Source organism: Mustelus asterias, chromosome 23 (assembly GCF_964213995.1).
Source record: "Mustelus asterias chromosome 23, sMusAst1.hap1.1, whole genome shotgun sequence".
NCBI lineage: Eukaryota > Metazoa > Chordata > Chondrichthyes > Carcharhiniformes > Triakidae > Mustelus > Mustelus asterias.
This window is the reverse complement of record NC_135823.1, coordinates 37,626,366-37,750,897: the sequence shown is the minus strand read 5'-3', so window position 1 is coordinate 37,750,897 and position 124,532 is coordinate 37,626,366. Positions and strand designations below refer to the sequence as shown.

Sequence of the window (124,532 nt, the reverse complement as noted above, 5' to 3'; positions counted from 1 at the left end):
GCAATCTGAGATAACCTTCTTCACTGTCTACTATGCCACCGATCTTGGTGTCATCTGCAAACTTACTAACCATGCCTCCTAAATTTTCATCCAAATCATTAATATAAATGACAAATAACAGTGGACCCAACACCGATCCCTGAGGCACACCACTGGCAACAGGCCTCCACTTTGAGAAATAACCCTCTACAACCACTCTCTGTCTTCTATCATCAAGCCAATTTTGTATTCATTTGGCTACCTCACCCTGGATCCTGTGAGATTTAACCTTATGCAACAACCTACCATGTGGTACCTTGTCAAGGGCCTTGCTAAAGTCATGTAGACAAAATCAATTGCACTGCCCTCATCTACCTTTTTGGTTACCCCTTCAAAAAACTCAATCAAATTTGTGAGACATGATTTTCCACTCACAAAGCCATGCTGACTGTCCCTAATCAGTCCTTGCCTCTCTAAATGCCTGTAGATCCTGTCTCTCAGAATACCTTCTAACAACTTACCCACTACAGATGGGAGGCTCACCGGCCTGTAGTTCCCAGGCTTTTCCCTGCAGCCCTGCTTAAACAAAGGCACAACATTTGCCACCCTCTAATCTTCAGGTACCTCACCTGTGGCTGTTGATGATTGAAATATCTCTGTTAGGAGACCAGCAATTTCTTCCCTAGCCTCCCACAACGTCCTGGGATACACTTCATCAGGTTCCAGGGATTTATCTACCTTGATGCACTTTAAGACTTCCAGCACCTCCTTTTCTGTTATATGTACATGCCTCAAGATATCACTATATATTTCCCCAAGTTCCCTAACATCCATGCCTTTCTCAACAGTAAATATCTATGAGAAATATTCATTTAGGATCTCACCCATCTCTTGTGGATCTGCAGATAGATGACCTTGTTGATTCTTAAGAGGCCCTACTCTCTCCCTAGTTACTCTTTGTCCTTTACGTATTTGTAATTCTCCTTTGCCTTATCTGGCAAATGTCCCCTGATTTCTCTCTTAACTCTACTTCTACACCCTCTATACTCTTCAAGGGATCCACTTGATACCAACTGCCTTGGTATGTCATGTGCCTTCTTCTTCTTGTTAATAATATCTGGTTAATAATATTCAACAGTTATCATTGGGATTGTTGTCTTTAGAGCAGAGAAGGTCAAAGGGAGATTTGAGAGTGGTGGTGAAAACTGGAGGGTTTTGATAAATGAGGAGAAATCATTCCCACTGGTAGGAGGGACACTAACCAAAGGTCAGAGATTTAAGATAATTGGCAAAGGAAGCAGAGGTGGCAAGTTACAACCTGGAATGTGATACCTGAAAGAGTAACGGAAGCAGGTTCGCCATCTCAAGAATTGAAGAGGTCGTTTCCCCCACTCCACACTCCACCCCTCAATACTCCCCCACTCCACACTCTACCCCTCAATACTCCCCCACTCCACACTCCACCCCTCAATACTCCCCCACTCCACACTCCACCCCTCAATACTCCCCCACTCCACACTCTACCCCTCAATACTCCCCCACTCCACACTCCACCCCTCAATACTCCCCCACTCCACACTCTACACCTCAATACTCCCCCACTCCACACTCTACACCTCAATACACACCCACTCGGCCCCTCAATACTCCCCCACTCCACACTCTACCCCTCAATACTCCCCCACTCCGCACTCTACCCCTCAACACTCTGCCACTCCACACTCTACCCCTCAATACTCCCCCAGTCCACACTCTACTCCTCAATACTCCCCACTCCACACTCTACCCCTCAATACTGCCCCACTCCACACTCTACCCCTCAATACACACCCACTCTGCCTCTCATTACGCCCCCACTCCACACCATACCCCTCAATACTCCCCCACTCCACACTCTGCCCCTCAATACTCCCCCACTCCACACTCTACCCCTCAATACTCCCCCACTCCACACTCTACCCGTCAATATTCCCCCACTCCACACTCTACCCCTCTATATTCCTCCACTCCACACTCTGCCCCTCAATACTCCCCCACTCCACACTCTGCCCCTCAATACTCCCCCACTCCACACTCTGGCCCTCAATACTCCCCCACTCCACACTCTGCCCCTCAATACTCCCCCACTCCACAATCTACCCCTCTATATTCCTCCACTCCACACTCTACCCCTCAATATTCCCCCACTCCACACTCTGCCCCTCAATACTCCCCCACTCCACCCTCTGTCCCTCAATACTCCCCACTCCACACTCTGCCCCTCAATACTCCCCCACTCCACCCTCTGTCCCTCAATACTCCCCACTCCACACTCTGCTCCTCAATACTCCCCACTCCACACTCTGCCCCTCAATACTCCCCACTCTACCCCTCAATACTCCCCCACTCCACTCTGCCCCTCAATACTGCCCAACTCTACATTGCCCCTCAGTACTCCCCACTCCACACTCTGCCCCTCAATAGTCTCTCAATCCACACTGCCCCTCAATACTCCCCCAGTCCACTCACTGCCCCTCAATACTCCCCCACTCCACTCACTGTCCCACAATACTCCCCCATTCCGCACTCTACCCCTCAATACTCCCCCACTCCACACTCTACCCCTCAATGCTCTCCCACTCCACACTCTGCCCCTCAATACAACCCACTCCACACTCTACCCCTCAATACTCCCCCAGTCCACACTCTACTCCTCAATACTCCCCACTCCACACTCTACCCCTCAATACTCCCCCACTCCACACTCTACCCCTCAATACACACCCACTCTGCCTCTCATTACGCCCCCACTCCACACCATACCCCTCAATACTCCCCCACTCCACACTCTGCCCCTCAATACTCCCCCACTCCACACTCTACCCCTCAATACTCCCCCACTCCACACTCTACCCGTCAATATTCCCCCACTCCACACTCTACCCCTCTATATTCCTCCACTCCACACTCTGCCCCTCAATACTCCCCCACTCCACACTCTGCCCCTCAATACTCCCCCACTCCACACTCTGGCCCTCAATACTCCCCCACTCCACACTCTGCCCCTCAATACTCCCCCACTCCACACTCTACCCCTCTATATTCCTCCACTCCACACTCTACCCCTCAATATTCCCCCACTCCACACTCTGCCCCTCAATACTCCCCCACTCCACCCTCTGTCCCTCAATACTCCCCACTCCACACTCTGCCCCTCAATACTCCCCCACTCCACCCTCTGTCCCTCAATACTCCCCACTCCACACTCTGCTCCTCAATACTCCCCACTCCACACTCTGCCCCTCAATACTCCCCACTCTACCCCTCAATACTCCCCCACTCCACTCTGCCCCTCAATACTGCCCAACTCTACATTGCCCCTCAGTACTCCCCACTCCACACTCTGCCCCTCAATAGTCTCTCAATCCACACTGCCCCTCAATACTCCCCCAGTCCACTCACTGCCCCTCAATACTCCCCCACTCCACTCACTGTCCCACAATACTCCCCCATTCCGCACTCTACCCCTCAATACTCCCCCACTCCACACTCTACCCCTCAATGCTCTCCCACTCCACACTCTGCCCCTCAATACAACCCACTCCACACTCTGCCCCTCAATACTCCCCCACTCCACTCTGCCCCTCAATACTGCCCCACTCTACACTGCCCCTCAGTACTCCCCACTCCACACTCTGCCCCTCAATACTCCCCCATTCCACACTCTACCCCTCAATAGTCTCCCAATCCACACTGCCCCTCAATACTCCCCCAGTCCACTCACTGCCCCTCAATACTCCCCCATTCCACACTTTACCCCTCAATACTCCCCACTCCACACTCTGCCCCTCAATATTCTCCCACTCCACACTCTGCCCCTCAATATTCTCCCACTCCACACTCTGCCCCCCAATGCTCCCCCACTCCACACTCTACCCCTCAATACTCCCCCAGTCCACTTACTGCCCCTCAATACTCCCCCACTCCACTCACTGCCCCACAATACTCCCCCAGTCCACACTCCCCTTCAATACTCTCCCACTCCACACTCTACCCCTCAATACTCCCCCACTCCACACTCTACCCCTCAAGTTCTTCCTGAGGGACACAAAACTCTGACATCCAGTCTGAATCTGCAACTTACTGCAACCCGATCAGCTGCACTCCAAAGATTCTGCTCAGCCATCTCTTTCATTCTTTCTGCTCCTTATCAGAAAGCTGTCATTGCCACAGAAGTCATTGATTTGAGATGTTCAATTATCTACTCTGGTGAGGTCCAAACTATGTTGTTTGGGTTCTGACGAAAGGTCATAACGTTAAACATTGGGTGTTGCGCCCGGCACAAATCCGGCTAAGTCGGTAAAGTTCCGTGAGGGCCGAGAAACGGGCCTGGGGGCGATTCTCCCATTTTAGCACAGCTGGCCGGGAGAATCGTGTGTCGGCTGATTGGCGGGATTGCTCCTTCCAGGCCAGCGTCTGCACGGCGCCGGAAAATGGCTGGGAGGTGGGGCTAATATTTAAATAGGCTTTAAAATACAATTTAAATGTAATTATCGGGCCCAGGGGTGAATTCTCCGGGCCAGCAAGCTTCGCCCACCCTGCCAGGAGCCTTCACTCTGGCGGGGTTCAGACTAGTTCCCCACTTTCGGGGAACTACCAGCCTGACCACACTGGAGTGAGGGGGGCAATTGGAACCCCCCTCCCCCCTGGGGTCAGGCGGCAGGGTGGTGGTGCCCCCTGGGCATGGGCACCCTGGCAGTGCCAGCCTGATCCCTGACACTGCCCAAGGGGCAAAGTGGCCATGCCTGGCACTGCCTGCCGGGCATCGGGCAGTGCCAAGGAGCGGGCCTAGGGGCAGTGCCAAAGGGGCAGGGACAGGGGGCAGGACCTAGACAGGGTGAACCGTCAAGGTGTGGGGGGGTCCCACTGTCACTCTGCATGGGAATTGGTCAGGGCTGGAGAGGGAGGCCAGCAATCGGGGCAGCCTGGGGTGGGATGGTCAGCTGGGGGGGGGGTTTGTGGGAGGGGGGTCTGCTGGGGTGGGGGTCTGCCTCCCGGGTGGTGTGTCTGCCTAGAGCGGGGGGGGGGAGGGGGGATCGTCACTGTTTGGGGGATGGAGATTGGAGCACTCTGGGATAAGAGGGGGGTCAGGGCTGGCATGCGAATGGACGGAGGGTGGAGAGGCAGCACTGCGAGGGTCCCGAGCTGGCCAGCGGTCGAGTTGGCCAGCAAACTACAGACTGACAGTTCGGGGCCACTGCACATGCACAGAGGCCCGGAACTGTCTGCCTCTGGTGTGAATAGGCCCCCCCCCCCCCGAGCTTTTAATGATATTCCCAATTGTGACCTCTGCATTGCACAGAGTGTGGGAGATTCTTGTTTAAGTCGCACTGAAAAAACAATCGTGATTTACACCAGTTTTCTCGCGAATCCGACACTTAAAACTTTTTTAGGAGAATTGCGGCCCATGGGATTCGAGCCAAGCACAAACCAGTTTGCGTTCTATCCGATCCCTTCAGGCCAGCGTGAACCAGATCCAGAAAGGGCGAGAAGGTGATTAGCATGCATTGGGATACATTCTAATATATTAGTCAGTTTAAAGTCAGATCCTCTGGCCTCACACAATTGTCCCACCCACCAGTGGGATGTCCTCCGGGTGCCAATTACTACAAGTCCTGACAAGCGTAGACCAGGTGAGACGGACTCTGAGAGCGAGCGAAGGGATGAATACCCTCTCTGCACTTACATCCAGAGTGCTTAAGGGGGTCCTTCAAAGGGAAGGGAGGGGAGAGGTCAGGTCAGGTGCTTTTCCAAGGTACATGTGGCAAGTCTCCCTTCTGTAGACTTGAAACCCTTTGATGTGCCACCCAACGTGTCAAGTTGAAAGATCTGTCAGATGAAGGTGAAAGTCTTCCCTCTGATGTGGTGGAAATCATCGAACTGCTTATTTAACATTCAATTTCATTCCCCTTCAAGTTTTTGGATGATCTGTGGAAGAGGAGGATCTGAGTTCAGATTGTGGGGGGTGAACTCTCTGTGGGAAAGGGGTGGAACACAGAGGAGTTGCGGCTTTGAGGTGCAGAATCTTTAATGTTGATTATTAACTATTATCCTATCCCTAACTATTATGTCTGCCTCCATCCATGCCCACTTGGTGATCCTATAACTTCCTATATCAAAAGGAATAAGTGGTTTAATTTCCTCTTTTGCAAACCATTTATTTCAAAGAAACCACAGACTGTCAATCAGACTTAGAATCTTTGTAAACATTGTGGTTTAGGATCAATGGAGGTATTGGAACAGCTATGGAACAACATTCCGCAATTTTACTGAAGACTGGTCTTCCAGAATTAGCTGCACCCCTAGCAGCAAAGCTCCAATACTGACATCTCCCCAACAACATGAAAAATTGCCTGAATATGTCTAAAAAGCAGGACAAATCCAATCCATCCAATTACCACCCCATCAGCCTCCTCTCTATCACCAGCTACAGAGTGATGGAAGGTGTTCTTGACAAGGCTATCAAGTGGCGTTTACACAGCAATAACCTGCTCACTGATGCTCGGTTTGGGTTCTGCCAAAGCCACTTGGCTCCTGACTTCATTACAGCCTTGGTCTAAATATGGACAAAAGAGCGGAACTCAAGAGGGGAGGTAAAAGTGACTGCCCTTCATATGAAGGCAGTATCTTATGAATGTGCCATCAAGGAGCCCAGGCAAACATGAAGCCAATGGAACTCACAAAGGAAGATGGATGTAGTTGTTGGAGGCCAATTATCACAGTCCCAGGACTGCAGGAGCTCCTTGGTATAGTGTCCTAGGCCCAACCATTTTCAGTTGCTTCATCAATGATATTCCCTTCATCTTAAGATCAGGTGTACTGTTCACTATGATTGCAGAATGATCAGTATCATTTGTGACTCATTAGACACTCAAGCAATCCATGTCCATATGCATAAAAGACCTAGACAATATTCAGGCTTGGACTGATAAGTGACAAATAACATTAGTCCCAGATAAGTACCAAGCAATAACCATCTCCAATAAGAGAGAATCCAGCCACCTCGCCTTGACATGCAATGACATTACCATTGCTGAATCCCCAAATATCAATATTCTGGGGGATACCATTGACCCAAAACTGAACTGGACCAACCATATAAATACAAGTATAAATGTAACCACAAGAGCAGTCAGAGACTGGGAATTCTGAGGCAAGTAACTCACCTTCTTACTCCACAATCCATCATCTACAAGTCACAAGTCAGGAGGGTGATTAAATACTCTCCAATTGCCAGGATGAGAGGAGCTCCAACAACATTCAAGAAGCTTGATACCAAAGCAGTCCACTTAATCGGCACCCCATCTACCAATTTAAACATTCACTGCCTCCAGCATGGATGCACAGTGTAGCAGTGTGTACTACTTACAAGATGCACTATAATAGCTCATCAAGGCTCCTTCAACAGTACCTTCCAAACCTATGACCTCTACCACCTAGAAGGACAAGGGCAGCAGATACATGGAAACACCATCAGTTGCAAGTTCTCCTCCAAGCCACTCACCATCTTGACTCGGAAATATGTCACAGTTTCTTCACTGTTGCTGAGTTAAAATCCTAGAATTCAATCCCTAACAGCACTGTGGGTATATCTACATTACATGGACTGCAGATCACCACCACCTTCTCAAGGGCAATTAAGAATGGGCAACAAATGTTGGCCCAGCCAGTGATGCCCACATCCAGAGAAAGAATAAAAAAAGTCATTTCCTTCATCATCCTTCATCATCTAACTCCAGTACATGTTTTTCTAACCCTTTCACTCGCATTTGTTTTTATAGCTTTCCCTTAAATGGGAAAGTTTCACACTGTAATCACACTCCAGATAAAGAAGTTTATCCTGAATTCTCCATTTCATTTATTAATGACTATCTTACATTTATGGCACCTCAGTTTGGTCTTTCCCAATAGGGGAAACATCTTCTCCGCATCCTAATCTATAAAACCCTTTCATCGTCTTTAAAAATTTCATTAGGTTATCCCTGTGTTTTCTTTTCTAGGGAAATATGCCCCAATCTGTTCAAATCTTTCCTGATAATTATAACCATTCAACTCTGATATCATTCTCATGAACCATGTTTCCTTTCTCCAATACCTCATATCTTTTTATAATATGGACACCAGAATTGATCACAGCACTCCAAATGTGGCTAGGGCAAGGTCCTATACAAGTTTAACATAACATTTCAAATCTATTCCTCTAGAAAAGGACCTCACTGCTTTGTTTGCTTTTTCTGGCCTTTTTAACTTGCAGCGCCACTTTTAGTAACTCCAGTACCCAGACCCTCAAATCTCTGTCCCTCTACCCCATTTAGACACTTAATTGCAGCAGCTGGAAATTCTGTTGTGTACAGGAGTGTGTTTGAACAGAAGTATATGTTTGTGATTATGTGAGTGTGTGGGTGTGTTTGTAAGTGTGAGGGCATGTATATGTGTGTGCATATATGTGAGGCGTGCATTTGTAAGTGTGGGGGTAGATGTATATGTGTGCGTGTTTATGTGAGTGTGTTTGGGTGTGTTTGTAAGTGTGAGGGTATATGTATGTGTGCACATGTGTTTATTTGTGTGTTTGGGGTGTGTGCGTGCGTGCATTTGTGTGTGTGTGTGTGTAGCTGCCCCGTCTGACTGATCTGGATGTCTTGCTGGCAAAGTCAATTTGATGAGCCGGATTTGGTTGAAGTTGTTCAGTTTGAGACTGAGTGCCGGCGTCAGTCCAATCTTCTCTCCACACACTGAAGCACACCAAAAGGTAAGACTGATCTCTCCCCGCTTCTCTCTGACCTTTCTCTCCTCTGCCCCAGTTTAAAGACCTGCTTGTTGTTGTTATGAGGCGACTTGTTGCCCCTTAATAATAAATATTATTTACAGGAGACGTTTTACATGTTTCTGGCGGTGAGAATCTGGGTGTTTAAGCCAGGACCACTCGAGGTAAAACAGATATTCTTTTTGAATTGTTAATCAAGCAGAACTTTCATATCAAAATTCTAGAAAATGGGCCGTGATTCATATTAAATCATTAAACTATCTGGACAAACTTCTGCCAATATTCAATAAGCAGACATTAACTGCTAATAATTTCATCGCAGCTGGTGTTTCTAAACACGGTATGTATTTTGTATGATGAATTAACTTTTGCACAAAATTATTAAAAATACAGCTGTTCAGATTTAAAGTGTGAAAATTGTGTAACTATTTTAATTATTTCGGATAAATGTCTTTATGGATTGTAGGTGTATAGATATATGTGTACTAATCTCAATAGTATTAAACACTGGAGTTTTGTTCTGGCTGGGTGAATTAGTGACCGGAACTGTCTGACTTGCAGCCAGGTTGTCTGTAAAATCCAGCAGCTCACTCTCAGCACAGAGAGGGTACAGCGGGCACAGGTTGCTGCGGGTCTCCGGGGAGGAGGGCGATTGACCGAAGCTGTGTGAGATTATCCCGGAATGAAAAGCCAGGGACTCGCTGCTGGCTTCTGAACTAACGGGATTCGAGGAGCCGAGAGGTTAAAAGGAGCCACAGCCGATTTCACATTTATACACAAACCAACCTGTCAAAACCCAGTACAACTGAAGGTAATTAGAATTAGAGTGCAAATTAAATAGTCCTGCTGTGTGAGGTACTGGGACTCCCCACTCGAGCAAAAGGGGGCGAGGGGCCGTGGGGCTGGGAAAGGGGATAATGAGGCTGATAGTGAATCAGGGGGAGCGTTTCCTCTGGGTTAGGAATCAGTGAGAAATAAATCGATGTAAAGTTATCACTGAGTGAAGCGAATAGGAGCAATTTCCTTACAGAGATTTCTTCAAAATGTTTGGGATTGATACAGGGCGATGGGAGAGTGTGAGGCAGTGGGGTTAGTTTGGATTGATGCCGAGCTATAGGGAGAGGGGCAAATTGATTAGTTTGGGATTGATGCAGGGCTAAAGGGAGATTAGATTTGAATTATTATTGTCGCGTTTTGGATACAGTGAAAAAGTATTGTTTCTTGCGTGCTATACAAACAAAACATACCGTTCATAGAGTACATAGGGAAGAAGGAAAGGATAGGGTGCAGAATATAGTGTTACAGTCAGAGCTGGGATGTAGCGAATGATCACCTTAATATATGGTAGGTCCAATCAAAAGACTGAAGGCAGCCGGGAAGAAGCTGTTCTTGAATCGGTTGATGCGTGACCTCAGACTTTTGCATATTTTTCCCGATAGAAGAAGGTGGAAAAAAGTATGTCCGGAGTGCGTGGGGTCGTTGTGGGGCAGTGGGATTTGTTGGGATTGATACAAAGCTATGGGGAGAGTGTGGGGCAGTGGGATTTGTTGGAATTGATACAAAGCTATGGGGAGAGTGTGGGGCAGTGGGATTAATTTAGGATTGATACAGGGGAGAGTGTGAGGCTGTGGGGTTCGTTTGGGTTTGATACAGGGGAATGGGGAGAGCGTGGAGCAGTGGGGTTAGTTTGGGATTGATACAGGAAAATGCGGAGAGTGTGGAGCAGTGGGGTTAGTTTGGGATTGATATAGGGCAATGGTAAGAGTGTGGGGCAGTGGGATTAGTTTGGGATTGATACAGGGGAATGGGGAGAGTGTGGGGCAGTGGGGTTAGTTTGGGATTGATACAGGGAATGGGAAGAGTGTGGAGCAGTGGGATTAGTTTGGGATTGATACAGGGGAATGGGGAGAGTGTGGAGCAGTGGGGTTAGTTTGGGATTGATACAGGGCAATGGGGAGAGTGTGGAGCAGAGGGGTTAGTTTGGGATTGATACAGGGGAATGGGGAGAGTGTGGGGTAGTGGGGTTAGTTTGGGAATGATACAGGGAATGGGGAGATTGTGGGGCAGTGGGATTGATATTGGATTGATACAGAGCAATGGGGAGTGTGCAGGTAGTGGGATTACTGTGGTTTGGGAATGATAAAGGGCTTCTGAGAGAGAATCATACAGTTAGATTTGTTTGCGAACATTAGTTACATTATGTGCTCAAGTCTTTTAGACACACAAACGCTTTCCCCTGACGGTGAGGTAAGAGTGCTAACCTTGAGCCATGACTGACATAGGAGGAGGTTACTGGTTGGAATGATTACAGTGAGTGAGTTTAGGGTGAAACATTGAAACTATGATAAAGTGCTGTACTAGCTGATCTTTCTCACTGTGCCCAGCAGGATGGTTTGTCTGAAGTGGCGGCAATATTTCACCCGCGCTCTGCACAGGCTACAGAAAGGACCGGGTTACACCTACACTGAGCTGCTGGTTTGGTATTGTGAGAACACCAACACACACGGACCCAAGCGCATTGTCACTGAGGGGCCCAAGAAGCGGATGGTGTGGTTCATTCTGACTCTGGTGTTCGCAGGGCTGGTCTGTTGGCAGTGGGGAATCCTGATCCAGAGTTACCTGGCCTGGGAGGTCAGTATGAACCTGCGGACTGGATTCAGAGCGATGAACTTCCCTGCTGTCACCGTCTGCAACACAAACCCTTACAGGTAAAAGCTGTGCTGCTGAAATATTTCATGATGTGGAGATGTTGGCTTTGGGCTGGGGTGGGCACAGTAAGAAGTCTCACAACACCAGGTTAAAGTCCAACAGGTTTACTTGGAATCACGAGCTTTCGGAGCACTGCTCACCTGATGAAGGAGCAGCGCTCCGAAAGCTCATGATTCCAAATAAACCTGTTGGACTTTAACCTGGTGTTGTGAGAAATATTTCACTTGCGGGTTTTCCTGCTACACCCACCCCTCCCTCCCTCTTGAAAGGTTCATAAACCCAGAGCTGCATCCTCTGACGGGGACAAGCACTTGTCTGGAGGGAACACTTAGGAATTCCAAGCTAGGCACTTTCCCAAACCTGAAAATCTGACACAGCGCACGTCTGATTTTCCGATTGCACCCCCCCTCCCCCCCCCCGCCAGAAGATGGGCGATGCTGACCAGAGCAAGGCACAGGGTGGGAGGTGGCCACCTCAGAGAGCTGATCTCAGCACGGTGGCAGTGATTGGCATGGACAATGGGCTCAGTGCCCATGGGCCAGGGAGGGAAATCAGGCAAAACTGCTGCTTCCTGGTCATGATCCATTGACTCGAGGATTAGGGGGCATTGTCTAAAAATTAAAGCCAAACGTTTCAGGAAATTAGGAAACATTTCTACACATAAAGGGTGTAGATATTTGGAACTCACTTCCACAAACAACAATTGACACTTGATCAATTACTAATTTTAAATTTGAACCATAGAATCATATAATCCCTATAGTTCAGAAAGCGGCCAAGCAACCCATCGAGTCTGCACAGACTCTCTGGAAGAGCATCCCATCCAGGCCCGCCCGTCTGCTCTATCCCTGTAACCCCGTGCATTTACCACAGCTAATCCACCTAACCTACACATCCTGGGAATCTAAGGGGCAATTTAGCATGGCCAATCCATTTAACCTGCACATCTTTGCACTGTGGGAGGAAACCGGAGCACCCGGAGGAAACTCATGCAGACACGGGGAGAATGTGCAAACTCCACATGGTCACCTGAGGCCTGAATCTTTTTTTGATTTGATTTAATATTGTCATATGTATTAGTATACAGTGAAAAGTATTGTTTCTTGTGTGTTGTACAGATAAAGCATACCATACATAGAGAAGGAAAGGAGAGAGTGCACACTGTAGTGTTACAGTCATAGCTAGGGTGTTAAGAAAGATCAACTTAATATGAGGTAGGTCCATTCAAAAGTCTGATGGCAGCAGGGAAGAAGCTGTTTTTGAGTCAGTTGGTACCTCAGACTTTTGCATCATTATCCCGACGGAAGAAGGTGAAAGGGAGTATGTCCAGGATGCGTGGGTTCTTTGCTTTTCCAAGGCAGCAGGAAGTATAGACAGAGTCAATGGATGGGAGGCTAGTTTGCGTGATGGACTGGGCTTCATTCACAACCCTTTGTAGTTTCTTGCGGTCTTGAGCAGAGCAGGAGCCATACCAAGCTGTGATGCAACCAGATACAATGCTTTCTATGGTACATCTGTAAAAGTTGGTGAGAGTCGTAGCTGACATGCCAAATTTCCTTTGTCTTCTGAGAAAGTAGAGGCATTGGTGGGCTTTCTTAACTATAATGTCGGCATGGGGGGACCAGGACAGATTGTTGGTGATCTGGACACCTAGAGACTTGAAGCTCTCGACCATTTCCACTTCATCCCCATTGATGTAGACAGGGGCATGTCCTCCACTGTGTTTCCTGAAGTCAATGACTATCTCCTTCATTTTGTTGACATTGAGGGAGAGATTATTGCCGTTACACCATTTCACCAGATTCTCTACCTCTTTCCTGTACTCTGTCTCATCATTGTTTGAGATCCAACCCATTACAGTGGTGTCATCAGCAAACTTGAAAATCGAGTTGGAGGGGAATTTGGCCACACAGTCATAAGCGTTTAAGGAGTATAGTAAGAGGCTGAGGACACAGCCTTGTGGGGCACCGGTGTTGAGGATCATGGAGGAGGTGTTGTTGCCTATCGTTACTGATTGCAGTCTGTGGGTAAGGAAGTCTAGGATTCAGTCGCAGAGGGAGGAGCCGAGGCCCAGGCCACGGAGTTTGGAGGAGTTTCATAGGAATAATGGTGTTAAAGGCTGACCTGTAATCAATAAATAGGAGTCTGACATAGTTGTCTTTGTTATCTAGGTGTTCTGGGGTTGAGTGCAGGGCCAAGGAGATGGCGTCTGCTGTGGACCTATTGTGGCGATAGGCGAACTGTAGTGGATCCAGAAAATCTGGGAGGCCAGAATTAATTTGTGCCATGACTAACCTTTTGAAGCACTTCATGATGATGGATGTCAGACCCACTAGATGATAGTCATTAAGGCACGCTGCTTGGCTTTTATTTGGTACTGGGATGGTGGTCATCTTCTTGAAGCAGATAGGGACCTCAGATTGGTGTAAAGAAAGATTAAGGATGTCTGCGAATGCCCCTGCCAGCTAGTCCGCACAGGACTTGAGTGCTCGTCCGGGTACCCCAACTGGGCCAGTCACCTCCAAATTTTGAGAAGGCTGCTCTGATGTCTGCAATGGTGACCTCAGATACAGGTTCATCTGAGGCTTCCAGAGTGGAGGGCTCGCTCTCGCTGACCTCTTCTTCAAAACGGGCATAGAATGAGCTCATCGGGGAGGGGTGCATTGGTGCCAGTGATTCTACATGCCTTCATCTTGTAGACTGTTATGTCTTGCAGATCTTGCCGTAGTCGGTGGGAGCCTGTGTGGCTAGCCTGGGACTCGAGCTTGGTCCAGTGCTGTCTTTGGCATCTTTGATGGATCTCTGTAGATCCTATCTGGATTTCTTGTATAGGTCAGGGTCGCCTGACTTGAACGCCTCAGACCTGGACTTCAGCAAGCAGTGGCTATCCCTGTTCATCAATGGTTTCCAGTTGGGAAACACACGGATTTGCTTCTTTGGCACACAGTCTTCTACACACTTACTAATGAAGTCAGTTACTGTAGTGGCGTACTTGTTTGGGTTGGTCACTGAGATTTTAAATATTGACCAGTCCACTGACTCGAAGCAGTCCTGTAGGAGAACATCCGATTCCTCGGACCAATATTGCATGACTTTCTTTAATGGGGGAGATAGTGGAAGCAGATATGATAGTGACTTTTAAGAAGTGTCTTGACAAATACATGAATAGAATGGGAATAAAGGGATACGGTCCCTGAAAGAGTAGGGGGTTTTAGTTCAGTCGGGCAGCATGGTCGGTGCAGGCTTGGAGGGCCGAAGGGATCTTTGTTCTTTGCTCTTTGGATTTTCCCATTTCAGTTTTTGCTTGTAAGTCGGGAGCAGGAGCACAGCCTTATCGTCTGATTTGCCAAGTGTGGGTGAGCGATAGGGCGGTAGGCATGTTTGATATTTGTGTAGCAGTGGTCTAGGATGTTTGGGCCTCTGGTGGAATTGGAGACGTGTTGGTGGTATCTTGGTAGAACCTGGGTCCCTGACGCTGTGAGGCAGCAGTGCTAACCCCTGTGCTACCGTGCAGCCGAGATCGATAAATTTTTGCTAACCAAAAATATTAAGGGATATGGGACATAGTCTATGTCTATGGTATTATGTCAGAGATCAGCCAAATTGTCATTGAATGGTGGAACAAGCTCAAGGAATTAAGTGGCCTACTGTTCCTTTCTTGGTCTCTTGGTTCTTGATTTTGACACAGTCTGTTCTCTGTTTCAGATACACACGATCCAAACAGTTGTTGCAGCATTTGGACAAGTTTGCCAAACTTGCATTGGAACGTATTTACATTTACAAACAGAACCGTACAATTCCAGAGGATCTCCTGCTATCACAGACGGACTGGAGCAAGGTAGCCTCACTAGTGATTATCGAGAAGAATGACCAGGGGGAGGAGACTGTGCTACACATCCTGGGATCTGATCAAAGTCAAACCCACTCAGCAACATGGAACCGGCCACAGACAGAAACCTACAAGGTGGCACTGCAACTGGTGAGCATAGACAGTACAGTGCTTGTGTATAGATGTATGTGTATGGCTGGGCGCATACTTGTTGAGTGCATTTTTTTGCAGTGTTTCAAGCAACATTTGTTTAGTATTGGTGTAGTGTTAATCAAGTTAATAAGTACAGTGCATGTAGTGTGAGCACATATGCAATGTGTACAGCGTAGGTACAATGAATGAATTGTACACAGAGTGTAACACCTTCTTTCTGTTCTCCTAGTGCAATCAAGACAGGTCAAGCTGTTTATACAGAAACTTCAGCACGGTTGTGGAGGCAATGAGTGAATGGTACTCCCTCCACTACATAAGCATCCTGTCCAACATGCCTCAGTCAGACCGCAGGATGATGGGCGAGCAGGGCAAAGATTTTATTCTGGCCTGTGTTTTCGGTGGGCAGCCCTGTAACCTTGAGTAAGTTCTTGGATCCCTTCCTGCACTGGAAGGAAGCATTATTTCTAAGGACCTTAAGTTGCAAGACTGCCATTTTGTCCAAATGGGGAGGGATGATCTTCCAACCAATTTTGCACCATTTGACTGATGGGATCAGTTGTTACCTAAATCCATAAAGATTAAACATCCACACCACCACCATCAGTACATTGTGACTGCAATGTGCACCATCTACAAGATACACTGCAGTAACTTGCCAAAGTTCTTTAGACAACAACTTCCAAATCAACAACCTCTACCAACTAGAAGAACAAGGGCAGCAGATGCAAAGGAACATCACCACTTGCAAGTTTCCCTTCAAGCCACACATCATACTGACTTGGAGCTATATTGCCAGCCCTTCGCTGTCACTGGGTCAAAGTCTTGGAACCCTCTTTCTAACAGCACTGTGGATGTACCTACACCACATGGACAGCTCATCAGCACTTTCTCAAGGGCAATTAGGGTTAGATGATAAACTCTGGCCTTGCCAATGATGTTCACATCCCTAACATGATAGAATAAGAATAAAGCTATGTGGTGCCCAAATCTTGGAGGGAGGTTATTTCTGCTTGTTGATCTCCTCAGACTGGGTTTCCATCCCTTTAGCTGTATGGTTAAGTCTAATACTTTACCTAAATGACTATAGTTGACTTTAACTCTAGTCAAAGAGCTAGCACGAGTAACTCATAATTTTTTTAATGCTTATCTATTAGTGTCCTAAGCAGGCTTACTTTAACACTGCAATGAAGTTACTGTAAAAATCCCCTCGTTGCCACACCCCGGTGCCTGTTCAGGTGCACTGAGGGGGAATTTAGCATGGCCAATCCACCTAACCTACACATCTTTGGACTGTGGGAGGAAACTCATACAGACCCGGCGAGAACATGCAGACTCCACACAGACAGTGACCCAAGCCGGGAATTGAACCCTGGTCCCTGGGGCTGTGAGACAGCAGTGCTAACCACTGTGCCACCACGCCACCTGCTACCCATGGTTTGAAATTCATAATTCAATGAGGTAGAATTCTATTGCTGCCTGAGCAGGAGTGCAGAGAGAGAGGTCTCCCCTCTGACTGAACCTCTTTAACTTTACAGTATGGACCCCAATTGTGATTATCCCACTGTTCTGTCAGCTAACACAATGCAGACCGGAATGTTATCTAGAGCCTTTGGGGGGGGTATAAAAACAGCATGCCCAATAAAAATGGAACACAGCTGAAAGAAGATGAGGATAAAATGGCTCTCTTGTATTTCAGAAACTTCACACAGTTGATGCATCCAACCTACGGAAACTGTTACATCTTCAACTGGGGCTCTGAGACAGAAGCGCTGGTGACATCCAATCCTGGTGCAGAGTTTGGTACAGCTTGCCTTGTATTTTTTTTGTGCCAGTTAGCAATAGTTTCTTAAAACTAAAGTTTCAGTTGTATAAATGGAGCAATCCCATAATTCACCAGTGACTGTCCCAAGTCTTCAGAGTGTGCAATCTCTTTTCACATCTTTAAAACCTTCCTTAACTTCCCTTGCACAACATTTTGTGTACTTGTGCATGCATCAGTCTCTCTCCCTTTCACTCTACCTGTCTCTGTCTATCTCTTTCCCACGCTGTTTCTTTCTATCTATCCACCTCTCTCTGTTCCTCATCAGCTCTGCCTCTTGCTCTTGGTTTGTTTCTTTCCTCCATGTTTTAGTCACTGTCTCCATTTCTCTCCTCTCTCTCACTCTCTCTCTCTCAAATGCCAAGTCAAGTGACACTGTTTAATTGAGAGTCTCCAGGAAAAATCTACCATCCTTACCCAGTTTGGGCCATATCAACATAGCTAACTTTCAACTGCCTCTGAAGTGGCCCAGCAATTAACTCAGTCACATCAACATTGTCTCAGGGTAACTAGGGATGGGTAATAATTGCTAACCTGTTGCTGACTTTGTCAGTGATATCCTGAGACCAAATAAAAAACATGTTTTACTCAGTGTTAATGTGTACATAGAGATGAATGTTCTTCCAGTCTTCCTAGTGATACAGCCGAGGGGATCTGTCATGAACTGACGGTTGGTCTTTGTGTGCAGGGCTGAAGCTGGTGCTGGACATCTCTCAGGAGGATTACAACCCCTTTCTCTCCATTGCAGCTGGAGCCAGGTTCATGCTACACCAGCAGAATAGCTACCCGTTCCTCCAGGATCTGGGCCTGTATGCCAGGCCTGGCACAGAGACCTCCATTGGCATATTTGTGGTAGGTGTAGCAGTTGGCACTGCATAACAAATTGTGGGAGTGAGGGATAGACTCTCCTTCAGTCTAGGAACTGAGTTGAAATACAAGCAAGACACCTGAAGTGGGATTTTCCGGCCACACTTGCCTCAAGGTCGGAAAATCCCGCCCGAGATAATTGGACCTTTGCATGGTCCGTGTCCCGCCTGCTACAATCTCCGTGGCGGGTGGGACAGGAAAATTCCACCCCTGGTGCGAGATGGAGGGGTGACAATCTTCCTTAGAGCTCTCAGCTCCTTCATTTTGGTTTCTTGATTGGAGCATTGGGCCAGATGATGACCGCCAAATCAGCCGAGGCCATGATTTTCCTTAGATTGTTTGACTCAGTGCCACAGAAGGCGGTGTACTACCCTCTGAGCCATTGGATTTAACCCATCATTCTTTATGCTCGGTCATAGAACATAGAACAGTACAGCACAAAACAGGCCCTTCGGCCCACGATGTTGTGCTGAGCTTTATCTGAAACCAAGATCAAGCTATCCCACTCCCTATCATCCTGGTGTGCTCCATGTGCCTATCCAATAACCGCTTAAATGTTCCTAAAGTGTCTGACTCCACTATCACTGCAGGCAGTCCATTCCACACCCCAACCACTCTCTGCGTAAAGAATCTACCTCTGATATCCTTCCTATATCTCCCACCACGAACCCTATAGTTATGCCCCTTGTAATAGCTCCATCCACCTGAGGAAATAGTCTTTGAACGTTCACTCTATCTATCCCCTTCATCATTTTATAAACCTCTATTAAGTCTCCCCTCAGCCTCCTCTGCTCCAGAGAGAACAGCCCGAGCTCCCTCAACCTCTCCTCATAAGACCTACCCTCCAAACCAGGCAGCATCCTGGTAAATCTCCTCTGCACTCTTCCCAGCACTTCCACATCCTTCTTATAGTGAGGTGACCAGAACTGCACACAATATTCCAAATGTGGTCTCACCAAGGTCCTGTACAGTTGCAGCATAACCCCATGGCTCTTAAACTCCAACCCCCTGTCAATAAAAGCTAACACACTATAGGCCTTCTTCACAGCTCTATCCACGTGAGTGGCAACCTTTAGAGATCTGTGGATATGGACCCCAAGATCTCTCTGTTCCTCCACAGTCTTCAGAACCCTACCTTTGACCCTGTAATCCACATTTAAATTAGTCCTACCAAAATGAATCACCTCACATTTATTAGGGTTAAACTCCATTTGCCATTTTTCAGCCCAGCTTTGCATCCTATCTATGTCTCTTTGCAGCCTACAACAGCCCTCCACCTCATCCACGACTCCACCACTCTTGGTGTCATCAGCAAATTTACTGATCCACCCTTCAGCCCCCTCCTCTTAGTCATTAATAAAAATCACAAAGAGCAGAGGACCAAACACTGATCCCTGCGGCACTCCGCTAGCAACCTGTCTCCAATCTGAAAATTTTCCATCCACCACCACCACCCTCGTGATGAAGACCTTAACTCCAGAGAGTTGAGCACATAATCCAGGCTGACACTTTAGTGTAGTCAATGCTGCACTGTCAGGAATGCTGCCATTTGGATGAGACATTGAATTAGAGACATTAAACTTTGTCTCCCCTCTCAAGTGGATATAAAAGATGCCATAGCACTCTTTAAAAAGAGCAGGGGAGTTCTTGCTGGTGTCCTAGTCAATATTTACCCCTCCCCACACATCACTAAAACAGATGTTCTGGTCATTATCACATTTCTGTTTCTGGTGTTATCCTGCGTGTAAAGTAGCTGTTAGTTTTCCTACATTACAACAGCAACTAAATTCAAAAGCACTAATTGACTAAAAAGGGTTGTAGGATATCCTGAGGTCATGAAAGGTGCCATATAAATGCAAGTTTATAATTCTTAAGTGCCCATGTCTTCTGTCTCTGGCCAGGATGAAATTGTGCGTCTGGGTGGTTCCTACAGTCACTGTACATTTGATGGTTCGGATGTGGATGTGAAGACTCTTTACAATACCACCTACACAATGCAGGTACTTTAGCCCTTAATCAAAGATGTTCCTGTCTCTTTTCCTCTGCTTTGCTCTGCCTTTGTAGGAATTTGGGACTTAGGAACAGGAGTCGGGCATTCGGTCCTTTGAGCCTCTTCTGCCATTCAAAAGGATCATAGCTAATCTGGTTACAATCTGAACTCCACTTTCCTGTCAGCCTCCTGCCTAGTGCACCTCCAGGTGTAGGAAGAGAAACAAAAAATACAATATTTGGTCCCTGAATCCAAGCCATTGATATAGATTGTAAATCATTGAGGCCCCAGCTCTCACTCCACTAGTCACAGCTTGCCAACCTAAAAAAGATGCATTTACCCCTACATTCTATTACTTGTTAGCTAACCAATCCTTCATCCATACTAATATGTTACCCCCTACACCATATTCTCTGAGCTTGTGGAATAACCTTTGATGTGGCACTTCATCAAATGCCTTTTGGAACGCCAAGTACACCACATCTATATGTTCCCCTTTATCCACCTTGCTTGTTATTTACTCAAAATAAATTAGTTAATCACAATTTCCTTTTCACAAAGCCAACATTCTCAACTGGATTTCGATCTTGAGGCTAGTCTTTCTGGTTGGAGGTTCCATAGGCACTGGCTTTAACTAGGGAAAGGATTCCAGACACTGGCTCTCAATGGGGTGTAGATTCCACAGGCATTAGCTCCCACTGGAGTATGGACTCCACAGTCATCGACTCTCGCTAGAAGGGGTTTGATCTAATTGAGATCTTGGGAGGGAATAGAGAGGTTTACTGGGATTAAGATTGTGCACCTTCATTGGCAGGTCAGGAAACTGTCGTAAATTTACTTAATCTGGGAATTAAACCTCTATGATGATGGTTTCTCTAATGTTCTGGTTATGTTTTATTCTCAGACCTGTCTCCGTTCCTGTCTCCAGGATCACATGGTGAAGTTTTGTGGGTGTGGACATCACAACTTTCCTCTACCAGAGGGGGCGTATTACTGTAACAACAAGGACAATCCCAACTGGGGTAAATCTAGACAGGATCCTGTCCAATGATCCTTCTACGCTGTGCGAATGGGTAACCATGCAGCAATCGGGAACTTGTCACACAGGAAAACAAGCAGGCTGCATTCAAGCAATGCTCTCTTAAGATGCATGTACACCCGGTCACATGTCAATATTTAAAGGGAATGCACAGTGCCACAGCACATAGCAAACAAAGTTAGAGGAATCATTGGTTCCATCTCTGAACATTGAGTGTCTTAAACTGACAGGATTCTGTAATTGAATACAGAATGTATTAAACCAACAAGACCCATCTCTGAATATTGATACTGTGTTGGATCTAAAGGGTCCCATTTCTGAGTGCAGAGAGTGTATTAAACTGACAGGATCATGCACTGAATATACAGAGTGAATTAATCTGCTTCCAATGGCTGGCTCATGTAAGTAAGAACACAAGAAACATGAGCAGGTGTAGAATTTTTGCTCTTTCAAGCCTGCTTCACCATTCACTAAAATCATGATTGATTTCTTCAAATGTACTTTGTTACATCATCCCCATATTCCTCGATTCCCTTGGTATCCAAAAACCTATCAGCCGCTGCCTTGAATAGACATACTGACTGAGCATGAACAGCCTTTTAGGATGGAGAATTCCTAAGATTCACAACCCTTTGACTGGACAATTTCTCTTCATCTCAGTCCTAAACGCTGACACCTTATTCTGAGGCTGTGACCCCTATTTCTATATTCCCCAGCCAGGGGAGACATCCTCCTGGTATCTATCCTGTCAAGCACCCTAGAAACTTTGTTTTAATTAGATCACCTCTTATTTTTCTAAATAATGGGGAGTATATAGGCTGAGTTTACTCAATCTCTCATTATAGAAAATCCTCTCATCATTAGAATCAGTCTAGTGAAACTTTGTTGTACTCCTTTAAGGCAAATGTATCTTTCTTTAAGTAGAGTCCAAAACTCTACACATTAGTCTCCGGGTGTTGGCATTGTATTAATTATAATGAGACTTATTTACTCTTGGCACTCCAATTGCTTTGTATGAAAGACTTACATGCTATTTGCTTTCCTAAGTTCTTGCTGTACCTGCATGTTAACTTTCTGTGATTTGTATACAAGGACACCCATGTTCCTCTGATACCAACATTTTCCAGGCTCTTGCCCTTTTAAAAAATATTCCACTTTTCTATTTTTCATTCCAAAGTAGATAACTTCACATTTCCCCAGGTTATATCCTGTTTGCCATGTTACTGTCCACTGACATAACCTGTCTATACATATCATTGCGGCCACTTTCCCACCTAACTTTGTATCATAATAAAACTTGGGCCATTTACGCAACTTGGGTACATTACACTTGGTGTAAGTCATTGATGTAGATGGTAAATTGCTGATGTCCTGTACTGATCTTTACGGTACCCTATTCATTACAGCATGCCAATCTGAAAATATTCCGTTTATTTCTACTCTCTGTTTTCTGTTCATGTTGATAAGGATGGATGTTAATATTACAACACTAAAAAATATTTTCACACACGAATGGATCACTAAAAGGGACATAAACACAGGATTAGGGCTGGTAGTATACAGTGAGAGGGCAGAAGGAGGTTTTTCACACAGTTATTAGATCATCAAATTCATTGCCAGAAGGAGAATTAGATGAACAATCTGAGGGAAATATAATGCATCAAGTCAGGGAAATGACACTAGAGTTGGTCATGTGAGTTGTAGATCTGGGGCTGAATGGCCTGTTTCTTGGTTCTAACATCCACTGTTCTATATCCACTAGGTTACTGTTACTACCACCTGAAGCAGCAGATAGAAGCAGAGCATTCAGAGTGCCTGGAGAGCTGCAAGCAGCCCTGCAAGTGAGTACTGTACCTCTTAACTTTCAAACATATAGTCCAGGGAAGCCATTAGGGCCCTTCCCCCATCCTCTGTCACTTTATTGTCACAATTTGTCCCTTTTGTCTCCACTCCTGGAGGGCATTCAAGATACTGGTCACTCTCTGTGTTCCCTGATATCCTCTCGTGTCTTTGTTCAGGGACTGCAAGACTGCATTGGCCCAATTGTTCAGATAAACCCCACTCTAAAAATTGCCGAAAGAGAACAAAACTGTTTTTCTTTGTGGTAAGGCCACTGCCAAACCTCAAGAGTCCAACTTGGCATTCCATCTTTCCACTGTTCCCACACACACACCACACCGCCGCCCCCTCCATCCCCCGCAGTGCACATGATGCCTTCCCAAAATATGTAAAGCATATGAGCCCTGACACTTGAGGGAAGAGTAGGCGCTCAAAGTGGATGTCAGCAGTATATTGGGATTCCCACCTCTTATTGAATGAAGGAACAGGCTTGAAGGGCTGAGTGGCTTACTCTGCTCCTAATTCATATGTTCGTATGTAAGCAAGTTGGCTGCACTGCTCTGAGAATGAGGCCCAGCATCCCCAGCAATCAGGAAAAGGATCCAGTGCCCTAAAGAATAAAGAGTACGTATTGGAATGAAGGGCAGTCTGAGGGTATGGAAAGCGAGGCAATGGATCAGCTTGTAAATCAGAAGGATGCTGAAGTCAATTATCTTAAACAACGACGAAATGGAATACAGGAAAGAGATAGAGGATCTGATGAAATGGTGAGACAGCAATAATTTCTCCCTCAATGTCAGTAAAACGAAGGAGATAGTCATGAAGTTCAGAAAGCATAGTGAAGGTCCTGCCACTATCGACATCAATGGTGATGAAGTGGAAATGATTGAGAGCTTCAAGTTTCTAGGTGTTCAGATCACCAACAATCAGTCCTGGACCCTCCATGCCAACGCTATAGTTAAGAAAACCCATCAACGCCTCTACTTTCTCAGGAAGCTAAGGAAATTCAGCATGTCTGCTACGACTCTTAACAATTTTTACAGATGCACCATAGAAAGCATGCTATCCGAATGTATCACAGTTTGGTATGGCTCCTGCTCTGTCCAAGACATCAAGAAACTACAAGGGTTGTGAACGTAGCCCAGTCCATCATGCAAACCAGCCTCCCATTCATTGACTCTGTCTACACTTCCCGCTGCCTCGGGAAAGCAACCAGCTTAATCAAGGTCCCCACGCACCCCAGGCATACTCTCTTCCACCTTCTTCCATTGGGAAAAAGATACAAAAGCCTGAAAACACCTACCAACCAACTCAAGAACAGCTTCTTCCCTGCTGCCATCAGACTTTGGAATGGTATTATTATATATTAAGCTGATCTTTCTCTTCACTCTACCTGTAACTGCAACACTATATTCTACACTCTATCCTTTCCTTCTCCCCTATGTACTCTATGAATGGTATGCTTTGCCTGTACAGCACGCAAGAAACAATACTTTTCACTGTCTCCCAGTACACGTGACAATAATAAATCAAATCAAATCAAATCAATGTGTTTTGGGATGTTACGATAGGTTTAATGAACACTGGATTTGTTGGGAGTAACTCATTCAAGCATCTTGTTTACTTACAGTGAGACTGAGTACAAACTGACCATCTCTATGGCAGATTGGCCATCCGAATCCTCCGAGGTAGGCCCGGACCTCCAGTACAAATTGAATAATATCTGCTCAGTTCCTTCAGTGGCTGAGTTGGAAACTGCATATGTGGTAATGATGATGTGGAGATGCCGGCGTTGGATTGGGGGTGGGCACAGTAAGAAGTCTCACAACACCAGGTTAAAGTCTAACAGGTTTATTTGGAATCATGCGCTTTCGGAGTGCTGCTCCTTCATCAAGTGATTCATTTGATGAAAGAGCAGCGTTCCGAAAGCACGTGATTCCAAATAAACCTGGTGGGACTTTAACTGTGTGCTGTGAGACTTCTTAATGTGGTAATGAGATATTCAAAACAGGAGCATCCCAGAATACAGTTTGCTTCCCTGCACCCCCCCCCCTTCTCAATGTGTGCTGATACCAGCTGGGATGGGGACTGTAAGTGATAATTGGCCTCATTGTCTTTGGGCTGTGGGTGAGGAGTGAAATCATCCAGGTTCCTATTCTCGACAGTTGCCAGAAGGAGAAGCTGTGCCATCCGTGGCAAATCTGTGATGCTGACCCTCATTAGCCAGCATCATACATTGTCACCTGGGGAAGGTACAGTGCAAATGAGACCAACAGAACTACACACGTTAGGGATGGAAGACAGGGAAGGTAGTAAATGTATCTTGGTAATTTCACATCAACTAAGAAAACAATTCTAAATTAGATATTAAATTATTACTGAGAGTGAGGGGAGAGGTCTGGAGAAATTTATTTTGATGTGGAGATGCCAGCGTTGGACTGGGGTAAACACAGTAAGAGTTTTAACAACACCAGGTTAAAGTCCAACAGGTTTATTTGGTAGCAAATGCCATTTGCTTTCGGAGCCCTGCTTCTTCATCAGATGGAGTGGATATCTGCTCTCAAACAGGGCACAGAGACACAAAATCAAGTTACAGAATACTGATTAGAATGCGAATCTTTACAGCTAATCAAGTCTTAAAGATACAGACAATGTGAGTGAAGGGAGCATTAGGCACAGGTTAAAGAAATGTGTATTGTCTCCAGACAGGACAGCCAGTGAGATTCTGCAGGTCCACTATCAGTCACACTATCAGTAACCCCAGCTTGCCTCCTGGACTTGCAGAATCTCACTGGCTGTCCTGTCTGGAGACAATACACATTTCTGTAACCTGTGCCTAATGCTCCCTCCACTCACATTGTCTGTATCTTTAAGACTTGATTAGCTCTAAAGATTCGCATTCTAATCAGTATTTTGTAACTTGATTTTGTGTCTCTATGTGCCTTGTTTGGGAGCAGATATCCACTCCATCTGATGAAGGAGCAGCGCTCCGAAAGCTAATGGCATTTGCTACCAAATAAACCTGTTGGACTTTAACCTGGTGTTGTTAAAACTCTTACTGAAATTTCTTTTTACAGGGGGTTGAATGACACACTTTGCCGCAGAGAATGTTTGGGGTAAAGGCAGAGAGAATGGTGTCTTAAAGGAAAATAAGGTAAAAAATGTGAATCAGAGTAAGTTTGGGGCTATGGCGTGAGAAGCAGGCAGTGGGAGTAAATGTGGATTGATACAGGGCTATGGAGACAGAGCAGGGCATAGGGATTAGGGTTCACTGACACGGCAAAGATCTAGCATTGATACAATGGGCCTCCTTCTATGTAGAAAACCACTATGGTTTAAAGGGTTGAACACGATGCCTGAATTACGATTGAGCCATACCTGAAACAGTCAACTAATATATATTTCTTTTTCAAGCATGCAGTGTGCTTACCTATTGTACTGACTATGAATTTTAGTTCCAGGACTTGGCAGTTACTCCTCAGCCCAGGCATGTCCACTTGCCACTTCATTCTTTCAGACCCTGGTCAGCTGGCCTGAGAGTAACCACCTATCAACTGTCCAAGTAAACAAGAATAAATAACCCTCCATGATCTCTGGACATCCCAATATACTAGATGGTTAAAGTACTTCTGAAGTGCAATCACTGTTGTAATGTGGAAAATGCAACAGACAATTTTTGCACGGCAAGCTCTTTGGAATGGGTTAATGACTGAGATCACTTGGCTGATTTGACCCTTCCTTAATGCATAGTTACCTAATTCTGTCCTGGCTGGAGTCAACCATCTCAGTACAGCCCACAGATGCAAACTTGGAAGTCCTGGTTTTTATGACTCATTGGATAAATCTGATCATCAATGGGAGGTTTGCTGCAGAAATCCATTAATAAAAGTATCTAAAAATCCTTTTTTAATCTAAAATTTAGGACTGGATTTACCACATCTTGTCATACGAGAGGGATTCCTCAGCTGCTGTTACTGTAAACAGGTGAGCTCCCAGAGTCAGCCAAATCACAGGGTTCATGTTCCCAGATCCTAAAATATATTTGGAGGATTCTGGAGAGGACTTTTGAGCTTTCCAACACCCGGTACTGGTAATCTGCTAAGGGCTATGAACAGCAGACGCAGTCGAGAATACATTGTCTGATGTATAGGTTAGGGTTTACGAGAATAACTCACATTTATAAAGCACCATTAATGTAGGAAAATGTCACAAAGCATTTTGCAGGATTGTATCAAAGTTTGGCAGCCAAAGTGTTCCCTGCAGTGTAAAGGTCTGGCATAAAAAGGGTTAACGCAGGACTGAGTGCAGTACCACCCACATTGTGATGTAAAGGAACACATGATCCAAGTTTGGAGGGTAGTCTTGTACTGGACAGAGACATGTGTAAATGCAAGCATGGAGACAACTCCGAGGTTAGAACTTATACTGTACACATATATATATAGCTGCTATATGATAATAAACAATTATTGTTAGACTCAGAACCTCTTCAGGAGACCTAGCAAACTATATACAACATTTACAACATTCCCTCGAGTTTAGAAGGTTGAGGGATCATCCAATTTAAGTATTTAAAAGATTAAAGGATTCAATAAGTAGATAAAGAGAAACCATTTCCCATGGGCATTGGGTGAGGGGGGGGGGGAAGAAGAGTCCTTAAGGGCCATAATAAGGGTCATAATCTTTAAAATTAGAAGTGGGGAAGTGAAAACAATAGAACTGGAAAGATATGCTGGAGCACTGAGATAAGCACAAGTACTGCTATATCTAAATGGGCAGGATATATCTGAGAATATAGTGTGATAGACACTAGTTACAGGGAGGTTGTCACACCACAGGTTCAGACAGGTAGATGGGTGACTGCCAGGAGAGGCAGGCAGGTAGTGCAGGAGTCTCCTGTGGCTATTCCCCTTTCAAACAGGTATACCGTTTTGGATGTTGTTGAGGGAGATAGCCTGTCAGGGGGAGATACCAGCAGCAGCCAGGCCTGTGACACCACAGCTGGTTCTGCTGTGGGACAGGGTCGGGCAAAGAGCAAGCGAGCAGTAGTAATAGGGGACTCGCTAGTTAGAGGCACAGACAGGTGCTTCTGTGGCCACAATCGAGACTCCAGGATGGTGTGTTACCGCCCTGGTGCCAGGGTCAAGGATGTCTCTGAGCGGTTGCAGGACATTCTTAAGGGGGAGGGTGAGCAGCTAGAGGTAGTTGTACATATTGGTACCAACGACATAGATGGAAAAGGGATGAGGTCCTGAAATGTGAATATAGAGAGTTAGGCAGAAGACTAACGTGCAGGACCTCGAAGGTAGTAATTTCAGGACTACCATCGGTACCAATTGCTAGTGAGAGTAGGAATAGGAGGATTAGGCAGATGAATGCCTGGCTTGAGAGCTGGTGCAGGGGGCAGGGATTTAGATTTTTGGATCATTGGGATCTTTTCTGGGGAAGGGCTGATCTGTTCAAGAGGGATGGGTTACATTTGAACTGGAGGGGGACTAACATCCACTCGGGAGGGTTTAAACTAGTTTGGCAGGGGGGTGGGATCCAAAGCAGTAGGGAGACAGAAGAGAAGTTTGAGGATAGCACAGAAGTTAAAGAGAGCACATTAATTAGTAAAGGCAGTCAGTAATCCTAGTACCAGACAGATCAGGCAAAAGCAAGACAGAGAGCAAGGGAAGTCCAGATTAAACTGCATTTATTTCAATGCAAGAGGCCTGACGGGCAAGGCCGATGAACTCAGGGCATTGATAGGTATGTGGGACTGGGATATTATAGCAATTACTGAAACATGGTTAAGGGAGGGACAGGACAGGCAGCTTAATGTTCCAGGGTACAGATGCTATAGGAAAGATAGAATAGGAGGTAAGAGAGGAGGGGGAGTTGCACTTATGATTAGGGAAAACATCACAGCCGTACTGAGAGGGGATATATCCGAGGGTTCGGCCACTGAGTCTATATGGGTAGAACTGAGAAATAAAAAGGGGGAAATCACTTTGATAGGGTTGTATTATAGGCCCCCAAATAGTCAGTGAGAAATTGAGGAGCAAATATGTAAGGAGATTAGAGAAAGCTCCAAGAAAAATAGGGTGGTAATAGTCGGAGATTTTAATTTTCCCAACATTGACTGGGACAGCCATAGTATTAGAGGGTTGGATGGAGAGAAATTTGTTGAGTGTATTCAGGAGGAATTTCTCATTCAGTATGTGGATGGCCCGACTAGAGAGGGGGCAAAACTTAACCTCCTCTTGGGAAATAATGAAGGGCAGGTGACAGAAGTGTTAGTGAGGGATCACTTTGGGACCAGTGACCATAATTCTATTAGTTTTAAGATAGCTATGGACAATGATAGGTCTGTCCCAAAAGTTAAAATTCTAAATTGGGGCAAGGCCAATTTTGATGGTATCAGGTAGGAACTTTCAAAAGTTAATTGGGGGAGTCTGTGGGAAGGCAAAGGGATGTCTGGTAAGTGGCAGGCTTTCAAAAGTGTGTTAAACAGGGTTCAGGGTAAACACATTCCTCTTAGAGTGAAGGGCAAGGCTGGCAGAAGTAGGGAACCCTGGATGACTCGGGATATTGAGGCCCTGCTCAAGAAGAAGAAAGAGGCACATGACATGCATAGGCAGCTGGGATCAAGTGAATCTCTTGAAGAGTATAGGGGTTGTAGGAGTAGAGTTAAGAGAGAAATCAGGAGGGCAAAAAGGGGACACAAAATTGTTTTGGCAGATAAGGCAAAGGAGAATCCAAAGAACGTCTACAAATACATAAAGGGCAAAAGAGTAACAAGGGAGAGAGTAGGGCCTCATAAGGATCAACAAAGTCATCTATGTGCGGGTCCACAAGAGATGGGTGAGATCCTAAATGAATATTTCTCATCAGTATTTACTGTTGAGAAAAGCATGGATGTTAGGGAACTTGGGGAAATAAATAGTGATGTCTTGAGGAGTGTACATATTACAGAGAGGGAGGTGCTGGAAGTCTTAAAGCGCATCAAGGTAGATAAATCCCCGGGACCAGATGAAGTGTATCCCAGGACATTGTGGGAGGCTAGGGAGGAAATTGCAGGTCCCCTAGCCAAGATATTTGAATCATCGATAGTCACAGATGAGGTGCCTGAAGATTGGAGAGTGGCAAATGTTGTGCCTTTGTTTAAAAAGGGTTGCAAGGAAAAGCCTGTGAGCCTCACATCTATGGTGGATGAATTGTTGGAAGGTATTTTGAGAGACAGGATCTACAGGCATTTAAAGATGCAAGGACTGATTAGGGACAGTCAGCATGGCTTTATGAGTGGAAAATCATGTCTCACAAATTTAATTGAGTTTTTTGAAGGGGTAACCAAGAAGGTAGATGAGGGCAGTGCAGTTGATGTTGTCTACATGGACTTTAGCAAGGCCTTTGACAAGGTACCGCATGGTAGGTTGTTGCATAAAGTTAAATCTCATGGGATCCAGGGTGAGGTATCTAAGTGGATACAAAATTGGCTTCTTGACAGAAGCCAGAGGGTGGTTGTAGAGAGTTGTTTTTCAAACTGGAGGCCTGTGACCAGCGGTGTGCCTCAGGGATCAGTGCTGGGCCCACTGTTATTTGTCATTTATATTAATGATTTGGATGAGAATGTAGGGGGCATGGTTAGTAAGTTTTCAGATGACACCAAGATTGATGGCATAGTGGACAGTGATGAAAGTTTTCTCCAATTGCAACGGGGTCTTGATCAATTGGGCCAGTGGGCTGACGAATGGTAGATGGAGTTTAATTTAGACAAATGCGAGGTGATGCATTTTGGTAGATTGAACCAGGGCAGGACTTACTCAGTTAATGGTAGGGCGTTGGGGAGAGTTACAGAACAAAGAGATCTAGGGGTACATGTTCATAGCTCCTTGAAAGTGGAATCACAGGTGGACAGAGTGGTGAAGAAGGCATTCGGCATGCTTGGTTTCATCGGTCAGAACATTGAATACAGGAGTTGGGACGTCTTGTTGAAGTTGTACAAGACATTGGTAAGGCCACACTTGGAATACTGTGTGCAATTCTGGTCACCCTATTATAGAAAGGATATTATTAAACTAGAAAGAGTGCAGAAAAGATTTACTAGGATGCTCCCGGGACTTGATGGATTGAGTTATAAGGAGAGGCTGGATAGACTGGGACTTTTTTCTCTGGAGCGTAGGCGACTGAGGGGTGATCTTTTAGAGGTCTATAAAATAATGAGGGGCATAGACAAGGTAGATAGTCAATATCTTTTCCCAAAGGTAGGGGAGGCTAAAACTAGAGGGCAGAGGTTTAAGGTGAGAGGGGAGAGATACAAAAGTGTCCAGAGGGGCAATTTTTTCACACAGAGGGTAGAGAGTGTCTGGAACAAGCTGCCAGAGATAGTAGTAGAGGCGGGTACAATTTTATCTTTTAAAAAGCATTTAGATAGTTACATGGGTAAGACGGGTATAGAGGGATATGGGCCAAATGCGGGCAATTGGGATTAGTTAGGGGTTTTTAAAAAAAAGGGTGGCATGGACAAGTTGGGCCGAAGGGCCTGTTTCCATGCTGTCAACCTCTATGACTCTAATAAAACCTAAAACAGCATTTAATCATGACTTGAAATATTTTGCAGGACAAACATCCTGAAATTAAACCTTTACTTCCAAGAGATTAATTACAGGACGATACAGGAGGACCCTGCTCTTACAGTAAGTTTCTACAGTGCACATCAACCTCTTCAATCTACATTCCCCCAAAAGTATCGGTGGGCTTCACAGACTCTTTGCATCTGAGGCACACAGTGCCAGACACTGTCACACAATGGAGTGCGTAGTTACAGGCTGGGTATAGAAGAAGATTCAATGGGTGGAATTTTCCCATCCCACCCACCATGAGAATTGTAGTGGGTGGCTCATGGACCATGCAAAGGTCCGTTGAACTCGGGCGGGAATTTCTGGCCTTGGGGCGAGCACGGCGGGAAAATCTCACCCCATCCATTGGTAGTGTCTGGAATCGGGGGATTGTACATGGCGTGTGCGTTGATGTTCCAAATGTTTTTTATTTATTTATTATTTAATGGGATGTGGGCATCACTGGCTAGGCCAGCATTTGTTGCCCATCCACAATTGCCCTCAAGAAGCTGGTGGTGAGCTGCCTTCTTGAACCACTGCAGTCCATGTGCTAGAGAGACACCTGAAATGTTATCAGGTGGGGAGATCCAGGATATTGACTCAGTGATAATGAAGGATATGGTTCCAAGTCAGGAAGATGTGTGACTTGGAGGGGACTTTGCAGGTGGTGGTGTTCCCATGCACTTACTGCCCTTGTCCTTTTAGATGGTAGAGTTTGTGAGTTTGGAAGGTGCTGACAAAGGAGGCTTGGTGAGTTGCTGCAGTGCTTCTTATAGATGGTACTCATTGCTGCTTCTGTGCATTGGTGGAAGAGGGAGTGAATATTTTGGGTGGTGGATAGAGTGTCAATTAAGCAGGCTGCTTAATCCTGAACGGCGTTCAGCTTTTTGAGTGTTGCTGGATCTGCACTCCTCCAGGCAAATGGAGAGTGTTCCATCACACTCCTGATTTGTGACTTGTAGATGATGGACAGGCTTTGGGGAGTCAGGAGGTGGATTACACACCACAGAATTCCCAGCTACTGATCTGGAGTAGACATAGGCCATTCAGCGCTTCTCACTCATCCCTGTAACTACAGTATTGGTATGACTAGTCCAGTTAAGGTTTTGATCAATGTAACTCCCAGAATAGCGGGGGAAGATAATGCCATTGAATGTCAAAATGAGATGGTTAGGTTCTCTCTTCTTGGAGAAAATGTCGTTGCCTGGCACTTGCGTGGCACAGGTTTTATTTGGCACTTGTCCTCTTGGTGCTAGTGGTCACGGGTTTGGGAGGTGCTGTCAAAGGAGCTATTGTGAGTTGCAGCAGTACTTTTCGTGGATGGTACACATTGCTGCCATTTTCGGTGGTGAATGGGCTGCTTTGTCCTGGATGGTGTTGAGCTTCTCGAGTGTTGTTGGAGCTGCGCTCATCCAAGCAAGTGGGGAATATCCCTGACTTATGCCTTCTAGATGGTGGACAAACTTTGGAGAGTCAGGAAGTGAGATGCCCCCTCCAGAATTCCCAGTTTATGGCCTGCTCCCATGTGGCTGGTCCAGTTTAGGTTCTCGACAATGGTAACCCCTCTCCCCACTCTTCCAGGATATTGATATTGGGGAATTCAGCGATGGTAATGCCATTGAATGCCAAGGAGAGATGGATAAGTTCTCTCTTGTTGGATTTAGTGACTGCCTGGCACTTGTATGTCACAAATGTTACTTGCCGCTGATTAGCCGAAGCCTGAATGTTGTCCAGGTCTTGCTGCATATGGCCACGCACTGCTTCATAGAAACATAGACAGTATCTGAGGAATCACAAATGGCGCTTACATTGCGCAATCATCAGTGAGCAACCTCACTTCTGACCTTATGATGGAGGGAAGGTCGCTGATGAAGCAGCTGAAGATGATTGGCCCCCAACCATCTTCCTTTGTGCCGGGTATGATTCCAACCAATGGAGAGTCCCATTAACTCAGTTTTGCTTGGGCTCCTTAATGTTCTGCTTGGTCAAATGCTGCCTTGATGTCAAGTGCAGTCATTCTCATCTCACTTCTTGGGGTCAGCTCTTTTGTCCATGTTTAGACCAAGACTGTAATAGCTTCAGGAGTTGAGTGGTCCTGGCAGAACCCAAACTGAGTATCAGTGAGCAGGTTATTGCTGTGTCAGTACTGCTTGATAGAACTGTCAATGACACCTTCCATCACTTTGATGTGTCAGCTGGCCTGTCTGGTTTTATTTGTATTCTGTAGTGGTTTGGTGAACTGAGTGACATTCCAGAGGGCACTTAAGAGTCAATCACAGTGCTGTGAGTTTGGAGTTACATTTAGACCAGACCAGGCAAGGACACCAGATTTCCTCCCTAAAGGATGGGACCAGATGGATTTTTCCAGATGATAGTTTCATGGTCACCATTAGTGGAACCAGGTTTTTAATTAATTATTCAAATTCTATCAGCTACCCTGTTGGGATTTGAATCAGCGGCCCGTGAGCATCAGCCTGGCATAGTGACATTACCACTGTGTTACCACACATTTCCTATGTGCTTGTATACATTTATATTGCAAGAGAAACCTTTTCCTGATGGTTTTCTGGCTCTTTTCCAGATTGATTGGCTTCCCTCCAAACTGGGTGGCCAGTTTGGATTCTGGATGGGTGGCTCCATTCTCTGTATCATCGAGCTGACTGAGATCTTGATCGACTGCCTGTGGATCACTGTCATCAAGGTGGTGAAGTGGTACGTGGAGCGCAAAGCCCATCGAGCTCGGAAGCATTACTCTGACCCACCGTCAACCATAGCCCAGTCAACCCAAGACCACACCAATGCCGGATTCCAACCAGACCAACCTGAAACCCGTATAGAAAGACCTTGCGCCATGGTGATCCCAGGGACACCCCCTCCTCAGTACGACTCACTCCGGATCTACCCAATTCACCAGCGTGACATAACTTGCGATTATGATGAGAATTGATGTTTTGAGCCACATTCCAACACCATTGGTGGTGGAATTTCCATGAGGCTCAAGTAAAATCACTGTTGCTCTCTCATATGTGCAGGTACCTGAGTGGCACAATCCATCGAGTTCAGCGTCCCCCAGCCCAAATAAAAAATGCATTCCCAATTATGCAATCTGTAAAGAAAAAGTCTGCATTATTTTTCAACTAAGGATATCCCAAATTGTTTCACAATTAAGGATTTTGTTTTAAGTGTAGTCACTCTTGTATTTTAGGAAATCTAACTGCCAATTAATGCACAGCAAGATCCCACAACACCACCAAGATAAATAACCAGGTACTTTATTTTGGTGGTTGGTTGAGGGATATATATTGGATACTGGGGAGAACATGCTGCTCTAATTGGAAGAGTATAACGGAATATATAATGTCCACCTGAGAGGACTTCTGTGGCCTAGATTTAACATCTCATCTGAAAGATGGCAACTTAAACTGCACAATGTTCCCTCGGTACCATACTGGGGGAAATCGGTCTGGATTCTGGGTTCAGGTCTCTGGAGTGGCAATTAAATCAACAATGCCACCCACTCTGCCATGATTGACACTATATTAAGCATGGAAAATACTGACTATATTGTAATTTGAAATGTTTAGCCAGAAATATGCTTCCAATGTGATGGGTTAAACAGGCACCAAAGCTAATTTTAAAAATAAATAAGAATTTAACAATCGCTTGCTTTGAGAAAATAAAAATATATTTATTTATTTTTTAAAAACATGCTATTGAAAAAGATGGACACAAATGGGTATTGCATAGAGTGAGCAGTGTGCATCTTGTGGGTATCGACATTCCAGAAACTTCTCTCAGCCACAAGTTTGGGAAAAACCAAAGCAAGCATGGGAATTACCAGAAATAACGATAATGTTATGATAATGCACCAATTGGTCACATGGACAGGGCCACGGATTTAGTTCTGGAGCTCAAATCCCAATGTGGGAAGTTGAATTGGCTGAATGTGGCAATTAGTGGACTGGAACCAGAGAAAGTGAGCCTGAAAAGTGCCAGATTGTCATGAAGCTCAAACTAGTTGCCTCATTCCCTTTATTGAGAGGATCCTACCAACCCAATCTGCAATGATCTACTTGGAAGTCCAATCCTACACTGCGTGGTTAACTCCCATATCCACTCAGCAGCATTCTTGGGGCGAGCGATAACCGCACTGCAGGTCTTGAAAACAAATGCAAATCTGAAGTTCAACATGAAAAAGGATGTTTATAATCTGGTCAATTAAACTGTAACAGCTTCAATATCCCTTTCAGGCAGAAATAATTCAATCCCTGGTCCGTGATGAGTTAGCTGGTCTCAGCCTATAAGAGAGATGCTATAATTGGCTTTAGGATGCTAAAAACAGGGAAGGAAATCAGTCTGATAGTCATCAAGCAGCCACTCCTGTAAGAGTGTGCACAAAATGTGTGTGGTGTGGGGGCAAGAGAATATCAGGGATAGGGCTACCTGGGTTTATCGTGCATTCCACCACTGTCAAACATTGAACCAACACAACTGGGCCAATATTATTTGATGGATGCATGGGCAAAGTAACAGATAGCATTCTGCAGCACCGCACCTGATCAAGGGTCTGCACCTTCAGCAGACAAGGGGGAAAGCGAATTAAAGAAATTCCACTTTTAAGGTTGGGAACAAAGCAGAGTTTGATTGTGATGGGACCCAACTTACCTGTTGTCCCATCCCCTCCACCTTCCCATCTTAATGTCTCCCCACTCCATCTTCCTGGAATGGAAACAAGACCTTGACCAGGTTTTTAAATATTTTTTTCTTGATGCTTATGGAAAAGTACAGAACGCCATTACATTGTAGCAGGACATTGAAAGTTTCCGATATGGGGCAGAGCGCTAGAGGATTAATAACACACAGCCTTGCTTGTAGTGAGATTAGGGCAGAAGATAACACCAACTCACGCATCTGAGAAACTCATTTACCCTTATATTCCAATGAATTTGTTTTCAGTTAAGATGAAGGAAATCACTGCTGGGAAATAGGGTAATTACCCCCTTTCCAAATTAAGTGCAAATTAGATACACAACACTATTCCATCAAATACTCCCCAAGGCAGAAATCGCACAGGTTAGGGGGAGGGTAAAGAGGCGCCTTAGTTGCATGAAATCATCTTTGATACCAACTCAGGATGGGTGGCACGGTGGTTAGCACTGCTGCCTTACAGCGCCAGGGATCCGGATTCAATTCCAGCCTCAGGTGACTGTCTGCCTGTATGAAGTTTGCGCGTTCTCCCCATGTCTGCGTGGGTTTCGTCTATGTGTTCCAGTTTCCTCCCACACTCCAAAGATGTGCAGGTTAAATTGATTGGCCATGCTAAATTGTCCCTTAGTGTCGGGGGTTTAGCAGTGTAAATACGTGGGGTTATGAGGACAGGGCCCAGGTGGGATTATTGTCGGTAGAGGCTCGATGGGCCGAATGGCCTCCTTCTGCACTGTAGGGAATCTACGATTCTAGGAAGAAATGTTGGCCTTGGCAAAGAGGCCTACATTTTGACAATGAATTAAGAATAATCAAGAGTTTAATGCACATTTTAGTATTTTAGTCTGCCAGTGCCATAAGCTGCTCAAATGGACTTGTGTTGAATAGTTGGAACTCAACTGACTGAGGCTGAGGTTAGGCATTTGCCTGGGCTTCTACTGCTGGCAGTTTCTCTCTTGCAGTTGTTCAACCAGAAAGAGATGGGTGACTAAAGGAAAGGTGAAAATATATCCTCTCCACCCTTAGGCAGAGGCTGAAGAAAAACAACCAAACACACGCAACCTACAGTAACTCTACTGCACGAAAGGTAGACCGAGTACAGGTTTGACCAGCATTTAACCGACCACAACTCAGACACAAACTTTTGCAATAGGTGCGAGAAGGTTCTGTGTCTGTGAACTGTTATTAATGTGCATAGAATGCGCTTCCAGTCAATTGTCTATGCGTACTTATCGGTTGTTCAAAGAGTCATTTTAACAAGAACCTGCCTGCATGTCTCTGAAGAACTGCTTACAACTAAGTTGAATTTGAAGAGAGAGCAGTCTGTATGATATATTCACAATTGTTTCAACAGGCAGGAGAGTTAATAACCAAAGAAACATTTAAGATAATTAGCAAAAGAAGTTGGGGAGACGATGTTTTTCATTATGCAGTGAGAGGTGATGATCTGGAATGCGCAGCCTGTAAACACAAAGAAAGCAGAATGAGCAGTAACATTGAAAGAGAATTGAATAAATACATAAAAAGGTAATTTTTGCAGGGCTATGGGGAAAGGGCAGGAGTGTGGGACTAATCAAATACAGTGGCTTTTATAAAGAGCTTGTGGGCCAAATAGCTCAACGGGCCAAATGGTGTATTTATCTGCATCATGACTCTATGTGGGATTGTGGCAAAATGTGTAATTGGGAGAAAAGCAATTAATTATTCACACTGAGTGAGAATGTTTCCTGTGTTGCTCAATGAGCAGCAGCATACAGACCAGGGTAGATGCCTTAGCCAGAGTTAGCTGGCCATTGATTGCCAGGTTCAAACAATAAACATGGACAGAATACAGAATCAGTCAGGTTCCAGCTCCTGATCTCTCTCCAGCAACCTCTCTGGGATATTTATGTGTATGGATGTTGCTTGAAGACAGGATCAGGTGTGACTTCCCATCGAGCTGCATAGCCTTTATCCATAGGCTGCTCAGAATCAGGCATGAACACCAGCAAGGTGGCAAGACCTTCATGATAGATGGGAAAGAAACATTTGTGAAGGTTTAAAAAAAGACGTAGAAAATAGAGGTATAGTCTTTGGCTCTTGCACTGACTAGCTACCACCAGTTCTCTCTACATTGTCCCATCAAACATTCCTCAGGAGCTATGGACCCAGAGATGAAAAGAATGCAAGAATATTGGAAAGTGATGGAGCCTTATCTCGGGTACTGCTCTTTCGAGACTACGAGTAGGGGAGAGAAAGTATGTAGAGGAGCTGCAGAGTGAGAGAGAGTGAATGAGAGTTATGGAACCAAATCATGTGCGATAATTTCACAGTGAGGTAGAATGTGAATAAATGAGGGACAGTGAGTGAGTGAACATTGGAGGTTAGGAGAAAAGCAGTGCAGAAGACGAGAGTAAGCAAGGAAGAGTGAGCAAGGAAGAGAAAGTGAGAGCTAGCGATTGGAGGTTCTATGTGAGAAATGACAACCAAAAATAAACTCTCTCTCATACTTTTGTGACAGTGACTAGGACCAGGAGTCAGCTATTTTAACAAAATATTTTCAGATCTGAAATACAAGGGAAACCAAATCATCAGTATTTTTATTTCAGAATAATTTAAATCAATTCAATACACAGGGGCAGCCAAAGATTTGCCAGCTGGAAAGAATCAACAAAGCATCAGCTTTTTAAAATTCAGACAGTAGCACTGATGGACCAAGGGGAAAGGGGACAGAGATACTTTGCATGGAACAAAAAATTCTTGAATGATCTGTGGAGACACAGATAGAATTGAGAGAGGAATAAATTATTAATGCAGTTAAGGCTTAAAGTGTCAGAATTGGTTGGTTGAAGAAAGTTTGAAACAGCAAGATGTGCGAATACCCAAAGTGAATGATGATAAAATCTACAACTCAAGCAGCTGGCCATCCGCAACATGGGAGAGAGAACAAACGTGCATTTATGCATTTTTCTGACCCCAGGACAATCCCAAGTACTTTACAGACAATTAAGTACTTACAGTGCACTATAATGTAAGAAATGTGGTAGTCAATTTGTGCCCACTATCACTGTGACAGTGACAGATAATCTGTTTATTTTCCGAAGCGATGTTAGTTGAGGCAGTATTGTGAAGATATCTGTCTGGTTCTTCTTGAAATAGTGCAATGGGATCTTTTACATCCACCCAAGAGAATGGGCATGATTTAACTTCTACCGATAACACTTCCGATAATGCAGTGTTCCCTCAATGTTGCACTGGGACTGTCAGCGTGGACCATATCCTCACAAATCCAGAATGGGACCTGAACTCAAAACCTTCTGATTCGAAAGCGAGAATGACGCCCACTGAGCCACAACTGACACTGAATCCACCAGCGTCAAAATGTTTTGGAATGTCTTTTCATTAGTGCCTGGCTTCTTCATCTCTCCCTTTGTAGGAGTAAAAACCAGGTATTCACCCTTTGAGGAACCTGGATATTATCCCATGTTTGATCATAGCACAAAGCAACACCAATACTGGGTGACAACTTATCAGATCCACATTTCCTTTAACAAAAACACAGACACACACAAGTCTCTTTCCAGTTCCTTGCTGCCCATCTGCAAACAGTGCCACCCAGTGAGGGCATCACTGGCACACTTTGTATGCCCACACCCCCAATCCACACACATCCCCAATCAGAAATACACAGACACCCCCAAGCCACTTGTCCTGAATTTATTTTCTCCCAGTTTGAATACCCCCACCCCCATGTCATCGATCAGTTCAGTGTTCCACGTTTCCCTGTCCTACCCGGTTTACAACCTTATATTCCTCTGTAAGCTGCCCTTTTCAATCACTTCCATCCAGGATAGAAAATCCAAAGCTTCTCCTCCTCAGTTCTGACCCCAGGGACTGATCTTGTGGCTCTCTGCTGCATCAGCTCCTTAAATTCTTTTACAGGTCAGCAATGAAATGATTGAGAAATGGTTACAGAGATTCCTAAGATACAAATTGCTGTAAATACAATATTCTACCTACACACTATGCAAAGAAGCACACATAGTTACAACAAATGATTATTATATCCTCAGTTCATCGGTTTTATCAAAAGGTAGCCATTAATTTTATCTTGATTTTAACATGGGATGTTAAAGTAAAATTCAGGGCTTGCACCCTTAATTTATCACAAATGTTTGCAGCCTGTACAAACCTCAGCCACAAACACTTTGTGACTAAACTTACATATTGTATTCAAATCATTACAGAATCACACAGGCTTGCTCTTCCATGGTTGTCACGAAAGTGTGGAAACAACCTCTTCTGCTTGGTCAACGTGGTCCTTTGATCAGCCTCAGTGGACCGTGGGATGAGCCTTTGTAACTTCCCCTCTTGGGTCTGCTCCAGACCAATTCTTAAAGAGTCAGGTGCCTCAGGTGGGAGGCAGTGGGGAGGTGTGCGATGTATAACACAACGCTACATTACACTACCCTCCTTTCCAGAACATACCTTCAATGTTCAGTTATTCTCTCCGCTCACGGAGACGTCGATTCCATGTCAGTTGATAGGACAATTCAATGGATAATTTTCAACTACGTGACCAGATTAGAAAGCATCAACAGGCCATCACGTTGATCCTGGTTCCCATCTTCCCAATCACACACCTTCTTCCAGCTTTGGTGAGGGGGTTATGGGTGGTGTCTCTGGATAGCAATCAAAGTGGGGCCTTATTCAATTTCTCTCTCCCTAGTTCAGGGATACGTGCAGCATTCCAGTCACCTACCCCAGTTTATTCAGCACAAGTAGAGATCAAACCTGGGCTGGAAACCATCAGAAGACCCCCCACTTAAACCTTTCTAAAATAGTACGGCTTCAGTTCAAAGCATCTTAGCAGGAAAATGGAACAGTCTCATCAGTTGGTTTGAGAACCTATCAGAATTAGGATAGCTCTCAACCACCAGAATGAAACACAGATTTTTGTCAGTAAATAGTGTACTCGTGTTATTGTTTTGTGAGCAGAACTGTCGGTCAGTAATGGATGTTCCTCATGGCTGTGATTGCGCTGGTCAGTCTTCGGGGGAGTCCCTTCACTGTTTGCCTGAACTCTTCGGGCTTTGCTTTCAGGGCAGTCACAATCTGTTGCAGAGTCCGGGATGGCTGTAAACCAAGAGCATCCATCACGTTGCTGAGGTAATCTGGGAACAAAAGATATGCAACATTCCTTTAAGTAAGATCAGCTTCCTTAAAGAATTTGCCAAATAACACCTTCCATTTATAGTATACCCTCTGTAGAACAGAATCAAGATTGGAAACAGGAGAAGATGTGACTTCTTCATTTAGGTCACATTAAGTTGGGTTTTGAAAGCTTATTGATGTAGAGGAGATAGGGAGAAGGTGAGCATCTCAACAATTCTGAGGTCCTGGCTAAGATTTATTTTTTATTAATTTATAAGGTATGGGCATCACTGGCAAGGCCAGCAATTATTACCCATCCCTAGTTGCATTTGAGAGTACAACTGAGTAGCTTGCTAAGCCATATCAGAGGGCAGTGAAGAGTGGACCACATTGCTGAGAGTCTGGAGCCACATACAGGCCAAACTGAATAAGCAGATTTCCCTTCCTAGAGGCCATTAGTGAACCAGATGTGTTTTCATAGCAATCCAGTAGTTTCGTGGTCATCATTACAGTGAATAGTTTTATCTCAAATTTTATTTCATTCATTCATTGGTTTTAAATTCCCCTTTGTCGTGGTGGGGTTTGAAATCATGTCTCTGGATCATTGGTCCAAGCCACTGGTTTGCTAGTCCAATAGCGTAACCATCATGCTGGCATATCCTTCAATAGAGTCAGGATACAGGGAGGAGGAGGAAGAGTATGTAGGATGGAATATTTGGCCATCGGGAAAGAGCATATTGAACAGTACCAATTGAATAGCTGTTTTAAAAAGCTGGCACAGGCAAGCTGGACCAAATGGCCTCCTTCTATGCTGTATGATTCTATCACTAATCATAACAGTATCAATAAAACACATAAATCTCTTCCCGTATACGTTCCACTTACCAATATCTGTGGCGAGCTGTTTGGTTGTGTGTGGTGTGAGCTCTGGGATCTGTAGAATGGATTCACAGTAAGTATGCATTGTCGCCCTGGCAACGGAGCCCAGCCAGTAATCAGCCATGTTGTCTAACTCTGGTAGCTCATCACCTATCAGGGATTACAAGCATGCAAAGTGTCAAATCCCAGCTATAAGTGAATACAAATCGAAAATGCACACAACTTCCATCACTGCTCTCCATAAACCTCAAATTGTCTAACAGCCCACATCAAGTTCCCACTCCCTCAGCACCTAATTGACCCATATCAGCTCCCCATACATCTTAATGACCTATACTGGCTCCCTGTTCACCTTTGGGGTGAAATTCCCCAATGGAAAAGGAACATGGTTACCTTATACAGGAGCAGATTTGGGTGATGTTTGAGGTAGTAATATATGGTCTTAGTGATGGTGTAGATATGTAATTGGAAGCTCATCTTAGAATCAAACACTGCACCAAGGTTGCAAACAGTCAGTTACCCAACAGAAATCCATCCATCTCAGTCTTGAAAGTGCGGAGTCTGCATGTTCTCCCCGTGTCTGCATGGGTTTCCTCCAGGTGCTCCAGTTTCCCCCCATAGTCTGAAAGACGTGTTGGTTAGGTGCATTGGCCATGCTAAATTCTCCCTCAGTATAACCGAACAGGCGCCAGAATGTGGTGACTAGGGGATTTTCCACAGTAACTTCATTGCAGTGTTAATGTAAGCCTACTTGTGACAATAATAAATTTCAAGAATGTTCCCTCATTGTTCTCAATCACCCCACCAGATGAAATAATTTCTCATTTTCTATCCAATCAAAATCCTTTACTATTTTTGATATTCAAGAGAATATTTGGCATTCCGCTACGACTCTCACCAATTTTTGTAGATGTACCATAGAAAGCATTCTTTCTGGTTGCATCACAGCTTGGTATGGATCCTGCTTTGTCCAGAACTACAAGAAACTACAAAGGGCTACGTTGCGAACAAAACCCAGTCCATCACTCAATCCATCGCACAAACCAGCCTCCCACCCATTGACTCTGTCTACACTTCCCACTGCCTTGAAAAAGCAGCCAGCATAATTAAGGACACCACACACCCTAGACATACTCTCTTCCACCTTCTTCCATCAGGAAAAAGATACTAAAGTCTGAGATCACATACAAACCCTGACTCAATAGCTTCTTCCCTGCTGCCGTCAGACTTTTGAATGGACCTACCTTATATCAAGTTGATCTTTCTCTACACCCTAGCTGTGACTGTAACATTACATTCTACACCCTCTCCTTTCCTTCTCCCCTATGTACTTTATGAACGGTATGCTTTGTCTGCATAGCACGCAAAAAACAATACTTTTCACTGTATACCAATACATGTGACAATAATAAATCAAATCAAATCGAATAAAAGCCATGTTTAAGTAACTTGTCTTTGTAATTTAACTCTCCAAGTCTAGTTTCATTATGATAACTTTCCTCCATTAATTGAGCTGCTAATAAAATCACATCTTCAGAAACAGCAAACTCCAAAGCCATGCATTTGCAGATTAGTCAGTGGAACAATGTCTATTTTTGAACTTTCTTTGTCATCTCACAATGTGGTAAATAATCCTGTCCACTCACCCAAGTCTGCTCCCAGCTGCAGACCACACTCCCTGCTCCATCGCCCCACCTCCATGACTCCCCCTGCTTACTTCTACTGTACCCCTCTCTCCCTCCATCCTGACCCCACCTTACAACCCCCACCCCTTACCTTGCTCCGGAGGGTATGGAAGCTTCCCAGAGTGCAGTGCCAGCTCCAGTGCTGGATCCTCCTGTGTTACAAAGGGCTCCAGGTGCAGAGGCAGGGACATGATGTACTGGCCAATCTGGGAAACAACAGACACCGCCAGAAAACAATTAGAACTCATAAATCTAACAACTGCAAGCCGGTCAGTTTAACCTTGATGGTGGGGAAACTTCTAGAAATGATAATTCATGACAAAATTAATAGTCACTTGGAAAAATGTGGGGTAATTAAGCTAGTATGGATTTGTTACGGGTACATTGTGTTTAACTAAATTGCTCGAGTTTTATGATGAGGTAACAGAAAGAGCTGATGAGGGTAAAGCTGTTGATGTAATGTACATGGATTTCCAAAGGGAACTGGATAAAGTGCCGCGCAACAGACTTGTAAGCAAAGCTAGAACTCATGGAATAAAAGGGCCAGTAGCAACGCAGATATGAAATTGGTTGAGTGACAGGAAACAAGAAGTAGTGGTTACCAGTTTTTTACAGACCGGAGGAAAGTTTACAGTAGAGATCCTCAGGTGTTGGTGTTAGAAACCCTGCTCTTCCTTATACATATAGACTTCGGTGGACAGGGAACAATTTCAAATTTGCTGACAATACAAAATTTGGGAAGTATTGTGAACTGAGGAGAATAGTACAGAACTTCAAAAGGGCATAGACAGGTTGGTGGAACGGGTAGACAAGTTGCAGACGAAATTTAATGCAGTAAGTGCAGTGTGATTCATTTAGGTTGAAAGTACAATGAGAAACGATTTAAACAAAGGGTATAAGACTAAAGAGGCTTCAGCAGCAGAGAGACCTGGGTGTATATAAGTTATTGAATGTGTCAGGATAAGTAGAGAGCATGGTTAATAAAGCATATGACAGCCTGGGCTTCATCAATAAGGGCCTGAGAGTACAAGAGTAAGGAAGTTATGTTAAACCTATATAAAACACTGGTTTGGTCTCAACTGGAGTATCCTGTCCAGTTCTGGACATTACACTTTAGGAAAGATGTGAAAGCACTAGTGTAGAAAAGATTCACGAGAATGATTCCAGGAGTGAGGAACATCAGTTATGTGGATAGATAGGAAACATTAGGATTGTTTTCCCTGAAGAAGAGAAGTCTGAGAGGTGATTTGGTAGAGGTATTCAAAATCATGAGGGGTCTTGCTCAGGGTGGACAGGTAGGAACTGTTCCTGATGATGGAAGTATCAAGAACAGAGGGCATAGATTTAAGGTTATTGGCAAAATAAGCAATGCAGCAAATGGTTAGGATATGGAATGTACTGCCTGAGAGAGAGCTGGAGACAGGTTCAATCGAGGGAATTTGATTATGGTTTGAAAGGAAAAATGTGCAGAGCTATGGGGAGAATGGCACTAGATGAATTGCTACTTCAGAGAGCCAGCACAGACATTAACAGGCTGAATGGCCTTCTTCTGTGCTGTAATCATTCTATGATTATAATGGCAAAGCCTTGATGATGCGAACACATTTTTGCGTGTTTGCTTTCCCAAATTCCTGTCTCAGTTAACAAATGCCAAATCATACCTCATCAAAGTCAGAGGAAAGACAATGGTTAAATACACACAAACACATCCTGCAAGGACGAATAAGCGAGTCAGTAAGCAGCAGTGACTTGGAGCAGAGGGTTGTATTTCTACCTGTACTGAATGACCCGATCTCACTCAACAGGGGTGCGACCATTAGCCAAGGCCCCATGGCCACTTGTGGTCGCTACGAGGAACCATGGTTATTGGATATGGCTTTGTCAAATTGGACAGAGGAAGGTGGGTAATAGAGACACCCAAATATTCAGCTTCACTGAGAGACATTGTGAATCAGTTTACATGAGAAATTCCAGTCTGGGGAAAGTGGGTTAACACATTAAATTGAGAATACAAAGCAGGCTGACTTGCATCTGAAAAGGGAAGATGAAGATTTCAGATATGACATCCTAACACCTGCTTTCCTTGGAATTCCAATCCCACCTGAAACATTGACTTGTTCTGTCCCTTTCTGACTTACCTGTTGTGGACTTTCAGTATTCTTCCTTCATTGCCCACCTTCTCAGTTTTAAAAATGTTTCCACAATCAGCTACACAGATAGCTCTCTAAGCCACCTTTCTTGGTCAGGGAATGGCACATGGCAAAAAGATGGGCCAGAATTTTATGTTGCTTGGGTGGGCATGCTCCGACTCAGAAAAGCATGAAATTGTATAAGACAGAAGAACTATGAGCAGCCAATAGGCAATTGAGCCCCTCGAGCCCACTCCACCATTCAATACGATCATGACGGATCTCATCTCGGCCTCAACTCCACTTTCCTGCCCATTCCCCATCACCCCTCAACCCATTACTAATTAATAATCTGTCGATCTCCTTCTTCAATATGTCCTGGCATCCTCTGCACAGATTCCACAGATTCACAACCCTGTGAGAGAAGTAGCTTCTCCTCATCTATGTTTTAAATCTGTTACCCCCTATCCTAAGATAATGACCTCTCTTGTTCTAGATTGCCCCACAAGAGGAAACATCTGCTCTCCCTCTACTTTGTCAATACCTTTTATCATCTCATATACCTCAATTAGATCTTCTCTCATTCTTCTAAATTCTAGAGAGTATAGGCCTAAACTGCTCAGTCTCTCTTCATAAGGCAAACCTCTCATCTCTGGAATCAATCTAGTGAACCTCCTCTGAACTGCCTCTAATGCCACTACATCCTTCCTCAAATAAGGGGACCAAAACTGTACACAGTACTCCAGGTGCGGTCTCACCAATGTCTTGTATCATCGCAGCAATACTTCCTTACTTATATACTCTATTTCTTTAGCTATAAATGCCAAATTCCATTTGCTTTTTTTATTACCTGTTGTACCTGCATACCAGTTTTCTGGGACTCTGCACAAGGACACCAGATCCCTCTGCACCAAAGCATCCCGAAGTCTCTCGTCATTTAGATAATAAGTTGCTTTTCCATCTTTCCAACCAAAATGGATAACCTCACACTTATCCACGTTAAACTCCATGTGCCATACTTTGGCCCACTCACCTAACTTATCTATATCCATTTGTGAGTTTCTTATTTCCTCATTGCAACTTACTGTCCCATCTATTTCAGTGTCATCTGCAAATCTGGCTATAGTACCATCCAATCCTGTATCCAAGTTATTAATATAGATTGTAAATAGTTGGGATCCGAGAACCGAACCTTACTGCACCCCACTAGTTACATCTTGTCAAGCAAAATAAGACCCATGTATCCCAACTCTCTGCCTTCGGTCAGTTAGCCAGTCTTCTATCCAAGCTAATAAATTATCCCACCCCTTGTGATCTTACCTCGTGTATTAACCTTTTGTGCAGCACCTTATCAAACGCCTTCCTGAAGTCTAAATATACTAATCTGCAGGATCCCCATTATCCACTTGGCTTGTTATATCTTTGAAGAACTCTAGCAAATTAGTCAAGTACAATTTTTTCATGAAACCATACTGACTCTGATGGATTGAGTTTTGACTTTCCAAATGTCCTGTTCTTACTTCCTTAATAATGGATTCTAACAATTTCCCAACAACAGATGTTAAACTAACTGGTCTATAGTTCCCTACTTTCTGCCTCCCTCCCTTTTTGAATAAGGGTGTATATTAGCATTTTTCCAATCCACTGGAACCTTTCCCGCATCCAGGGAATTTTGGAATATTATAATCAGTGGATCTACTCTCTCCGCTGCCACTTCCTTTAATGCCCAACGATGTAGGCCATCAAGCCCTGGGGACTTGTCTGCCTTCAATCCCAATAGTTTGTTGAGTATTATTTCCTTATTGATGATGATTGTTCTAAGTTCCTCCATTCCTATAACCTCTGCATTACCTGTTACTATTGGGGTGGTACTAGTGTCCTCCACCGTGAAAGCGGAGGCAAAATATTGATTTAGCATCTCCGCCATTATTGTGTTCCCCATTATTAACCGGTTTCATCCTCCATGGGATCAACATTCACTTTAGCTCCTCTCTTCCCCTTTGCTATCCTTTTTTAGTGCTAGCTGTCTTTCATAATTTACCTTTGCTTTTTAATGAATTTTTTAGCAACCCTTTGTTGATCTTTAAAAAATTCCCAATCTTCCACCCTGGCACTGGCCTTTACAATGTAGGGGAGTCCACAACCAGGGGTCACAGCCTGAGGATTCAGGGTAGACCATTTGGGATGGAGGTGAGGAGACATTTCTTCACCAAAAGAGTGGTGAGCCTGTGGAATTCATTATCACAGGAGGTAGTTGATGCCAAAACATTGAATGTATTCAAGAGGCGGCTGGATATAGCACTTGGGGTGAATGGGATCAAAGAACAAAGAACAATACAGCACAGGAACAGGCCCTTCGGCCCTCCAAGCCCGCGCTGCTCCCTGGTCCAAACTAGACCGCAAGAGCCCCTCGGGGCTCGCCTCCCCGCCTCACCGTGTAAGTGAAAAAACGATAAGATAAGATAAAAGGTTTTGGGGAAAAAGCAGGATTAGGTTATTGAGTTGGACAATCAGCCATAATCGTAATGAATGGCGGAGGAGGCTCGAAGGGCCAAATGGCCTCCTCCTGCTCCTATCTCCTATGTTTCTATGAATATCTTCACCACACAGACCGCAGCAGTTCAACGCAGCAGCTCACCAGCATCAATCAAAAATGGGTAATAAATGTTGGTCTTGCCAGCAACACCCACATAGTAAAGATATTTATATGTAAATACCTACCTGGTCAGAGTGGGTGCAGAAACTGGAGAAAATGATTCATATGAGTTATAACAAAGACAAGATTGCTTTTCAAGAAAACAAGACACTTACATTGCTGATGTATTCAAGAGGAGCAAGGCTAAATGTTGGGAGATCCTCAGTCAGTGTCTCTCCCATTGTTCCCGTGTTCCAGGTCTTTTCAGGAGGCAAGGAGAAAACACAAGAGTCAGTGTGCATTTGATAAAGAAACTGAACATCTGGTGCAAACAATCGTGGAACCAATATAAACATTTGTGTTTGTGCTAAGTTTCTTCTTCACAGGCACTGTAATTTCCCCCAATGCAATCACTCGCCCCACAGACAGTACCGCCGCCAACCAAAGCCTGCCCTGCCCCCTCCCCAACCCCTCAGTCAAATCATCCTAAAAATCCTAGGAATGAGGGGTAAGCTCCAATGGGCTGAACAACCATCTCACCTCCATCCTGGGCACCTGTGCCAGCTGCTGCTTGATGCGGAGGAATACAGAGTCGAAGGCGAGTTGATGCGCCTGCTGGTTAAGCCGGGTCAGCGCTGCACGAGCTTCCGACAACAAGTTATTGTTCCCCGTTCCCTTTTCCTACAAAGCAGAAGAAAAGAATTTTAGCGATAAATCCTTAACCACAGGGACCCATTGTATCTGACCTTTTGAAAGGTTTTCGATTGTTCCCCTCCCAGTTTTCTCGCCTGTTCTCTGGTAAAGAATGGAATCTTACCTTCAACATATAAAGTATTTCCATCAGACTGGCATATTCACTTGGATTTGCCTTCAGTAAATAATTATATTCTTGCCAAGGATTTTTGATGGAGGTTTTTTTGTCGGAGAAGCTGGTTTCTTGTATGCCAGTCAGACTGTGTGGGCTGTATGACTCAGACAAATACTTCCCTGCAGTAGATAATATCCTGCAAGAGAGATTCAAAAGGATTGGAAAAGCTTACAATCCAGCTTAAACATGGCAGCGCATTTGTAAAGTGGAGAACAGTCTCTGAATTGGTCTCTCCCCGTTACATAGAATACTACTGAACTAAACTAGGCCATTGCATTGTATCAGTGTTTATCACTACATCACACTCATTCTTCCTCACACTCATTGCATTCTGTTTCTTCAAACAGGTCTCTAATCCTCTGTACAAGAATTTACAGACTCTAGTTCAACAGTGGTGTTTGACAAGAAAATTCCACATTTTAACCACTCAGTGTGAAGATATCTTTATCCATCTCCTTGTGAAATCATGCCTGTGGTAGTCTTAAGGTCGACGTTCAGTGGATTTGCCCCATCTGAAGCACTTAGGTTGAGAGGAAGTTTCCCAAGTTCCCACTGGCAGGTTTGATGATGGGCATGGGGGGGGGGGGGGGGGGGGGGAAGAGAGAGAGAGAGAGAGAGAGAGAGAGAATATGGCACAAGGCCCAGATATTGGTTTCATGCCAGCATGAATTTACAGCTGGATCTTCCTCTGGTGTCCGCCATGTCGGATCAGAAAACCCACCAGAAGCTGGTGTGTGAACCTCATCTGCATTCCGTTAGTGGGCTGTAGATGAAGGTCTATCTAGCATACTGTTTCCCAACAACCCAAATTGACACACTCATCAGATTCCCATCCATATCCCACTGTAACCGGCATCGCAGGCATCCTACAAACCACCTCGTTTACTGGCTTAATACCACTCCATACACAGCTAGCCTCACTGGATGAATATGCCACACTTCCCTTCAACCTCTCGCCCCGTTAGCCAGACTTGCAGGCTTCCTTCCCCATTCTCGTAATTAACTCCATTTTGCTATTCACCTTTCAGTAGGCTCTAATGGAAGCACGAGTGTGTTATTTGGAGCTAACCTGTTGGACAGCTGCTGCTCGTAGTCCCCACACTGCCGCAATAGTTCACCGCAGGTTGCTATAATTCTAAAATTAAAACAATGTGTGATTAGAGAGTGGGAAAGAATCAAATAGTCAGTCATAACTAACAGAACTTTGATCAGAAGTGAAATGAATGAAAATCAGAACACACAGAACCTATTAACAGTCCTCCATCGATTCCTAATTCCATAACATTGTCCGAATCTGTCCCTACCTCAGCTTACATGCTGCTGAAACCCTCATTTATGCCTTTTGTTACTTCCAACATACTTCTGGTCAGCTCTCACATTCCATTCTCCGTACATTTGGCATCATCCAAAACTCTGCGCCCCATGCCCTTATATGTGCTCAGTCCAGTTCACCTATTGCCCCTGTGCTTGTTAACCCATACTGGCTCCTGGACAAGCAGCGCCACGATTTTAAAATTCTCATCCTTGTTTCCAAATCTCTCCATGGTCATGCCCCTATCTAGCTCTATCGTCTCCTCCAGCCCTGCAACTTCCCGTACATCTGCACTTAACTAATTCTGCTCTCCACATTCACAACTTTAATTTTGACAGCTGTGTATTCAGCTGCTTGGACCCTAAGCTCTTGAATTTCTACCTTAAACCTTTCCTTCCTCCCTTAAGATGTTTCTTAAATCCTAGTTGTATGATCAAGCTCTTGGCTATCTGCCCAAGTATCACCTTATGTGTCAATTTTTTCCTGCTAATGTTCCTGTGATAAGCTTTTCAATGATTCATTATGTTAAAGGCACTTTATAAATACAATCTGTTGTTGCCGAAAGAAGAAGGATTGTCAAGGATTCTTGAAGAAGAAACTTGCAGCTACTGGTTTGACTGAACTCAAACATCACCACCATTAATGACAGCATAGAGTCACAGGGGTTTACAGCATGGAAACAGGCCCTTTGGTCCAACTTGTCCATACAGCCCAGTTTTTACCATTAAGCTAGTCCCAACTGCTCACATTTGGCCCATATCCCTCTATACCTATCTTACCCATGTAACTGTCTAAATGCTTTTCAAAAGACAAAATTGTACCCACCTCTACTACTACATCTGGCAGCTTGTTCCGGACACTCACCACCCTCTGAGTGAAAAAATTGCCCCTTTGGGCCCTTTGGTGTCTCTTCCCTCTCACCTTAAAGCTATGCCCTCTAGTTTTAGACTCCCCTATCTTTGGGAAAGCATGTTGACTATCTATCTTACCTATGCCCTTCATTATTTTATAGACATCTATAAGATCACCCCTAAGCCTCCTATGCTCCAGGGGAAAAAAAAGTCCCAGTCTATCCATCCTTATAATCAAACCATTAAGTCCCAGTAGCATCCTTTTCTGCAATCTTTCTAGCAGCTTCTTCCCTCTCTGATACTGGTTCTGATGGGGGAACTGTCAGCCTGCCCTCATCAAATCGCAAGTCTGCTCTCATACCAACTGTCTTGGCAACAATCAGCAAAAAGAATAGGATGTAGAAAATGTCTTTCCTTGGGAAATCGTATTAAAAAACATTTTGTTGTCCCCTAAACCAAATGGACAGACAATGTGAGGAGGGGCGTGAAATTAGAGACATTAAACTGGCACGAATGCAAGGGTGCAGAAAGGAACATCTGAACAAGCATGTGTTACAATGAGGACCAAGTATATTCCTGGGTAAAACCATCTGTTACATTGATGATAAAAGCAAAATACTGTGGCTGCTGGAATCTGAAGCAAAAACAGAAAATGCTGGAAAATCTCAGCAGATCTAACAGCATCTGTGGAGAGAGAGTAGAGCCAACATTTCGAGTCTAGATGACCCTTCATCAGAGCTGGTTCACTAGAACAGTGCAAAAGACCAAGGACTGACATGTGGGCAGAGAGCAGAGGGGTGGTGCGTTTAAGTGGCAAGCAACAGGAAAGTCTGGGTCAGCTTGTGGATGGACAGAAGGTATACAGCAAAGTGGTCACCCAGTCTACGTTTGGTTGCTCCGATGTAGAGTAGACCGCATTGGGAGTAACGAATGCAATAGAGCAGATTGAAGGAGGTGCATGTGAAGCGCTGCTTCACCTGAAAGGGCTGTTTGGGACCTGGGATGGTGAGCAGGGAGGAGGTAAAGAGGCAGGTGTTGCACCTTGTGTGATTGCATGGGAAGGTGCTGTGGGCAGAGGGTGAGGTGTTGGGTGTGATGGAGGAGTGGACCAGGGTGTCCGAGAGAGAACAGTCCCTGTGGAATGCTGACCAGAAGAGTGAGAGGAAGATGTGTTCAGTGGTGGCATCATGCTGGAGTTGGCGGAAATGGCAAAGGATGATCCTTGGAATGTGGAGGCTGGTGGGGTGAAAAGTGAGGACAAGGGGGATGCAGTCAAGAGCCCTGTCAGTCACAGTGGGAGGAAATCCATAATTGAGGAAGAAGAAAGACATATCGGCAACGCTATTTTGGAAAGTGGCATCATCAGAACAGACGCAGCGGAGGCGAAGGAACTGAGAGAATGGGATGAAGTCCTTACGGATGTGGGGTGTGAAGTCAAGGTAGCTGTGGGAGTCGGTGGGCTTGTAATGGATACTGGTAGACAGTCTATCACCAGAAATGGACACAGAGAGGTCAAGGAAGGGAAAGGCTTTGATGAAGGGTCATCCAAATTTGGAACATTAGCTTTATTCTCTCTCTATACAGATGCTGTCAGACCTGCTGAGATTTTCCAGCATTTTCTGTTGATGTTACATTGATGATGTCGATGGAGAAGAAACATATATCAACACAGGTATGTGTGATGGGGCGTATGAGAGTTAAACTGTCAGCAAAGGGGTGAAGAAGGGATGAGGGTTCTGCACTGAATTCACTGCCCCATCACCTGATAGAGTTTTGGAACGCTGTCCAGTCTTCCTGGAACAAGGATCCACTGGAGATTTCTTCCAGTTTGCATTTCTTGCGAATGGACTGAAGAGTGCTGGCGAAGCTGGACACATATCTGGAACAGGGAATTAAAACGTGAGCTGCAAGCACCCTCACAGGTATAACCCATGACACAACATTGGCACCCTCCTCTCCAGAGAATTAAACTACAATATGTTACATTTTAACTTTTTAAAAATTCATTTGTGGGACGTGAGCGTCGCTGGCTGGGCCAGCATTTATTGCCCAACCCTAGTTGCCCAAGGGTAGTTGAGAGTCAATCACATTGCTGTGACTCTGGAGTCACATGTAGGCCAGACCAGGTAAGGACGACAGATTTCCTTCCCTAAAGGGCATTAGTGAACCAGGTGGGTTTTTACGACAATCGACAATGGTTTCGTGGTCGTCAGTCGATTCTTAATTCCAGATTTTTTTTTTATTGAATTTAAATTCCACCATCTGCCGTGGTGGGTTTCGAACCTGGGTCCCCCAAAACATTCGTTGAGTTTCTGGATCAATAGTCTAGCAGTAACACCACTAGGCCATTGCCTCCTCCACCACTTGATTCAGAATAACCTGCACCACAGAATATGTGACAAATCTAAGTGATTGATAAAGATTATGGGTGGGATTTTCCGGTCACACCCATCCCAAGACTAGAAAATTCCGCCCGAGGTCAACGAACCTTGGCATGATTCCCATCCCCCCCTCACCCACTACAATTACCGGGTGGGCGGGATGGGAAAATTCCACCCTATGTCTTGCTTAAGTGCACCAGACGATTTTCCTGTTACAAGAGGCTAAATTACAGTACAATGATCGCAATACTTGTTGCAGGTATATAAAATATCAGATGGAAAATGGGATCAACAATTTGTATGTGCAGAAGTTAGAATGCAAAGTCAGGCAGCTGCTTGAGTGCACCAACACAGAGAAAGATGTCAAGACAAAATCTCTCTAGTGGCGTTTTTCCACTAATTCTAATACATCACCACCGAGTAGCGCAGCGGCTCACCGTCACCGGGCAACGCAGTGGCTCACCGTCAGCGGGCAACGCAGCGGCTCACCGTCACCGGGCAGTGCAGTGGCTCACCGTCACCGGGCAACGCAGCGGCTCACCGTCACCGGGCAGCGCAGCAGCTCACCGTCACCAGGCAGTGCAGCAGCTCACCGTCACCGGGCAGTGCAGCGGCTCACCGTCACCGGGCAGCGCAGCGGCTCACCGTCACCGGGCAGCGCAGCGGCTCACCGTCACCGGGCAGCGCAGCGGCTCACCGTCACCGGGCAGCGCAGCGGCTCACCGTCACCGGGCAGTGCAGCGGCTCACCGTCACCGGGCAGTGCAGCGGCTCACCGTCACCGGGCAGTGCAGCGGCTCACCGTCACCGGGCAGCGCAGTGGCTCACCGTCACCGGGCAGCGCAGTGGCTCACCGTCACCGGGCAGCGCAGTGGCTCACCGTCACCGGGCAGCGCAGTGGCTCACCGTCACCGGGCAGCGCAGTGGCTCACCGTCACCGAGCAGCGCAGTGGCTCACCGTCACTGGGCAGTGCAGCAGCTCACCGTCACCGGGGAGCGCAGTGGCTCACTGTCACCGGGCAGCGCAGCGGCTCACCGTCACCGGGGAGCGCAGTGGCTCACTGTCACCGGGCAGCGCAGCAGCTCACTGTCACCGGGCAGCGCAGCAGCTCAGCGTCACCGGGCAGTGCAGCAGCTCAGCGTCACCGGGCAGCGCAGCAGCTCACCGTCACCGGGCAGTGCAGCGGCTCAGCGTCACCGGGCAGTGCAGCAGCTCAGCGTCACCGGGCAGCGCAGCAGCTCACCGTCACCGGGCAGCGCAGTGGCTCACCGTCACCGGGCAGTGCAGCAGCTCACCGTCACCGGGCAGCGCGGGGGCTCACCGTCACCGGGCAGCGCAGTGGCTCACCGTCACTGGGCAGCGCAGCGGCTCACCGTCACCGGGCAGCGCGGGGGCTCACCGTCACCGGGCGGCACAGTGGCTCACCGTCACCGGGCAGCGCAGCAGCTCACCGTCACCAGGCGGCACAGTGGCCCACCGTCGCTGGGCAAAGCAGCAGCCCACCGTCGCTGAGCGGTGGAGTGATCCATAGCTACCGGGTAGCGGAATGGCCCAATGTCACCGGCGGCGGAGTGGCATATGGCCACTGGGCAGCGCAAAGCCACTGGACAATAGAAAGAGACTCACTTTGAGAAGAGAGCTTTCAGTGCTTTGAGTAAGCCACAAACTGCAAGACCATCAGTTAGTTTGATGCATCTGTCCACTGCCCCATTGGCCAGGCTGAAGAGTTTATTCACCGACTGATTAAGTTCCTGGACACAGTCGATCACCTCTCCACATTCCTGAAGAGAAAAGGCAGGAAAAGGGAATTGTTGACAAATGAAGACAAACATTTTAAACACTGAAGGGCAATTTATCACAAATTCTTTTAAAACAAATTCATTTCTGGGACGTGAGCAACACTGCTTTTATTGCCCGTCCCAAGTTGTCCTTGGGAAGCTGGGGGTGGGCTACCTTCTTGATCTGCAGCAGTGGATCTGGTGCACCTACACTGCTGTTAGGGAGGAAGTTCCAGAATTTGACTCAGAGACAGTGAAGGAATGGTGACATAGTCCAAGACAGGATGGTGGGGAAGTTACAGTGACAGTGTTCCCTTGTATCTGCTGCCCTAGTCATAGAGTCATAGAGGTTTACAGCATGGAAACAAGCCCTTCGGGCCCAACTTGTCCATGCCACCCTTTTTTTTAAATCACTAAGCTAGTTTCAATTGCTCGTGTTTGGTCATTATCCCTCTATGCCCAAGTTATCCATGTCTAAATGCTTTTTAAAAGACCAAGATTGTACCCACTTCTACTGCTACCTCTGGCAGCTCGTTCCAGACACTCACCACCCTCTGTGAAAAGATTGCCCCTCTGGACCCTTTTGTATCTCCCCCTTCTCACCTTAAACTTATGCCCTCTAGTTTTAGACTCCCCTACCTTTGGGAAAAGATGTTGACTATCTACCTTATCTCTGACTCTCATTATTTTATAGACCTCTATAAGATCACCCCTAAGCCTCCTACACTCCAGGGAAAAAAGTCCCAGTCTATCCAGCCTCTCCTTATAACTCAAACCATCAAGTCCCGGTAGTATCCTAGTAAATCTTTTCTGCACTCTTTCTAGTTGGTTAAAAACAGTAAAATCTTGTTACTGTGCAATACAAATCATAATCCACAGGAGCTAGATGAGTTATTCAAAGTAAGGATGTTTTTAAAAGATGCTAAAAATGTACCATCATGAAAACATATGGTTAATGCAGTTGTATAACCAAACCATGATTATTTGTTTTACTCATTTATGGGATGCGGGTGTCGCTGGCGAGGCCAGCATTTATTGCAGATCCCTAATTGCCCCTTGAGAAGGTGGTGGGGAGTTTCCTTGAACCCCTACGCTCCCTGCGAGAGGCGAATTCTTATTCTGATACGGAGGCCAGCGGTAACAGAAAAAAGGAAACACTTCCTTCGAGGTGATAGAAGCTTTGGAAGGTATTTTTGAAAAAGGCTTGGAAAACAATTGTAATCTAATTTATAGATAGTGCACACTGCTGTCGCCATGTCAGTGCTGGGAAGCTGCTTAAAGTGGCTGATGAGAGGCCAATCATGTGGATTGCGTTGTCCTGAATAGTGTCAAATTCCTTAAGCCTGCCACACATAGAGACCAGACACTTGTACTGAGGGAGTGCTGCACTAATGGATGTGCCGGGGGCGATTCAGCGCAGCAGGCCGGGAGACATAAGTGGAGGCCGTTTAACGGGCTTTCCGCTGGGCACCACGACCTCCATGAGAGTGTGGAGTGGGGTGTATGGCACTGAGAGGGTGTGGAGGGGGGTGCAGTGCGTGGAGGGGGGGTGCAGTGCGTGGAGGGGGGGTGCAGTGCGTGGAGGGGGGGTGCAGTGCGTGGAGGGGGGGTGCAGTGCGTGGAGGGGGGGTGCAGTGCGTGGAGGGGGGTGCAGTGCGTGGAGGGGGGGTGCAGTGCGTGGAGGGGGGGTGCAGTGCGTGGAGGGGGGGTGCAGTGCGTGGAGGGGGGGTGCAGTGCGTGGAGGGGGGGTGCAGTGCGTGGAGGGGGGGTGCAGTGCGTGGAGGGGGGGTGCAGTGCGTGGAGGGGGGGTGCAGTGCGTGGAGGGGGGGTGCAGTGCGTGGAGGGGGGGTGCAGTGCGTGGAGGGGGGGTGCAGTGCGTGGAGGGGGGGTGCAGTGCGTGGAGGGGGGGTGCAGTGCGTGGAGGGGGGGTGCAGTGCGTGGAGGGGGGGTGCAGTGCGTGGAGGGGGGGTGCAGTGCGTGGAGGGGGGGTGCAGTGCGTGGAGGGGGGGTGCAGTGCGTGGAGGGGGGGTGCAGTGCGTGGAGGGGGGGTGCAGTGCGTGGAGGGGGGGTGCAGTGCGTGGAGGGGGGGTGCAGTGCGTGGAGGGGGGGTGCAGTGCGTGGAGGGGGGGTGCAGTGCGTGGAGGGGGGGTGCAGTGCGTGGAGGGGGGGTGCAGTGCGTGGAGGGGGGGTGCAGTGCGTGGAGGGGGGGTGCAGTGCGTGGAGGGGGGGTGCAGTGCGTGGAGGGGGGGTGCAGTGCGTGGAGGGGGGGTGCAGTGCGTGGAGGGGGGGTGCAGTGCGTGGAGGGGGGGTGCAGTGCGTGGAGGGGGGGTGCAGTGCGTGGAGGGGGGGTGCAGTGCGTGGAGGGGGGGTGCAGTGCGTGGAGGGGGGTGCAGTGCGTGGAGGGGGGTGCAGTGCGTGGAGGGGGGTGCAGTGCGTGGAGGGGGGTGCAGTGCGTGGAGGGGGGTGCAGTGCGTGGAGGGGAGGTGCAGTGCGTGGAGGGGGGGTGCAGTGCGTGGAGGGGCGGTGCAGTGCGTGGAGGGGGGGTGCAGTGCGTGGAGGGGGGGTGCAGTGCGTGGAGGGGGGGTGCAGTGCGTGGAGGGGGGGTGCAGTGCGTGGAGGGGGGGTGCAGTGCGTGGAGGGGGGGTGCAGTGTGTGGAGGGGGGGTGCAGTGTGTGGAGGGGGTTGCAGTGCGTGGAGGGGGGTGCAGTGTGTGGAGGGGGGTGCAGTGTGTGGAGGGGGGGGTGCAGTGCGTGGAGGGGGGTGCAGTGTGTGGAGGGGGGTGCAGTGTGTGGAGGGGGGTTTATGGCACTGAGTGAGTGTGTGGAGGGTGAGTCTAACTCTATCTTACGCCCAATCTCATGTTTTCCCACTCACTCCCAACACCAACACAAATACACGCACATATTCACACTCACTCACCCATATACACTGACCCGCGTACATCCTGTTGACTTTTATCACTTTCTCTTTTTTAAACTTAACAATTTAATGTCATGACATTGCTGTACTTTTGCTCAACAATTGTTTCTTGCCTTTCAAAAAAGTTGAACAAGCCTGAGTTAAAGGTATTAGACCATATCATTGTATGGACTGCTTTTGCAGTGTACAGATTATACTGGTCATGTCCAGTCCCCCTCATTCCGCATCATCACTGAGAATAAAATTAAACAAGTACATATTCTGTCACAGCCCTTTCTGTCAGATTTTAAACAAAACTAAAGATCAGTAACAATTTCTTATCAAGACCAGCACCAGTTACCATGATGCCAAAACTTTCCCCACAACCCACCCCAGTCCCCATTATACTCCCTTCCCAACTCCATTGCTATCTCTCCCACTGTTCTTACACCAGCAGGGCAGCAGACAGTGATGTGAGCAGTCTAGTCTGGGTCTTACCAGTGGGACTGCACTGATCTGGATAAGCAGGTGTGACCCCTCTAGATCTCCGTACTGCAGTTGATAAGGCAGGTATGGGCTGTGGATTGCTGCAACCAGTTCTGTAACTTTCACCAAATTGGTCTCACCTGCAAATCAATGAAAAATAACAATTGCTTAAAGACGTGCTGCAATTTCCCAGAATCTGAAGGTATAAGCTTGAGGCAATAAGTATTTAAATTTTTTGTCCTGCATAAAGTGCTGAGTTTAATAAAGTAACAAAGTAGATACAAATTCCAGACTAGAATATGAGAACATAAGGAGTAGGAGTAGGCATTCAGTCCTTTGAGCCTGCACCTTCAAGTCCTTCACTGAGATCACTGCTGATTTTCTACTTCAGCACCATTTTCCTGCACTATCCCCATATGTATATTAAGAACAAAAGGATAGTAAGGGATAAAATTGGTCCTCTTGAAGATCGGAGTGGTCGGCTATGTATGGAACCAAAAGAAATGAGGGAGATATTAAATGGGTTTTTTGCATCCGTATTTACTAAGGAAACTGGCATGGAGTCTATGGAAATAAGGCAAACAAGTAGGGAGGTCATGGAACCTATACAGATTAAAGGGGAGGAGATGCTTGCTGTCTTGAGGCAAATCAGAGTAGATACATCCCCAGGACCGGACAGGGTATTCCCTCAGACCTTGAAGGAGACTAGTGTTGAAATTGCAGGGGCCCTGGCAGATATATTTAAAATGTCGGTATGCACGGGTGAGGTTCCAGATGATCGGAGGATAGCTCATGTTGTTCCGTTGTTTAAAAAAGGTTCAAAAAGTAATGCGGGAAATTATAGGCCGGTACGTTTGACGTCAGTAGTAGGTAAATTATTGGAAGGAGTATTGAGAGATAGGATCTACAAATATTTGGATAGACAGGGACTTATTAGGGAGAGTCAACATGGCTTTGTGCGTGGTAGGTCATGTTAAGGGTAGGTCGTACCTCACAAACCTTATTGAGTTCTTTGAGAAGGTGACCAAAGAGGTGGATGAGGGTAAAGCGGTTGATGTGGTGTATATGGATTTCAGCAAAGCGTTTGATAAGGTTCCCCATGGTAAGCTTTTGCAGAAAATACGGACACATGGGATTGAGGGTGATTTAGTGGTTTGGATCAGGAATTGGCTAGCTGTAAGAAAACAAAGGGTGGTGGTTGATGGGAAATATTCATCCTGGAGTTCAGTTACTAGTGGTGTACCGCAAGGATCTGTTTTGGGGCCACTGCTGTTTGTCATTTTTATTAATGACCTGGATGAGGGCGTGGAAGGATGGATTAGTAAATTTGCGGATGACACTAAAGTCGGTGGAGTTGTAGACAGTGCGGAGGGAAGTGGCAGGTTACAGAGGGAAGTGGCAGGTTACAGAGGGACATAGATAAGCTGCAGAGCTGGGCTGAGAGGTGGCAAATGGAGTTTAATGCGGAAAAGTGTGAGGTGATTCACTTTGGAAGGAGTAACAGGAATACAGAGTACTGGGCTAATGGTAAGTGGGGATGAACAGAGGGATCTGGGTGTCCATGTGCATAGATCCCTGAAAGTTGGCACCCAAGTTGATAGGGTTGTTAAGAAGGCGTACGGTGTGTTAGCTTTTATTGGTAGAGGGATTGAGTTTCGGAGCCAGGAGGTCATGCTGCAACTGTACAAAACTCTGGTGCGGCCGCATTTGGAGTATTGCGTACAGTTCTGGTCGCCGTATTATAGGAAAGATGTGGAAGTGTTGGAAAGGGTGCAGAGGAGATTTACCAGGATGTTGCCTGGTATGGTGGGAAAATCGTATGAGGAAAGGCTGAGGGGCTTGAGGTTGTTTTCGTTAGAGAGAAGAAGGTTAAGAGGTGACTTAATAGAGGCATACAAGATGATCAGAGGATTAGATAGGGTGGATAGTGAGAGCCTTTTTCCTCGGATGGTGTTGGCTAGCACGAGGGGACATAGCTTTAAATTGAGGGGTGAGAGATTTAGGACAGATGTTGGAGGTAGGTTCTTTACTCAGAGAGTAGTAAGGGCGTGGAATGCCCTGCCTGCAGCAGTAGTGGACTCGTCAACATTAAGAGCATTCAAATGGTTATTGGATAAACATATGGATGATATTGGAATAGTGTAGGTTAGATGGGCTTTAGATTGGTTCTACTGGTCGGCGCAACATTGAGGGCCGAAGGGCCTGTACTGCGCTGTAATGTTCTATGTTCTATGTTTAACCAATCTATTAGTTTTTCGAGGAGGTTACCAAGAAAGTGGACTTCAGTAAGGCCTTTGACAAGGTCCCGCATGGGAGGTTAGTCAGGAAGGTTCAGTTGCTACGTATACATGGAGAGGTAGTAAATTGGATTAGACATTGGCTCAATGGAAGAACACAGTAAGAAGTTTAACAACACCAGGTGAAGGGGCTTGGAGCTCCGAAAGCTTGTGTGGCTTTTGCTACCAAATAAACCTGTTGGACTTTAATCTGGTGTTGTTAAGCTTCTTACTGTGTTTACCCCAGTCCAACGCTGGCATCTCCACATCAATGGAAGAAGCCAGAGAGTGGTAGTGGAGGATTGCTTCTCTGAGTGGAGGCCTGTGACCAGTGGTGTGCCACAGGGATCAGTGCTGGGTCCATTGTTGTTTGTCATCTATATCAATGATCTGGATGATAATGTGGTAAATTGGATCAGCAAGTTTGCTGATGATACAAAGATTGGAGGTGTAGTGGACAGTGAGGAAGGTTTTCAAAGCTTGCAGAGGGATTTGGACCAGCTAGAAAAATGGGCTGAAAAGTGGCAGATGGAGTTTAATGCAGACAAGTGTGAGGTATTGCACTTTGGAAGGACAAACCAAGGTAGAACATACAAGGTAAATGGTAGGACACTGAAGAGTGCAGTAGAACAGAGGGATCTGGGAATACAGATACATAATTCCCTAAAAGTGGCGTCACAGGTAGATAGGGTTGTAAAGAGTGCTTTTGGTACATTGGCCTTTATAAATCAAAGTATTGAGTATAAGAGTTGGAATGTTATGGTGAGGTTGTATAAGACATTGGTGAGGCCGAATTTAAAGTATTGTGTGCAGTTTTGGCCACCTAATTACAGGAAGGATATTAATAAGGTTGAAAGAGTGCAGAGAAGGTTTACAAGGATGTTGCCGGGACTTGAGAAACTGAGTTACAGAGAAAGGTTGAATAGGTTAGGACTTTATTCCCTGGAGCATAGAAGAATGAGGGGAGATTTGATAGAGGTGTATAAAATTATGATGGGTATAGATAGGGTGAATGCAAGCAGGCTTTTTCCACTGAGGCTAGGGGAGAAAATAACTAGAGGACATGGGTTAAGGGTGAGGGGGGAAAAGTTTAAAGGGAATATTAGGGGGAGCTTCTTCACACAGAGAGTGGTGGGAGTTTGGAATGAGCTGCCAGATGAGGTGGTGAATGCCACCTTTTAACATTTAAGAAAAACTTGGACAGGTACATGGATGAGAGGGGTGTGGAGGGATATGGTCCAGGTGCAGGTCAGTGGGACTAGGCACAAAAATGGTTCAGCACAGGCAAGAAGGGCCAAAAGGCCTGTTTCTGTGCTGTAATGTTCTATGGTTCTATGCTTTGATGTTTTTAATATGTAGAAATCTCAGTCTTGAACATAAACCACAACAGAACCTCCACTGCCTCCGGAGCAGAGAATTCCAAAGCTTCACCACCCTCGGAGTGAAGAAATTCCTCCTCATCTCAGTCCTCAATGGTCTGCCCCTTATTCTGAGGCTGTGCCTCCTGGTTCTAGAATCCCCACAGCCAGGGTAAACGTCCTTCCTATATCTATCCTGTCAAGCCCTGTAAGAATTTTGTATGTTTGAAATCACCATTCATTCTTCTAAACTCCAGAGAATAAAATCCCAGTCTATTTATTCTGTCCTCATAGCACAATCGTATCATCCAGTAATTAAAGTTTAAAGTTTATTTATTAGTCACAAGTGAGGCTTACATTAACACTGCAATGGAGTTCCTGTGAAATTCCCCTAGTCGCCACACTCCGGTGCCTGTTCGGGTCAATGCACCTAACCAGCACGTCTTTCAGAATGTGGGAGGAAATTGAAGCACCCGGAGGAAACCCACGCAGACACGGGGAGAACGTGCAAATTCCACACAGACAGTGACCCAAGCCAGGAATCGAACCAGGGTCCTTGGCGCTGTGAAGCAGCAGTGCTAACCACTATGCTACCAGTTTGGTGAACCTATCTCTCTATGGCAAGTATATCTTTTCTGAGGTAAGGAGCAGTGAGACATCTTAACTCCTATACTCAAATCCTCTGGCAACAAAGGCCAACATATCATTTGCATACTCAATTGCCTATTATTCGATTATTAAGTCATTCAAAAAAACGGCGCAAATTTCTCCTGTTTTCAAGCTCTGACTGAGAATTATTTTGGTAAAATCACCCCCAAAGTATTCGGGTTTGGAGGGCCGAAGGGCCTGTTTCTGTACTGTACTTTTCTTTGTTCTTTGTATTTCTTTAGTTTCTCTGCTATTTCCTTATTCCCCATTATAAATTCTTTGACTCTACTTGTGATAGACCCATGTTTGTTTTTGCTAATCTTTTCCATTTTACATACCTATAGAAGCTTTTACAGTGTGTTTTTACTTTTTCACTAGTTTACTCTCGTATTCATTTGACTACCACAGTACAAACCATCGTCCTATGTCTTGGAAGGCGGCCGTTGTAAAGCACCATAATGTCAAGAAAGGATATAACGAGTGGCAAACAGGCAGAGGAGAGGATTGAACAAAGAAGCAGAAAAGGATTTACGACGATAGTGGAAGTTGTGTATAGGACCCGGGTAGCAATTGTGGTTTTAATAGGGATTTTAACTTCAAATAGGTTGGGATTAGCACACTAGCACATGTTAGAAGGGTTGCAAAGTTCCTGAATGTGAGTGGGATAGTTTTCTGTTGCAATATGTCAAAGAACCAACAAAGGAGTGTACCTTCTTAGATTTAGTAATGAGTAATAAGCCAGATTTAGCATGGAGTAATGAGCCATATTTAGCTAACAGCTCAACAGTGCATGAACATTTACCTCATAGCAATCATAATATAATCGAGTTCAATGTTGTGTTGAAAGAGAGAAATCTGAAACAACTAAGACTTTAGATTGAGGTAAGGCTGACTTCAATGGGATGAGACAGACACTGTCCATAGTAAACTGAGTAAATACGTTAATTGTCAGAATGACCAAAGATCAGTGGGAGGTGTTCAGAAATGTATTTAATGCCTTTTGGCTAAGATCAAGCGTAGTTTTGGCGTCCTGCACTTTGTTGAAGACATGGGGTTGCGCTGAGGTTTCATTTGAAGCAATTTTTTTAAAGCAGCATCTAGGCCTTTTGGCTAAGTTGCAAATGAGATCAAGCCTTGGAGAAGGTGCAATGCCTACTCCAATCAGCTTGGATCATGTAGATCAAGACCAAGGCAGGAAGTGGGATGCCTGTCTGTCTTGTCAGCTTGGATCTGGAATGTCTCACTTGCTGAGATTTTGAATTGGATTGAAACAAAAAAAAAATGTATTTAATGCGATATAAAACAAATTCATACCCCTTGGGGGCAAATACTCTACTTGCCAAAAAAAACAGCTATGGACAGATATAGAGGTAAGAGACAGCATAAAACTGAAAGCATTCAAAAAAATACAAATCCTAGTAAATGGGAAAGATACAAAGAACAAAGGGTCCCAAAACAGAAAGAGTTACAAAACGTGACTATAAAAAGAAACTTGCAAAGGAAATCAAAATCAACACAAAAATTACATTAGGAAAAAGTGTGGTCAACAGCAATAGGTGCCCCTTAAAAACTGACCATGCTGATCAACATAAGAAAATAACAGACACGCATATCTACAGTCGAAGAAGTGGTCAGCCTGTCAATGTCAGGGAATCACTAAAATTAACGTATCTAAAATAACCGATGAAGGAAATTAGTGGCACTAAAGGGTGACACATCTGCAGGACTAAATAGTTTCCAACCCAGGGTTTAAAAGAAGCAGCTGAGAACACTGCAAGTGCCCCAACTATAAACTTCTCAGTTCCTCAATTCGGCAACTGTTCCTCCAGATGGCAACAATGCATGTCACTCTGTTATTTAAGTGAGAGGGGGAACAGGGAATTATAGACCAGTTAGTTCAACATCTGTTGTTGGGAAACTACAAGAGTCTATAATTAAGAATAGGGTGACTGAACACCTTGAAACTTTTCAGCTGATCAAGAGATCGCCAGTTGAATTTGTAAAGGGTAAGGCATGTCTGGTGAATCTGACTGAATTTTTGGAAAAGGTGAAGAAAGTAGTGGATAGGTGAATGTCTATTCATATTGTTTATATGGCCTTCCTGAAAGCATTTTATAAAATCCCTCATTAGAAACTGTCAGCTAAAGTTGAAGCTCATGGAATTGAAGGCAAATTAATGAAATGGTTAGGAAATTGCTGAGTGGCAGGAGACAGAGACAATGGCCAGGTACTCTAGCTGACAGAATGTACCACGTGGTGTCCCAAAGTGTGCCAGCATTGACACTGACAACTGGGAGACTGTCACTGACGGGCATGACCTCTGGAGGCTGACTGACTGGTAGTGCATTGGAAGAGGCAAGCAGTAATGCCTGTGTAACTACCTCAACTAGTAACTGTATTCATCGATACTTAGGTGATGAGATAGAAAACCGTATACCCAAATTTGCTGATGACACAAAGACAGATGACATTGTAAAGCAGTGCAGAAGAAATCATAATTACAAAATGATATTGATGGATTCAGTGAATGGACAAAACAGTGGCAAATGGATTTCAATGTAAGTAAATATAAAATCATCCACTTTGGACCAGGAAAGAGCAGACAGGGTACTTTTTCATTGGTAAAAAGCTAGAGACAGTGGAGATGCAAAATGATTGGATGTCGATACATAAATCATTGAAATATTCTAAACAAGTATAGTACTGCTGTGCAGAGGGACCTGGGTGTCCTTGTGCAGGAATCTCAAGGAATTGGTTTGCAGGTGCAGCAGGTAATTAAGAAGGTAAATGGAATTTTGTCCTTCATTGCTAGAGGGATGGAGTTTAAAAACAACGAGGTTATGTTGCAGCTGTATAAGGTGCTGGTGAGGCCACACCTGGGGTACTGTGTACAGTTCTGGTCTCCTTACTTGAGAAAGGATATACTGGCACTGGAGGGGGTACAGAGGAGATTCACTAGGTTGATTCCAGAGTTGAGAGGGTTGGCTTATGAGGAGAGACTGAGTAGACTGGGGCTATACTCATTGGAATTTAGAAGAATGAGGGGAGATCTTATAGAAACATATAAGATTATGAAGGGAGTAGATAAGATAGAAGCAGGGAAGTTGTTTCCACTGGCGGGTGAAACTAGAACTAGGGGGCATAGCCTCAAAATAAGGGAAAGCAGATTTAGGACTGAGTTGAGGAGGAACTTCTTCACAAAGGGTTGTGAATCTGTGGAATTCCCTGCTCAGTGAAGCAGTTGAGGCTTACTCATTGAATGTTTTTAAGGCAAGGATAGATAAAAAATTTTAACAGTAAAGGTCTTGAGGGTTATGGGGAGCAGGCGGGTAAGTGGAGCTGAGTCCACAAAAAGATCAGCCATGATCTTATTGAATGGCGGAGCAGGCTCGAGGGGCCAGATGGCCTACTCCTGCTCCTAGTTCTTATGTTCTTATGTAGAAAGTAATTAATAGGCTAATGAATGCTGGCCTTTATAGGACTAGAGCGAATACAAGCGATAGAAGTCATGTTTTTTTTAAAAAGCCCTGGTTAGATTACACCTGTAGTACGATGAGCAGTTCTGGGCTCCATGCCTTGGAGGTACTACAGTGTAGATTTACGAGAATAATACTTGGACTCTAGGTGTTAGGTTACAATAAGAGTTTACAAAAATTAGGGTTGTATGTCCTGCAGTTTAGAAAATTAAGAGATGATTTGATCAATGCTTTCAAGATATTAAGGATAGATAGAGAAAAAATATTTCTGCTGATTGGGGAGACTAGGTCCAACTTTTTAGTGATGTTTACCCTGGACATCCAAATCCTTTGGGTGTTCACAGCTCCTAGTCTCTCACCATCATGAATATATTTAAGTTTGTCTTTCTCAGATCCCAAGTCACTTGTCACATTTCCTCTACATTAAACTCTGCCCACCCTAGAGCCCATTCACTAGAGCCCATTCACTAGAGCCCATTCACTAGAGCCCATTCACTAGAGCCCATTCACTAGAGCCCATTCACTAGAGCCCATTCACTAGAGCCCATTCACTAGTCTGTCCTTGTCTGTTTGTAGCACGTTTCACTAACCCACACAATTTTCTGTGCCTTTTTAAAATTTGTTCTCTGGATGTGGGTGTCATTGGCAAGGTCAGCATTTATTACCCATTCCTAATTGACATTGAGAAGGTGGGAGTGAGACACCTCCTTGAATACAAATAAGTGCTTAGGAGGGCAGTTAAGAGTCAACGATGTTGATTTGGGTCTGAAGTCACAGACAGGTCAGACTGGGTAAAGACAGCAGATTTCCATCCCTAAAGAGCATTAATGAACAAAATGGGATTTTACAACCATTTGTAGTTTCGTGGTCCTGATTACTGACATTAACTTTTAATGAATTAATTGAATTTTAATTCCTCATTTGCCAAGGTGGGATCTGAATTGTCTCGGGATTATTAATCTAGACTTCTGGATCACTGGTCTAGTAACATAGCCGCAATGCTGGCATTCTCCATAACTTAATGTTGTCTGCAAACGTGGATATGGAACATTGTTCCTTGATCCAATTGAGTGTAAAACTGAAACCCCAATATAGATTCCTGAAGAACACCAATCGTCACATTCAGCACACTGCTAAAGCTGCATCTGAATTGGTCCAAAGGTTCTGCAGGAATCCCCATGGTGAAGATTCTCTGTACCTTATACAAGGTCGAGAAGTTGTGTGGAACAAGGCACCTTTGAAACAGGCAATTGAAACAATGCTCCAGGTGCATCAGGGATTAAGTGACTGGAGGGTAAATCCACCAGTCCTGCACAGCTAATGGGAGCTGTAGTCAAACTGCTGGATTGGTGGGAACAGGGCTGTGACAAGCAGTGGCTTGTCTTCCACCTGGCATTTCCCTCCGGAAGCAGGAGACCAGTGTGAATTTACAACGATCTATAACGAAGGGATAGGTTCTGCTGGTTGTCCTGTTCCTCAGAATTCTTCTAATCCAAGTGGAGAGTTACTCAATGGCTTGCATCTTCTAGGATTTGCTGTGTCAGATTTGGAGGGTACCCCAAGGATGCACTGGGGAATCCTGGACAGTTGTGCTGCTCTGAGAACCATCTGACAAAGTGATTTAAATCACTAACTTCAAACGATTCTGCCAATGTTGTGCTGACAGCTACTCTGAAAAAGTTAGGAGCAATAAAACCATTTCTAACTTCAGCATAACTTTTTTAAACAGCCAGATGGGTTCCCACATAGGACACAACCACACTCGCAACCTCACAGGAGATTCCCCCACCCCAACTAAGCATCCCCTCCCCACCAAACCTGACCTGGTTGAACCCCACCTGACCTCCCTATGACCCAAGCCAATCCCCTTTAACTTGACCCAAGCCTCATCTCCTGACCTGATCTGAGCTGCAACCCCTCCAACCTAAACATCTACTCTCTCCCCCCCCCTCCCCCCCCAACCCCGGGCTCCCCCCCCCCCCCCAACCCCGGGCTCCCCCCCCCCCCCCCCCCCCACCCCGGGCCCCCGCCCCTCCCCCAACTGAATGTTGTCCGCCTGCCCATTTCTTCACAGGCTCACCCAATGTCAAACAACCCCACCCTTCCCCAATATCCAATGCTCTAAATCCCAGCCACTTACCTTCCCCCTATCCTATTATTTTCATTTGGACATTAAAACTCACCTGCTTTACAACATTAAAAAGGCTGCGTGTCCTCGTTTGTTGCCATTCTTCTGACCTCTCACACTCGAAACAGGGACCCGCTGTGCTGCATGAATCACACCCGGCCTGAGTCAGGGAGGTTGGGCGAGATAACTGAGTACAGAATGGCAATCTGACACCGACTGCCACTCCAAGGAAGTTATGACCCAATATATTGTCCTTTAGGTATGTCCCCCCCTTAAGCCTGCTATTCCTGTAGGATGCCAGATTCAGTGTGCCAACATACCTAGGTGTGGAAGCATTGCGGCCTCCAGGCCCTTAGCAAAGTGAACAGTACTGCCGTGGAGATCCAGTAGCATCTGAAGCTTGTCCTCCAGGCTTGCTCTCTCCATTGCTGTGCTGAGGCAAACGGGGATTGATGGAACGATAGCCCCCAGGGTCTGGATCTGTAGCACAGTAACAATCTCACAGGGGTTCCTGAAGACCTGGCCAACATAAAGACTTTTTTTTAGCGATAGTGAATTTCATATAAAAGCAATGACTGCAGCATGTAATGTATGGGACGTATCACAGCACAGAAACAAGCCATTCGACCCAAAATGTGTATGCTGGCATTTATTCTTCACACAAGACTCCTGCATCCCTCACCTTATCAGCATATCCACTTATTTCTTTCTCTCTCAATTGTTTATCGAGCTTTCCCTTAAATCTATCAATGCAATTCACCTAAAATACTCCACATGGCAGTGAATTTGTTCAAGATACGATGCCTATCTGTTTTATAGATAAAACCAACAGCCATGACTCAATAGACAGAATTTTCATCTGAGTCATCAAGTCAAATATTCAAGTCACACCCCAGAGAATTAAACACATAATCTAAATTGCCACCCTAGTGCAGTACTGAGGGAGTGTGGTACTGTCAGAGCTGCCAACTTTTGGATGAGATGAGAAAATAGGACCCCACCCATCTTCCTGAAGAACAACAGGCTGGTTCACCCTAGTATTTTACTCAATACGTATCTAACATTACATAATAATAGTGACTACACTTCTAAAGTACATAATTTGCTGTACAGGCCTCGAGACATTTTGAAATTGTGGAAAACACTTATAACTGAAAGTTACACATAAGCTTCTGATACAAGTGCAGTATCTAAAATATGAGTTCTTGTGGCACAATCGTAATGCCCCTAACTCTGAAGCAGAAGTTCCAGGTCAGTGTCAAACTCTGAGACTTGAGGGCCACGGAAGGGGCATTCATAACATGGTCAATAGGCTGATTATCACCTTTGGCAGATGATAAGAGTGGGAGAGTCTCCAGGTCAGCTAGAAGCTGCAGAAGGCAATGGCAAACCACTACAGTACCTTGCCAAGCATATCCATGGACCAACACATGGAAATCCATGGTTGCCAACACCATTTTAGGGCATGACACCTAAAGAGAGAGAGTATCTAAAATCATTGACCAAACCAGTCCCTCAAGTTCTTTCTTGAAGATGACTTTAAAGTATTGTTGACTAGAAAGTCTCTGGTTGTTAAAGGGTTAAAACCTCTGATTTTCTTTTCTGCTTTTAATAAGACCCTGGGAACTAATTATTTTTAATTTTGCCTTTGGGGAACACGATTTCAACAGGTTGTTGATTATTCATTTGTCTGGGGTTTTTTGTGAATGTACTGTATGTTATTTAAAAGGTTTCCTAACCGCAAAGAGTCACAACTTTTCCTGGTGTTTGTAATGAAATGTTGTGTTCTCACATTTTTTAGTGTGCCTGTGTACAAACACACACATGAAAATGTAGAAATTACTGATGACACTTTGAATGGATTGTGATAGCGACCAAGGAATGCCAAAAGTACAGCCAATGTGTTGCTAACCTAATCACACAGAGCAAGAATTTACTGGCCCCTGGGCGACAGGCTAGGAGGCATTGGGGTGGGGGTTTATAAAATGTTGGGGAGGCAGGTCAGGGGGTTTCCCCATCACAGTCCCCCTCCCCTGCCGGCCATTTTAACAGCGATGGGAATGGCAGTGGCTTGGCTACCCATTGACTTTAGGAAAATGTAACCGACTGAAGGCCCAGTTGAGGGCCATCTACCAGGGCAGCTGGTGGTGTGGCCACCTCTCTCTGTGTTGCTACTGAGGATGTGTGGCTGGCAGCCCTCCAATCAGGCTGCATGCAGAGCCAGCCCAGTGTCCTTCATTGAATGGTGGGCCTAGAGGCAGCTGTTTAAGATGTTGTCGCTGGGAAGATCGTCACTGCAGTTCCACCGCCCGCCTGCGCAGTCTCAGGACAGACATATGAACCTGATGACAGAACTTACCCTTTTCTCAGAAATCCCGGCCATGTAAAGAGGGAATACATTTGAGGAGTTCGTACATGGTATGAAAACACACTCTGCCACCATGCAAAATGAGAGATCGATACAGTAAGAGATGCAAAGCCTCTGCCTCAACCAGTCCCCGTGGCACGCTCCAACAGCCTTGTGTGGAAAGAAATTTCTCCTAAACTCTCTTCTCACTCATGGTGATAAAAATTGATGATCCCTCTTCATTGCCTAATGGAAACACTGCCTCCCTAAAAGAATCATAGAATCCCTACAGTACAGAAGGAGGCCATTCAGTCCATCGAGTCTGCACCGACTCGCCAACAATGTATCTAACCCTTTCCCGTAAATCCACGGATTTACCCTACTAACCTACACATCTTGCGGCACTAAAGGGTAATTTTAGCATGGGCAATCCACCTAAGCTGCATATCTTTGGGCTGTGGAAGGAAACCGGAGCACCCAGAGGAAACCCATGCAGACACGGGGAAAATGTGCAAACTCCACACAATCACCCAAGGCCAGAATTGAACCAGAGTCCCTGGTGCTATGTGGCAACAGCACTAACCCCATTCTACCAAAACTCTTCAGAATTTTAAAACCTCTATTGAATCTTCCTTCAGTTTCCTCTCCTCCAGTGCAAGTTATCATTTTCTCAAATCATATCTCCTAACTCTAGATTCTTGGTATCACCCTGGAATAAAATGCTACAGTACAGAAGGAGGCCTATTTTATATTCTATGCCTTCCAATTATAGAGCCCCGAAATGTTACTGGCTGCTTCTAATAGTTTTACAGACCTGCATTCTCACTTTCAGGGAATTCTGCATTTGAATCCCTGGGTCTCTAATTATCCTTACTCCTGAGTGTCTTTCCATTGAGTAGATACTTTCATTCCCTTAATTTTCTTATCATACACTAAAATGCACCGGGTTTCTCACTGTGCTAACCAATGTCTTCCTTCAATCTTTCATAATCCTCTTCATTGTTTGCAAACTCACCTCTTATCAAAACCCTTGTGAAAAATCAACACACACCACATCATTACTTTATCTATCTTATCGGTCATTTTTGCAAGCAAAAACTCTACTCAATTTGTCAAAAGCTTTGAGAATTGATAAAGTCTTGCCATAAATCCAAAGTCCTTTATTGCTTCTGTGGGCGGCATGTTGATTCAAATCTATCCACTTTGTGATTGTGTCTTTGTTCCTCTCCTCTAACTTCCTGCTATCCCCACCCTTTTCAAAATACCTTCTCGGAACATGAGCACCACTAGTTAGGTCAGCAATTACTGCCCATCCCTAGTTGGCGTGAGAATATGGGAGCAAGTTTGCTTGAAATGCTGGGAATAATTTCATGCAAATTCCAGACTACTTCCAATTCAAAGTCAAGTCAGTGTGGGACTGGAGCCACTTATGGGCCCAGAATGGGTAAAAATGGCAGATTTCCTTCCATAAAGGAATATTAGTGAACCAGTTGGGTTTTTTTTAAAAACACCAACCTGATAGCTTGATCATCACTTCTACTGAGACCAGCTTTTTAATTCCAGTTATTTAAAAACCTGAACTCAAACGTTTTTTGAAGGGATAACCAAGAAGGTAGATGAGGGCAGTGCAGTTGATGTTGTCTACATGGGCTTTAGTAAAGCCTTTGACAAGGTACCGCATGGTAGGCTGTTGCATAAGGTTAAATCTCACTGGATTCAGGGTGAGGTAGCCAAATGGATACAAAATTGGCTTGATGACTGAAGATAGAGGGTAGTTGTAGAGGGTTGTTTTTCAAACTGGAGGCCTGTGACCAGCGGTGTGCCTCAGGGATCAGTGCTGGGTCCATTATTTTTTTATTATTTATATTAATGATTTGGATGAAAATTTAGGAGGCATGGTTAGTAAGCTTGCAGATGACGCCAAGATTGATGGCATAGTGGACAGCGAAGAATGTTATCTAGGGTTGCAACGGGATCTTGATTAATTGGGCCAGTGGGCTGATGAATGGCAGATGGAGTTTAATTTAGTTAAATGCGAGGTGATGCATTTTGGTAGATTGAACCAGGACAGGACCTACTCAGTTAATGGTCAGGTGTTGGGGAGAGTTATAGAACAAAGAGATCTAGGAGTACAGGTTCATTGCTCCTTGAAAGTGGAGTCACAGGTGGACAGGGTGGTGAAGAAGGCATTCGGCATGCTTGGTTTCATTGGCCAGAACATTGACTACAGGAGTCGAGACGTCTTGTTGAAGTTCTACAAGACTTTAGTCAGGCCACACTTGGAATACTGTGTACAATTCTGGTCACCCTATTATAGAAAGGATATTATTAAACTAGAAAGAGTGCAGAAAAGATTTACTAGGATGCTATCAGGACTTGATGGTTTGAGTTATAAGGAGAAGCTGGATAGACTGGGACTTTTTTCTCTGGAGCATAGGAGGCTGAGGGTTGATCTTATAGAGGTCTATAAAATAATGAGGGGCATAGATCAGCTTGATAGTCAATATTTTTTCCCAAAGGTAGGGGAGTCTAAAACTAGAGGGCATAGGTTTAAGGTGAGGGGGGAGAGATACAAAAGGGTCCACAGGGCCAGTTTTTTCACACAGAGGGTGGTGAGTGTCTGGAACGAGCTGCCAGAGGTAGTGGTAGAGGCGGGTACAATTTTGTCTTTTAAAAAGCAGTTAGACAGTTACATGGGTTGGATGGGTATATGGGCCAAACTTGGGCAACTGGGACTAGCTTAGTGGTTTAAAAAAAAAAGTGGCATAGACAAGTTGGGCCGAAGGGCCTGTTTCCATGCTATAAACCTCTATGACTCTAAAGAACACACTGTGGAATTATTACATGGATTCTGAGACTAATAACAGAATCAATACCCCTACTTGGAATTCAAATCCGCCCCCTCTGGGGCATTTTATGAGGGGAAAGGTGCTTTATATTGTGCATCTGCCTTCTCCTGTTAATTCCAGATTTCTTTTAACTTGCAGCTTCCAAATAGAAATCATCCCATGGTTCTTCTCTCTCATATGTCCGTACAGGTATGGAAAGACTTCCTTGTTAATTGGCCTTTTGCAGCCTCAGGATGTCCCAAAGAACTTTGATGCCAAGAAAATGCATCTGAAACCAATGTAACGTAGAAAATGTGCTCTTGTCACTGTTGTGCCTACCTGGCTTATGTGTTCTTGACACTGGATTGCCTGGCTGGATTACGTGCTCTAGTCAGGCGTGGGATTTGAACCTTCTGAGTGCTTCCCCTTTATTTCTCATCCTATGTCTACGTACAGGTAAAGTTCCGGTCAAAGACTTAATTCCCTGTTAATTTGAGTCTTGACCACGGATGACTGCCCTAAATAAGTTGCCTGCAGTTATGGAACACAGCATGCAAGATCCGTAGATATTTTAACTGACATTTCTCATTTATTGCTTTTCAGAAGTAATGTTTAATCTGATAGCACAAATTTATTCTTGGAAACTGATCGGAGATAAGGCAGAACATTTAATACATTTGTAACAAATCGTACTGGACTGGAGACTATACCCTCTGGGAAACAATTAAAAGGGAAGGTAAGAATTTTAACAAATGCTTGACTGAGCAGGGTGGAATATTTCCTTTAAAGGGTATGAAATAAAACACCAGGGAGTGCAAATCGACACCTAAATCCAGAAATAAAATCTCAACTACAGGAATCATCATCCCCCTTACACTCACTTTCCAAACTGCTGCATCCAGCTGTCCATCTGATTTGTATACCCAACTCTTCATTACTAGTTTTCTCCATGGTTCCCCTATATATATATACACACACACACCCATCAAACAAAATGGGGAAAATGTAGTTGCTGCAGTGTACAGGAACTTCTTGAAAGCCTTTGGAAGTGTATTACCAGAGTGAGTGAATGAAGCAGAGCCCATGCCAACATCTTACGGATAAATAGAACATAGAACAGTACAGCACAGAACAGGCCCTTCGGCCCACGATGTTGTGCCGAGCTTTATCTGAAACCAAGATCAAGCTATCCCACTCCCTATCATCCTGGTGTGCTCCATGTGCCTATCCAATAACCGCTTAAATGTTCCTAAAGTGTCTGACTCCACTATCACTGCAGGCAGTCCATTCCACACCCCAACCACTCTCTGCGTAAAGAACCTACCTCTGATATCCTTCCTGCATCTCCCACCACGAACCCTATAGTTATGCCCCCTTGTAATAGCTCCATCCACCCGAGGAAATAGCCTTTGAAGGATTGAAGGAAATGATTGAAGGAAAGCGTGATAAAGAAATATGGAACAGTACAGGCACATGGGATTAGACTATCCCTCACGTGGACGATGAAGACCACTGATGTCCATGCCTGGAATGGCGGTGAGTGATGGGTGGTGACCTTATCTGGAAAAACTGAAAGTGATAGGGTGATGATCATGTTTTGTTCAGTGTTATATTAAATTATGTGAGAGAGCACAAGACCAGATAAGAGGCAGTGACGTTCAAATGGTGTAAGCAAAGCTCACATTTGCTCGTGGTGGTCAATCTACAACAGTCAAGAGTAGGAACTCTGGTCAATTTTATTTCACACTCTGAACTAAGCTTGAGGCAGTTTTTCAGGATCCTAATCCCAACCTCAGTTGGTCAACCAGTTCAGCATAGGTCACGGATTGAGACAGGAATACCCCAGATTAGCTGTGGTTCACTTATCGTTCCAAGAGGGGGCAGCAGGGCTGGGCACGCACAGGGCTGGGTGTAGACGGAAACTACTGAAATCTCCAGCTGAAAATTCAGGGACTTGAAGAACAGGAGAGAGAGAATAAAGAGAGCCAAACACTAAGCACATTCAGAACACTACAACACCAGAAAACAACCAGTTCACAGGTTGTCATTAAACAAATTCCACAAACGCATTCCAGTGATTAATGGGACTTGATATCTGCATCAGTTCAGAAGCTAAATTGACAAGGTGTTGTTCTTTTTACTGTTATGGGAACATAAAACGAGGCACATTGCGATACCTGCAGCTAGCTGAGAACTATTCTGCCCTTGCACAATTTCACTTAACATTTTGGAGCTGTAATGCCCTCATCAATAAGAGGCACGTAACTGCTGTAAATTTTCCCTCTCCTTCACAGCCACAGTCCCCTCCAGCCAATTCCAGCAGTAAAGGAAAACAACACTTACTTTCCTGGGTCCATAGCTGCCCTGGCATTGCGGTTCAGTCCTGCTGGGATATACTGCAACTCACCTCCCGACTCCCCAAAACCTGGCCACCATCTATCAAGCGCAAGTCAGGAAGACAATGAAACACTTGCCGATTTGTGTGTAGTCCAATAACACTCAAGAAGCTTGACACCATCTAGCACAAAGCAATCCACTTGATCAGCACTCACTCATCATCTTAAACATTCACTCCCTCCACCATTGATGCACTGTAACAATAGTGTATATACAATGCAGCAACTCGCCAAGGCACCTTCAACAACACCTTCCAAACCCATTCATTCTTTCACCTCGAAGATGGGGTACAGATGTATGAGAACATCACTTCCTGAAAGTTACCTTCCAAGTTACACACCATCCTGACTTGGAACTACATCAGCATTCTTTCAACATCACGGAGTCAAAATCCTGAAACTTCATCCCAAACAGCACTGTGGTGTACCTACACTAGATGGACTGCAGCAATTCAAGAAGGAAGCTCCCCATCACCTTCTGGAAAGCAATTTGGGAGGGCGCGCGGGCCGGCAAGCGAGGGCACGCGGGCACGCGAGGGATGGCGCGCGGGCACGCGAGGGATGGTGTGCAGACATGCGATTGTGGAAGTTTGTTGCAGAAACCCAGCTGCCTCACGAATGTACTTCTGTGAAAGGATCTTGCACCCTGAGCTGATCTGGGCCAAACGATGACTGCAGTTTCACACTACATGGCTGATTCATAAATCCCAGGGAACAATTAATGGGCAATAAATGCTGCTCTTGCTGGTGTCACCAGTATCCCAGAACTATTTGTTTCAAAATAACGTACTCCCTCTAGTGGCAAGAATATACTTTTGACCCATGGCACTATTTTGAAAAATAGGGAGTGCTGCTCTGAAAAACTGCACTATAATAATGTTGCATCTACAGTAATACACCATTATGCCAGATTAAGAAAATTATGGTACAAGTAACCTATGACACCATAATCTATTGCTCTGCTGTTACCCTTGTCAAAACAGCAAGAGGTTTATGCTAGGACTGGTTTTTGATATTTATTCCTCAACCACTAACACTAAAACAGATTGTATGGGTCATTTATCACACTGCTAGTTGTGGGAGCTTGCTGTGTTTAAATTGTTTGTTACATTTCCTACATTACAACAGTAACTATCAAACTTCCCTGTAAAGATTTGAGTGGACAGCCAGTTTTTCCAATGCATGGTCGCTTTAAATATTCCACAGCTGCAGAGTTGAAGGTGGAACAAGGCCTCTATGGTACCTTCCAGGCTACTGCACGGTACACACATGTGCGACTTAGCAGGAACATTGGTAACTACACTTTAAAAGTACTTCGTCAGCTGTAGAGAGCTTTAGAACATCCGGAAATTGTGAAAGGCGCATCAGAAAAGCAAGATATTTTTTTCTTTATGTGAGTGTGGGCCTTTATTCATTTGTAGGCTTGGGTATTACCTGACTGGTCCACTGTAGCTGGGAGTGCCATGTTGCCAGCAGAGTATCGTAGAACTCAGTTAGCTGGTGATTGAGACTGAGGTCACTCTGACAAAGCTCCTGCCACACAGAGACCAGCTGACTCTGAAGAATGCAAAAAATAAATTCAACTAAAGGAATGGTATAATACGAGTTATTGCAATAAACAGCACAAACCCAGCCCCGAATGCACCCTCGGCACAATTACAGCTTATTTCACATCTTTACTTCCTTAACCTCCCTGTGCCCCACTCCAGTAAGGGGCTGTCAGGCAGTCTATAATTCTTGCAATGCACAGGTATTAATGACTCTGAGGAGAGACTGAACGTATAGACAGGGCATGAATAAAGGGACACACTGAATTAACACCATCCCCCTCCAATTCACAGCTCACCACTCCTGAAGGTGCTAGCAAGGGGCTATGACACATGAGGCTAGAACATAGGCTGGCACATGGGGTTCAGACAGAGGTGGGTAGGGCTTACTGAGGGCCACCCAGGGACAGGTGGGGCTCACACAGGGACAGGTGGGCTCACTCTGGGATAGATGGGGTTCACAAGAGACTTACCCAGGACATACGAGGTTCGTGGGGGGTTCACCCAGGGACAAATGGGGGTTCACGGAGGATGCTCACACAGGGACAGGTGGGGTTCACGGGGGGTTCACACAGGGACAGGTGGGGTTCGCACAGGTACTCACACAGGGACAGGTGGGGTTCACGGGGGGATCACACAGGGGCAGGTGGGGTTCACGAGGGGTTCATACAGGGACAGGTGGGGTTCGCACAGGTACTCACACAGGGACAGGTGGGGTTCACGGGGGGTTCACACAGGAATAGGTGGGGTTCACACAGGTACTCACACAGGGACAGGTGGGGTTCGCTGGGGCTCGCACAGGGACATAGAATATAGAACATTACAGCGCAGTACAGGCCCTTCGGCCCTCAATGTTGCGCCGACCTGTGAAACCAATCTAAAACCCATCTATCCTACACTATTCCAATATCATCCATATGTTTATCCAATGACCATTTAAATGCGCTTAATGTTGGCGAGTCCACTACTGCTGCAGGCAGGGCATTCCACGCCCTTACTACTCTCTGAGTAAAGAACCTACCTCTGACATCTGTCCTATATCTCTCACCCCTCAATTTAAAGCTATGTCCCCTCATGCCAGCTATCACCATCCGAGGAAAAAGGCTCTCACTGTCCACCCTGTCTAATCCTCTGATCATCTTGTATGCCTCTATTAAGTCACCTCTTAACCTTCTTCTCTCTGACGAAAACAACTTCAAGTCCCTCAGCCTTTCCTCATAAGACCTTCCCACCATACCAGGCAACATCCTAGTAAATCTCCTCTGCACCCTTTCCAATACTTCCACATTCTTCCTATAATACGGCGACCAGAACTGTACGCAATACTCCAAGTGCGGCCGCACCAGAGTTTTGTACAGCTGCAACATGACCTCCTGGCTCTGAAACTCAATCCCTCTACCAATAAAAGCTAACACTCCGTACGCCTTCTTAACAACCCTATCAACCTGGGTGCCAACTTTCAGGGATCTATGCACATGGACACCGAGATCTCTCTGTTCATCCACACTACCAAGTATCTTACCATTAGCCCAGTACTCTGTATTCCTGTTACTCCTTCCAAAGTGAATCACCTCATACTTTTCCGCATTGAACTCCATTTGCCACCTCTCAGCCCAGCTCTGCAGCTTATCTATGTCCCTCTGTAACCTGCAGCATCCTTCCATACTGTCCACAACTCCACCGACTTTAGTGTCATCAGCAAATTTACTAACCCATCCTTCTACGCCCTCATCCAGGCATTTATAAAAATGACAAACAGCAGTGGCCCCAAAACAGATCCTTGTGGTACACCACTAGTAACTGAACTCCAGGATGAACATTTCCCATCAACCACCACCCTCTGTCTTCTTACAGCTAGCCAATTCCTGATCCAAACCGCTAAATCACCCTCGATCCCATGCCTCCGTATCTTCTGCAATAGCTTACCGTGGGGAACCTTATCAAACGCTTTACTGAAATCCATATACACCACATCAACTGCTTTACCCTCATCCACCTCTTTGGTCACCTTCTCAAAGAACTCAATAAGGTTTGTGAGGCACGACCTACCCTTCACAAAACCGTGTTGACTATCCCTAATCAAATTATTCCTTTCTAGATAATTATAAATCCTATCTCTTATAATCCTTTCCAAAACTTTGCCCACAACAGACGTAAGGCTCACTTCTTGAACAAGGGGACAACATTTGCTATCCTCCAGTCTTCTGGCACTATTCCTGTAGACAATGACGACATAAAGATCAAAGCCAAAGGCTCTGCAATCTCCTCCCTTGCCTCCCAGAGAATCCTAGGATAAATCCCATCCGGCCCAGGGGACTTATCTATTTTCACACTTTCCAGAATTGCTAACACCTCCTCCTTATTAACCTCAAACCCGTCTAGTCCAATAGCCTGCATCTCAGTATTCTCCTCGACAACATTGTCTTTTTCCTGCGTGAATACTGACAAAAAATATTCATTTAGCGCCTCTCCTATCTCTTCAGGCTCCACGCACCAGCGGCAGCTGGGGCTCGCACAGGGGCAGCTGGGGCTCGCACAGGGGCAGCTGGGGCTCGCACAGGGGCAGCTGGGGCTCGCACAGGGGCAGCTGGGGCTCGCACAGGGGCAGCTGGGGCTCGCACAGGGGCAGCTGGGGCTCGCACAGGGGCAGCTGGGGCTCACGAAGGTACTCACACTGGGACAGGTGGGGTTCATGGGTGGTTTCACACAGGGATATGTGGGGTTCACAGGGGGTTCACACAGGGACAGGTGGGGTTCACACAGGGACAGGTGGGGTTCTCGGAGGTACTCACACAGGAACAGGTGGAGTTCACACAGGAACAGGTGGAGTTCACATAGGGACATATGAGGTTCACACACGAACAGGTGGAGTTCGCATAGGGACATATGGGGTTCACACAAGGACAGATGGGGTTCACAGAGGCAGTCACGCAGGGACAGGTGAGTTTCACGGGGGGTTTCACACAGGAACAGATGAGGTTCACAGGGGGCCCACACAGGGACAGGTGGGGCCCACACAGGGACAGGTGGGGCCCACACAGGGACAGGTGGGGCCCACACAGGGACAGGTGGGGCCCACACAGGGACAGGTGGGGCCCACACAGGGACAGGTGGGGCTCACCCAGCCATCTGCAGTACACTACTTTAGTTGCCATTGTGTGCCAGCCTGAACAGTGAATGAGAGAGGAGTTCAAAGCTGCAGCTTCTAGAAATCCCATGTTGTGAAATTCACTGAACAATGATCAGGGGCAGGGTCTCCAAACCCACCACCCATGGGGTTATTAACAAAAGAGTGCAATTGCAGGGGATATTACGATCGAGAGGGACTGCAGGTTGAAAGTGTCATTAAAGGCTAATTGACTATGCGCTATGTCTGAAATTAAACAGGAGCACGGGAGATTTCCCCACCCTCGTAAGACAGGGAGTTTCCCACAGCGAATCACCCAGCCCCACAGCAGTAATTGCCACTGCTACCCGTAAACCCCTGTGGATATTTGACCTTTTGATTTTAAGAATTAACCCTGCTTTGCACCCATTCCCCACACTGCCCCCATCCTGCTACAGTGGCTGGGTGGCCCTTGCTTTAAGTACTGGGAGGACAGCACTGTACCCAACCTTGTGGCACTTGTAGTAATAGGTCAGGAGCTGGGGCATTCGGTCCACTGCCACAAACACTTTCACAAAAAGCCGGGCCTGATCTGAAACAGAAACAAATACAAAGAGGTAAATACGGCAATCTGCCGCTCCTTGGATCTGTATTTATATCCTTCCCTTCACATTGCCCTGATCAATATTTATCCCTCCACCAACACTGTCAAAGACAGATGATTGAGTCATTGTCACACTGCTGCCTGTGCAATCTTGCTGGGTGCAAATCTGTTGCTGTGTTCCTTGCATTACAACAGTGGCTGCACTTCAAAAGTACTTTATGTGATCAAGGCTTTAAAACACTTTGGTACATCCTGTCACAGAAGGTGCTACAGAAATGTAAGTTTTTTTCTTTTAGTTACCGTGAAGGACTCTTTAATGTGAGCAGGTCACCTGCTCCCAGGCATCTCCAGCGCTGCTCCGCAACTATCACTGACAGTTTGTAAGGTCTTTCTTTATCACTTACAGTTTATCAAGTCTCTATTTTGTAGTTTATAGTTTGTGAGGGTTATATTCTGTTGCAACAGAGAATACAACGAGCAAAGAGAGTGGGAGTTTGCTAAGAGTGGGAGTTAGGTAAAGACGGGGAGGGAGGTGTGTTTTTCTTTTTGGAAGGGGGATTAGTTGAGAAACAACACAAATAAGTGAAGTCAGGATCATTATAATAAAGTAATATCAGTAAACAAAGGTAGTCTTATATAGCGCAATTATTTGTTAAAAAAGGGGAGTAAATAAGGGGTTTAAGGGTATTCATGGCAGGAGAGTTTGCATCATGATAAGCTCTTCCTGTGCTATATGGCAAATCATGGAAGCTTCAGTTGTCCCTGGTGTCCTTGTGTGCAGGAAGTGTGTGCAGTGAAGCAACTGGCTAACTGCATTTCGGAACTGGAGCTGAGAGTGGCTTCACTGTGGAGCATCTGTGATGCTGAGCAAGTTGTGGATAGCATGTTCAGTGAGGTGGTCGCCGAGGATTGGACAGGCAGAAAGGGCATGGGTGACTACCAGGCAGAGTAGATGAGACAGGAAGTGTAGAAGTCCAAAATGGCCATTCCCCTTTCTAACAGATATACTGTTTTGGATCCTGTTGAGGAAGATGCCTGTGCAGGGGAAAGCAGTGGCAGCCAACTTCATGGCACCGTTAGTGGGTCTGCTGCACAAAAAGGGAGGAGGAAAAACGGCAGGACTATATTGTAGGGGATTCAATTATAAGGCCAACAGACAGGCATTTCTGCAACTGCAAAAGGCTTGTGTGTTGCCTCCTGGGTTCCAGGGTCAGGGATGTCACTGAACGGCTGCAGGGCATTCTCAAAGGGGCAGGCAAACAGATTGTGGTATATGTTGGTACCTACAACAAAGGTAGAAAAAGGGATGAGATCCTGCAAACAGAATTTAGGGAGTAGGAAGTAAATTAAAAGACAGAACCCAGAAGGTAGTAATCTCTGGATTACTTCCGGTGCCATGTGCCAGTGATTTATAAATAGAAAGTGAGTCCAGATGAATGCATGGCTGGAGAGGTGGTGCAGAAGGGAGGGCTTCAGATTTCTGGGACATTGGACCATTTTTGGGGACTGTGGAACCTGTACAAGGCGGATGGGTTGCACCTGAACCAGAATGGGACCGGCGACCCTGCAGGGAGGTTTGCTAGTGCTGTTGGGGAGGGTTTAAACTAACTTGGCAGGGGCGTGAGATCCTGAGAGAAGGTTCAGCAGGGAGAGATGCACAGCCAAAATTAGAAGAGATAGCAAGTGAGTCAGGAAGGCATCGAAGTTGTATGCCAGTTAGGCACAAGGGAGTTTGGCAAGATTGGGTGGTATTTATTTTAATGCAAGGAATCTGACGATCAAGACAGATGAATTGAGGGCACAAATTAAAACATGGAGATACGATGTCATTATTGTCTCTGAGACGTGGTTGAGAGAGGGACAGGATTGGCAGCTCAATATTCCAGGATATATGATCTTCAGGCGAGACAGGGGAGGAGGTAAAAGAGGAGGGAGTGTCGCAATTTTGATCAGGGATCAATTACAGCAGTAAGGAGGGACAACATCTTAGAAGGCTCTTCTATAGAAGCCATATGGGTAGACAGTAAAAACTAAAAAGGAGCAATTGGAGTGTTCTATAGGCTCCTAACAGTCCAAGGGAAGTAGAAGAGTAGATATGTCGGCAAATTTCAGAGAAGTGTAAAGTAACAGGGTAGTGATAGTGGAGGATTCAACTTCCCCAACTTTAGTTGGAGTAGTCATAGCGTGAAAGGTTTAGAAGGAGCTGATTTCTTAAAATGCAACCATGAGAACTTTTTAAGCCAGTATGTAGAAGATCCTACAAGAGAGGGGTGGTCCTAGACTTAATATTAGGTAACAAAGCCAGGCAAGTGGTTGAAGTATCATTGGAGGAGCATTTTGCAGACAGTGATATAACTTCATTAGATTCAAGATTGTTATGGCAAAGGACAAGGATGGGCCAGAAATCAAAGTTCTAAACTGGGGAAGGCTGATTTTAATAAGATCAGATATGATTTGGCCAAAGTGGATCGGGAGCAAACACTTTTAAGTAAATCTGACGGAACAGTGGGGCACATTCAAGAAAGAAAAAGGGAGAGTAGATGGCCAACGTGTTCCAATAAAGAAAAAGGGTGGGGCCAACCAATCCAGTGAACCCTGGATATTGAAGGATATGCAGTATTGGATAAAGAAAAAAAGGGAGACTTATGGTAGACATTCAGGGCTCAAAACAGCAGAAGCCCCCAAGAACTATAAATGTGCAAGGGGGACTTAAAAAGGAAAGTAGGAGAACAGAAAGGGGACATGAAAGGATACTGGGATGTAGAATAAAAGAGAATCCTAAATTATTTTACAAGGACACTAAGGGTAAAAGGATAACGAAGAAAAGAGTTGGGCCCATTAAGGACCACAGTGGTAATTTATGTGTAGAGACTAAGTAGGGTTCTAAATGAATGCTTTGTGTCAGTATTCACGAATGAGAAAGACGATGTGGGTACAGGAATCAGGGAGAAGGACTGTGATTGTATTAAAGAAAATGACATAGACAGAGAAGAGGTTCTGAATGCTCTGGCAGGCTTAAAAGTAGATAAATCTCCAAGGCCAAATGAAATGTATCCCAGGCTGTTGAGTGAGGCAAGGGAGGAAATAGCAGGGCTGCTGGCAGTAATTTTCAATTCCTGACTGGTCACAGGAGAGGTGCCGGAGGATTGGAGGACAGCCATGGTGGTGCCATTACTCAAGAAGGGAGGAAGGGATAAACCAGGAACCTACAGACCAGTCAGTCTAACATCAGTGGTGGGAAAGCTATTGGAAGCAATTCTGAGAAACAGAATTAATCTGCATTTGGAGAGGCAGGGATTAATCAAGAACAGTCAGCATGGTTTTGTTAAGGGGAGATCATGTCTGACCAACTTGACTGAATTTTTCGAGAAGGAGACCAGGTGTGTAGATGAGGGCAATGCATTTGAAGTAGTCTTCTTGGAGCTCAGCAAGGCTTTTAATGAGGCTCCACATGGGGGATTGACAGTGGAGCTAGGAGCCCATGGGATCCAAGGAAATTTGACAAATTGAATCCAGAATTGGCTGAGTGGCAGGAAGCAAATGGTGATGGTTGAGGGGTGTTTTTCAGACTGGAAGACTGTGCTCAGTTGGGTCCTGCAGGGATCAGTGTTGTGGCCCATGCTGTTTGTGGTTTATATAAATGATTTAAACTTGTATGTAGGAGGATTGATCAGTAAGTTTGCGGATGATACAAAAATTGGTAGGGTGGTAAATAGTGATTTGATTTATTATTATCACTTGTATTAGTATACAGTGAAAAGTATTTTTTCTTGCATACTATACAAAGCATACCGTACATAGAGAAGGAAAGGAGAGAATGCAGAATGTAGTGTTACAGCATGGTGCAGCAGGCTCTAAGAGCTGAATGGCCTGCTCCTGTTCCTATTTCTTATGGTCTGCTGGTTTGATGAATTATCTCAAGAGTTTTGGGGGAGGGGAGGCTGTACAAATCAGAAGAATCAATCAGGGTTCTTACTTGTGACTAAATATTCACTGACTCATGGTGCAAGTTGTTGGATGAAGCTTCAACTAAACTTGATTGTGATGTCCTCGCAGTCAAATAGCCTGACCGTACTGACTACTTAGGCTGATGTGTGAAGAATGGCCACTTGGGCATGGCACGACAACATGGCTAATTCATCACAGCTTCTACAGACGAGGGATAAATAGGGCACAGGGAAGGGGAAAAGGAGTGAAGCAAGCTGTCCACCTTAGACTGGTCTTGACAAATGTGCCTTTGTCCCCAGTACTCCCAATAGTCCTAAAAGATCATTGCTAATGAGATAGTCCATTAGTCTTTTGGCAAAACTTTTGGATTTCTGCTCCTTCTGTAATCTAAACTTGCCATACCAAAGGAAAAACTCTGACTTTAAAATTTGCATTCTGGTTTCATTCACATTCCCCCCGCTCAGTTCTCGTGGTGAATGATCACAGATTGCTGACAGAGAGACCCTGCTGTTTGTTTCCTAGCCTTGTACCCAAGTCTCTTACAGAATGGTCAGAACAGAAGGTCAGTTACCATTGCTCTCTTTCCATCTGTCTCTCTGAAAGAATTATTCCCCTGGTCGTATTCACCCATGCTCACTGACCCACAACGGCTCCTGATCCAGCAACACCTCAATTTTAAAATTCTCATTTTTACTTTCATATCCCTCCATGGCCCCCCCTTCCTATTTCTGGTTTCTCCTTCAGTCCTACAACCCTCTAAGGCCTCTGCAGTCCTCCAATTCTGGCTTCTTGCATATCATGCTGCCTTTCTAACTCTCCCCTCCTTTAAGATTCTCCTTCAGACCTACCTCTTTAACAAAGCCTTTGGTCACTTGCCCAAACATGTATTTTTGTGACTTGTCAATGTTATTCTGGTCATTCTCTCGTGAAGCGCATTGGGATGCTTTATGCATTAAAGGCACTATATTCTTGTTCATTTTGAAACAAGGAGGAACGAAAGAGATCTAAATGTCACCACACATCCCAACAGCACTCACAGGGCCTGGATCACTCACCAATAGACTGAGAGTTGAATGCAGCTACAATCTGTGTGCTTGCCATGGCTTCCAGCCGGTTTTTTAGTGCCTCGAGATGAACACATTTCTCGGAATAATCCGGTGTGTCGACCAGCATTGCCAAGCTGTTCTGCATACCGGTCAGCTTCACAGAGATGGTCTCAACGTCCTGTGGGGAGTAAAACATTTCCATCACTGGATGCCATCACATAAGGAGCAGCCACCATCCCCCACAGTAACCAAGAGACTGGCAGGATAGCAATCCTGGGATGCCGGCCCGACTACTGCAACAGAAAGTCGCACAGCGGTTAACAAATAGTAAATATCCAGCTTTTCTCAGATTGGGATTGCTGCATTGCTCCAAGGGAATTCAGAAACTTCTGCCATCTCAGCCAAGCCACTGCCCTTCATGGGTTGGCCCTTACAGTGTCGGTTAGCTGTTCCTCAAGTATGATGATCAACACAACTGGGTTCAAGCCTATCGTCTTCTGATGCAAGCGCACACGTGCCTATATACAGACATTGACACACACACAAACCCCACAGGCATTTCTTACCAGCAGATAGAGCCCAAGGTGATGTTACCAGCTTCTCCAAACCTGGGAGAATTTCCCCTGGGATATTTCCAAAGTGCCTTACCTGACTGAGATCTCACAGCAAAGCTCAAAACTGGCCCTTTCCTATTCTGTGGAACACAAAGCAGCACATTTCCCAATTCTGTTTGGTGGCTCATTTGAAAATGGCACCTGTCAGTGCAGTGATCCCTCAGGGTGGGTGTGTCAGCCTGGATCATGAGCTGAAATCTTTGGTGTCATCTTGAACTCATGGCCTTTTAAGTCCAGAGACCAGCCCACCAAATCATGGCAGCTATCCGATTCATTGACTGTGTGGTTTTTTTTCAGGATCTTTTTCAGTAGAGCAGAGACGGGGAATTCAGACTGTGTGAAACCTGAACCCACATTGGATCACAGGGCAGCATTGCAAGCTCCCGGCTCCACACCCTCATGCCAACACCATTTTAATACACCGTTGTTTGCCTGCAATCCCTGGTGGTGATGGACTGAAACAGGTTCCGCTCCTACCTGTGACTTCAGCGTTTCTTCAATATCTGCACTAAGTGTGCTCCACTTGTCAGCCTCCTGCAGTGCCTCTGATGCTGCCTGCATCCTGGACTTCACTTCATCGAGCTCGACCAAAACCTGCAGCACACACCAAAAACAAATAAACACAAGCTGATCGTGGGAAAGGAGGCGGAGGAGCCCGGCTGGTAATTCCTTTTACTGATGGACTTCTAGCATATGGGTGTGGACTCAACTTAAGAGAGGCACTGGAGAAGGAACAATAAAATTCATAAAGATGACACCAAAACTGAGAGGGTATCTGGAAAGACTGCACAGGCTAGGGTTCTTTTATCCTGGAAAAGAGGAGACCGAGGGTTGGCCTAAGAAAGATTTAAAATTATGATGGGGTTTGATAGGGTAGATGCAGCCTAAATCCAATAGTGAATTCAGGAGAAACTTCCTTAGCCAAAGAGTGATCAGAATGTGGAATGTGCTACCACAAGAGGTGTTAAGTCAAAAAGCATAGATGCATTTAAGAGGAAGCTCGAGTAATACAAATGGGCGAAAGATACAGAAAGATATGTTGATTAGGGTTAGATGTCACCACACATATGAGTATTCCCTACTGAGCCAAACTGACAGGGAGGACATTCAGTTCACATCTGGAGCAGGATCTTCTCTTTTGCAAAAAAAAGAAGATTTTTTGCATTTCAAAAACAACTCCCCAACAGGCATCATTGAGCTGGCTTGAACCCAATCCAAGCCTCATAGATCATAGATCATAGAACCCTACAGTGCAGAAAGAGGCCATTCGGCCCATCGAGTCTGCACCGACCACAATCCCACCCAGGCACCCCCCCCCCCCCCCCCCTAAATCCCTACATATTTTACACGCTAATCCCTCTAACCTACTCATCTCAGGACACTAAGGGGCAATTTTAGCATGGCCAATCAACCTAACCCGCACATTTTTGGACTGTAGGAGGAAACCGGAGCACCCGGAGGAAACCCACGCAGACACGGGGAGAATGTGCAAACTCCACACAGACAGTGACCCGAGGCCGGGAATCGAACCCAGGTCCCTGGAGCTGTGAAGCAAATCACTTAACATCCTCACCTGCATGGATTGCGCTGTGTCCTGTTCAAACTTCCGAATATCTTCCTTGACAAGGATCATTTGCTCCTTCAGGAAGGAAGCTTCCTGTTTCAGGGCTTCCACATCCCGGAGAGCCCTGGGCATGTTCTGAAGTGCCTGGTGACTGGTCTCTGAGCACAAAACAGATTGTAAGATAGAAAGGTCATGCATAATCACACAAACAGACATTTTCCAATCTCCACTCTATGAGAACTGACACATGCAATGGGGTAATCACCAGAATACAGAACACTAAACAGACTTGCCTCTAAACCAGTCAATAATATGTAAATACCGACACACTCCTTGGGGATCCTTTGTAAATAAAATCACATTACCCAAGGACCTCCTGTAAATACTGAAATGCTCTCCAGGGACCCTCCATACTGAAACATACCAGACTATCCCCTCTGAATACTGACATGCTCCCAGCACCTCCTGTAAATACTGATGTAAACCAGGGGATCGATCCCCTTTAAATGCTAACACATTCCATGGGATCCCCTATAATATCACCACACTTCCAGGAACTCCTGACAGTCCTGGGGTTTTCCTATAACTAGTAACATACTCTCGGGGACCCCACTGCAAATGTATTACTGCACTAGTAATTCAGGGACGTGGGTTCAAATCCCCCCACAGCAGCAGCTGGTGGAATTTAAATTCAATTAATAAATCTGGAATTGAAACCTAGTCTCGGTATCGGTGACCATGAAGCGACCATTGATCATCATAAAAACCCACCTGCTTCACTAATGTCCTTCAGGGAAAGGAATCTGCTGACCTTATCCAGTCTGGACTACACGTGATTCCAGATCCACAATAATGTGGTTGACTTTCAACTACCCTCTGAAATGGGGTAGCAAGCCACTCAATTTAAGGGCAATTAGGGATGGGCAATAAATGCTGGCCTTGCCTACAACACCAAAGCCCATGAAAGAATATTAAAAAAATACTAGCACATTCCCACAAAGTTCATGCCATTACTGACAGACTCCTGGGGATCTCACTCTCTGGATGCCATCTAAATACTGACACACTCCCCAGAGCACCCTGCAAATACTGACACGCTCCCAGAGCACCCTGCAAATACTGACACGCTCCCTGGGATGCCATCTAAATACCGACAGATTCCCGGGGTCCCCTGCAAATACTGAGGCAGCCTTGGGGCACCCTATGAATAGTAAACCACTCCTGGGGTCTTCCTGTAAATAGTAACGCGCTCGCTGCGACCTTTTGTAAATACCGATAGATTCGGGAAAGCCCATGTAATAACCAATATATACACCTAGGTAACCATGTGACACAAACCTTCAATGGCATTGTTCACCTCCTGAATGAACAACTGCAACTTCATCACCAGAGTGGCAGCATGACTGTCTACCTTCCCAGGTTCCTCCTCCTGAACAGTCTTGAAAGCTCCATTGACCCAGTCCTTGACATCAAAGTTGTTGTCCAGGAATTTTGAAAAATCCATTCTTCACGCATTAAAAGCAGATAAATCTCTCACTGTGGAAACAAACCATCCAACAACAATGTTTCAATCATCTGCTATGTCCAAGAGGAAACATATGTCATTGTGATAAAGAGACTTGTATGGTTGAAAAGAACTAGAAATATTCAAGCCAGTGAAAAATCAACGACTCAAATGTTCAAGGAAGATAAACATTTTGTAATGTTGAGTGCTATTTTATTCACAGATGCTGCCTGTCCTGATGAGTCTTTTACAGCTTTGTGTTTTTATTGCCCCTCAAGCCTGTTCCGCCACCATTCAGTAAGATCATGACATTCCGATCTCTTCATGGATACTATTAGCACCATTCTCAGCATATATAACCACCATTTACATTCACTTTGTCTTTTTGTCTATGACATCTTGGTCAATTACACAATCCTGCCCCCACACCCCCGCTTCACCCCTTCACCCTAACAGTAGGGGCTACATTACATCACCCATCAGTCACCCCAAACCAAGTTCCAGTCATCCCAAAAATGAGTGTGAATTAGGAGGTGAAAGGAATGGAGGGACTTAAACCACAATCACCAGGGAAAGGGTACCCAGAAAATAATTAGAACTAAAAGCTGGACTTCACCATAGGGTCTTAAAAGAAGTGGCTGCTAAAGTTCTAGATGCACTGGTTTTAATCTTCCAAAATTCCCCAGGTTCTGGAATGATCCCAGCAGAATTCGAGAGAGAGACGAGAAGTAAGAAACCACGGGCCAGTTAGTTTAACATATATTAGAAAGGAAAATGTTGGAATTTATTATTAAGGAGGTTATGGCAGGGCACTTAGAAAATCTCAATGCAATCAGGCAGGGTCAACATGGTTTTGTGAAAGGGAAATCATGTTTGACTAACATTAGAGTTCTTTGAGGAAGCAACATGCAACGTGGATAAAGGGGAACCTCTGGGTGTGCTGCACTTGGATCTCCAGAAGGCATTGGCCAAGGTGTCACATCAAAGTTCACTGTGCAAAATGGTGTACTGTAGGGGGTAACATATTAGCACAGATCGAGGATTGAGTAGTTAACAGGAAGTGGAGGATAGACAGAATGGATTGTTTTGCGGTTGGCAACATGTGACAAGTGGAGTGCGATTACTGCTGCTTGGGTCTTTTGGCTAAGATCAAGTGTAGTATCGACATGCTGTGCTTGGTTGAAGTCATTAGGTTACATTTTAGCTTCATTGGAAGCTATTTTTAAAAGCGGCATCTCGGCCTTTTGGCTAAGATGCAAATGAGATCAAGCCTTGGTGGAGGTGCAATGCCTACTCCAATCAGCTTGGATCATGTAGATCAAGCCCAAGACAGGAGGTGAGAGCCCTGTCTCAGCTTGGATCGGGAATGTCTCACTTGTTGAGACTCTGAATTGGACTTGATTTGATTGAATTGGAATAAAAGTACAAAAACTCTGAAACAAAAGTGATTTATATCAATGACTTGGATAAGGGGGTCAAATCATAGAATCCATACAGTGCAGAAGGAGGCCGTATGGCTCATCGAGTCTGCACTGATTCTCCGAAGAGCATTTTACCCAGGTCCACCCTCCGCCCTATCACCGCGCATTTATCATAGATAATCCACCTAACCTACACATCTTGGGACACTAAGGGACAATTTAATATGGCCAATCCACCTAACCTGCATATCTTTGACTGTGGGAGGAAACCCACGCAGGAAAGGGGTGAATGTGCAAACTCTACAGTCACCCAAGGCCAGAATCGAACCCGAGTCCCTGGCACTGTGAGGCAGCAGTGCTAACAGTCACACCGTGTGGTGTATGATTGCTAAAACTGCTGATGACACAAAGATAGGTAGAAAAGCACATTGTGAAGTGGACATAATGAGCCTACAAAGGAATATAGATAGTGTTCTGAAATCAACTCATTGTGCCCTGGTGCTAAATTGGTGTAGCGATTGTAATATTTAAAGTACAGAATGTTCCAATGTTTGTTACACTGCCTCATTCTTAGTAATAAAGGCCAAATCCTCGTGCAGTGTTGTGACGGGTCGCGAGATCAGTTCAAAGGTCAATGAACAGCTCTTCCTGAGGCAGATTCGGGGCATCTGCCAACCAACAAGTGTCACCGAGACAGGAAGAGGTCCCCGTTAAGCTCAGTTAGTTAGAGAAAGGGCTGCAGGGATCAGACTCTAAATAAAGGGGACTGTTGGATAGCATAGGTATCCCTTTGGGGCAGCCTGCTCTGCTTGGCAAGGCCGTAGGTCTGAAAGTGTACTTGTGAGATAGTGTTTGAATGTGCTTCCAATCCAGGGAGAAGGAAACTCAAAAGGTGAGAATGAAACCCTGTGAGGTTGGGCCATTGTTAAAGCTGCCCGAGTAAGAGCTACATTTAGAGAGAATTCCAAGGCAGGATCTTCAAATGAGGAGATAAGAAACACTCATGAGAAAGGTAAAGTCTCAGTGAGATTGGTTGGCTCACAACATATCAAACGTCTGGGTGGAGTACTGAGAAATCCATGGAATCGGACTGCAAACATACCTTAAATGTTAGAGTACAAGATCCATATTGTAAATTGTTTTATCATTCTGACCTTGCATAGTAAAGTTTAATTTTGTTTGTTCAAAACCCATGGAATCTTGTAACTTTAGTCACTTGGTAAGCATCATGAATCTTAAACTAAACATTATTGGTCCCTGGCTGGATCTTCCCCCTTCATGGGATCTGGCCAGCGATCATTGTTGCTGTGGAGAAAGGCAGAGCTGTGACTGGTGACAGGATTTTTGGGGTAAGAATTAGTTTTAAGTACTTTTCCGCGGGTGTTATTTATTTATTTAATTTAGTTTTAAATTTTGGCGCGCAACCGGCAGTGGCCGCGGGGTTTACTGGGAAGGGTCAAAAGTTCTATATAAGTCAGTTAGTTGGGAGGTTAGTCCTCTTGTTGCTGTGGAGAAAGGCAGAGCTGTGACTGGTGACAGGATTTTTGGGGTAAGAATTAGTTTTAAGTACTTTTCCGCGGGTGTTATTTATTTATTTAATTTAGTTTTAAATTTTGGCGCGCAACCGGCAGTGGCCGCGGGGTTTACTGGGAAGGGTCTCTTGAGTTTTTTTTTAGTGCACAGGAGGTTTAAAAGGCAGGTCCCACTATCTAGCGGGCAGCGTTGGGAGCGGGCAGCGGAGTGAGACGGAGCTGAGTGAGAACTGAGGGGCTTTGGCTCATCGGGCTTAGGCAGAAAGGGCGAGCAGGGGTGAGTTTCTTATTTTTAAAAAAATTTTATTTATAAGTTACTTTTCTCCGGGTACCTTGGTAGAAATAATTTGGAACAGAGAGGAATATTCTTCATTCACTTTTTTCCCTGTGTTTAAAAGGGCAATTATGACTGTCAGGCCAGTATGTTGTTCCCAATGTAGGATGTGGGAGGTCCTGGAGGCTCCTAGCCTCCCGGACGACCATATCTGTGCTGGGTGTGTTGAGCTGCGGTTCCTAAGGGACCATGTTAGGGAACTGGAATTGCAGCTCGAGGACCTTCGCCGGGTTAGGGATAGTGAGGAGGTCATTGACAGGAGCTATCGGCAGGTGGTCACACCGGGACCACGGGAGGAGGGTAACTGGGTAACAGTGAGGAAGGAGAAAGCTCGGGTGATGGTGAGCACCCCGGTGGATGTGCCCCTTAATAATAAGTACTCCTGTCTGAGTACTACTGGGGTGGACAGCCCACCTGGGGGAAGCAGCGGTGGCAGTGTCTCTGGAGCTGAGCCTGGCCCAGTAGTGCAAAGGGGTAAGGAAAGGAGGGTAGTGCTAATTGGGGACTCTACGGTGAGAGGGTCAGATAGGCGTTTTTGCGGACACAGACGGGACTCTCGGATGGTGGTTTGCCTCCCTGGTGCAGGGGTCCGGGATGTCTCTGGTCGAGTCCCAGAAATCCTGAAGGGGGAGGGAGAGGAGCCCAAGGTCGTGATGCATATAGGTACTGCTGACATCGGTAGGAAGAGGGAAGGGGTCATGAAAAGAGAATATAGGGAGTTGGGTAGACAGCTGAGAAAGAGGAATGCAAAGGTAGTAATCTCGGGATTGCTGCCTGTGCCGCGGGAGAGTGAGAACAGGAATCGGTGGAGAATTAATGCGTGGCTGAGGGACTGGAGCAAGGGACAAGGATTTGGGTACTTGGATCATTGGGACCTCTTTAGGGGCAGGTGTGACCTGTTTAAAAAAGACGGGTGGCACTTGAATCCCAGGGGGACCAATATCCTGGCGGGAAGGTTGGCTAAGGCTACTGGTGAGACTTTAAACTAGAAAGGTTGGGGGGAGGGAATCGAAATGAGGGGACTGAGAGCGAGGAGGTTAGCTCGCAAATAGATAAGGAATGTAGACAGGGTAAGAGGGAGGTTAGACGAGTGAGGGAGAAGGGAAGTGCTCAGGCTGAAGGTCTGAGATGTGTCTATTTTAATGCCAGGAGTGTAGTGAATAAAGTGGATGAGCTTGGAGCGTGGATTGCTGCTTCGAATTGTGATGTGGTGGCCATTACGGAGACTTGGATGTCTCAGGGACAGGACTGGGTGCTTCAGGTGCCGGGTTTTAGATGTTTCAGGAAGGACAGGGAGGGAGGCAAGAGAGGGGGGGGAGTGGCACTGTTGATCAGGGATAGTGTCACGGCTGTAGAGAAGGTGGACGCCGTGGAGGGACTGACTACGGAATCTCTGTGGGTGGAGGTTAGGAACAGGAAGGGGTCGGTAACTTTGCTGGGTGTTTTCTATAGGCCGCCCAATAGTAACAGAGATGTTGAGGAGCAGATGGGGAAACAGATCCTGGAGAGATGTAAGAATAACAGAGTTGTCGTGATGGGAGATTTTAATTTCCCAAACATAGATTGGAATATCCCTAGGGCTAGGGGTTTGGATGGAGAGGAGTTTGTTAGGTGTGTCCAGGAGAGTTTCCTGACACAGTATGTGGATAAGCCTACTAGAGGAGAGGCTGTTCTTGATCTGGTGCTGGCTAATGAACCTGGACAGGTGGAGGATCTCTCGGTGGGTGAGCATCTTGGGGATAGCGATCATAATTCTATCTCCTTCACGATAGCATTGGAAAGAGATAGGGTCAGGCAGGCTAGGAAAGTGTTTCTCTGGAGTAAAGGGAAATACAGTGTCATCAGGGAGGAAATTAGACGGGTAAATTGGAAGGAGGCATTCTTGGGGAAAAGTGCCGAAGGAAAGTGGAGGATTTTCAAGGAATGTTTGTCTGGAGCTCTGCATGACAACGTTCCGATGAGACAGGGGGGTGTTGGTAGGGTACGGGAACCGTGGTGCACGAAGGTTGTGATGAACCTGGTAAATAAGAAAAGAGAGGCGTACAGAAGGTTCAGAGAGCTAGGAGGTGTTAAGGATTTAGAGGAGTATACGCGATGTAGGAAGGAGCTTAAGAAGGAAATTAGGAGAGCGAGAAGGGGTCATGAGAAGACCTTGGCGGGTAAGATTAAGGAGAATCCCAAGGCTTTCTACAAATATGTCAAGAGTAAAAGGATGAGATGTGAAGGCATAGGACCCTTAAAAGGTGAAGGGGGAAAAGTTTGTGCGGAACCGTTAGAAATGGCGGAGGTGCTTAATGAATACTTTACCTCGGTATTCACGGTGGAAAGGGATCTGGGTGGTTGTACTGCTGGATTGCGGAGGACAGAAAGGATCGAGCATGTGGACATAAAGAAAGAGGATGTGTTGGAACTATTGAATGGCATCAAGGTTGGTAAGTCGCCGGGACCGGATGGGATGTACCCCAGGTTACTGTGGGAGGCGAGGGAGGAGATTGCGGAGCCTTTGGCGATGATCTTTGCATCGTCGATGGAGACGGGAGAGGTTCCGGAGGATTGGAGGATTGCGGATGTGGTCCCTATATTCAAGAAAGGGAACAGGGACAGCCCGGGAAATTACCGACCGGTGAGTCTAACCTCAGTGGTTGGTAAGTTGATGGAGAGGATCCTGAGAGACAGGATTTATGATCATCTAGAGAAGTTTAGTATGATCAAAAGTAGTCAGCACGGCTTTGTCAGGGGCAGGTCGTGCCTTACGAGCCTGGTTGAGTTCTTTGAAAATGTGACCAAGCACATTGACGAAGGAAGAGCGGTGGATGTGGTCTATATGGACTTCAGCAAAGCGTTCGATAAGGTCCCCCATGCAAGACTTCTTGAGAAAGTGAGAGGGCATGGGATCCAAGGGGCTGTTGCCTTGTGGATCCAGAACTGGCTTGCCTGCAGAAGGCAGAGAGTGGCTGTGGAGGGGTCTTTCTCTGCATGGAGGTCAGTGACCAGTGGAGTGCCCCAGGGATCTGTTCTGGGACCCTTGCTGTTTGTCATTTTCATAAATGACCTGGATGAGGAAGTGGAGGGATGGGTTGGTAAGTTTGCTGACGACACCAAGGTAGGTGGTGTTGTGGATAGTTTGGAGGGATGTCAGAAGTTGCAGCGAGACATAGATAGAATGCAGGACTGGGCGGAGAAGTGGCAGATGGACTTCAACCCGGATAAGTGTGTGGTGATCCATTTTGGCAGATCCAATGGGATGGAGCAGCAGTATAAAATGAAGGGTACCATTCTTAGCAGTGTAGAGGATCAGAGGGACCTTGGGGTCCGGGTCCATAGGACTCTTAAATCGGCCTCGCAGGTGGAGGATGCGGTCAAGAAGGCGTATGGCGTACTAGCCTTCATTAATCGAGGGATTGAGTTTAGGAGTCGGGAGATAATGCTGCAGCTTTATAGGACCCTGGTTAGACCCCACTTGGAGTACTGCGCGCAGTTCTGGTCACCTCATTACAGGAAAGATGTTGAAGCCATTGAAAGGGTGCAGAGGAGATTTACAAGGATGTTGCCTGGATTGGGGGGCATGCCTTATGAGGATAGGTTGAGGGAGCTTGGTCTCTTCTCCCTGGAGAGACGAAGGATGAGAGGTGACCTGATAGAGGTTTACAAGATGTTGAGGGGTCTGGATAGGGTGGACTCTCAGAGGCTATTTCCAAGGGCTGAAATGGTTGCTACGAGAGGACACAGGTTTAAGGTGCTGGGGGGTAGGTACAGGGGGGATGTCAGGGGTAAGTTTTTCACTCAGAGGGTGGTGGGTGAGTGGAATCGGCTGACGTCGGTGGTGGTGGAGGCAAACTCGTTGGGGTCTTTTAAGAGACTTCTGGATGAGTACATGGGATTTAATGGGATTGAGGGCTATAGATAGGCCTAGAGGTGGGGATGTGATCGGCGCAACTTGTGGGCCGAAGGACCTGTTTGTGCTGTGGCTTTCTATGTTCTATGTTCTATAACAATAGGCTAAGTGAGTCAACAAAAATTTGGCAGATGGAAGTATAATGTGGGAAAATGTGAACTTGTTCACTTTGGCAAGAAGAATAGAAAAACAGTGTATTAATAAATAGGGAGATTGCAGAACTTGGTGGTATGGAGGGATGTGTGTGTCCTGGTATGCAAGTCATAAAAAGTTAGTATGCAGGTATAGCAGGAAGGCAAATGAATATTGTTGTTTATTGCAAGTGGAATACAATATAAAAGTATGGATGTTTTACTACATTTGTACAGGGCATTGGTGAAACCACATCTGGAGTACTGAGTACAGTTTTGGTCTCCTGATTTAATAAAGGGTATAAGCGCCTTAGAAGCAGTTCAGAGAAAGTTCACTTGACTGATCACAAGGATGGGGGCGCTATCCTATGAGAAAAGCTGGCCTGTATCCAGTGGACTTCAGAGGAATGAGTTAATCTTATTGAAGCATACAAGTTTGTGAGGGGGCTTGCCAGGGTGGTTGCTGAAAAGGTGTTTCCACTTATGGGAGAAGCTATAACAAGGGGGATATATTTAGATCTGCTAGAAAAATAGGTATCTCTCTCCAGAGGTGTTCTGGAGGTTTGAGGGCTAGCAGCCCACGTACCAGCATGCCGGCCTGTTGTTTGCTAACTGATCTTGAAGAGGAGTTATGCTTAAATTGGAACTAATAGAGATCTTGGCATGTTTAAATATTTCAATTGATAAATGTTGCACTGATTATTTTTGTTATAGTTAAACTGTATTGTTAAATAAAGTTTGTTTTAAAACAAGTTTCCTAGCGGGTCAATAGAATCACATCTAGAGTGAAGCCCCTTATCCTCTCACTCATGCCAAAATCAAAAATAGTTGTGCTCTAGTCTAGCTTCATAATGTACCTTGGGGTTTCTGATCTGGTCCCTAACCATGGGAGCGCCGCATTGTCGTGGGGTCATCGCTGTGGGAGCGCCGCACTGTCGTAGGGTCATCGCTGTGGGAGCGCCGCACTGTCCGAGGATCATCGCTGTGGGAGCGCCGCACTGTCCGAGGGTCATCGCCGTGGGAGCGCTGCACTGTCCGAGGGTCAGTGCAGTGGGAGCCTCTGTGAGCCACCTCCCATCATACTTCATCAAACTTTCTCAGTATGACATTTTCTTTCTGACTCCATCAGATACTTACCTAACTGCCTGTCAATATTAGATTCACCTCCTCCTAATTGTGAGTGCCATATTCAAACCACACCGAGTGAAGCTTCTCCCGAATTCCTTATTGGATTTATTGGTGACTCTTTTGTTTTTTATTTATTCAAGAGCTGTGGGCTTCACTGGCTAGGCCAGCATTCATTGCCCAATCCAATTTATGGCCCTGAGTTTTCTCAACAAGTGGAAATATCATCACGACACCTACTCTATCAAACCCCTTCAATAATTTTAAAGAATTCTTTTAAGTTACACCTCAACCTTTCCTATTCTAGAGAAAAGAGCCTCAGTCTGTTCTGTCTTTCCAAATAGTTATAATATCCGAAAAAGAAACTAAATATTTCAAGATGAAAAAATTTGAAGAGGAAAAGTTTCCACTTCTATAGCCCTCTTCTGAATTGTGATGACTGCTGTAACGCAGGAAACAGAAGTGCCAATTCCACAAACAGCAATGTAACAATGACCAGATCATCAGTTTTAAAGATGTAGGTGCAGGAATAGACATTGCCCAGGATACCAGAAAGAGTTCCACTGCTCTTCTTCGAATAGTGGCAATCTTTTGTTTATTAGGGAGAGCAGATGGGGGCTTTGGTTTAATGTCTCATGTGAACTATGACTCTTAGAGCAGTACAGCACTTCCTCCACACTGACACTCCGACAGCGCAGCTCTCCCACTGTATTGACGCTACGACAACGCGGCATCCCATCCGTGCTGACCCTCTAAAAGTGTAGTGCCCTCTCTGCGCTGACCCTCCGAAAGCACAGCGCCCTCGCCACGCTGACCCTTCAACAGCACAGCACTGACCCCCTCCACAGTGCGGTGCTCCCACTGCGCTGACCCTCTGACAGCATGGCACTCCCACTACACTGACCCTACAACAGTGCGGCGCTGCCACACGTTGACCTTCCGACAGCACGGCGCTGCCACGGCACTGACCCTCCGACAGGACTGAACTCCCATGGCGCTGACCCTCCGACAGCCCGGCACTCGCGCTGCGCTGACCCTCTGATAGCGCGGCACTCACGCTGCACTGACCCTCCATAGCATGGCGCTCCCACTGCGCTGAACCTCCGACAGCTTGACGCTCCCACTGAGCTGACCCTCCATCAGCGCGGTGCTCCCACTGAACTTACCCTCTCCACAGTGCAGTGCTCACTCTGTGCTGAACCTCCAATAGCACGGCACTCCCACTGCACTGACCTTCCATCAATGGGGCGCTCCCACTGTACTGACCCTCCAATAGCACGGCGCTCCCACTGCGCTGACCCTTTGACAGTGCAGTGCTCCCACTGAGCGGATCCTCCAACAGCGCAGTGCTCCCACAGCTTTGACTCTCCGACTGCGCAGCGCTCCCACTGCACTCACTCTCTGACAGCGGGGTGCTCCCACTGCGCAGTGCTCCCATGGCGTTGACCCTACGACAGTGCGGCGCTCCCACTGCGCTGATCCTACGACAGTGCAGCGCTCCCACTGCGCTGATCCTACGACAGTGCGGCGCTCCCACTGCGCTGATCCTACGACAGTGCAGCGCTCCCACAGCACTGACCCTACGACAGTGCGGCGCTCCCACAGCGATAACCCTACGACAGTGCGGCGCTCCCACGGCGTTGACCCTACGACAGTGCGGCGCTCCCACAGCACTGACCCTACGACAGTGCGGCGCTCCCACAGCGATAACCCTACGACAGTGCGGCGCTCCCACGGCGCTGACCCTACGACAGTGCGGCGCTCCCACTGCGCTGATCCTACGACGGTGCAGCGCTCCCACAGCACTGACCCTACGACAGTGCGGCGCTCCCACGGCGCTGACCCTACGACAGTGCGGCGCTCCCACAGCACTGACCCTACGACAGTGCGGCGCTCCCACAGCACTGACCCTACGACAGTGCGGCACTCCCACTGCACTGATCCTACGACAGTGCGGCGCTCCCACTGCACTGCAGGGAATGCCCTCCTGGATTTTGTGCTCTTGTCTCTGGAGTGGATCTTGAAGCCACTGTCTCCTAACTGGATGCCAGAATGTTGTCCACTCTGACAGACTGACAGGAACCAGATCGGCTGAATGGCCTCCTCTGTCCTGTACCTCAGACCCCTGAATTTCCAACCCGATTCCCAATGCCTGAGAAGGCCGCTCGGTACCTGCCCCGGGATCCGGCCCCGGTATGCGGCCCTGGGAATAAACCGAAACCCCGGCCAGGAAAACAGGAAAAGCCGCCGCTCCAGCGCCACGCAACCGGCCGGAAAGTGGATCGCAACCGGCCGCTGTCGCAAATCACGCGCCGTAAATTGTTCCTTGGAACAACGCGCCGTCATGTTGGTAAGGTCACAGTCCCTATTGGTTGCCGTAGCAATTAGCAAACTAAAATCATACAGGGGCCAATTGAGGCTCAGTGCTTTTCCTTAATGTACACACTCCGTAAATAAATAAAAATGTACTTTATCTGGTTAATAATTGAGAGATAAAGACCCTCTAGACGTTCCAACCTGTGCCATACTTCTTTAATGTGTACCAGAAGATACCCACCCTAGGGTGATGGTTGCCCCCATAGTAGATTAAGGGTCAGTTTTCCTGGGGGAAGCAACTGGGACTCAGAATGGGTAATCATCACTTGGGGTAGGGGTACTCTCTTCGGCAGGAGACAAGTAGGATACAGATCTTTACTCCATTTTTAAATTACAATGCCAATGCTCAGAGTGTACCAGGCAAACCCAAACCCATCTCCTTGCTTGCTCCAAAAACCAATTTCACATTGAATCCAGTTCACAATAGAAACAAACAAGGTCCAAGCTGACAAGATAAGGCATTGCACCCCATCTTGGGCTTGATCCAATGCTTGATCTTAGCCAGAAGGCTGAGAAGCAATAACTGCAGCAATGAAATGACTGAACAATTCCTATTAATAAATCCCTTTTGGTTTACCAATGGGGTCTCCTCTGAAAGTGCATCTTTAAACGTGGGCTTCCCATCATAGAGCCTGGAGCTGTTCATGACGCCTTCTCCTCCCAATAATTATTTATTGTCTTCTCAGCTGTTGCTGGAGGATCGTCAACTCGATGAAAGATGCTCTTCGGTCTGCCCGAAACTTGTTGGTCTTCCAGTTCAAAGAGTTGTCCCCCATAGAGCATTGCAGACAGGCACATTCCAAATCCCAGGACTATGTGCTGAGGGATGCACCAAAGCTTGAGGCAGCCACTGCAGAGGGGCAAGCGGGGGAAGGACTCTGTCCATGACCTTTCAGCCATAGTGAACTGAGGGGAGTGGAATTGTATAGAACCCCCTCTGGCTGCATTACTCACATTGAACATATACAAGTGAATGTTACATGTATCACAATTGTATGGAAGCACCTCAGAGCGCAACATGATCGATGTAGATAACTTAAATACCTTTGCAACATTTATAATGACCCTTTTGAAATGTTTCTTGGACTGTATTGAAGCAGATCAGAGTGCAAAATAATGTATGTATAAAACCTGAATATTATTGTACTTTGTGCGACGGCCATTTTGAAATGTTTGTAATATTCTTTCAGATATTTTACGAATAAAACATTTTTTTTTACGAATAAAGGATGTGGTAGGACTGCGTAGTTTTGATTTGATCCCTTGGTTATTGAATCACTTAGCTCCAATCATAGGGTGCTGCCTCTGCTGCTTAGTATGCATGTAGTGCTGGGTAGGATTTTCACCAGGTTTGTATGCTATTTTTTGGTATGCCTGATGGTGGTGGAATACAGTTCTGCTGCTGATGGCCAACAGCACCTCATGCATGCCCAATTGTGAGCTGCTAGACCTGCTTCTGAATCTGTCCCATTTAACAGTGATACACAACACGATAAGGGTGAAGATGGAACTTTGTCTCCACAAGGAACCCAGAGTGATCGCTCCTACCAATGGGCAGATAGATCCATTGGTGAGGATGAGGTCTGGTTGCTTTTCTCCCTTGTGTTCGTTCTCTCAGCACAGGCCCAGCCAGGCAAATCTGTACTTCAGCCACTCTTGGTGATGGATATGAAGTCCCCCGCCCTGAGTTCATTCTGTATTCTTGCTCATTGCTTCTTCCAAGTGGTGTTCAAATGGAGATAAGTGGTAATCAACAGGAGGTTTTCTTGCCCATGTTTGACCTGATGCCATTATATTTCATGGATCTAGAATCAATGGCAAGGCCTCTCAGTGCCAATTCCTCCCAATCTGTCAAATTGTGAGAGCTGCACTACAGACTAGTTAATACACCCTGACATAGTCATACTCACTGAATCATATCTTATAGCTTGGACTATATCGCAGGCTCCTTCATCACCAACCAGTAATGTACCATGCGGTTCAATAGTAGACAATTGAGAGGAATTGGCACTGAGAGGCCTTGCCATTGATTCTAGATCCATGAAATATAATAGCAGAGTGTGCCTTTGTCATATCTGGTGCCTAGCTTGATGCTGGTTGGTCCATTTGGTTTTATTCCTACTCAACATTTTTTTCAGCTTGCTAGGCCATTTCAGAGGGTAATTAAGAATTGACCACTTTGCTGTGAGTCTGAAGTCACATAGTAATAAGAATAGCAGTTTCCTTCCCTAAAAGGGTGTAAGTGAACCAGATGGGTTTTTAAACATGTTTTATTGGATTTAAATTCCCCAGGTGAGATTTGAACTCATGTCTCCTTAGTATTAGTCCATGCCCCTAGATTACTTGTCCCATAACATAACCACGTGCTCCCATTCCTGACAATTAAACTAAATATTAACTGCCACTATCATATTTTGAATAATTCAAATTCAGAGTTGATAATAGTTACTTCACTGTAGTTCAAGGTATTTTTAATGTATTAATGCATTAAGCTGTGACATAGGGTTTGATTTAATCCTATAAAGAGGTAGCTATTTCAGCCAACAGTAACTGTGGTGGGAGAGATGATCTTTCTTTAACAGATAACAGGTAGGATTTTTAAAAAAGTTTCTTATAAAATATTTTTAATACAGTAATATGGATTTTGTAACAACTTCTGACCTGTTAAGGGATTAAATAAACCACTAATGAGGTTTGAAACTGACTGTCAATCTATATTGGTTTAAAACACTTTTTATATTAAATCTCTTCATTGGGTTTGTCTCAATTTATGAGATAATGGGGTTGGCTTTACTCTGGATTGAACATGTTGAGAGTTACTGACCTATCCACAACACAAAACATCTCCCAGCAGCCACTGTGGACACATATCACAGAGTCTGGATAGCTATCATCTGCAGGTTCTGAAGACAGAAAAAAGAAGACAAGAACATACAAAATAAAACCTGAGGCGGTTTCAAAAGATTTATTTTACTCTCAGCAGATAGAAATACTAAAACAGACTTGGTGAACAATATATCAAAGTAAAGCATAAAACTACCAGTTCACATAAAAGTGCATAATCAATGGCTCTGTTATAGCATACTGCTCAAGTACCAGAAACAGGAGGAGCATATTATAACGACTTGCATTCATATAGTGTATTTAGTGCAGTAAACGTCCCAAGGCACTTCACAGGAGTATAATCAGAAAATAAACTGATACCAAGCCAAAGCAGCCATCAGGACAGGTGAACCAAATGTGTGGTCAAAGAGATAGGTTTAAAGAAGTATCATTGAAGAGAGGGACAGAATAAGAAGTGAATTCCAGAGCTTAGGGTGCAGACAGCTGAAGGATCAGCTGTCGACAGCATTTATAATCACAAGGATAGAGTTGGAAAAGTACAGTTCTTTTTCAAAGAATCTCAATTACATCTCCCTGGTACATACTCCTCTCAGTAGTAGACTCTCCGTTATAATACTGCACTCCACGCTCAGAGAAGGGCAATGAACATACTGCACCGTACAATGGAAGAAGTCAGATTTTATTGAAAGAACGAGGGGATTTTAAATATAAAACAAACTTGAAAGTTGAACTTATGTGCAACGGTTCACACCTGCCAAGTTCAACAATTATGATAATCGATAATCATAACAGAATCATGGTGATTCCCACCCTCTCCCATGTTGTTAAAGTGCAGGATTCAGGAAGGAGCATAGTACTCGAATTCTTGTACCTGCAGATTCCAAGCAAGCTCTCCCCCAGCCCCCCAATGATTTCATACACAATCCAGTGCACAAATTACAGTCCTTTGAAGCCTAAAAATATCGCAAAACTTCAAGTCACCTGTCTGCCACAGGAAAAAGGAATCTATTACATGACACCCAAGAACTTCAGGCAAGTCCTAAAGTGCTTCAGATGCTATGGGACTACTTCAAAGTGCAGACATCATTAGGCAGAAACATCAGGGTATCGTACACGGCAAAATCCCACAATCTTTGTTGATTGAGGGAGGAATGTTGGCCCAGGATGCTGAGGATAAATCTTTGCTCTCCTTTTAAATAGTGCTACAGGGTCTTTTACGTCCACCAGAACACAGACAAGATTCGACATCTGGTCGGAATGATGCACTTGTGACAATGCAGCACTCCCTCAGTATTGCACCGAGTATCAACCCAGATTATGAGCACAAGTCTCTGGAATGGGATTTTGACACAAAATTTTCAGAATCAAAAGTGAGAATGCGACCCATCAAGCTTAGGTTGACACACATTAAATTGAAAAATTATGGCGTTGTTATACATGGCCAAATAATTTCCGGGCTTCAACCTTCTAAATATCATCTGGAGTGCACCGTTATAGATTTAAATGATTTTACATAATCTGAATGGTAATGTAGTTTAAATGTTTGACAAATCTACACAGTTACATTATTGCATTTTCTAAAATTACAAAAATATATATATATAAATACACCTTGATTGCATTTTCAAGATTAGTTTCTCTCCTTAAACATTTATTTACTTGATTATATCCAAGAATGTGTTTTCATTGTTTGTAAATTGTCTCTTCACTTTGAGGTGGCTGTGCAGAATTTCCAGATGGTATTTTCAACGGTGTGAAGTCTCCTAAATGTTACTTTCTGACCACAAATTAATTTATTTCGTCAATGGAGTAAGGCAATTGCCACTCCTCTGAGAACAGGTCACTCTTTCAATTGGGTGCTCAGACACAAGTTACTTTCTTCTATACACTGACTAGTGCAAGCACAAAAAAAAACTAAAGCCAAATTGGACAACCAATCACTGCATTTTTGAAAAAACAGGCCCACAATAGGGAATCTAGATCTCACTGTCATGTCTGACCTATGCTATTCATGATGTGGAGATGCCGGCGTTGGACTGGGGTAAACACAGTATGGAGTCTAACAACACCAGGTTAAAGTCCAACAGGTTTATTTGGTAGCAAACGCCACTATGCTATTCATACCAAGTGCTGCCAACTCCGATTACTACATCACATGTAGATAATTCAGTGTTGGGGCAAAAGGACAAATTACTCGAGGATGATTTGAGGGAGAATGGCCCATTTCTGTTCCTATGTACTCCCCTTGCCTGAACATTAGCATCTCCTGTCACATTACCACCGTTGTTGACTTCTGGTGGATTACACATGTTGAAGAGAGCAACCAAACCTCCTGCTGCAATTATTGCCAAGGATCCAAGCTGCAAAGAATTGGGGGACCTTGGAACTGGAAATTAAAAGGGACTGTATCCTCTTCACCTCCCTTTTCTTGTGGTTGTGTTTGTGCTTGGGAGTTTAATTCTATATCCATAGGGTGTAAGGAATTGCAATGAGGATATATACACTATGTTTTCTTCCTAATTGGTCTGCTCCTGGGTCAGTCCAAGTTGGTCATTAACAGGTCCAGGCAGTTCAGGGGGTCATTCATCCTGACTGCCTGCCTCTCTTCCATGGTTATCCTTGCATCGCAGGAGAGAGAACACACAATGTCCACCTGTACGCTTGAGAGTTTCTGTGACTGGTGGGTTCCAGCAGGGGCGGGAGTGCATCATCACCCCTCAAGATGAAATTTTAATTGATTAAGTTTCCTCTGATTTTGTTTTAGTTGTAATCCCCTTTCAATGGGATTGATCATTTGCTACTCTTTATTTCTCATTAGTTTCTAAAGCATATACAGTGTGCTTTGTAAACTACTGACATCTGCTGGTAGAACACAGAGGCTCCAAACATCTCAAACAATAACATCCGTGCACATTTCCATCTTCCAAACAGTGGCTGCTGGATAGCCCTGTATCTAATCAAATAGAACACCAGCTATAGTGTGACAAATATCCAGGGATGAGGGTCAGGAAACAGGAGTATTTCTAGTATAAGAGGGCAAACTCATTGCATCAGGTCTGGTGTCCCTTCCAATACTTAGTGGGTAAATGGCACTTCACAGCTCTGAGCCACACAAATCAAAAGATATAACTGAGGTTGGGGGGAGGCAGGGCACAAAGTGAGGGCACGTTCCACATTTGGGTGTACAGTCTGTGTGGAAGGAATGCATCCCTTGTGTGCGGAGCTGCAATGAGTAGCCTAATTGTGACGGATGAGAGTGCCCCCTGCATATTGCTACTGGATGTGTGCTATAACTGTGGGTGGGGAGAGCAATCCAGCTTGTCAATGCTGGGTGGGCAGGGATTGCGCCCCTAACTGAGCGGCATGGCAAGCCTGAGTGACCACAAGTCTTCATCTGCTCGAGCACCAATTCTTCAGAAAGGGGAGTAAACAAGATGGAACATGGCAAAATTGTGTCCAGAGCTGCCTAAAGTTGCAACATTTCCTTGCGAAAATAAAATGATCCCAACCATTGTCAATCACTCTTGGAGTGGAATACAATGTAATTCAAGGGAATTCTGTGGTATTGTTGTTGAGATTTTTCATGTTTTGGGCTAGTGCCCCCCTCAGACTCTGCATCCTCCTTTGGTTCTTCATACTAATCCCGTTCACTCCTCACAGACTGCCCCAGGTCTCCGTGGCTGGGAACTCAGTGACCTCCCCAACTTCCGTGAAGGGCCGTTCTGCCAAAGTGTAGAGTAGCTTAAAACGCAACCGAACCTTTTCCTGAAAATGGACACAAAACAAAAATTAATAAATAAATAACCACAATCCACACACTGGGGTTGTCAACTCTCCAGCTTTGTCCTGGAGCTTCCAGGAATTAAATTAGCCTTGAGGACACAGCTGAATCACAGAATCAGATTACTACAGCGCAGAAGAGGCCCTTTGGCCCATCGAGTCTGCATCAATGCATGAAATGTCCTGACCTGCCCACTTAACCCCACATGCCAGCACTGGGCCTATAGCCTTGAATGTTATGGTGTGCCAAGTACTCATCCAGGTACTTCTTAAAAGATGTGAGGCATCCCGCCTCCACCATCCTCCCAGGCAGTCCATTCCAGACCGTCACCACCCTCAGAGTAAAAATGGTTTTCCTCAAATCCCCCCTAAACCTCCCACCCCTTACTTTTAACTTGTGTCCCCTTGTAACTGACCCTTCAACTAAGGGGAACAGCTGCTCCCTATCCACCCTGTCCATACCCCTCATAATCTTGAACACCTCAATCAGGTCGCCCCAGTCTTCTCTTCCCCAACGAAAACTCAAGCCTATCCAACCTCTCTTCATAATTTAAATTTTCCATCTCAGACAGCATCCTAGTAAATCTCCTCTCCCTTCCAGTGCATTCATGTCCTTCCTATAATGTGGCGACCAGAACTGCACACAGTACTCCAGCTGTGGCCTCACCAAGGTTCTACAAAACTCCGTCATGACCTCTCTGCTTTTGTAATCTATACCCCGATTGATAAAGGCGAGTGCGCCATATGCCTTTTTCACCACCCTATTTACCTCCTTTCCGCCTTCAGAGATCTGTGGACAAACATGCCAAGGTCCCTTTGTTCTTCGGAACTTCCCAGTGTCAGACCTTTCATAGTATACTTCCTTGTCAAATTACTCCTTCCAAAGTGGATAACCTCACACTTTTCAGGGTTAAATTCTATCTGCCGCTTATCCACCCATTTGACCATCTCGTCTATATCTTCCTGTAACCCAAGACACTCAACCTCACTGATAACCACCCGGCCAATCTTTGTGTTACCGCAACCAATTCTCAGAGGAAAAATTTTATTTGAATGCTTTTATTATTTAGAAAAATATTGGACATGGGGAAAAACCGTGACTGGTGGTCAAGAATCATCCAATCAATTGATGGTGAGCCTGGGAAGGCAGTGCCTTGTGAGGATGGACCAATAGGGTTGGGGAGATCATGAAGATGCATCATGAAGATGGGCCTGTTCAGAAGCCTATGTTGGAACTGTATGGTCAGTTGGAAATCACATGATAAATACGATTCACCAATACATTCTACAGATGGAAACCTTGACATCAAGTTGACCCCTCACCTTTACACTGACCTCAGCCATAAGACTTAAAGTGCTTGGAACGGAACCAACTTTGTTTTACCAAAACAAACAACCTTCAACAGCAGGGCTAGACCATACGTCCCCTTGAGCCTGCTCTGCCATTCAATATGATCATGGTTGACCTTCTACTTCAACACCATTTTCCTGCCTGTTCCCCACATCCCTCACTTCACAAAGTCACCAAAAATATGTGTATCTCAGCCTTAAATATCCTCAATCATGCACCATACACAACCCTCTGGATTAGAGGGATCCAAAGATTCACAACCTTGTAAGCGAAAAAGTTTCTCCTCGTCCCAATCCTAAATGATCAACCCCTTATTTTGAGACTGTGCTTTTGTGTTCTAGATTCTCCAGCCAGGGGAAAACAACCTCTCAGCATCTGTCAAGCTTCTTAAAAATCTTGTATTTTTTTATGAGATCACCTCTTGTTCTTCTAAATTCAAGTGATAATAGGCCCAATTTACCCAGACTCTCAACAATTTAGTGAATTTCGCTGTACTCACTCAAATGCAAATATATTCTTCCTTGAGTTAGGAAGACCAAAAGTGTACACATTGGTCCAGTGTGGTCTCACCAAATCTCTGTTACTTCTTTAGTTCTTGTACTCCCTTGCAACAAAGGCCAACATATAGTTTGCCTTGCTAACTGCTTGCTGTATCTGCATGCTAACTTTCTCAGTTCCTTGTGCAAGCACACACAAGTCCCACTGAACATCAACATCTAAAAGTTTCATGTCTTTTGAAAAATGGTGTTTTTCCATTCATACTACTCAAGCCGATTCCCGGCTTGGGTCACTGTCTGTGTGGAGTTTGCACATTCTCCTCGTGTCTGCGTGGGTTTCCTCCGGGTGCTCCGGTTTCCTCCCACAGTCCAAAGATGTGCGGGTTAGGTTGACTGGCCATGCTAAAATTGCCCCTTAGTGTCCTGAGATGTGTAGGTTAGAGGGATTAGCGGGTAAATATGGAGGGATATGGGGGTAGGGCCTGGGTGGGATTGTGGTCGGTGCAGACTTGATGGGCCGAATGGCCTCCTTCTGCACTGTAGGGTTTCTATGATTCTATGAAGTGGACAACCTCACACTTCTATGTATAATACTCTATCTCTCACCTTGTTGCCCATTCACTAAATCTTTCTATATCTTTTGCAGCCTCTTTATGGCGTCCTCACAGCTTGCATTCCCACTTCGCTTTGTATTGTCAGGAAACTTAGATACATTACTTCCCATCTCTTTATCTAAGTCATTAATAGCGATTTGTAAATAAATGAGGTTCCACCACTGACCCTTGTGGCATTCCATTCGTTATAGCCTGCCAATTTTGGAGAGGAAGAAATGGGAGAAACGAAAACAGGAAAATTGTTAAACTGTTTGCTTAGAGGAGCAGAAGTGCATTTGATTTCATATTGAGGTTCTGGATCGGAAGGGAGTCAGTGAGGCCTCAGAGTCTCCATGAATTGAAGATTCATCTCCTGCACACTACTGCTGGAGAAAAACCACCACGGCAATTCAAATAAATATTGGCGATGGAGGGAAAGAGGCAAATGACTAATCGTCCATTGAGTAAGGAAGGCTCTTTGCTTTCCAAGGGTGGGGTATGCAGTGAATGGTCAGGATCTGGAAAGCACTGTCTGGGAGACAGATTTCAAAAGGGAATTGCATAACTTATTTGAAGAGTAAAAATAAATTGCAGGGTGACAGGGAACAGGTAGGGGAGTGGGACTGAGTTGTTTTTGCAAAGAGCCAGCATGGACACAAAGGGCCAAATGGCCTCCTTCAGTACTGTAACCATTCTATGATTCAAATGCAGAACGCGACAAAGTCAAGCATATGGATGACCAAGTACACAGTGCTTGGTGAGGTCAAGAGTACAAGCAATCAAATGGCAGGAGGTAATGTAATGAAACCTTCCAGAATATGTCCAGAGTTGGTTTATTGAAAGCAAGGTGCCCATCAAATCCCTTACCTTCTGGGGGTTAGCAAGAAGCATAACTTGTGAGATGACGGGAGGTGGGAGTATAGGATTGAATGCAGGAAGCTCTGTGCCGGAGGCGGGCTGCAGCTTCACCTTCATGACCTGGAAACAAGCAAATACCCAGAGCAATGAGAAAACAGTCACAACTCCTCCAACACAATAAAGTTTATTTATTAGTCACAAGTAGGCTTACATTAACACTGCAATGAAGTTACTGTGAAAATCCCTTAGTCACCACACTCCAGCACTTGTTCGGGTAGATTGATGGAGAACTTAGCATGGCCAATGCACCTAACCAAGACGTCTTTTGGACTGTGGGAGGAAGCCGGAGCACCCGGAGAAAACCCATGCAGACACGGGGAGAATGTGCAGACTCTGCACAGACAGTGACCCAAGCTGGGAATCGAACCTGGGTCCCTGGCGCTGTGAGGCAGCAGTACTAACCAGTGTGCCGCCACATTAAGAGAGGTCAGCTGCAGCAAAGAAATGGAGCAGGCCTCCCTCAGACACAAGGCACAGTCAAAGCATACATCAGCAACAGTCAAATACAGTTCAACTTGGATGTGATTCATATGAGTGAAGCCAAATAAACCCATGCAATCTGCAATGAGCAGTCATACCTTTGGCACTGCAGCTTGAAATGTAATACTCTTTATGGGTGTTGGCGCTGAGCTCAACAGTGTGATGACAACAACTAAAAGGTCGGGCCTCCCGAGGGGAGGGGCTTTGGCGAAGTTGAACAGGACTCGGAAACCATCTCTGTCAAAGGCTGTAACAGGCGGAACAGAACCTGCGGGTTTAACAGGGGAAGGAAGTTATGCCGGCTGTACCACGGAGATCCTGCCCTGCTCTTTTGACTATCTTACCAGGACTGTCGTATGCAGATTAAAACTGACCTTCATACACCAAACTGGAAGGGGAGGGTGGGAACATCTCTCATCCGGGCCTACCAGCTCTGAATGGTATCCAGAGCCCCACCACTGGCAGCCATGTCTTCGGCTCAGGAGCTCCATCCCTAAACTTCCCCATCTCCCTACATCTCTCTCATCCTTTAAGACAATCTTTAAAACTCACCACTTTGACCAAGCTTTGGCTCACATGAACCTAAGTCTCAATCTTTGTCTGATTATCCTCCTGCGAAGCGTCTGGGGACAATTTACTGCATTAAAGATGCTACATAAATGTTAGTTGTGGTTGTACCAGTTACTGAAGAAGATTGTGATAGACTGATGGGGAAGGCTATTTGGCCCATCTGGTTGATCCAGGCGTGCTCAATAGGAGTGTCTAACTTCCACTTCCCTTCTTCAGCCCTTTCCAGATACTGAGTCTTGTGTATGTCAAAGTCTGCTCACTAACAACAAGTCCTAAAGCTCACTACGAAAACTGCCTCCTCCCCTCCTGAAATCACTTTGAACACCATCAAATCCCACCCCATCTGTCAAAACATGGGCGGGTTGGAATCCCACTGTATTGATGAGCACAATGGTCATCCCTTATCTTTCCCATCTCTCTTTTTGCACCTACTTGTTTTGATGCTCTGCAAAGGCACAAACACATTCTTCAAGGAGATGTCGTCGGTGCCAACTTGCTGGGGACTGGCAGGCGAGGGTTTCTGTGGAGAGACGGGCATGGTGTGAAGTGTCTGGGAAGGGGAGTCCTGGCAGAACCCTGGTGGTATTGTCCATTGTGGGAGAAGAGCTGGTGCTGTGAGCTGAGCTGACACTACAGGAGCATTGGGATCCATGGCTGCAGGCAGCTGGTGCATCAGAGCCTGACTCTGAAGCTCCTTCAGCGTGGGTTTCACTTGTGGCTGGTCCCTGATTGGATGACAAATAGAATATGTTATTTCGTAAAAAAGAAGAGGTTTAAATTCTTTGATTGTTTTTGGTGCCTTGTTCCTTGAAACAATCATTGATTTTGCTAAGAGCTCTGAGAGCCACTTCATGAATTAATGCAACACTGAGGGAGCTTTGCATTGTCGGGGGCAGCCCCGAGGGAGCTCTGCACTGTCGGGGGCAGCCCCGAGGGAGCTCTGCGTTGTCAGAGGGCAGCACTGAGGGGGTACTCCACTTGCAAAGGGGTAGAGCTGAGGGGGTACTCCATTTGCAAAGGGGTAGAGCTGAGGGGGTACCCCATTTGCGAAGGGCAGAACTGAGGGGATACTCCAGTTGCAAAAGGGCAGCACTTGAGGGAGTACTCCATCAGCAAAAGGGCAGCACTGAAGGAGCTCTGCACTCTCAGGGGCAGCAGTGAGGGAGCGCTGCACTCTCCGGGATGGTACTGAGGGAGTGCAGTAGTACAGGGTGGCAGTATTGAGGGAGTGCAGCAATGAGAGACAGAAAGAGAATGAGAGAGAGAAAAACAAATGGACAGAGGAACAGAGAGACAGAGGAATCGATGGTGGTTCTCACCATCGGAACGCCTGAGCTCGAGGTCCCAGAGATTCGGCCATCAGTGTCTTGCCCAGCAGGTCTAGGCCGGCCAGGCCTCCACTCCCATTGGTTGTTGAGTTTGGTATGGTTACAGTTGAAGTTGCTTCCTGCAACATTAGAGACACAACAGCATACCAAGAATAAATACACTGACTGTAATAGGGACAAATATTTATATACATTCTCTGTGTGGTGAGAAAGGGACTGTGGGAGCATCAAGGAAGAGCTACCTATAACTTGTACAGCGTGACACACTCAACCATTCAATCAACATGTAAAAAAAAACACGCTAACTCACTCAATATACCAAACACACATTCAGTCTATCGAAGGGTAGGTCATACAGCAGAGGAAGAGGGCAGATATCCAGTTCCTTACGTGACTTACCTCAAATGAATTCCAACTGATGGATCCCTGTGCTTGCTGCATCAGTGGGGGGTCATTCAGGTCTGGAAGAGCAATGTGCCATTGAGTTACTATACAGAAGCTAGTCGCACCCTTCCAAACACCCTGTCCCTCACTGAGGGTGGTTTTTTTGGGCACCTATCCATTATTTGATGCATGATCCCTTGGAAAGGTTGATCAATGGTGGCAACATCAATCAATTTTAATCTAATTTTTAGATCAAAGGATGTTTCTCAGAATAGCCATTGGGGGAAAAGAAGAAAAGCAGTCAATGAATCCAAAGCTCATGTGACAAAGCCAATTAACCCAGTTGATCCCACCATCTAAACACCAACTTTCTCTCTCTTCTCACTCACACCACAAATCCACCTAAGAGGGCAGACGGCCCTCAGTTCAAAATCTCATCTGAAAGATGGCACCTCCAACAATACAGCACTCTCTCAGTATTGCCCTGGGAGTGTCAGCCTGGATTATATCCTAAAGTATCTGGAGTGGGACTGAACCCAAGATCTTATAACTCAAATGCAAGTAAGGCACAACTGAGTCAAGCACGTTTAATCAATCAAGAAGAGAGAAAGGATATAGCCAAGGGTAGAAACTTTGCATGTTGCCAGCCGCAGAATGTGTGACTGTGTGCTATTTTATTTAGTTAAAAGGCAGAATGCTACTCACCCAATGACATCAGCTCTTCATCTAACCAGGACGGCAGCAGTTTCCCAGGGTCCGGATTCAAGAAGGTTCCAGGATTTCTCAAATCCAACTCAAGTTCAGTTAAATCTGCCAGCACAGGATCAGCTTCAAAAATTAAAGAATCGAGTTTAGATCCTGATTCCAAAAAAATCCAGATTTAATTCAAGCACAAACCACTCACACTCTGACCTCTCTGTCCTCTGTACCCACACTCGTACTCTGACCTTTCCCACCCTGGTCCTCCACACTCACACTCTGACCTCTCTGACTTCAGCTGTCCACACATACATTTTGACCTCTGACACTGGCCCTCACTGTTATTCTTTGATCTGGGCATTTCACAGCTTTTAAACATCGAGTTCAACAACTTTAGAGCTTAACCAAACTTCTCCTTGGAGCCCTAGCACCAATAATAATGGCATACAAGAACATATACTTTTGCCCCAATGAATATATTTTAATTTTAAAAGAGAAAAGAAAATACTCCCATTTTCTTTTGGGCATTCTCTAACAATTTTTCTTCAGTAGGCATCTAGTATGTCCATGTTTGTGCTCTTATCACCTCCTTTTGTCAGGAAATCATTCTAGCCCACCATCCCCACTCTATTCATTCCATCCCCAACCCATCATTTTCCCAAGCTCTACATTTGCTTAAAAACTGTTACAGCTGGAACACTTTTCCCATTCTGATGAAAGGTCATCAGCCTGAAACATTAATTTTGTTTCTTTCTCCAAAGATATTGTTTGACCCACTGAGTATTCCCAGCATTTTCATTTCAAGAATTCTTCATCAGAAAGTACACAAAATGAACCTTGGTGTCGGCCAATTGCAGTGAGTAGCAGGAAGGTCCCCAGGATTACCTTTGGAAGCTGCTTCTGTTGAGGCCACTCTCTCCTCCTCATGTCCCTCCACGATCTTCTTGTACGAGTTGACCATGAGGGTGAGTGAATCATTGGCTTGTAGAATCTCCACTAAAAAGTTGGGAAAGGAATCAGCATTACAGGGATGTCTGAACCCCGTAGCATGGGCCCCATAACAGAAGAGTGGAAAGCAAAATGTTTTCCCTGTCCAAAACAGCTGAAAATTAAATTTGCATAATCCTATCTTCGTGGCACAGCCATGGGAAGATTTTTGTAATTACATAGATCAGAGAAAAGCAGCAGAGACAGGTTATACTGTGAGAGTCCGTGAGAGGGTGCAGCGGAGATTTACCAGAATGGTTCCAGGGTTGAGGGATTTTAGTTACAAGGTTAAATTGGTAAAACTGAGGTTGTTCTCCTTGGGAAAAGGAAGATTGAGGGGAAACTTGATAGAAGTGCACAAGATTATGACAGATTTGGGTAATCTAAGAAGGGGAAAACTATTCCCATCAGGTGACAGTACAAGAACTAGGGGACACAGATTTAAGGTTCTGGGCAAGAGGGAATGTGGGGAAGAATTTATTTTATGCAATGAGTGGTAATAACCTGGAAGGTGGTGGAAGTGAAAATGGAAGTGGAAACCATCAATGATTTCAAAACAACATTGAATGGCACATGAACAAAATAAACCTGCAGAGCTACGGGGTTCGAATGGGGGAGGGGGGCTGACTGGATTGCTGTCAGAGCTGACATAGTCTCAATGGGCCGAGTAGCCACCTTCTCCACTGTAATAGGTCACTCTCTGGCACTTGGCTAGAAACAAATCAATGGGACCGGTCGCCGCACCCTCCCAAATTGCCCGCACCCTGTCCCCAGGATGTTCCCCATTAAGTGAGACCCTCTGCCACCCCCCCCCCCCAAACAAAAAAACTGGAAACGTACCCAATGCTTCATCATTATCTACAGTGTCACTCGCAAGTCGAAATAGTGTCGGCCGCAGCTTCTCACAGCGCTGATACAAGCCCTGTACATAAACAGCAGGGAACACAATCAGAAAACAGGAAATTTGGGATGAAAATGATGTTGTCAGACTTTTAAAATAACAGACAAACAGATACCCAAGAATTGGTTACAAATTGGAATCTACGCGAGGGGTTTGTGTGGTTCGTATCAGATTGTTACCTTCAGTATTTCAATCTGGTCTTCGGGCAAGCTGTCTCTCTGGTACAGGCTCAGCATCTCACTTAGCAGCTTTGTATTGTTGTGCACTTCTTCAATAGTGTGAATCCTTTTGCTGATTTTCTCAGACTTTTCCTGGTCCTGTGAACAACTTCAGTTTGAGAATTTACTAGGAAACAAAAACTTCCAATTACACTCACTCTTGTTTTCTTTCATTAAACCTTCAGCCGTACACTCAGAAAGCAGGCAGATGACGTGTAACACAAAGCTTCATGACTGAGACTAGACAGGAAATGTTGGTTGGCTGTTTAACCGTGATCACCTTCATCGAACAGACTTTCCAGTGAGTACTGGAATTCTGCCGGGGCACAAAGACTGTCAGCAACAGTAACCTTTGCAGCGTTCCTCTGCCAGGTTCATCTGACACGCAGACCAGAATCGATCCTGGGACCCTATTAATCCACATTATCTTGTACCTCTCAACACCAACTGAAGGAAAGGTCTGTTATAAATATCCAGTCAAATTGCTGTGTTGTTCTGACTCTTTTGATCGAAAGACTTGCCCCCTGAGGTCCTTCATCCTGCCTCATCACTGCTGGGTCAGGTGGGTCACAAGATACATATTGTAGGGTTTAGCGGGTCAGTGGGGATGCACTGCTAGTTTAAGGGCTCAATAGGCCACAGTTGTATTTTACAGGAATTTTTCAGCCATTGTGAATGAACTCACCTCTTTGATGACATTCTTAATCAGTCTATTGGCAGCTTGCAAGTCCTCTGGATTGTTGCTTTTGATAAGTCTTGCAAGGAGCTGTGGGGACAAAATTTTATAGAAAAGACTTGCTTTTTCCACTTGAACTCACTTATCACCTAAGAGGGCCGAGCTAGAATTCTCCAACCCGTCAAATTTTATTTTCATTCTGCTTTTGCAGTAAGGTATAATTTTTGTTGTAGAATTTCTTACACATTTAAAACGCCATATTCCAATGATTTGTCCAAACTTTACTGGTTCACCCCCACTGTGACGGTAGGCATTGGGGTAGAGATAAGAAAAAGCTTTAACTTTTATATTTCCCCTTTCTTAATCCCAAAGTGAATAAAAAGAGAAAAAAGGTCAATCAGTGGACAAAACCAAGGTGCAGAGATGCCATCAGGTCAAGGTAATGGGGAAGAGTAGAGATTGGGGAGTTGACATGAAGAATTTTCGGCACAACATCCTGGGCCGAAGGGCCTGTACTGTGCTGTACTGTTCTATGTTCTATAATAGTAGTGATGAAGATAAAGAGAGAGTGGGAATTGCAGTTGGAGGAGAGGAGCTAGAGATTTGAGGAAGGGTATGTTGAAATCACAGAGAATGAGAAGACCCTATTAGAGTGACAGTGCTTCACCAGCGGGTACTGAGGGGAGTGCATTTTTTTACCTTTGATTTCTCATCATCATCAAAAAGTGAGCTCTTCATTCTTGGAGAAGGTGGTGGAAAAAGTTTATCTTCCGGTAATTTCGGATCCTTCTTTATGACACCTAAGGAATGGCAAGAAAAAACGTAAGGAAGGAAAACGAGTATCATATTACTGTGCATGCCCAGCTAGCTACCATCTGAGAAAATGCATGAAGTGCAATAAGGATAGTATTTAACACAACGGGTGCGGAAAGGGATTCAATAGTTGGGTAGAGTTCACGATAGGGGAGATTGTACACAGGTGTGGGAGGAATTGGATGAGATGTTAAGCCGAAGCCTTGTCTGCCCTGTCAGATGGACGTGAAACATTCCACTATTTCAAAGGGGAGCTGGTGTCCCATACTTATTTGTCAACCACCGCCATTAAAAAAATCTGGTCATCAACACAATGGCTGTTTGAGGGATCTTGCTGTGTGCTAATTAGCTTTCGTGCTTGGACATTACAACAGTGACTATACCTCAAAACTACTCTGGGAGCATCCTGAAGTTGTGAAAGGCACTTTAGAAATAAAAATCTGTTTTTGTTACTGTGTGCGGAGTCAGTCGCATATTACATACCTTGCTTCTTCAGCATCTGATAGGCGTCTCTGATTTTAACTTCACTTGGTAGCCATAGCGTCCAACTGTATAACATCTCTATTATCTTAGTCTTCACTTGTTCTGAAGACCACACGCCCAGGTACTGCATGGAGGAAAATGTAGATTTAAAAAAGTCTAAAGGCAAAGAATGGCAGGCCTGGACGCCTTCACTCTCCTCACACTGTCATCCTACATTGTCTTTCAACTGACACATAGACACATAGAAAATAGAAGCAGCAGTAGGCCCTTCAAGCCTGCTCCGCCATTCATTTTGATCATGACTGACATATACTCGCATGATTCACTCAGGGAGCATGCAAAGTGTTGAACACAGCTGAGGAATCCAGTAATGCAAAGATCCTTAATTTCACGATTCATGTGTTTTAGGGACATAACTTTGAGGTTCAGGATTGAAGTGTTAAATGTAAGATAAACAAAAATAAACCTTGAATAAAAGCAAAATACTGTGGATAGAGGAAAGCTGCAATAAGAACAGAAAGTGCAGAAAAAACTCAACAGGTTTGGCAGGGTGTGGAGAGAGAGACCAACGGGGGAGGGGGGGGAGGCGGTGGCAAGATGCTCTTCAGGAGAGTCGGTGCAGATCTCTGCACTGCAAGGATTCTATGGTAAGCAAAAAAAATACAAGATTCAAACTGCACAAGGAAAAAAAACAATCAAAAATAGGCATCACAGTTCATAGTCTGAAATTGTTGAACTCACTGTTAAGTCCAGAAGGCATATAAATGGAAGATTAAGCATTCCCCATGTTTACATTGAGCTTCACTGGAATGCTTGTGATGATATTGTGCTATTGATATATTGGAAATTGAGGAATAAAAGAGAGTTCCTGAGAGCTGTGGCATTCCTTTCTTTTAGTTCCAGGAACAGTGAAGAATCCTCAAAATCCCAGCAAGTATAGGGGAACTCTTGGGTGGAATTAAAAACAAAATGGTAATAGTCTATTAAGCTTTTCTGAGTTTAAAGAATAAAGGGTTCATGAAATATAGTGTCAAATTATTACTTGTTTCATTTAACTCCTGTGCAGTAAAAGTTTTGTTTAAAATGTAGATTTAGAACTGGGAATTCAGCTTTCTTTTTTAAAGTTAATGATATTCCTTGTGATCAGTACACCAGGAATGGAAAAGTGCTGATCCCAGAGAGCGTTATGTCTCTCTGATAATATATTCTCCAAATGATAGAAACATAGAAAAACTACAGCACAAAACAGGCCCTTCAGCCCCACAAGTTGTGCTGAACATATCCCTACCTTTTAGGCCTACCTATAACCCTCCATCCTATTAAGTCCCATGTACTCATCCAGGAGTCTCTTAAAAGGCCCTATTGAGTTTGCCTCCACCACCACTGACGGCAGCCCATTCCACTCGCCCACCACCCTCTGTGTGAAAAACTTCCCCCTAACATTTCCCCTGTACCTACCCTCCAGCACCTTAAACCTGTGTCCTCTCGTAGCAGCCATTTCCACCCTGGGAAAAAGCCTCTGAGAGCCCACCCGATCTATGCCTCTCAACATTTTATATACCTCTATTAGGTCTCTTCTCATCCTACGATCTCCAAGGAGAAAAGACCGAGCTCCCTCAGCCTATCCTCATAAGGCATGCCACTCAATCCAGGCAACATCCTTGTAAATCTCCTCTGCACCCTTTCAATCTTTTCCACATCCTTCCTGTAATGAGGCGACCAGAACTGAGCACAGTACTCCAAGTGGGGTCTGACGAGGGTCTTATATAGCTGCATCATTATCCCCGGACTCCTAAACTCAATCCTTCGATTGATAAAGGCCAGCACACCATACGCCTTCTTATCCACCTCCTCCACTTGCGGGGCCGATTTTAGAATCCTATGGACCCGGACCCCAAGGTCCTTCTGATCCTCTACAGTACTAAGAGTCTTTCCCTTTATATTGTACTCCTTCATCCCATTTGACCTGCCAAAATGGACCACTACGCATTTATCTGGGTTGAAGTCCATCTGCCACTTCTCCGCCCAGTCTTGCATCCTATCTATGTCCCTCTGTAACTTCTGACATCCCTCCAGACTATCCACAACCGCACCAACCCTCTTGTCGTCGGTAAACGTACCAACCCATCCCTCCGCTTCCTCATCCAGGTCATTTATGAAAATGACAAACAGCAAGGGTCCCAGAACAGATCCCTGGGGCACACCGCTGGTGACCGACCTCCATTTAGAAAAAGACCCATCTATACCCACTATCTGCCTCCTTTGGGCAAGCCAGTTCTGGATCCACAGGGCAGCAGCCCCTTGGATCCCATGCCCTCTCACTTTTTCTCGAAGCCTTGCATGGGGTACCTTATCGAACGCCTTGCTAAAATCCATATAAACCACATCTACCGCTTTCCTTTCGTCAATGTGTTTAGTCACATTTTCGAAGAACTCCACCAGGCTCATAAGGCACGATCTGCCTTTGACAAAGCCATGCTGAGTATTCTTGAGCATACTAAACCTCTCTAAATGCTCATAAATCTTGTCCCTCAGGATCTTCTCCATCAGCTTACCAACCACTGAGGTTAGACTCACCGGTCGGTAATTTCCTGGGCTATCCCTATTCCCCTTCTTGAAAATAGGAACCACATCCGCAATCCTCCGGCACCTCTCCCGTCTCCATCGACGACGCAAAGATCATCGCCAGAGGCTCTGCAATCTCATCCCTCGCCTCCCACAGTAACCTGGGGTACATCCCACCCGGACCCGGCGACTTATCTATCTTGATGCCATTCAAAGATTCCAGCACAACCTCTTTGTTAAAGTCCACATACTCAATCTTTTCAGTCCACCGCAAGCCCACAGTACATCCACCCAGGTCCTTCTCCTCTGTGAAAACCGAGGCAAAATACTCATTAAGCACCTCTGCCATTTCTACTGGTTCCATACAGACTTTCCCGCCTTCACCTTTTATAGGCCCTATTCCTTCACGTCTCATCCTTTTACTCTTCACATATTTATAGAACGCCTTAGGGTTTTCCTTAATCCTACCTGCCAAGGCCTTCTCGTGACCCCTTCTGGCTCTCCTAATTTCCTTCTTTAGTCCCTTCCTACAAGCCATATACTCATCTAGATCCCTATCTTCGCCAAGCTCTCTGAACCTTTTGTACCCTTTCCTTTTCTTCTCGAGTAGGTCCCGCACAGATTTCGTGCACCACGGTTCCTTTAACCTACCAACTCCTCCCTGTCTGCTCGGAACGTTGTCCTGTAGAACTCTAGAGAGACATTCCTTGAAAAACTGCCACCTCTCTTCAGTACATTTCCCCGAGAATACCTCCTTCCAATTTACTCCTCTAATTTGCTGCCTTATGTCTTCATATTTCCCCTTACTCCATATAAACGCTTTCCTAGCTTGCCTGATCCTCTCTTTTTCCAATGCAAGCATAAAGGAGATAGAGTTAAGATCGCTATCCCCAAGATGCTCTCCCACTGAGAGATCTGACACCTGTCCAGGCTCACTGGTCAGTATCAGATCAAGTACAGCCTCTCCCCTTGTAGGCTCGTCCACATACTGTGTCAGGAAACCCTCGTGAACACACCTAACGAACTACTCCCCATCCAATCCCCTTACCCTAGGGATATTCCAATCTGTTTGGGAAATTAAAGTCTCCCATCACAACAACTCTGCTATTATTGCAACTCTCCAGGATCCGTTTCCCTATCTGCTCCTCCATCTCCCTGTTACTATTGGGCAGCCTATAGAAAGCTCCCAGCAAAGTGATCGACCCCTTCCCACTCCGAACTTCCATCCACAGAGACTCTGTAGACAATCCCTCAACAGCATACACGTTCTCTACAGCTGTGACACTATCCCTGATCAGCAGTGCCACTCCACCCCCTCTCTTGCCTCCCTCCCTGTCCTTCCTGAAACATCTGAATCCCGGCACCTGGAGTATCCAGTCCTGTCCCTGAGACACCCAAGTCTCCGTAATGGCCACCACATCACACTTCCAGGCATCGATCCATGCTCTGAGCTCATCCCCTTTATTCACTATACTCCTGGCATTAAAGTAAACACATCTCAATCCTTTGGTCTGAGCTCTCCCCTTCTCTATCCCCCGTCCATCCTCCCTCTTGCACTGTCTATAACCCTTCTCTGTTTGCGAGCTAACTTCCTCGCTCCCAGTCACCTCGTCTCGATCCCCTTCCCCCGACCTATCCAGTTTAAACTCTCCCCAGTAGCCTTAGCCAACTTTCCCGCCAGGATATTGGTCCCCCTGGGATTCAAGTGCCACCCGTTTTTTGTGTACAGGTCGCACCTGCCCCTAAAGAGGTCCCAATGGTCCCTGCCCCCTGCACCAGTCCCTCAGCCACACATTCATCCTCCACCTCACTCCTTCCCTGTCCTCACCTTCCCGTGGCATAGGCAGCAATCCTGAGATTACTACCTTTGCTTTCCTCCTTCTCAGCTGTCTCCCTAACTCCCTATACTCTCTTTTCATGACCCCTTCCCTCCCACATCAGCGGTACCAATATGTACCGCTACCTCTGGCTCCTCTCCCTCCCCCCTCAGGATTTCTGGGAGTTGACCAGCGACATCCTGGATCCCGGCCCCAGGGAGGCAGACCACCATCCGAGACTCCCGCCTGCCTCCGCAAAAACGCCTGTCCGACCCCCTTACTGTCGAGTCCCCGATTAACACTGCCTTCCTCCTCTTTTCCTTAGCCCTCTGAGTTACAGGGCCGGACTCCACTCCGGAGACACGGCCACTGCTGCTTCCCCCAGGTGGGCTGTCCCCCCCAGCAGTACTCAGGCAGGAGTACTTGTTGTGTAGGGGCACATCCACCGGGGTGCTCTCAATCACCCGAGCTTTACCCTTCTTGGCCGTCACCCACTTGGCCTCCACCCGTGGCCCTGGTGTGACCTGATGATAGCTCTTGTCTATCACCTTCTCATTCTCCCTTAACAGCCTAAGATCCTCGAGTTGCAGTTCCAGCACCTTGTAGGGCCACTTTTTGGGGGAATCATTTCAACAAAAATGTATTTGACAGGTTTTGAGGTGGTTGAGGTGTACAGATCAGACCACATCGTGTATACTGTGTCCTGTTCTTGGCACCAAACCCAAGAAGAATATGTTGGCTTTGGAGGGGGTCAGCACAGATTCAGCAGAACAATACTGGACTAAAAGGGATAAATTATTGCATAGACAAGCTTGCATTCCACTTATTACAGAAGATTAAGAGGTGATCTAATCAAGATATTTAAGATGATTAAAGGACTCAATAGGACAAATCAAGAGCAACTATTTTCTGTTAGAGTGGAGATGGTGAAAATCTGAACAACGAGGGTATAATCTTAAAACTGAGCTATGATGTGTAGGAGTGATATCAGGAAGCATTTCTTCATACAAAAGATAGTGGAAATCACAGGAAAACTAGGAAAATTGGATAAAAAAGCA

General features: G+C 45.7%; 3 protein-coding genes across 5 annotated transcripts in view; 1 reads left to right on the top strand and 2 right to left on the bottom strand.

The window, feature by feature from the left end:
* The first annotated feature begins 11,170 nt into the window (after nucleotides 1-11,170).
* LOC144510425 (epithelial sodium channel subunit beta-like) lies at nucleotides 11,171-34,737 on the top strand. The gene is made up of 12 exons (XM_078239873.1): nucleotides 11,171-11,490; nucleotides 15,197-15,470; nucleotides 15,703-15,893; nucleotides 17,170-17,273; nucleotides 17,981-18,144; nucleotides 20,061-20,159; nucleotides 21,054-21,171; nucleotides 22,951-23,029; nucleotides 24,658-24,715; nucleotides 26,950-27,011; nucleotides 31,630-31,705; nucleotides 34,209-34,737. Exons 1-12 carry the CDS (start codon nucleotides 11,171-11,173, stop codon nucleotides 34,572-34,574), a joined length of 1,911 nt encoding a protein of 636 aa, XP_078095999.1. The 3' UTR covers nucleotides 34,575-34,737.
* Nucleotides 34,738-38,883: 4,146 nt separating this feature from the next.
* cog7 (component of oligomeric golgi complex 7) lies at nucleotides 38,884-101,494 on the bottom strand. Of its 3 annotated transcripts, none has more exons than XM_078240339.1 (18): nucleotides 101,367-101,494; nucleotides 90,591-90,788; nucleotides 89,262-89,410; nucleotides 88,166-88,282; nucleotides 87,084-87,252; nucleotides 81,986-82,068; nucleotides 78,258-78,380; nucleotides 69,573-69,771; nucleotides 59,379-59,506; nucleotides 55,831-55,985; nucleotides 53,586-53,702; nucleotides 50,730-50,795; nucleotides 49,610-49,796; nucleotides 49,333-49,473; nucleotides 48,969-49,052; nucleotides 44,120-44,234; nucleotides 42,350-42,493; nucleotides 38,884-41,484 (listed from the first exon to the last, which is right to left on the bottom strand). In XM_078240339.1, exons 2-18 carry the CDS (start codon nucleotides 90,754-90,756, stop codon nucleotides 41,318-41,320), a joined length of 2,310 nt encoding a protein of 769 aa, XP_078096465.1. In that variant the 5' UTR covers nucleotides 90,757-90,788; nucleotides 101,367-101,494; the 3' UTR covers nucleotides 38,884-41,317. The 3 variants fall into 3 exon arrangements, with proteins under 3 accessions (XP_078096465.1, XP_078096466.1, XP_078096467.1); XM_078240340.1 differs by having other exon boundaries at nucleotides 101,311-101,445; XM_078240341.1 differs by lacking the exon at nucleotides 101,367-101,494 and adding an exon at nucleotides 100,642-100,711.
* Nucleotides 101,495-104,010: 2,516 nt separating this feature from the next.
* The window catches only part of LOC144510655 (ADP-ribosylation factor-binding protein GGA1-like), a 29,186-nt gene continuing 8,664 nt past the window's right edge, over nucleotides 104,011-124,532 (bottom strand). The window contains exons 5-17 of the mRNA XM_078240334.1: nucleotides 119,093-119,216; nucleotides 118,496-118,596; nucleotides 117,806-117,886; nucleotides 117,082-117,219; nucleotides 116,842-116,923; nucleotides 115,900-116,010; nucleotides 115,021-115,143; nucleotides 114,331-114,392; nucleotides 113,923-114,050; nucleotides 113,036-113,328; nucleotides 112,132-112,301; nucleotides 111,503-111,613; nucleotides 104,011-108,179 (exon numbers count right to left, since the gene is read on the bottom strand). Of these exons, the coding sequence (XP_078096460.1) occupies nucleotides 108,069-108,179; nucleotides 111,503-111,613; nucleotides 112,132-112,301; nucleotides 113,036-113,328; nucleotides 113,923-114,050; nucleotides 114,331-114,392; nucleotides 115,021-115,143; nucleotides 115,900-116,010; nucleotides 116,842-116,923; nucleotides 117,082-117,219; nucleotides 117,806-117,886; nucleotides 118,496-118,596; nucleotides 119,093-119,216 (1,635 nt within the window). The 3' untranslated portion in view covers nucleotides 104,011-108,068. The remainder of the gene's footprint in view (nucleotides 108,180-111,502; nucleotides 111,614-112,131; nucleotides 112,302-113,035; nucleotides 113,329-113,922; nucleotides 114,051-114,330; nucleotides 114,393-115,020; nucleotides 115,144-115,899; nucleotides 116,011-116,841; nucleotides 116,924-117,081; nucleotides 117,220-117,805; nucleotides 117,887-118,495; nucleotides 118,597-119,092; nucleotides 119,217-124,532) is intronic.

Excerpts from the sequence above, each read along its gene's own strand:
- LOC144510425 (XM_078239873.1), top strand. The coding sequence starts at position 11,171 with ATGGTTTGTCTGAAGTGGCGGCAATATTTCACCCGCGCTCTGCACAGG. Across the intron at positions 11,491-15,196 it reads TGCAACACAAACCCTTACAG|ATACACACGATCCAAACAGT; the intron begins GTAAAAGCTGTG and ends TCTCTGTTTCAG. Across the intron at positions 17,274-17,980 it reads CAATCCTGGTGCAGAGTTTG|GGCTGAAGCTGGTGCTGGAC; the intron begins GTACAGCTTGCC and ends CTTTGTGTGCAG.
- cog7 (XM_078240339.1), bottom strand. The coding sequence starts at position 90,756 with ATGGATTTTTCAAAATTCCTGGACAACAACTTTGATGTCAAGGACTGG. Across the intron at positions 89,411-90,590 it reads GGTGAACAATGCCATTGAAG|AGACCAGTCACCAGGCACTT; the intron begins GTTTGTGTCACA and ends TTTTGTGCTCAG. Across the intron at positions 78,381-81,985 it reads ATTACTACAAGTGCCACAAG|AGTCAGCTGGTCTCTGTGTG; the intron begins GTTGGGTACAGT and ends TGCATTCTTCAG.